At 32.8% G+C, this 125,229-nt stretch overlaps 5 protein-coding genes and 4 long non-coding RNA genes across 20 annotated transcripts; 4 read left to right on the forward strand and 5 right to left on the reverse strand.

Moving 5' to 3' along the window:
- Positions 1-26,991: 26,991 nt before the first annotated feature.
- LOC112705825 (probable carboxylesterase 2) lies at positions 26,992-28,343 on the reverse strand. Its single transcript, XM_025756791.3, has one exon. It carries the CDS (start codon positions 28,118-28,120, stop codon positions 27,143-27,145), a length of 978 nt encoding a protein of 325 aa, XP_025612576.1. The 5' UTR covers positions 28,121-28,343; the 3' UTR covers positions 26,992-27,142.
- A 187-nt stretch (positions 28,344-28,530) lies between these two features.
- LOC112705826 (uncharacterized) lies at positions 28,531-36,006 on the forward strand. The gene is made up of 4 exons (XR_003155585.2): positions 28,531-28,903; positions 29,014-29,066; positions 34,649-34,730; positions 34,970-36,006. It is a non-coding gene; the product is annotated as an uncharacterized lncRNA (long non-coding RNA).
- A 2,704-nt stretch (positions 36,007-38,710) lies between these two features.
- On the reverse strand, positions 38,711-39,733 carry LOC112705827 (uncharacterized). Its single transcript, XR_011864479.1, has 3 exons — positions 39,572-39,733; positions 39,373-39,490; positions 38,711-39,284 (listed from the first exon to the last, which is right to left on the reverse strand). It is a non-coding gene; the product is annotated as an uncharacterized lncRNA (long non-coding RNA).
- Positions 39,734-40,724: 991 nt separating this feature from the next.
- On the reverse strand, positions 40,725-44,385 carry LOC112705828 (uncharacterized). Of its 6 annotated transcripts, none has more exons than XR_011864478.1 (7): positions 44,163-44,385; positions 44,000-44,052; positions 43,847-43,896; positions 41,879-42,062; positions 41,719-41,795; positions 41,315-41,405; positions 40,725-41,215 (listed from the first exon to the last, which is right to left on the reverse strand). It is a non-coding gene; the product is annotated as an uncharacterized lncRNA (long non-coding RNA). The 6 variants fall into 6 exon arrangements; XR_011864475.1 differs by having other exon boundaries at positions 41,879-42,182; XR_011864476.1 differs by having other exon boundaries at positions 41,928-43,362.
- A 1,654-nt stretch (positions 44,386-46,039) lies between these two features.
- On the reverse strand, positions 46,040-47,506 carry LOC112705829 (uncharacterized). Its single transcript, XM_025756793.3, has 2 exons — positions 46,971-47,506; positions 46,040-46,873 (listed from the first exon to the last, which is right to left on the reverse strand). Exons 1-2 carry the CDS (start codon positions 47,148-47,150, stop codon positions 46,367-46,369), a joined length of 687 nt encoding a protein of 228 aa, XP_025612578.1. The 5' UTR covers positions 47,151-47,506; the 3' UTR covers positions 46,040-46,366.
- A 640-nt stretch (positions 47,507-48,146) lies between these two features.
- Positions 48,147-51,665, reverse strand: LOC112705830 (uncharacterized). 2 transcript variants are annotated; one of them, XM_025756794.3, is made up of 8 exons: positions 51,307-51,665; positions 50,953-51,202; positions 50,726-50,814; positions 50,479-50,620; positions 49,662-49,757; positions 49,400-49,522; positions 48,895-49,157; positions 48,147-48,699 (listed from the first exon to the last, which is right to left on the reverse strand). In XM_025756794.3, the coding sequence occupies exons 2-8, from the start codon at positions 51,083-51,085 to the stop codon at positions 48,589-48,591; spliced, it is 957 nt and encodes a 318-aa protein (XP_025612579.1). In that variant the 5' UTR covers positions 51,086-51,202; positions 51,307-51,665; the 3' UTR covers positions 48,147-48,588. The 2 variants fall into 2 exon arrangements, with proteins under 2 accessions (XP_025612579.1, XP_072056573.1); XM_072200472.1 differs by having other exon boundaries at positions 50,953-51,665.
- A 19,280-nt stretch (positions 51,666-70,945) lies between these two features.
- Positions 70,946-75,037, forward strand: LOC112705831 (uncharacterized). 5 transcript variants are annotated; one of them, XM_025756795.3, is made up of 8 exons: positions 70,946-71,133; positions 71,231-71,428; positions 72,330-72,387; positions 72,510-72,590; positions 72,703-72,735; positions 73,023-73,262; positions 73,374-73,515; positions 74,291-75,037. In XM_025756795.3, the coding sequence occupies exons 2-8, from the start codon at positions 71,250-71,252 to the stop codon at positions 74,770-74,772; spliced, it is 1,215 nt and encodes a 404-aa protein (XP_025612580.1). In that variant the 5' UTR covers positions 70,946-71,133; positions 71,231-71,249; the 3' UTR covers positions 74,773-75,037. The 5 variants fall into 5 exon arrangements, with proteins under 5 accessions (XP_025612580.1, XP_025612581.1, XP_025612583.1 ...); XM_025756796.3 differs by having other exon boundaries at positions 70,972-71,133; positions 71,228-71,428; XM_025756798.3 differs by having other exon boundaries at positions 70,985-71,133; positions 71,228-71,495.
- Positions 75,038-86,158: 11,121 nt separating this feature from the next.
- LOC112705833 (uncharacterized) lies at positions 86,159-88,271 on the forward strand. Its single transcript, XM_025756802.3, has 5 exons — positions 86,159-86,573; positions 86,658-86,786; positions 86,896-87,060; positions 87,270-87,575; positions 87,713-88,271. Exons 1-5 carry the CDS (start codon positions 86,313-86,315, stop codon positions 87,851-87,853), a joined length of 1,002 nt encoding a protein of 333 aa, XP_025612587.1. The 5' UTR covers positions 86,159-86,312; the 3' UTR covers positions 87,854-88,271.
- A 521-nt stretch (positions 88,272-88,792) lies between these two features.
- LOC140174791 (uncharacterized) lies at positions 88,793-91,555 on the forward strand. 2 transcript variants are annotated; one of them, XR_011864488.1, is made up of 6 exons: positions 88,793-88,899; positions 89,347-89,602; positions 90,339-90,549; positions 91,074-91,154; positions 91,229-91,282; positions 91,367-91,555. It is a non-coding gene; the product is annotated as an uncharacterized lncRNA (long non-coding RNA). The 2 variants fall into 2 exon arrangements; XR_011864489.1 differs by lacking the exons at positions 88,793-88,899; positions 89,347-89,602 and adding an exon at positions 90,940-90,993 and having other exon boundaries at positions 90,406-90,549.
- Positions 91,556-125,229: the final 33,674 nt, after the last annotated feature.

Below are 125,229 nucleotides of genomic sequence, written 5' to 3' on the forward strand. Positions count from 1 at the left end.
GCTGCTTGTAATACTCATCAAATGGTCCATGATACTCACCACCATTACCAGTGTGAATACATTTAAACTTTTTACATGTTTGCCTCTCAACCAAAGCTTAGAATTGTTTGAACATTTTCAAAGTTTGGTTCTTTATTTTCAAAGCATAAGTCCAAAGCTTTCTTGAATGATCATCAATAAAAATAATAAAGTAAATAGCTCCAAAGACCATATCTTCAAAGGACTATAAATATCGAAATGCACTAATTTCAAGAAGTATGATTTTTTTTAAGGTTGATGTTTATTGAAGGATAATCTTCTTTGTTTGCCATCCATGCAATGAGAATATTTCTCCAACTCTTATTCTTCAAACCGGAAAGAACATCCTTTCGAGCCAAACAATTATCTTTACTTTCGAGCCACAAGCTACAAATTTTTTTACTTTCAATCGCATCCACACTATCTTTTGCAATCATGACATGCATCACATGCAAACTTGAAGTACCTTTTTCTTGAGCCACTACTAAGTTGCCTTTAATAAGCTTTCATTGTCCAAAGTCGAAAGTGTTTACAAATCCTTTATTATCGAGTCTTTTAACTGAAACCAAATTCAAGCGAACATCTAGAGCGTGTCTAACATCTGTGAGTAGCAACTTCATTTCCATATTAGTCTCAAGACAAATATCTCTTACACTAATAACCTTAGCCAAGCCATCATTATCCATCTTAAGCACCCCAAAATTGCATGGAATATAGAAAGTGAAGAACTCCTTTTTCGATGTAACATCTATTGAGGCGCCATTAACAATTACCCAGCTGAACTAATCATCAGAAACAAAATTGACCTTGTACTCATAATCAACAATGTCAACAATGAAAAGATCATCTGAAATAGTAGATACACGATCATTACTTTCATCATCCTTCTTTTCTTCTTTACCTTTGTTCTCCTTTTTCAAAAGAAAGCAATATTTTTGGACATGGCTTATTTTATGATAGTAATGACACTCAACATTCTTGTATCTTAACTTGGATTTACTCCTACTTTTAACTCTACCCTTTTAAACTCTATTTTGATTTATCTCCCTATTTTCAGTGACTAACATTTCAAAGTGTGACAAAAAATTATGCGTCTTCCTTCTCACCTCTTCATTTAAAATGCCACCTTTAACAAGTTACATGCTCACTTTACCATTCGGAACAGAATTAGTAAGAGAGATATAAAGTGTCTTCCAAAAATCCGGTAGAATATTTAGCAACCATAATCCTTGAACCTCGTCTTTAAACTTGATTCCCATAATTGACAACTGATCAAGAACCTCTTGAAATTCATTAAGTGATCAAAGACTTATGATTCTTCCTTGTATCTCAAATTCATCAACACAAGTACAATTTATTATTGCCAGACTTGGAAGCGTACAAGGATTTAATTTGATTCCACAAAGCCCTAGCATGTGTCTCATTAGTAATGTGATTGTAAACATTAATATCTATTCATTGCCTAATAAAACCATAAACTTGTTGGTGTTCAAACTCCCATTCTTCATTTGTTTTAGATTCCAATTTTAGTGTAGAAAATATAGATAAATGTACAAATTCTTCAATTTTTTCTTTCATAAATGGTAATTAGTGCCATTCAAACTTATCATTCTAGTAAAATTATTTACCTCCATCTTTCAAGGAAGTTATAACCAAATGTCCAAAACTGAGCTTTGATACCAAATGATAGGAATAAAACACATAATTTCTTACTTGTAAGAATTAGAGGAGTAACAATACTCACTCACAACAAGTAATAACAGCAAACAATAATATCCAATAGCAGTGAAAAAATCACACAAACTAGAAAATAGAGGTAAGCTAACACACCAAAATTTTTAACGTCGAAAACCTCCTCAATGTGAGAAGTAAAAATCATAAGTCACCAAGACCAAGAAATAGCTTCACTATGATAAAAAAAAATAGAGTACAAGAGAGTCACAAATTACTGTGCAAAATATGCATACAACAAGCCAAACAACCCAAGCATCAAAGCTTACAAAACAAGAACAAGAAGATAAAAATATCACAAAAAATAGAGCTATTGTGTGTGGCTAATATCTCCATCTATAGACATCGAATTGAAGATTTGAATGGTAAAAATCAAGAACCAGGTTTCTGAAATACACTGTCCAAATTTGAACTCAATCCAATGGTTAACAAATTTACAATGACCAATTTACAGAGATAGCTTTATCTATGTGCGAAAATAACTTTCTCTCTTATCTTCTCTTCTCTTTAGTGTTTGGTGTTCTCTTACAAATGAGGTCTCTCTCAGTAACCCTAGCACATCCTCAGCAACATCAACTATCCATGTGCCTGGATACCAATATTTAGGCTTTTTTCATATAGGAAATGAGCTCAAAATCCAACACTCTATGTATTACAAAATTGTCCCCACATACGAAATGTTTGGGAAAGCAGCGTTGATAGTACAATGCAAAATGACTTTTTCAATCAGAATTTTCACAGTTAGATGGAAGAAAACTTGAGCTTGGATACTCGAAATCACAATAGGACCGCTTGGACCATCTTTTTTATCACCATATGTAACGCTGCATGGAGGAAACGAATTGATTTTCAACCAAGAAAACGTTCCATGCGCTAGTCTTTCCTACTCAACTCATAATCTAGAAAAATATGAAGAGATGCTATCCCTAACAGAGTCCAGTAAGAAAACGCTTAGTTCCACAAGGGTGAGTAATCTCTGAAATCACTTAACACACATATCAAGGCATCGAATGGTAATAAGAGAGGATTAAACATAGTAAAATTAAGACCAAAGAAGCATGTTTTCAATCATAGCACAAAATCAGGAAGGAAAACATAAACTCATGCATTTAGTATGAATAAGTGTATGAAAGATTGATAAAATCCACTCAATTAAGCACAGGATAAACCATAAAATAGTGGTTTATCAGTGAGTACATCGGATGGGAACTTTCGAAGGTAGATGGCTTCAAGCTCAACACGAACGATTCATTCTTCTCTACCTCCAAGATTGGTACTTACGGTGGGTTAATTCGAGACTCTCAAAGTCGATTTCTAACTGGCTTCTGGATGAATATTAAGAGTACTTTCATAACTAAAATAGAGCTTTTGGGTCTCTACACAGGCCTGAAACTTGCGACGAAACTCAACATCCAGAGCTTGGTAATTGAAACTGACTTGCTGTGCAAACTACAATTCCTCCATAACCACCCTGTTTAGCGACTTCCCTTGTTTTAATAGTTAGGGCTCTGTTGGCCAAGGCTGAAAATTTTTTAACAAGACATATCTTCATGGAAGCAAATTTTTTGGTAGATGCTCGTGCTCTAGCGAAGTATGTCTAAGGAAGTCCTTATGGCTTCCATTGTTGTGACCAAATTCTAGTAAGTGCTCTGGCGAAGCATGTCCAAAGAAATCCTTATGGCCTCCATTGTTGTGACCAAATTCTAGTAAGTATTCATTGTCCTGCCACTTGAAGTAGATAGAAGAGAAATGATTTTTTCTAGAACCATTCTTGTGTAATTTTTTTTGTTCTTTTGAATTTATGGCCTTATTCTCTCAAAAAAAAAAATATGTCGAGGTGTTTTGAGATATTTTTTAAGATTAATAATATATTAATTTAGAATTTTTATTTTTAAAAAAATTGTAGAATTGTGAAGGTAATAATGAGAGAATTTTTAGAATTTAATTCACATTAAAATTAAAATTAATTTTTGATATAATTAAATAAAAAATAATAAAAAATTACTTGTGTTAATTAAATTAAAAAATTATTCATATTCTCTTATCAATGAGAATATTATTAAGTATATATTTTTGTTTATTGTTTATGATACTTTGGTTACATTACTCGGCTAATCACACCTGCCAAATGAAAAAGAAAACATCATGTTGGCAATTACTCTTGTAACCGCACTGTCCGCACCAAATGTAAATGTAATGCATTTGCCAGAGTAAATCAGCATGCATTTTATTATATGAAACACACATGTTTATTACTTTTAGAAGCTTGAGCCCTTCACAAATTACAATTATTAGTGCTAACGACTATATTACAAATTCAATTTAAACTTGGAACTTTATATGTACCCCTCATTGTTTGTCCTTTACCCTGCATCCAGTCAACATTAGTAATACTAGAGATGTTTAAATTTAAACCGATTTAAATTAAATCGTTCTTTCAATTCAATTTAAATCGAAAATTAATTAAAATTGTACTAATTCGGATTTGATTGGATTCTATTTTTTGCAAACTGCTGGATCAGATCGAATTTTGAATTTACTTTTCATAACCGATCCAATCCAATCCAAACTGCATAATGTGCTATAATATTATTATTTTATTATTATATTTATAATTATACTTATAACATGTTCAATTTGTAATATATTTTTATATTATTCATGTATTATTATTATTTAATAAATATTTTATGTTTAAAATATTATTTTTAATTATTTATTTTAACTAACCTATAATTTTATTTCTATTGTTACGTTATCATTAGTTTTTTAAAATATTGTTGAGACTTGTTATGTCATTGTTGATTATTTATAATTTGAGGTTGATACTTGTTATATGTATTTAATTTTTTTAATTAACAAAATCGCAAATCCAATCTAATCCAAACCGTTTGAAATTGGATCGGATCGGATCGAATTTTTTTTTAAATCATCCAATCCGAACTACACAACAAATAAAATTAATGTTCGGATCAAATGAATTTTTAACTCAAAACCGATTCAACTCCCACTGCAAAACCCCTGAATAATGCCAATGGTACGTACACTTAAATATATTTTTTTTGGACGCTTACATTTAAATATTTAATCGCACCTAAATTGATATTGGGTTACATTATCTGTATGTTTTTGTTCACACCAAAATAAAAGAATAAACGGACAGATTAGGGTCTAAAGATATCTTGTTGGATAAGAATAAAAGAGAGGATCAAATTTTAATTGAGAGTATTTTAAAATTAAACTTTTTTTGCCATTAAAAATTTTTAAAATTTTCTTTAATAATTGAGAACATTTAAAAATTAAATTTACTTTAAATTATTTTTTTAAAATAATCGATAGAAAAATTCTAGTTGACAAATACTTTTTATTTGATATTGTCTTACATATGAACTAACACTAACCAATATTATCTTTTCTCACACCAGAAGATTAGAAGTGCTCAACACCCTAATAATGCTACACATTTAATTTTTTTATTAATCAAATCCAATTAAATTGATCTAACAAAATAAAAATCAGTTATAACTAGTATTATTCTAATTTTTATTATTTAACTTAATTAAACTTAATTTATAAAAAAAATTTAAATGTATAATATTATTCTTCAACACCCTCCTCTCTTGTACTCCAATTGATAATTAATGATAGATGTCTGGATATTTTATTTAAAAAGTAGTTTTAAGATAGTCTACTCTATGTAAAATGTATAAAAAAATCTATTTTTAAACGGTATGATTAAAAAAAAATATAAAATGATTATTTATCTTATTATTTAACATTTGATAATTGAGATAAAATTAATAAAATCATTATTACAATTTTTTGAAAAATCAATTTTTATTTAAAATCATAAATTTTAAAATATTATTTGATTTATAAATTAATTTTCAATTTAAAATTATCATTTTAGATTATAATATACTTTTAACTTCCTTTTTTTTTTCTGGTAAGTATATTATTATTTTTAACTTTTTATCCAAACAATCTAATGTTTTTTTTTTGTTTTTGTTATTGGGACAGAGCAAACAAGCCTATGTTACTTTCGCCTAGTTTATTTATGGGCTTTAGGGGACCCTAAAGCCATGAACCCATGTACCCTGTTCGAACAGAATGTAGAACACTGACGCAAACTGAAAGAACAGCATGTAGAAGTAGAATGACACACAAATTAATAAATAAATAAAATAACAATCAAACAAAAAAACATAATAAATAAATGAATAAATAGCATGTATACAAGGCAGAATGGAACGTAGAAAGTCACAAGTGAATTTTTTGAAAAATTTTAAAATATTTTAATATTTAATTAATTTAATATTATTATTTAATATTTAAAAAAAAAATTTAGAGAATCAATTAAAATATCAGCCAATTATAATGTAGGCCATAACAAAAAAGCCCAAATAACATAAAAAAACATCCCATAATATTACTCAAACATAACCCTAATTTGATTTTTTATTATTACTCAATGAAAATAAAAAAAAAACAGCTGCACACCCCACCTTTCTCTCCCACTTCCACTCACACCATTCACACTATTGGCTTCCTTTCCCGCTCTACTCACGTCGTCGCACCACCCCACAAATGGTGTTGACCCCGCTGTGTCCTCTATTGTAGTTGTTATCTATGTGAAACTGGTGATCCTCTTCGTTGCAACGCACGATCTACATACAATATCTTCTGCGATGCAGTTGATTCCGCTACGTCAAACTTCGTCCGCAAGTTCCGTCCATCCTAAGTCGCCGCCATAGGTGCTTCTTTGTAAAGCTGTTCTCCCTACAGACGAACATCATCACTACGAGGCATACCACTACATGCAATGTGTTTTGTGGCGCGATTAGACCTTTCAAAGAACTCCCTTGCCGTCAATTGTAAACAGATACTCTGAGAAGATAAATGTAGGATATTTTTTGTTAAAATTCAGATGTTTTTTTAATAAACTAACTGTGAGATATTTCTTCTATTAATTTGAGATGTTTCTTTTATTAAATTTGGGATTTTTTGTTGCACTTAAGTTGTTTCTTTTATTAAACTAATTGTGGGATGTTTCTTATGTTTAATTTGGGATGTTTCTTTTAGTAAATTTAAAAATTTTTTTGTTACACTTAGAATGTTTCTTTTATAAATTTTGGAATTTCTATTGTTAAAGTTGGTATATTTTTTTTGTTAAACTTTGGATTTTTTTTCTTAAACTTGGGGTGTATCTTTTGTTCGATGTAGGTCACCCCGAACGACGCACAGAGGAGTTGCGGCGAACGGTACAGTGGTAGCGTAATGGACAGTTAAAGACGAGGTACCAGTGACGTGATGAGAGAGCACGAGATGGGGCTTTACGTTGACAAAGAGGTTATATTTCGCTAATCCTAATTTGATGACTGATGACACGTCATCTTAAGTAGTTTTTAGGGTTCTTTTTCATTTGTTTTCTTAGGTTTTTTTAGATTTTTAATTAAATTTATGTTTTCTGGTGGAATTTCATAACTAATCAAATATTTGGAGTTGTGCTAGTATTATTGTGTTTTCAGGAGTTTGACTCAAAATAATCAAGAATTAAGGTCTTTTTAGCCAAAAATAACACCCAAAATTTGTTCAAAAACGGTCCAACCAGGCTCAAGAAGCATAAGAACTAGATGCCCAGCCTTCGACATGGACGCTTAGCAGCCCACACACACATGCCCGGTGGCCCCGTTCCACACGCCTGGCTTCTGATTCACAAGCCCGACGTCTTCCCTCTAATTCAAGCCAAGCCTAGCATCCCTCATCCATTTGCACACACAAGCCTGGCGCCAATCACATGCTTAGCGGCCAAGTATCCCTGGAGGTGCGAATTGGGCCTACGCCCAAATTTTAGGATACAAGCCTGGCGTGGTTCAAACCTCAACTCCCAGGATTAAATGCTTTAACACTTGACAAGGCCCAAATTCAGTTATCAAATTATTAGAAGTCTTAATCACATCCGAAGATTGAAAATTGAAGATTCAAGATTCAAGAAGATTAGTTATCATTAATTCCTTCTAGAAATATAAAGATTTGGTTTTTAGGATTTGTTTATATATTAGATTTTAATTATTGCTTTGATTTGAATTTGAAAGTAGAAAGTTAGCTATCTTGTCTGTTCGAGAGATAAGATTAGGAGTAGTTTTGAATTTAAATTCTAGAACTTAGGTTATAAATAAGTGAGCATTGTTCACAGAGAAGGCATCACCCATCCATCGGACACCTCTCTCATCACTAAGATTAGTGTTTTTCATGAGTCACTAAACCTCCTTCGTTGAAGGTTAGGAGCTTTGTTTGGTTTTGAAATAAATAATGTAAGTGTTTTTTATTTCAATTCGTGCTTCTTTACTTTTTCAAGATTGAGTTTTGTTCTTCATCAATAAGGGTTAGAACTATTGAGAAATATTCTATATCTGTCTTGGATTCTGATTTTTTATTTGGAAAAATTAATTTCAGAATTAACTTAAAACTCGTCTCATAATCTTTACTTATCTAGATTTAGTTCAAATACGTGACATATAATTCGGTTAGTGATAGTTCTTGAAGGGTGTACAGCTTAAAATCGAAACAGTTCTTCACCTCTTCTCTCGATTAATTGAGCAAAGGATTGGTGATTAATTGGGTTTAGAGAAATTAAATCACCAAGAGATTGGGGTTTAGTCATAAATAATTTGTTGTGAAAAGATCTTTGCATGAATTAAACAAGAAAGCATAAGCTTTGTTCTTCCAAGAATCAAACATCTCTGAAACCTTTAACATTCTCATCTATTGATTTCTGTCAACTTCAAGTATTGTCCCAATTCTCTTCTTCTGTTTCTTCTTTTCTATAAGATCCGTAATCCAAAGTCTAAGGTTTGATCAATCTAATTAGATATTTAATTAGACATTTCTTGCATCAATCTGTTAATCTTCGTGGGAACGATATCCACTCACCGTGATATTACTTGAACGATTCGGTGCACTTATCGGTATCCGTAAACTTTAATTTTTGCTCATCAAATTTTTGACGCTGTTGTCGGAGATTAATTGAGATTGACTACATACGTCCAGTTAAATCCTAAATTAGATCTTGTTTAATTTTTCTATTCTTTTTGTTTCTTTTATTCCCTTTATTTTTAGACTTTTCTTTCTTTCTTTCTTTTTTCTTCATGCCGCAAGGTACATTTGATCTCCTTTTGTGTTTTTTCATGCCAAAGAGAGAAGACCCCGCACCTCTCTAGCACGATTCCGAAACAGAGCTAACACTATTTTGATTAAGAAATAAAGCAAGAGCCTGGAGAGAAGAAGAAGAAGAGAGAATGGCAGAAGATTAAAACAATGCAAGAAGGACCCTTGGAAACTACAACATTCCTACCTCCAAAAGTTGCGGAGATAGCATAGTGAGGCCCATGGTTCAAGAAAATAACTTTGAACTAAAGCCTTCACTAATCCAATTGGTACAACATGACCAATTTGGAGGTATCCCTCAAGAGGATCTAAACATTCACATAACTAATTTTTTGCAACTATGTGACCCTGTAAAGAGTAATGGAGTTAGTCTCGAAGCCATCTGGTTGAGGCTATTCCCGTTATCTCTAGGAAATAGAGCCACACAATGGCTCCAAGCTCAACCCTTGGGCAGCATCACTTCGTGGGAGGATCTAGTTAGCAAATTTTTAACTAAATACTTCTCACCTCAAAAGCTTACCCAATTGATGAATGACATCAATTCATTCTCCTAAAAGGAGGGTGAATTGCTCTATGAATATTGGGAGAGGTACAAAGAGATGCTTAGGAGATATCCACACTATGCCTTTTTCAAATGGCTCCAAATCTAAACTTTTTATGATGGCATCTCTCAAGCCTCAAGAACAATGATTGACTCATCGACTGGAGACTCCTTACATAAAAAGATGCCTGAAGAATCATCAGAATTGATAGAGACAGTGGTGGCCAACAATTTCATGTATTCATCCAAAAGGACACAAAAAAGGGTGTGATGGCGCTAGACACCATGGACACACTTCTAGCACAAAATGAAATTATGGCCAGGAAAATAGCCTCACTCAAAAAATAACTGGAACATAAACAAGTAGCGGCCATCAGAACCTCTTGTGATCTGTGTGGAGGAGAACATCCAAATTAAAGATGTAATATATACATAGAAGGCCATTCATCCACCGAACAAGTGAACTTCATGGGATATTTCTCAAGGACAAAAAATGATTCATTCTCAAAAATTTATAATCCAGGCTAGAGGAACCATCCTAATTTTGGTTAGGGTAATCAAGGACAAAAGAATTCCAACAACCTATATCAACAAACAAACCATCAAAAACCATCATCTCTTGAGCACACGACCAATGCCACCTTTGTGCAACAAATCCAAGACTTTATACAAGAAGCAAGAGCAAATTTCAAAAATCAAGAAGCTTCTATGAGAAACTTAGAGGTGCAATTAGGATAGATGACCAAGCAATTGGCAGAAAGGCCTACCAAGTTCTTTCCTAGTGACAATGTACCAAATCCTAGGGAAGAATGTAAGGCCATCTCTCTAAGGAATCAGTGATTAATAAGGAGCTCCCCAAGGAGGATGAAAAGAAAATCGAAGACCCTCCAGAAGAAAAAAATAAGGAGAATCTAGAGGAACCTCCTGAATCAACAGAATTCAAGAAGAAAAAGGTAAAAACATATGAATCAAGAATTCCATACTCGTAGAGACTCCAGAAGCAAGATCAAGAGAAGAACTTTTCAAAGTTCTTAGAGGTATTCAAGAAGCTACAAATCAACATTCCTTTTACTGAAGTCTTTTATAAAATGCCTCTCTATGCCAAGTTCATGAAGGAATTGTTGCCAAGAAAAGATTACTCAAAGAAGATGAGAAAGTGATTCTTACCAAGGAGTGCAGTGTTATCATTCAAAGGAACCTACCACAAAATTAAAGGGTCCCGGTAGTTTTCAAATTCCTTATACTATTGGGGATGTCACTATTGGCAAGACTCTTTGTGACTTAGGAGCTAGCATCAATCTGATTCTTCTGACCATGGTAAAGAGGCTACACATTGCGGAGGTGAAGCCAACTTGAATCTCATTACAACTAGTTGATCAATTAATGAAGTTTTCACATGGGATAGAAAAAAACTCATTGGTCAAGGTCAGAAGGTTTATCTTTCCCGTCAACTTCATAATTCTTGACATAGAGGAAGATAAGGATGCCTTTATCATCTTAGGAAGATCATTCTTAGCCACTAGACGGGCACTCATTGATATCCAAAAAGGAGAGATAATACTGAGGGTGCATAAAGAACAAATAGTTTTTAATGTCTTCAAAGCCATGCAACACCCTAGCGAAATAGAGGATTGCATGAGAATTTACTTAATTGACACCTTAGTCTAAGAGATTATGGACGAAAGAACCCTTGAAGACCTTCTATATCACACAAATTATGAAACATAAGAGGAGCTAGACAATGAATGTTTAATGGAAGATGGCAATGAAAAGTGCTATGAAGCACCCCAAATTCCAACCTAGAGGACTCAACGTCAAGCTAGTGATGTTAAGAAGAATTTGTTGGGAGGCAATTCAACCATGGCTAGTTCTTTTTTTTTTTTCATTCCATAGTTGCATTAATCTTTTCTTCTTCTCCTTCTCTGCATGCATCTTTTAATTATGGTTTAAATATTTTATTTTTTTTAAAAAAAGGGGGCTGAACACCAGGCGTTCAAAAAGGACGCCCAGCGTCCATAAGCCAAGGGAAGGCCACACGCCCAGCGTCCCAAATGGAAGCCAAGCATCTTCAAAGGCAGCCCTCTTTAATTAAGTTACAATCATTAGAGTTTATCTTATTCTCTTTTTTTCATACATGTATGCTTCTATATATAACTTACACTTATTCTTAAAACTTTGTTAAACTCTAAATTTAGTATAAGTCCTTAAGTTTGGTTTTGGTAACACCATGAACCTATAGATAATGAAGAACAAGGATAGAGAAGGTAGTGAAGATCGGGTAAGATGAATTCTCTTTGGTGGTAAGTTAATTCTTTTTATTTTTCATTCTTGTTTATGTTTTCCTTTATCTTCTTTCTTTTTTCATGCACGGTATTTTTTGTTTCTGTTCCTTTATTTAAAATGTTAAAACTTGTTTGTTCCTACAGTGATCACTTTGTAATGGAAGAAATCTTAATAAAAGAATTGAATAATAAATTCAAAACGAAAGTGGTGGTGCTCAAGAATGTGTGGTTACATTTGATGAACTTAAGATATTTGAATCTTGAGAAAACAAAAGGATAATATTCAAAAACAACATTTAAAAAAGTATTATGAGAATTCAAATCAATTCCTTGAAGCAGAAAAAAAGTATGGAAAGATAAAAAAAATCAAATTTATAAGGCTCTAAGCACTAATGACTAGGGCCAGTTATGTGCTTGTGATGCTTGTGTTTTAAGAAAAAATTTGGGCAAGTAAATTCGATGGGTATTTTATCACCCGATAACTTGGGCCAACTAAACTGGGATTATCAATTTATAGCCCGCTTAATAAGTCGCCTTAAGACAAAACATTAAGAAGTCCAAAGAGACTCTGGGCATCGATGTCTGGATCAACAAAATTCTAGTTATGTACTTGTGGTGTGATTGTATCAAGGAGAGAGTAATTAGATTCGAGGGGTATTTTATCACCCGGTAATTTGGGTCAACTGATCCGCAATTATTGATTGAAAGTCCATTAAAAGCTATCTTGTAATAGAACACTTAGAGTCAAAACCCGCAAAGATCTTTTCCCGAATTAAATGTTAAGTAACTGCCTTTAAGTCATATAAGCCCAAAAGAATTCTTATAATACAATTTGGATCTAAGTTTTTGGAAATTTTCAAAACCTAAGTATGCAAGGTTAATCAAAGATAAGAAAAACTGAATGTAATCATAACGACTATCATAAATCTCACTTTTTGAAATTTAAATTTTAAAAACTTTTCAATTCTTTTCAATTAAGATAAACTCTGTTTACTTTTTTTTAGGACAAGCAAAGTTTTAAGTTTGATATTGTGATGACACGCATCTTAAGTGGTTTTTAGGGTTCTTTTTCATTTGTTTTCTTAGATTTTCTTAGATATTTAATCAAATTTCTTATGTTTTCTAATGTAATTTCATAACTAATATAAAATTTGAAGTTGTGTTAGTATTATTGTATTTTCAGGAGTTTTTGACTCAAAATAATAAAAAATTAAAACCATTTTCGTAAGAAAACACTAAACTAGTTCAAGGACGGTCCAAACTAGGCCCAAGGAGCATAAGAACCGGACACCCAGCCTTCAGCATGGACGCCCGACAACCCACACGCACACGTCCAGTGGCCCATTCCACACGCTCGGCTTCTAATCTACAAGCCCAACGTACCTTCTTTGCATCCAACACAAGCCCGGAATCTCCCATCCAATTCAAGCCAAGCCCGACGTCCACCCCTTCCCCATTTTCATACACATGCCCGGTGTGTCAATGACAAGCCCGGCGACCAAGTATCCTAGGTATCCCTAGAGGTGCAAATTTTCAGTATTTAATGCTTTAACACTTGACAAGGCCCAAATTCAGTTATCAAACCATTAGAAGTCTTAATCACATTCGAAGATTGAAGATTTAAGAAGATTAGTTATCATTAATTCCTTCTAGAAATATAAAGATTTGGTTGTTAGGATTTATTTTTGGATTAGATTTGAATTCTTGTTTTGATTTGAACGTAAAAGTAGAAAGTTAGTTATCTTATCTTTTCAAGAGATAAGATTAGGAGTAGTTTTGAATTTAAATTCTAGAACTTAGGTTATAAATAAGTGAATCTTGTTTATAGAGAGGGCATCACCCATCCATCGGACACCTCTCTCATCAATAGGATTAGTTTCTTTCATGAGTCACTAAACCTCCTCCGTTGAAGGTTAAAAGCTTTGTTTGGTTTTAGGATTAATAATGTAAGTGTTTTCTTTATTTAAATTTATTCTTATTTATTTTTTCTAGATTGAGTTTTGTTCTTCGTCAATAAAGGTTAGAACTATTAGGAAATATTCTATATATGTCTTAGATTCTGATTTTATATTTGGAAAAATTAATTTTGCAATTAGTTTAAAACTCATCTCATAATCTTCACTTATCTAGATATAATTCGAATATGTGAGATATAATCCGGTTAGTGATAGTTCTTGAATGTTGCGCGGCTTAAAATCAAAACCGTTCTTCACCTCTTCTCTTAATTAATTGACAAAGGAATTGGTGATTAATTGAGTTTAAAGAAATTAAATCACCAAGAGATTGGGGTTTAATTATAAATGATTTGCTGTGAAATGATTTTTGCGTGAATTAAATACGAAAGCATAAGCATTGTTCTTCCAAGAATCAAACATCTCCGAAACCTTCAACATTCTCATCTATTGATTTTTGTCAACTTCAAGCATTCTCTCGATTCTCTTCTTCTGTTTCTTCTTTTCTACAAGATCCACAATCCAAAATCTAAGGTTTGATCAATCTAATTAGATATTTAGTTAGATGTTGTTTGCCTCAATTCGTGATCCATTAATGCTCGTGGGAACAATATCTACTTACCATGGTATTATTTGAATAATCTGGTGTAATTATTGGTATCCGTGAGCTTTAATTTTCACTCATCAGTGACTCTAATCCTAATTATTTAAAATCTTATTTTTTAAAAAATTCAAAAATTTATTTTTTAATAATTTTAAAATATTATTCAAATTGACTATTACTCTAGTTAGTTACTTCATAGGATTGGTATTTAAAATATATGTCAATTTTATCATTTTCTTAAAAAAATTCAGCAAAAAGTAATATACTATTTCTTTTTCTAATATTATCCTTGTATCTATGCAATATCATCACATTATCCCATCGTCTTTGTTCCTCACTCTTCTCCACCAACCCACCTCCATCCTTGGAGAAAAAAGTCTAAAGGACTAATTCTATGTCTAGTTAAGCTGCTAATTTTCTAAAAAGTTCAAATTTAAAAAATTAGTTTTACGCTAAAAAATACGTGTCCTCCTAACTCACTTGACCTCTCTTTTTCTCTTCTTTTGTGTCTCTCTTCTTCTTCTACTTTTTCTTTTTCTTTGGGTCTCTTCCTCCACATCGTCTCTCCCTTCATGTTTTTTTCTTTTTCTTCGAATCACTTTTAAAAGTTATTGTACAATGATTTTAAATATTTTTTATTACGTTTCAAGTTTTTTTTAGATTTTGAATATTTTTTTAAAAATAATTTTGGATATTTTTTATTTAATTTTAAATGATTCTTTTATTATATTTTGGATGTTTCTTTTTTAAAATAAAAAAACATCCAAAAAATAAAAAATAACAATCACCAACAAGAAATATTTCTTTTTTTGTTTTGCATATTTCTTTCTTTCCGATGGTTATGTTTGAAAGAAGACGAACACGACGAAGAGGTTGACTACGTTAAGAGAGGCACATAGAAAAAGGACAACAACGCAATAGATAGAAGTAAGGGCATGGCGAAGAGAAGCGAACACACGACAGAAAAAAGTAAGGGCACAGCGGAGGAAAGAACACACAGCAGAAGGGAGCGCATGGATAATGGAGGAAAGCGCCATGGACAGAGGTTTTCTTTTTTGGGAAAAAAGATGTGAGAGAGAAAAGTGAAGTGATAAGGGTTTTAGATAATTTCTATTTTTAACTGTGGTAGTAAAATTGACTTGATAGAGAGAATTATATGTCATTTTTAAAATGATAAAGATTTCTTTGTATCCTAACTAATAATTGATTGTAGTTGACTAGTACTCTAATTAATTACCTAATAGATTTGACAAAAAATATAGAAATGGCAAAAAAATATTTAAGAAAAAGGTAAATTTAAAATACAGTTTTAATAGAAGAATATTATTGTTACGGTGGGTAACCGGAGATTAATAGACTGGACTGTATTGGCCGGCCCAATCGTCTGCGGATGGTAGCCTCTGAGCAGGTTTGTGCGTTGGAGCCTCCTTCCGACTTGTGTACGTGAGTGAATGGGGGGTGGTACCTGCAAAGACACTCCGATGCCTAAGTCAGCATGGGGTTAAGCAGGTTTAGAATGTATTGGGCTTAAAGATACCTGAGGGGTATCAGTGTATTTATAGTGATGAACCAATAACCACCGTTGGAGTAGTGCCATATTTTTAGGGTGTTAACCGTCCCATTATCTTAGGGAGGTTAAGATATGGCTCGTGGAAGTGGTTAGAGAGATTCTAGGGGCAGTTACTCATTTGAATGAGTGCTTATCTGCCAGCTAACCCTCGTACCCGACTTCTTTAGAGCAAGTCGTGGTGACAACCGATTTCATAGGACGAAGGTTGGTATTGGATGAGACCCAATCCGTGGGATTAGGCCTTTTATTTGGACCTGGGCCTTTACTGTTGGGCTAGGGTATGAACAGTGCCCCTACTCGAGCCCAATTTTTCTTTCAAAATTTGGGTTCGAGTATTCTACTCGGGGTCGTAGCCGATTTGTTGGAGGACCGACGTGATGGTCTGAAACCGACGTGACTTTCCGTGTCCTTTTGGTTCTGACAGTTACGTCTAATCAAGCGTCGTGTCCGTTAGGGATGTGCGTAGGTCTTGGTAACGGTGCATTCTCATTAATGACTGCTCCGCTTTTACCATTATGTGCCTTAGCACGTTTATAAATACTTTCCCTCTCTTTCCTTTTTCCGTTTCTGCAATTTTTCAAATTTCCTCTTTCTTCGTTCGTGCTGCACTCTTGTGTTTCGGAGACTTCTGCTTCTTCCAGCTTTCATTTTTGGATAAAGGTTAGCTTTTCTTCTTTCGTAACATGCTTTGTGTTTGCATACTTTTATTTTGTAGATAGATAGGTTGGTTTGTAGACTTTGGTTCCGTATTCCCTCCCTTTAGAGACCGTGTTTTTTATTTTCCTTTTCTTTTTCTTTTGTAGGTTTTTGTCACCCTTTATAAGAAAAGAAATGGCTTCCATAGATGTTCTTTCTCAATGGGTTGATGTCACGGTCCTAGGGGAGGAACCCTTGGTTGATGCCGAGTTTATCACCCACCTTCGTACTCACCACAGAATTTGTACTTCTGAGGAGGACGAGCCAAAGTATGAGTTGGTAGTCCCGGGTCCAGAAGACCGGGTTTGTTTTGGGAGGGCCAATGAGGCGGCCCCTCATTTTTTCTTTATGTATGAATGTATGATCACCCGCTTGGGTGTTTTTCTTCTGTTTTCTGAATTTGAAATGGCTGTTTTACGCCACTGTCGAGTTGCCCCTACCCAACTTCACCCCAATTCTTGGGGCTTTCTGAAAATTTACCAATTTATAAGTCACGCTTTGGACTTTCCGACCTCTTTGAGGATTTTCTTTTATCTCTTCCACATGACTAAGCCCTTCAGTGGGCTGAATAACAAGCAGCAATGGGTGTCTTTCCGAGCCATACAAGGTCGGAGAATTTTCACCCTTTTTGACGAATCCTTCCACGACTTCAAAAATTATTTTTTCAAAGTGCAAGCTGTAGAGGGTCACCACCCCTTTTTCTTGGATGAGAATTCTTCCCCTCGCTTTCCCCTCTATTGGTTGGAGGCCTCCCCTTGTGGGAAGTACGGTCTGGATGACCTGGATGAGGTGGAGGCGGCCATTGTGGGGTTTTTCCGAGACGTGTGGGGGAGGGCCCCATACTTGGATACTAGGAAATTCCTCCAGGGATCGCCGACTTTTGTTCGGTCGCAACTAGGTAGTTTTTATATACGTGTATACATTTCTTATTTTCGACTTGTATCTACTGACTTGAGGTATTCTGACTTGTAATTTTTGCTAATTGTTTCTTTTGCAGATATGGCAAGGAAGAATGCTCAGGAATCTTACCAAAGAGTTCAGGAGGCTAAGGCAAGGTCTCGGGCTAGGACTGGTGGCACCAGGGCGATCGTCTCTCCTCCTCCTCCTCCTCCTCCTCCTCCTCCTCAGAACATGGGGGCTTCTTCCCAGCCCATTGTGATTTCTTCTTCAGCTTTGTCTCGGCCACTCCCTTCCGCTCGACTTCTTTCTGAGCCAGAAAAGAAAAAGCGCACGACTTTAGAGTCTGGCTCTTCCTTTGATGGTGGGGTTAAGGCGGATGCTCTTGCATTCGTTCGAAAGAACATCTATCCTCATATAAGTATGGATGATGTTTCTGTTCGGAACCACCTTACCACTCTGGCTGAGGAGAGTTTTAGGGCGGCAGGTGTTTGTGGCAAGCTCTTGAATATTTTTGAGAATACTCCTCTCAGCTCTTTGGGGTTAACCTCGAAGGTTGAGGAGCTAGAAGGAAGGCTTCTTGCTTATCAAGAGCATGAGAGGGAGTTGAAGGAGGAGGTCGCTAAGTTGAAGGAGGAGAGAGATACCCTTCGGGAGAAGGAGAGTAAGTTGCAGGCCCAATGCAACATGGAGGCGGGTTTGAGGAAGGCAGCGCAAGAGAGTTACCAGAGTTTATTTCAAGATCTTGTGTCTGTGAGGAAGGACTTGTTGAACTCTCGGAATGCATATGCTGAGTTGGAGGACTCTATTGCTGATGGCGCCGAGGAGGCTTGGAGGATTTTCAAGGAGCAGGTCGGAGTCATTGCCCCTGACCTGGACCTTTCTCCTTTAGATCCGGATAAAGTCGTCATTGATGGTGCTACTGTGGATCCTCCTGCCCCCGTAATTATTTCCGAGTCAGAATTGAAGACTCGGGGGCAGAGGATTATGGAGTCCCCTCCTCGTTCTAAAGATGCACCAAGTTCTTCTGTTGTTCCTCAGACTTCCTCTTCATCTCCTGTGGATGCCTCTCTTCCCGGTCCTGGTGGCGCTCCTCCTGATTCTAGTGGTGGTGATCCGTCTACTCCTCTACAAAAATAACTTTTTTATGGCTATATGGGGGCTCGGCCTGTGAGTCCCCCCTTTTTTAAACTCTTTATATGTTGTTTGTTGGTGCTGTTTGGATAATTTCTTTTGGCCTTTTAAGGCCGTAAACAAAATATTTTAGAAAGTGCCCTTTTTAATAAGGGTTTTAAATTAACAAAATAAATACCCTTTTTTGGATAAGGGTTTAAGTTACCTTATGCGTGTATGCTTTTCTGATTTTGATTTTTCGAAGTCCCCTTGATCTTTTTCCGAAAACCTTTCCCATTGGCTTGTCTGTTTTTCTGAGCCTTTTTGTTTAAGGACATTTAGACAGCCTTTAAACTTTTTCCTAGGTTTTTTCAATCTCTTTTTTGTTATTCCTTATGCTCAACTATGTTTTATTGAGTTCTTATGACTTAGGTTATTTTTGCGATGCATTTTTCTTCTGCTCGGTTCTTCACTCCGACTTTTGGGTCGAAGTGTTTTCGAGCTTCTCTACTCGGAGTTTTATTTCGACTTACGAGTCGAGTTGTTTCCGAGTTGTTTACGATCAGCTTATATAACCTCTTTACACCGACTTGTACCTTGTCGTTTTATCCTGACGACCACCTAGGTCGGTTCATGGGATTTTCACGTTTTGTCAAGCTTAAGTCGGCGCGTTTTGTAGAAAGAAAGAGAAAACAAAAAGGAATTTATAAGAGATATTTGTAAGGTGAAAAAGATCTTTATTAATTGGGGGAGGTACTTTATTGCTACTAAGGGTTTTTGACAATATATTTCCCTTAGCCCCTACTATGATGCCTCGTTAAAAACCCTTCTCCAGAAAAAAACCCTTTTATTTTGGGAAAAAAATCATGAAGTTGGGAAAAGAGTACATCAGGGAGTAGAGTTTGCTTTTAACTGTAGTACCTTTTCATATTACAAGCATGCCACGACCTCGGTAACTCGGTGCCGTTCAGGTCGGTCACTTTATAATAACCTTTTCCTAAGACCTCATTGACTTTGTATGGTCCCTTCCAATTTGCGGCGAGCTTTCCTTCCCCTGATTTGTTGACTCCAATGTCGTTTCTGATCAAGACCAAGTCACTTTGGGTGAATGCTCTTCGAATGACTTTTTTGTTGTATCTTGTAGTCATCCTTTGCTTCAATGCCGCTTCTCTTATCTGAGCTTTTTCTCGGACTTCTGGGAGTAAGTCGAGCTCCTCTTTGTGCCCCTGTATATTTCCGATCTCGTCGTGGAGAATTACCCTTGGGCTTTGTTCATTGATTTCTATTGGTATCATGGCTTCCACGCCATAAACTAGTCGGAAGGGTGTTTCTCCAGTGGCGGATTGGGGCGTTGTCCTGTAAGCCCATAGCACTTGTGGGAGCTCTTCAACCCAGGCTCCTTTTGCTTCTTGTAGCCTTTTCTTTAGCCCTGCCAGTATGACTTTGTTGGATGCTTCGGCTTGCCCATTGGCTTGCGGGTGCTCCACCGAGGTGAACTGATGCTTGATTTTCATACTGGCTACTAAGCTCCTAAAGGTAGAGTCGGTGAACTGTGTTCCATTATCTGTAGTAATGGAATGAGGTATCCCAAACCTTGTGATGATATTTTTGTAGAGGAACCTCCGACTTCTTTGTGCGGTGATGGTGGCCAATGGTTCTGCTTCTATCCACTTTGTGAAGTAATCTATTCCTACAATCAGGTATCTGACTTGTCCTGGCGCTTGGGGAAAAGGACCTAACAAATCCATTCCCCATTTTGTAAAGGGCCATGGAGAAGTGATACTGATGAGCTCTTCTGGTGGAGCCACGTGGAAATTTGCATGCATCTGACATGGTTGACACTTTTTCACAAATTCTGTGGTATCCTTCTGCAAGGTCGGCCAGTAGAATCCAGCTCGGATTACTTTCCTGGCTAGTGACCTTGCTCCGAGATGGTTTCCGCAGATCCCACTATGTACTTCCTTTAATACCTCGGCAGTTCTTGAGGTTGGTACACACTTTAATAATGGTGTTGATATCCCCCTTCTGTAGAGAATATTTCTCACCAAGGTGTAGTGTTGTGCTTCCCTTCGGATCTTTTTTGCCTCTTTCTCCTCTTTAGGGAGGATGTCGAATTTCATGTATTCGATCAAGGGATTCATCCATCCGAGGTTTAAACCGACTACCTCAAGGACTTCTTGTTTGTCTTCTGTTTTTACTACTGAGGGTTCCTGGAGGGTTTCTTGGATCAGGCTTCTGTTGTTCCTTCCCGGTTTGGTACTTGCTAACTTGGATAGGGCGTCCGCTCTGCTGTTTAGATCCCGAGTTATGTGTTTGACCTCGGTTTTTGCAAAGCGCCCAAGGTGCTCCAGAGTTTTTCCAAGTACCTCTTCATATTTGGGTCCTTTGCCTGATACTCTCCACTTATCTGGGAGGTCACCACTTGTGAGTCGCTGTATATCATCACCTTTGTAGCACCGACTTCTTCTGCCAACTTCAATCCAGCAATCAAGGCTTCATATTCTGCTTGATTATTTGAAGCTGGAAATTCAAATTTTAGGGAAACCTCTATATGGGTTCCTCTTTCATCTACCAATATTATGCCTGCGCCGCTTCCTGTTTTATTGGAAGATCTGTCTACATAGAGTTCCCATGTAGTTGGTTTTTTCTCCTGATCCCCTGCGTATTCTGCAATGAAGTTGACGAGGCATTGGGCTTTGATCGCTGTCTGAGTTTCATATCTTAAGTCGAACTCGGAGAGCTCTATTGCCCATTGGACCATTCTTCCTGCAATATCCGTCTTTTGGAGGATTTGCTTCATGGGTTGGTTCGTACGGACTCTTATTGTGTGAGCCTGAAAGTAAGGTCATAGCCTTTGTGAGGCTATTACTAAGGAGTAGGCAAACTTCTCTAGTTTGTGGTACCTTAGCTCAGGGCCTTGTAGAACTTTACTGATGAAATAAACCGGATGTTGTCCGACCTCATCTTCTCTTATCAGGGCTGATGAAACAGCCTTGTCCACTACGGATAAGTACAGGACGAGGTCTTTTCCAGATACTGGTCGGGTCAGAATAGGAGGTTGGCTTAAAAACTTTTTGAACTCCTGGAACGCCTCCTCGCATTCAGGAGTCCATTCAAACTGACATCCCTTTCTCAATAAGGAGAACAGTGGAAGGGATTTTAGTGCCGATCCTGCCAAAAATCTGGAGAGGGCTGCAAGTCGGCCATTCAGCTGCTGGACTTCCCTCAAACAAGTCGGGCCTTTCATCTCTAGGATGGCTCTACACTTATCGGGATTGGCTTCGATCCCTCTTTGTGTTAGCATAAATCCTAGAAATTTTTCTGCCTCCACCGCGAAAGCACACTTTGCGGGATTTAGTCTCATCCCGTGCAGCCTTATGGTGTCAAAGACTTGTGAGAGGTCAGACAAGAGGTCGACTTCTTTCTTGGTCTTTACCAGCATGTCGTCGACGTATACTTCCATTAGATTCCCAAGGTGAGAAGAAAACACTTTATTCATCAACCTTTGATATGTGGCTCCTGCATTCTTCAATCCAAATGGCATGACCACGTAGCAGAAATTAGCTCTGGGTGTGATGAATGATGTCTTCTCCTGGTCTGGCTCATACATTGGGATTTGATTATATCCCGAGTAGGCGTCCATGAATGATAAGTATTGATACGCCGAGCTGGAGTCCACTAGGGTATCAATGCTTGGCAGCGGATAGGGGTCCTTGGGACATGCTTTATTTAAGTCGGTATAGTCGACACACATTCTCCATTTGCCATTCTGTTTTTTGACTAGCACTACATTGGCTAGCCATGTTGGGTATTTGACTTCTCTGATGAAGCCAGCTTCCAGGAGCGCCTGTACTTGTTCTTCTACTACTAGGGCTCGTTCTGGGCCGAGCTTGCGTCTTCTTTGTTGTACAGGTCGAGACCCCGGGTAAACCGAGAGCTTATGGGACACGAGCTCGGGGTCTATCCCAGGCATGTCGGAGGCCTTCCAGGCGAAGAGATCGGAATTATCTCTTAGGAGTTTAGTCAACCCTTGTTTTAGGGTTCCCCTAGGTTGGCTCCTATGTGAGTATTTCTTCCTTCCTCTTTGCCGATCTGTATTTCCTCTGTTTTTCCTCCCGGTTGTGGTCGCAGCTCTTCTCTGGCCCTTGCACCTCCGAGTTCTATTGTGTGAACTTCTCTGCCCTTTTCTCTCAGATTTAGGCTTTCATTGTAGCATTTCCTTGCCAACTTTTGATCTCCCCTTACCGTTGCTATCCCCGCTGAAGTCGGGAATTTCATGCAAAGGTGGGGTGTAGATACCACTGCTCCTAGTCGGTTTAGAGTAGCTCTGCCGATTAAAGCGTTATATGCTGACCCTACATCGATGACTATGAAGTCTATACTCAGAGTCTTTGATTTTTCCCCCCTTCCAAAAGTGGTGTGGAGGGGCAAAAATCCCAGTGGTTTTATTGGCATGTCCCCTAACCCGTATAGGGTGTCGGGGTAGGCTCTTAATTCTTTCTCATCCAACCCTAGTTTGTCAAAAGCGGGCTTAAAAAGGATGTCCGCCGAGCTTCCTTGATCCACTAGGGTTCTGTGGAGATGGGCATTCGCCAGGATCATGGTTATTACTACTGGATCATCGTGTCCAAGGATTATTCCTTGCCCATCTTCTTTTGTGAATGAAATGGTAGGGAGGTCGGATGACTCTTCTCTGACCTGGTAGACTCTTTTGAGATGTCTTTTGCGAGAGGATTTGGTGAGTCCTCCTCCTGCGAACCCTCCTGAGATCATATGGATATATCTCTCCGGAGAATGTTGCGGTGGGTCTCTTCTATCCATATCATCTCGCTTTCTCTTCCTGTGGCCGTCCGACCTTTCTATGAGATATCTATCGAGCCGACCTTCTCTAGCCAGCTTTTCTATCACATTTTTAAGGTCGTAACAGTCGTTTGTGGAGTGACCATATATTTTATGGTACTCGCAGTAGTCGCTGCGGCTCCCCCTTTTTATTTTTAATGGGTCTAGGGGGTGGCAGTCTTTCAGTGTTACAAATCTCTCTGTATACGTCCACTATAGAAACTTTTAGAGGAGTATAAGAGTGGTATTTTCTTGGTCTCTCGAGACCGAGTTCTTCCTTTTTCTTGGTTTCCCTTTCCCTCTCTTTTGTTGAGGGAGGGAGCCCAGGACGCCAACTCAGGTCTCTCAACTTAGCGTTTTTCTCCATATTGATGTACTTTTCAGCTCTTTCCTGTACATCACTTAGAGAAACGGGGTGTCTTTTAGATATGGATTGCTAAAAGGGGCCTTCTCTGAGTCCATTGACTAACCCCATTATGACTGCCTCTGTGGGCAAGTCTTGAATCTCTAAACATGCTTTGTTGAACCTTTCCATATAGGCTCGTAAGGATTCTCCGACCTCTTGCTTTATTCCCAGGAGGCTCGGTGCATGTTTCACTTTGTCCTTCTGGATTGAGAACCTCATCAAAAACTTCCTTGAGAGGTCTTCAAAACTAGTAACCGACCTCGGGGGGAGGCTGTCGAACCACTTCATCGCTGCTTTCGATAGGGTGGTCGGGAAAGCTTTGCATCGCGTAGCGTCGGAAGCATCAGCTAGGTACATCCGACTTTTAAAATTGCTCAAGTGATGCTTTGGATCCGTGGTTCCGTCATAGAGGTCCATATCGGGGCTTTTGAAGTTCCTCGGAACTTTCGCCCTCATTATATCTTCGCTGAAAGGATCCTCCCCTCCTAAGGGCGGCTCTTGTCGTTCGTCGCGGGAGTTGTGACCTTTGAGGGAGGATTCTAACTTTTAAGAGTTTTCTCTCTAACTCTTTTCGTCGTTCCCGTTATTGTTCTAATTGTTCCAGGCGACTGTGGACTAATCCCATGAGTTCAGTTACATGGGATGGTCCCTCTTTCTCTGATTCGCGCCCCTCTGAAGAGTTTACCTTCGGGTTTTTTACTCCGGAGGTACCTTCCCTATGTTGATCATTAATTCCCTGGTAGAGGGTCAAGTATGCATCATTATTGCCTGTGTCTAGATTCTCTTGTTCAGAATCTGACTCCACACGACCCTCTTCAGGGGATCTGTCCGCCATTACTGGTTGATCTCTCGGATCCCCGGCAACGGCGCCAATGTTACGGTGGGTAACCGGAGATTAATGGACTGGACTGTATTGGCCGGCCCAATCGTTTGCGGATGGTAGCCTCCGAGCAGGTTTGTGCGCTGGAGCCTCCTTCCGACTTGTGTACATGAGTGAACGGGGGGTGGTACCTGCAAAGACACTCCGATGCTTAAGTCAGCATGGGGTTAAGCAGGTTTAGAATGTATTGGGCTTAGAGATACCTGAGGGGTGTCAGTGTATTTATAGTGATGAACCAATAACCACCGTTGGAGTAGTGCCATATTTTTAGGGTGTTAACCGTCCCATTATCTTAGGGAGGTTAAGATATGGCTCGTGGAAGTGGTTAGAGAGATTCTAGGGGCAGTTACTCATTTGAATGAGTGCTTATCTGCCAGCTAACCCTCGTACCCGACTTCTTTAGAGCAAGTCGTGGTGACAACCGACTTCATAGGACGAAGGTTGGTATTGGATGAGACCCAATCCGTGGGATTAGGCCTTTTATTTGGACCTAGGCCTTTACTGTTGGGTCAGGGTATGAACAATTATATATATTATTTATATATTTATATTTTTATATATCTATTTATTAAAGTGATTGATAAAAAATAAAAATATGATCATTTATACATAAACGAAAAATATAAAAAAATATATAAATAAATATAAATATTATATGCATAATAAAAATCAACCATCAAATTCTTCTATTATGTATTTATATATAAATATATGAATTATTTAATTTATTTATTGTGTTTTATATTTTTACGGATTTTTAACTTTAATAAATAAATTAATTATAATAATCACCGAAATAAATAATTTTAAAAATATTTATCTAAATAAATATTTATCTCTTGTAAACAACATATATATCTCGTTAACACCGTAAACGAGATATATGTATTTTCTTAAAAAAAATTTTAAAAATAATAAAAAATATTAATATTATCAATAATTCAAACTTTTAACATGCAATTAGTACATAAAAAGATTGTATAAGAGATTAAAATGAATATGTTTGATCAATTAGTACTCAAAAAAGTTGATATGATAGTGGAAAAAGAATTGAAATCTCTCACTATGCACGTGAGAGATAACCGTTTCAATTCTTTTTCCACTATCCCATCAATCTCTCCTAACAAACAGTTATTTTTATTTTTCAAATTTAAATCAATTTAATTGGATCATAATTTAATTTAAAAAATTTTAAAATAGATATTTTAATTAATTAGTGCTCAGAAAGAGTACATAAAAAATTTTAGTTATGATCCAATTAAATTTTATGTACTCAAAGAGATATAAAAAAGAGATATAAAACAGTTTCAATTTTCTTCCTACCATTCCATCAATCTCTTCTAAAATTGGCAAACGGTTATTTTTATTTTTCAAATTTAAATCAATTTAATTGGATCATAATTTAAACTAAAAATTTTTATGTACTCTTTTTGAGTATTAATTGATCAAACATATTCATTTTTAAAAAATTTTAAATTAAATTATGATCCAAGTATATTGATTTAAATTTGAAAAAAAAAATAACTATTTGCCCATTGTTAGGAGAGATTGATGGGACAGTGGAGAGAGAATTGAAACGATTATTTCTTCCGTGGATAGTAGGAGATAACGTGAGAGATAACCGTTTCAATACTCTTCCCATCAACCTTTTTGAGTACTAATTGACCAAACATATCTATTTTAATCTCTTATACCAACTTTTTTAAGTTTGGATTATTGGTAATATTAATATTTTTTATTATTTTTAAATTTTTTTAAAAATACATGTATCAGTGTAAACGAGTCTGTAAATGAGATCCATACAAAAAAAGAGAAAGATATTTATTTCGGTAAATATTTTTTAAATTATTTATTTCAATAATTATTATAATTTAATTTATTTATTAAAATAAAAAAACCAATATGGGTGATCCATACAAAAAAAATTTGTAAACATCTTCTTTTGAGGACGAAGAACATAATTAAATTAAGAAAAGTCAAGCTTGAGTTAATAAGGCATATTTTAAAACTAACAAGCCAGATCAGTTAGTTGAGATTCTTGAAGGTGAGTCTATTTTTTTTTTAAAAAAAATTATTTATTCCTTTTACATCAACTTTGGCTCCTATATGTTTAATTTTTATTTTCACTTTTAATTATGCATGCTCTCAAACTCAATCCCTCTTGAAATTGATTCAATTAGAACAATCTAAAATCATACTGTGTGAACGGTATTCTGTTTAAAATTATCTAAAGATATATAGTAACATAAAATTTGGTACACAGTAAGATAGAATTACGAACCAACATAACAAAAATAACTGGGAATGGGAAATATACATTCACTTTCAAACCAGAATTAACATCCGAGAGAACTCCATGTTGAATTTTATTTTGCTTTACACAACAAACTACATATATAAAATAACAGAAATACTAGCAATGTAAAAGTTAATTAAGATTGAGAGTTCAATCTTGGTTATTGATGAAAGCAGCGATGCGCTTAAGCAAGCTCTTAGCATTATCAGAATCAGGATTGAAGATGTGAAAGTCGTGATCCTCTCCTTCTGCCTCATATAACTCAGCTTTTCCTTTCCAAGCGTCATTATTGACCAGAGTCTTATGGTAAAGCTTCCCTCTCTCTTTCAATATATCTCTCTCTGCAACAATCACAAGCACGTTGTTGCAAACCACGCTTTCAAAACCAGGAGCTTCCTCCACAAACGGGTTGATCAACGGGTCATCGTTCCCTTTCTCAGAAGGGCACACCAATTCCCACCACTTATCCACCATCTTCTTCCTCTCTGGATCAGTAGCTTCCACACCAATGGGTTCCTTCCCCCAGAAATAAGGGTGGATCATGATGAGGCCGGGGATCTTGAAGAATTTCATGTTGCTGCTACCCGAAGAATGATGCAACTTTATGGCCATGAAGTGTGCGATGTTGGCACCTGCGCTATCACCTGCCAAGAACACGCGGTCAAAGTCAACGCTTTCCTTGAGCCATGTTTCGTGGCCTTCGAAAGAATGAGAAGCAGCCCATTGGATGGCATCCCAAGAATCATGGTAGGCGGCGGGGAGTGGGTGCTCAGGCGCCAGCCTGTAGTTGACGGAGAGGGCGACCACGTTGGCTTCAGAGACGAGGCGGTTGAGGGAGTTGTGGTAGAGAGGATCTGCGGGTGAAGAGATGCAGAAGGCTCCGCCATGGAAGTAGATGAGTAAAGGGAGCTTGGTGTGATTGTGATTAGTGTTGTTGGGACGGTAAAGCCTGGCAGTGACGGAGGTTTGTGGTTGGATGAGGATGTCTTTGGAGAGAACGTTGGTTTCGGGATCGAGGCCTGGAGGGGCTACTTGTGTGCCGGCGAGTCTCTCAACTGTACCGTCGCTGTGGATTCTTAGGTAAGGGGGCACCTCCATTGAGATTTCAGGGTTGCTCGGTGAATCCATTTCGAATCAGAGACAGAGAAAGCAAAAAGCTTTTTTCTGTTGTGTGGCCACTATTGACTATCCTGTCCACCTACAGCTTCTTTTTGGTGTGAATTGAGGGGTTGCCTTTTTGATATATTTCTAAGGTGTGTTTGCTAGGTTAGGATACTTACCGAAAAGTTTTTTTTTGGTGACTAGATAAGTTTAAAATATAGATAAGCAGTAACAAGTTATGTAGAATTTATTTTTCACATCAGCATTTAATTTTTTTAAAATATATATTATATCATTATTTTTATTAATATATTTTTTAATTAAATAAAAATAAAAATATATTTTTTATTTAATTTTATAAAAAATTTTAAATATTCTTATTTTATTTTATTAAACAAAATACCTTTTTAAATTAATCAAATTTTAGAATTCAATTAATCATAATTTTATAGTTTCAATTAATTTAAACAACAAAACAAAAACATATAAAAAAATAAAAATCAATCGTTTTTTATCTTCTCCAATTTTCCTAATTATTCGTGCCCCCTCTGAAACAAAGCAAAACATATAAAAAAAAACAAAAAATCAATCGTTCTTCATCTTCTCCAATTTCTTCATTTGTGCCCCCCTCTGAAGCAAAGCAGTGAAAGTCCCAAACTAAAACGGCAAAACCCTAACCCTAGGTTCTTTGCTGTCGGCGTCCCCAGGTTCCGCGCTTCCGCTTCTTCCTCTTTCCTCTGTCCGAAACCCAGGTAGCTCGGCACGTCGTCCCCATCCTCGCTGGCTTCTCTGTCCGTGGCCAGGAAAAAAGTTAATATCTTCCCCTCCTTCCCTATTTTCCTAGTTTCCAAAGTTTAAAATCTACTTTGCGACTTGAGCTGGAGTTTGTAGTTATTTATGTTCTTCTCTCGCTTTTGTAGGGCAGAATCGAAGTCCAATCACAAGTTAGATAAAAAGGTTCAATTTTACTCTAGTAAGTTTTGAATCAATTTTCTGTTTCTTTCAAATATTGAATTATTACATACCAAAACTGTCCATATATTTTAACTGCATCCAATCCTTGGTGTTACTGTAGAGGTGAAAGATGTTGTGGCTTGCTTGAGTGCTCAAAAGTCTATTACTAAGGCAATGATCTTATTTCAAACGGCATTATTCTTAAGATGGATTATGAAAATACTTCATTGTGCTTGTAATAGGTTTAATGGCTAGTTAGATGTACTTTGCACAGTTATTATGTTCATAGACACTTTGAATATTTTTAGGATTCTTTGTTGTGTATTGCATTTGTTATTGTTTTAGGGATAAGGTATTCTGTCACTTAATATACATGTCTGCTCTTGTACTCATATCTGGATGAGCTTGTATTTTACTCTTGATGTGAGTATTCCAAGAAAAAAATTATTTTTTCTTTTAAAAAAATCTATATTCTTCCTGTGCGAGAATCTCCGGCTTTAAACTTCAGATTTTTTATCCTTGCTCGCTCTGTGTCACATTCATATCCGGGTGAGTCTAGAACAAAAACAAGGGCTAGGCAGATAAAGGTTACAGGGTTACAGACAGCATAAAGAATTCTTAGGCGCTAAACAAATAATCTCTTTCTTTCATTAGGCCATGTGTCATGGGTATGAGGGACCCCTTGCCGCATTGGATCGGGAATATGGTCATTTCACTATTTTACATTGATCCACAACATATAGAGGAGAAGACTAAGCCTTTCTTTTCTTTTCTTTTAGACTGTTTCAATTTCAGCGGGGGCACAGGAAAACGCTTTCGGAGATCGAGATCCATTTTTTATTTTGTCGAAAGTTAGTGGCCCTACTTTTAATTTTGCTCTGGTTGCTGAATGTTCGGCTTTTTCTTCTTCCTTTTAATTTCTTAAATTTTTGTTCAAATGTTATTGTAATTTTTGTTGTTGTGTTGTAATTGTTGGGTTGTTGAATGATTATTTGATCTTGCCTAACTTGTATAAAAATGAGATGTCTAACATAATAGTTGAGTGTTAATAGTACTGCTATGAATAAGGAAAAAGACTAGAGCTAGCTACTTGCCTAGCTTGCAATATATAGTGTGCATTTAATATCAGAAAAACTGGCCATGGACGCCAACCTTAGCTTGGCACAACCCCATGCATGCTCACATTACATTCATTATATCCCTGCTTTGTAGCCAACCTCTAAATAATTGAGTTCTGCACTTAGTCCTATAATTGAGTGTAGTAGACTGCATAATCATGCTCTCTTCTTTTCTTTATAACACTGTTTGATTGATTTTGAAGGGAAGATGTGACATGGTTATTTCTCAAGCTATGTAACTATAGTTGTAATAATAACATTTGTTTGAGATGTGTCGAAATTCAAATGATCACGTTTTTTCATGGCTATGAGATTTAGGAAAGTTGGGTGTTAGGGAAAGTTAGCCAGGGAATACATATGGCCTAGCAGCTATAATAGCTGGAAAGTATAGATTTTATTTGGTTCCACTCATTAAAAATTCTCAATTCTTGGTGAATTTATGAACATGTATACTACTTGTATAGTTGAAATTTTGAATATAAGATGTGATGTTTATATAAATTAAAATTAATAACTTTTCAACTCACTTAGAAGAGTCATAGTACCATACACTTAATTGTGAATTTTGTCAAAAGAAAAGTTATTTATCAAAAAATTCTAACCTTTATTATTGGATTTCAATCAGACTGAATTAAAATTAGTTGAATTTCTATTTTCTGATAATAAGCCATAGAATTCAGTAATTTAATAATAATAATAATAATAATTATCATATAATAATTGCTAATATGGTAATACTACAGTTATATTAAATTGTTAGTATTAGTAAAGGGTAAATTCAAGACCTTGCCTATTAATTAGTTGTATATATGTATGTAACTTGTATCCAAATAGAGCTATTAACTCCTGCTTATTAATTAGTTGTATATATGTATATAACTTGTAACTCCAACTTTATTCAACTACAGTAAAAATTCTATGAAATCATTGTCATGGATCCTTCGTCACATTCTATATAACTTTTATAAATAATGAACAAAAATTTCACTTATTATTATCTGATATAGATTTATCTAATATCTAACATTATTGTTATCCTTATCTTATCAAATAGAACACTTTTCACGTGGGTAAGTTACCAGAGAAGTATGTGACTAAAATTGTGATCTTAGAACAGGGTAGTTAAAATAAAATAGGTGCATTGAGTGAATTTTATCACTAGAAAAGTATAAATTGAATAAAAAAAAATTATAGTAGATCATACTCAATTTTCTTTTTTTATTCTCCTAGATAATAAGTAATTTTATATTTATTCGAATATGTTGTATTCTTGTTTTCAAAAGAAAGACCATACAAAGATAATAAGTCAGAGAATTTTTTTTCATAACTCTTGGTTGTCATATAAATAACATTCTTATGCACTAATAGCTCTTAGGTTTCATAGAATTTGATTGACCAATAATTTTAATCATAAAAAATTGAGTTCATTTTGCCTATTCCATTCTCCCAGCATTTATTTAGTACCTAAAATGTTAAAATTTTAAGTTCAATCATGGAGAATGATGGCAAAGAGTTGTATAAGGATGGTGATCAATCTGAGGATTTAAGTGTTGAGTATGAGTGCAGTTCCGATGAAAGTGATGATATGATGGATGTAACTATAGATGAATCAGAGGCAGATATAATTAATGTCAATGGTTTTGAAAAGTTGATAACTGATTTGACCATCGAAAACATATGGGGACTAGTGTTTGATACAGAATCTCAAGTTTGTGAATTTTATGCCAAATATGCCAAGTGCTATGGATTTATGTCTTGAAAAGACTTGAAGACGGTGTATGCTAATGGCAACATTAATACAAGATAGTTGGTTTGCAATAAAGCAGGAGAAAGACATTGGAAGCACCTTAAAAGGGATAATCGGCAAAGGGAGCATAGGGCAATTACTCGTGTCAACTACAGGGCGAGGATTCGGTTCATTCGTCACTATGGAACGGGTAAGTGAAAAGTCAGTGTCTTTAAGAGTGAACACAATCATCCACTGTGTCCACCTAAGTACAGACATCTTATTATCGCAAATCGTGTGCTTAATGAGGCCGATAAAACACAAGCAAATAGCTTGCAAGCATGTGGTGTTAAAACTTGCCACATAATGGGTTACATGGTTTCCCAAAAAGGTGGATACGATAAAGTGGGTTTTACTAGAAAAGACTTACATAACCACATTAGTAAAAATAGGCGTGGCAAAGTGAAAGACGGTGATGCATTTGCTGCATTGGCCTATTTGTTGTCCAAGGCAGACAGTGACTCGTTATTTCTATAAAAGTTCACCTTAAAGGATGGTAGGTTGGATAATTTGGTGTGGGCTGATGGAGCAAGTGTTGTTGATTACGAATGTTTTAGCGATGTACTCGCTTTTGACACCACTTACAAGAAAAATGTCTACAACAAGCCCTTAATCATATTTTCAGGGACCAAACATGGCCAAACAACTATCTTTGGATGCGCCCTGCTCTCAGATGAAAGGTTCAAAACTTTCAAGTGGGCACTAAAGGAATTTTTGGAAATCATGTTAGGAAAACTATCTGGAGGCGTTGTGACAGACAGAGACCGTGCTATGAAAGAGGCTATCTTAGAAGTATTTCCTGGTATACCACACCGCCTTTGTGCATGGCATCTCCATCGTAATGCAATACAGAATATAAAAAACAAGCATTTTTGGACGATTTTAATGTATTATTGTATGGACAGTTTACCGTGCAAATATTTGAAGAGAGATGGAGCGAGATCATATCTAAATACGGACTTGCCGAGAATGAATGGGTCCAGGGCATTTATAATGACAAAATGAAGTGGGCTACCGCATATTTGAGGGAGCACTTCTTTGGCCGCATAAGAACTACATCACAGTGTGAGGAAATTCATTCATTATTGAAGAACTATGTTGACAGTAAAACCAGTCTCCTTGAATTCATGCATAAATTTAGTGAAGTACTAAGGCATTACCGAAACAACCATCTTACTGCTGACTTTGAAACCTTTTATAAGTTTTCTGTTTTGACTACGTGCTTGGAAAATTTTAAGAAACAAGCTGCTGAACTTTATACTAAAAATATTTTCAAACTTATGAAAGATGAGATAGAAGCAGCAGGTGCTTTAAATGTGACTGAATGCCCAAACAGTGGAGAAACATTGTTGAGTACAACACGAGTGAGTATTTTAATCAGCAATGGCAATTTAAAGTATCTTACAATAAAGACAAGGACATGTTTGCGTGTGAGTGCAGGCTATTTGAGACTCGTGGATTACCGTGCTCCCACATCTTTGCGGTCTTGAAGTCTCTTATCCTGAAAAGATGGACAAAAGATGCAAAGAGTGATTTTATATGCTCAATTGGTGAGCAAGACTCCGCTGATAATATAGTGCCCACACTTAGATGCGATGCAATGGCATTAATTTGTTGGAAGCTTTGTGATATTTGTTCAAAAAATTCAGCCGACTATAGAGAAATCTCAGGTGAGTTACTTAAGCTAATTTCGAAGGTGCAAAATAAAAGTGATTCACAAGCGAGGCTTTCCCCCGTCATCACTAATAGGTAATCCAGCTGTTGTGAAGTCAAAAGGTGCTCCAAAAAAGGTTCCAAAAGGCCAAAAGAGGCGAAGATGTTCACATTTTAAGTCAAGTAGGCATTTCGTTAGGACATGTTCATTACTCGTCAAAGAGGACTCCCCCGTCGAATACTCAAATGCTGAAGATGAACCAATGGTATTAATATAATGCCTTTCTTAATTAGTTACTTTATGCTTACCTTTCACATTGAAGATCCTAATGATGTCAAACCAGAGGTACTTTTGTCCCCTTCTTCCTGAAATCCTCATTTTTAATAATGTTTAGTTTAATTTAACTTTGGTTAAAGTTTTCAGCAAGATTGAAAACAATATACATGCATTTTTTTGTTAAAGTCTTCACTTGATAAATGAGAATGTATACTTCAACCTGTACTGGAGCTAATTTAGCAAAATGTTATTGATTTCTGTATTACAAGTGCTTTTAATTAGTTATCTTTTTAACATTTGTCAAAGGTTATTATTGGTTTTCAAACCTTTTTCAGACACTTGTCATCTTGTATCAGATATTTTATTTGTGAGGGAAATAGATAGTAGCTTGTAACAAGGATATAATGTCTTTTGACAATATATTATTGGTGAAAAGAAATCCAATGGAAGACCTTTCAAAATGTTTTAGCCTTTTAGTTGCTGTAGACAGATTTTGATCAATCTTTTTATGTTTAGTTGCTATATTTTAAGCAATTCTTTAAACTTTTTTTAACAAGTTGAAGAATGTGATGCCAATAAACAGACTCCCTCTCAGAACATAAAATCAGTAGAAAATACACCCGTGCACAATAACAATAATTTTAAAGTAAATACTTGTCTATGTTATACCATCTATCAAATTTATTGTCATTTCAATTCAAATATGCAACATATTATTCTCGTAGTGCTTATATTATTTCTTATTATTCTATTACAAAAAATTCAAGGATGGTGGAAGCAAGAAGTCTGTATCTAAATTGACAGAGACACCGAAGATTAGAGCAAATGGCAAAAAAAAATCGGCAGAAGGTAACATTTCGTATATCTAATAATTTATATTTGATAATTCAAGAAGGAAAATTAAGGTCTTAATTTGAATTTAAATTATTTTAATCCAATACCATAAGTGCAACTGAGAGATTAAGGGTGAGTGAGGTCAACACTTTGAGAAAAGTCTTACTCGCCTCTAGCTTGTCTGACTAGTTTCTTTATTTATTTTTTTTTAAATTTTGTATCGTAATTATTTAAAAATTATGATTTATGTTTAGACCGAAGAAATCACTGTAACTCAAGAGACATTAAAAGATAAGACCAACACATCAGGAATAGAAGTGGCAGAAGTTCCAGATGCAGCCACAACCAACAAAACTAGGATTGCCACAATATCCTATGCATCATTATCCAGTGGTCCATCCTTATCAACCTTATGGTAGAGTCCTCCCTATTCCTTTTCATCCTGTTCCAAATGGCATGGCGTACTTCAACCAATATCCTTCTACTGCCGGAATTACATCATATCCTCAGTTTTTCCATGTCTCGTCATATTCTAGTGGACCCAGTGATAGCAATACATGGGCTGGACTTTTGAATGATGTCATCAACAACAAAAAGCCATAGAGTTATAATATATATATATATATATATATATATATATATATATATATATATATATTTAATTTATGCATGTTAAAATTGCTGATTATATCTCCCTTTCAAGTGCTTGTGCTATCAGTTTATAAAAATTAGGGGTGGTTCATAAGGCCGTATCATTACAAATGTTGACGACGTTGTTTTTATTGTGTTATTGATGCTGATTTGAATAAAATCTTGTTCTGTTAATGTATCTATTTCTTTATTTTACTACCTACTTGGTCTCTATTTTTTAATAGTATGTTGTGGCTGTTCTTGGATTGATCATGTCAATGAACAGTGGGTGATCATTCTTCAATGAGTTTTTCAATATGGAGCACTTGGGAATGTTGTTTGGCAAGGACATCTGATTCACATGAAAATAGTTTCTTAATTCAACTTCATAAGGCTGTTGTGGTGCTAAATTTGGAAGAGTATATTTGCATGTTAATAAAAAAACTAGAAATAGGGCTTATGATATACTTGTCCAAATTGGCCATGTACTTAGAGATGAGGAGAGAGGCGGGAACAGAGAAAAATTGCGTGTTTATACTTGTCCAAATTGGCCATGTACTGAAGATGGTCTAGCTTAAGTGTTAAGAGCACTTTTTAATACCTGGTATATATTGATGTCATTGTAGAATTCATAGTTTAAGTAAGTAAATTTCTCTGCTTCTCTTCCTGTGATATTGTCTCACCGTACTTTGCTTATTGGTGTTAAGTGTTCTTTATAAAATTTGAGAGCTTTGTGGAATTCCATTGTTTAAAAATGAGTTTGGACTTTAGAATTAATTTTTCATCAGTAGTTTTTTAGACGTAACCGATCAAAAATGGTGGAATGCATTGGGTTCTTGTGCAATTTGGAGATATTGATTCATTAACTATGTTTCTTTCAATACTTCTTTATTGGAACCACTAAGCTTAGATGCAACTTCATCGAAACTATTTTTAATCTCTTATTCTCAACTTCAAAATCATGCAGTCTTAGGATGAGCTATCATGAAGGCAGGCATGCTCAGATATAACATAACTTTCAAATTACAACTAATGAGTACCCAAATCTATGCTAATATTTTTTACTAAAGATTTTACCATCCATAATGACTTGCAAATAATAAAGTTGGATTTTGAATTAAATTACTCCAAATATGTTTATATTTGTTAACAAAGGAAGCTACTACTACTACTACTACTACTACTACTACTACTACTACTACTACTACTATAGTAAAATTCATGTAGGGATGATATACAAAAGCATTCTTTTTTCTTTTCTTTTCTTTTTTTCCTACAGAAATACATACTTAAATACAACACCATCTCAAATCCTAGGAATAGGGAACTAGAGATTTCATCTCCAAAATACAGTTTCCATTGATTGCACCATGCACTCTGAAACTATTTAGTTAGATTAAGGAAGAGCTCATTGATTGTTTTGCAGAAAACTCCATATGCTAATTAGCATGCCACCCCTAACCCCTGTGGCCCTAAAGGCGAGATATATCACACTTTGTTCCATCTGACATAAATATGTCATCATCTTCAATGCCAAGATCACGGCAACCCCTGTGGCCCTAGAAGCTTCATTCACATTGAAGTTTTACCTTTGACATTGTAGAAGTTATGGCATCAAGAATGGGTTTAGTAGTATCACCAACTCCAATGCATATTACTTTGGCATCAGGGTACTTAAGCAAGTGTGCTTTCTTTCTTCTAGCAATTTTTTTTTCAAAAAAATAATTAAAAAAAATATGCACAGCAAAGGAAGTAGGAGAAGTGAAAAGTGAGGGAAAAAGTAGTTGCATGTCATATGAAAAAGCAACATCAAAGGTTGAAAGGAAGAGAAGGATATTCACTTTCACATTTATTACATAATGTATATGAATAATGATTGAGTAAAATGACACAAATCCTGCAACTTATTCCTTTTTGCCTCTTTAGTGATAGATAAACAAATCTTAGTAATGAAGTGCTTTGTTAAGAAGAAGACATAAGTTCACTCAGTCCTAAGAATACATAAGTCAAGCACTTTAATCAAATAAACAGGAAGACATAAGCATGCAAGAGAGTTAGAGCTCATTTGATTTCCATTTATAAGCTGTAACATATACTATGGTAAAATCTTTGTAAAGAAATTCTTCAGGAGCATAAATTTTTTAACCAAAAGAAACATCAACCAAATAAGCTCTTTTACAAAATTAGCATAAACTCACAAGCTCTACTTTAATAAGATGATCACATGATCACATGGGTGAAACCCGCGACACTTCAAATTCACTGTAGACAATAAAAACAATAAAAAAGTGCATAAAAGATATCATCTTAGTCCAATTTGCTTCATACCAAAGAATAAAATGTAACAAGTATGCTTTGACATTAACTTGGAGACGGTCTCAAGAAACATGTCAGGACGTACTGGATGCAATTTCCTTCCTGCGCACTCACCTGATTATAATGAAAGTTATACATGTTATGTTCAGTTTTGAAGTGGAAGTGGGAGTTCGGGTGATTTGGATTATACCCGAGAGAAGGGGCTGGTTGATGTAGCTTTTGCTTAAATAATTAAAAGTTTATTTATGCTCAGTTTTGAAGATGCTGCCTGATTAGAGAAAAAAGGTAAAGTTACTCAACTCATATGTATATTTAGATTCACATGTATGTATCTTAATATGTTTTGGATTGGTGTTTTGTATTTTTTGGGGAGGAATCTAGTGGATGTTGATGGGTAGAGAATGATATGTGTGGTGACTTGTGAATGTATCTATTGCCTATGTATGAATTTATACTCTTTGGTGATTGAAATTTTGTTCTTTTATATAATCTAGTATTCTATTTTTTCTGTCTTAGTTGTGTGCTGGATATGGGGCTTGTGTGTTGTTTAATAAATAATAATTGGTGTTGCAAATGTTAATACTTCCTTGCCATATGCTAAATACTTTAGTTGGATTATAATCTACTTGTGTGTCTTTCACTGATCTATTATGTTTCACTCAGTAAATCATTATTGCCTGAAACCATTTTCTTTCCAGTATACACCAGCTATAGACATATGGAGCATTGGTTGCATTTTCGCAGAACTTTTGACTTGAAAGCCTCTTTTCCCTGGGAAGAATGTTGTCCATCAATTGGATTTCATGACTGATCTTCTTAGAAAACCATCTCTATATTGATGGACAACTATTTTAATGTATAAGTGGAAGAGAGTGTTGAATCTGATATGTGATGTTCCCTAGTGTGTTATCCATGATTTTGATCATGGTGTCAAGTAATTTGAGTTAGTTATGATGTTAATGTAATTTATCAAGTGATATCCAAAAGTTTTAACTTGTTACTCATAATCTTTAGCAGTTATTAGCAACACAGTACCCCCTCAATTTCAAAGATCATCAATAATAAACATCATATGTTTCTTATGTGGTATTTCAAAGTACATCTTGAGAAAGAAATAGCATGAACCACTTAAGCTGACAAGAAAATTGAACTTTGCACAATACATTATCCTCACTTGGAGGCAGATTTCAGTTGACAAATACTGCTCATAATGATTTGTTTTGTCCACAATTTTTAGAGGTCCATAAAGTCTACTTCAATATACCAATCCCGGCAATATAACTATAAGACATATTCATGGGGAATTGTAGCTACAAGGACAAAAAGAGGCGCAGCCAGTGGGAATCCAGGTATAGAAAGAAGCCAAGTTTTAGTTATCCTCTTGTACAGGAAATTCTAGCATCCTTACGGTGCGAGGAAGGATGAACTCAGTAAATATGTGAAAATGAGAAGATGGATGGTACCCATCAATATTATCATTCACCACCTCACATGAAACAGGAATCAGAGATCTACCTCTGAAAAGGATCCAATCAATGTGAAGATCCTGCGTCTGGCAATCACAGCAGAAGCAGCGTTCTCTTCATATTAACTTGAGGAATTCAACTGCTCCCTGTTTTCCACCTAACAGAACAAGATAACATCAATTAATATACTAATTTTACAGCCACATCAGTCTCATATAACTGAATGGAAGTATAAAAAGATATACAGAATAATAAGGATACAGCCCATGTTGTAATGCAAGGAACTTCAGAACCCCAGGACATGCTTCCAGGTACAGATGGAGACTCAGAAAACCAAAATTTTCCACCTTCCAGAAGCTCTACCTACATTTGAGAAGATAAAAGAATCAGTTCTCTGACCAGTTGAATTGAAAAAAAAAATAAATAAAGTTAATGAACTCGCACCTTTTCCTTATCATAAAAGATGGTACAATGTTCATCTGTAGTGTCTTAGGGCCCTTCCGAGATATCCCAAACTGATCATAACCTTTGTAATTTTTTTAAAAGCAGAGTAATGATATCAAGAGCGAAAATCAGGTCTCATCTGTTCTCAATTATAAAGTTTTCTCATCTTGTTATTTGAGCAGATTTCATATGGCATTACTGATAACATCTCTTATTGAGAAATTTCTTTGCATATCCATTATCATCATAGTCAAAGAAACTTTCTCTCTCTCTCTCTCTCTCTCTCTCTCTCTGATCGTATTTTTCTCTATTTAGTTCTCTTCACTTTTGTTAATGTTCCATAAAATGGCATCCATTATGCCATGATTTCTAACTTTGTAGAAAATATAACAGCAAGATTAGAAAAAGCTTCATTTGAAAATTTTTATTTAGTGTGAATTTTCTTAAAAATCATTATGGATCGAATACTTGTGTTGAATCTATAGTAACGCCTATCTTATTAATTCCAGTTCTACTGTGATAATAATCCGTACTTGATATAATCAAATGAATTTTTAATTAAATTAAATTCATTTTTGGGTTCACAAAGCTTAATTAGGTGATAATATGTATAGGTATTTTTCTTATCTAAATAATTATCCTTATAGGTTCTTTGTTAGGGGATCAATAATTAAACGGGAGAGAAAAAGAAAATTAGAGAGCTGACTACAAGATTTCATTTAATATTACTAGGGTGAGATATACTTATTAAATCTTAATGGTTTGTCCATTTTATTGTAAAATAACTTGCTTGTATTTAGATCTGTGAAGTTATAATTTTTTTAATTTATTAAATTTCTTAATTTTGTAAAATAATTATGAATTAATGATGCATTAGCAAGTTTTAACCTTCATTATTAGTTCAATTTTAAAGGCTTAAAAAAATGTGTTGTTACTTTGTTAGTATACTAAAATTGGCAAATTTCAAAAAAAAATGTAAAAGACATTAAATAAACAAAAAACCCTAAGAGTATTCCCTTTTTTCCTTTATTTATCATTCCTTTATTTTATTTTATTTTATATTATTTTATATATTTTTTTTATCAAATGCAGTATAGGACAAGGGATTCAGTCTAAGTCTAATGACACAGCAAAGTTGCTTTCCTTAGTCACCTAAAAAAAAAGTTGCTTCCCTTATTTTAAAGTAATGCACATGCTGCTGTTTATGGCATATGCATAATGCACAAATTTCACTTAAGGACACTAATGGAGATGTAAGAATCACAAATGGCCAGTAGGAAAAATAAAACCAAACTGCCAAGAGACTAATGGAATTCTGAACTAAGTCAAAAACAGAAAAAAAGTTTGAATACACTGAAATACGCCTCCTCATCTGACCCCTTTTTAGATCTCCCCTAAACTTATTCATAAAATCAAACCCATTGAACCAAGAACATCACAATATGCATTTATCTCATCCTCTCCGATTCACTCACCATATAACAAGATTTGGAGATATCAATTATCAGTTCACTTTTGAGAAGGATTTTTCAAAATCCATTCTACTAAAGTAGCAACACCAAATCCTGTTGTTGAGCGTTTTTTCTCGTTCCATACCGAACCGGCCAAGTTGATATGTATCCATTGAACCTTTTCATTAACAAACTGCAAAATAGCAGTTGTTGGTAGATATTTCCCAATAAGTTTATGGAGTAATTTTAAGAGAATAACAAGATTCTATATGATTAGACACATCATACATACCTGTTTTAGGAAAAGGGCGGCAATAATAGCACCACCTTGTCGAATCAAATCCATACATACATAATATAACAGTACTTTAGATCAAAATTACCTGCAATTGAGGGTCCAAGAGCAACCACATATGCCCCAGTTAAAGTTGCCAGGTCAACAAATGGTAATATTATAATAAACAAATAATAAAAACTACTACACATTTTAGTTATATTGATCCTAGAGGCCAAAATCTCTAATCATTGATTTCCAGTTTTACACATTTATTTGTACCAGATATTTCTACAATAGGTTTGCCATACGATAATTCAAGTGACCATACGATAATTCAAGAGACCAATACATTGCATCTAGATATTTCTCCCGCCTGATTTTAGAAACCTATACATTGGTGTGCCTAAAAAGAAACTTACAATCGATACTCCCATAAATATAGCGGGAATGCCAAAACCAAGAGTCCATCCTGCATTGTCTTGAATCCACACAATTTCTACATAAACTTATCATGATTAGGGTTACCATAATTGTCATTGTTGTTATCAGAAAAACAAAAAGGCCAAAGTAGAAACTAACATCATAGACAAGGCAAAAAAAATATGAAGTTTCAGAGAGAGAGAGAGACAGAGAGAGAAATTTGAAGAAGAGGTCCTTCTTCGATTAGTGCTGCATCATCAAAGGAACCCATATTTCTGGAGGAACCCGTTTCCTCAGAGGAACCATTTCAACTGTTTGTTGTTTCAGAACGGAACCCTCTATTCTGTTCTCGTCACAGAAAATTGGAGAATGAAAGTGATGATGAAATATTGAAATGAGTACAAGAATGTGTCACATTATAAATTCATAATCATCATAGCCATTGTTACTGTTTCACGATTTCCTGCTAGAATCAAAGTCAATAAAACATTAGATGTGTGTTTGTAATAAAAACTTTTGTTTGAAAGGAGTTCTATATGATTGTGCAGTCCAAGTGGCAATGATCCTGAAGAGCCAAGGATACCACCTCCAAAAAATTGATTCATTTGCAAGCATAGGTTTAAATTACATATGATACTTTTAAGTTTAATAGAGTAGCAAATAAATAAGTACCTCTTTATCTGATAGAAAAATGCCAGATTCACTTTCAAGTAGTAATGTTGATTAAAAGAACCAATGCACCAACATAAAAGAAGTCAAAAATACTCATGAGGTTGTTACGTATTATAAATAAAATTCGTTATAATTGGTAGATCATGGAGCTGCTACTTATCAGTTTTGGCAAGAAAACTAAGTGAAACTATCTTGAATTAGAAAGATAGAAAGCAATAAACTATATAAAAAAAGAATTAAGTTTTGTAATTTATTGATCATAAAAGAAGAAATCAGAATCATAGCTTTCTCTCTACAATGAGTTACACTATACATCAACTGGCCTCTCTCTATTATATACTCTTCACAAAAATCTATGGTCCTATCATAGAGTGTTAAAATTCACAATATAGGCACGGATAAAAAGATAGCAAGAAAGCACATGCAGGAACAGAGAATGAGACTTAAATAATTAAGTCTAAGTCGGTTAACATCAAACGAAAAATTTTCAAGCTCAGGGACCCTAGTTTGTTCAAAGGAATTAGATTAGCATATTAAGTATTTTTTGGTCTGCTCTATATAACTAGAAATTATTTTTATTATTTTAAAAACAAATTAAAGTTCCTCCACTCATTTGACAAAAAATAGCTAGATAGTGACATAAAGTCTTACTTGAGTTCTTATATTCTGTGCAATCTGTACAGGGAGTATAATCACTTCCAAGATAACTTATAAACAACTTTAAGAGTTGTATACAAGAAAATTGCCAACCAAATCCAGGAAGCAAACAGTGGATACCAGAAAAGTTATATACAATAAGTAAAAGAGAACAGGACTTGTTCATTATAGAGCTCAAAACCGGTAATGCTAAATTGGTACTGAGAAGTGGCACTAGATTTTCGTGGTGCCGTCGGCTCAGGATCAGAAAGAAATTCTGTGAGAGTAGAGAGATCATATGCCTTCAATTTTTCTTCTTCCGCCTTTGTTGTTTACTATTTTTTTGAAAGGAGAGGAAAACATCACTAAAAAACCAAAAAAGATTATATCTAGATGTCTCCCCTGTAAAGGATTGTTTAAATTATTACTAATTCATTTGGATTACAGCAAACTGCATTTCTTATGTGAATGCATCAACCATTTAATTAATCCTAGATCACTATTTACTTACAGGAAAAATATAAATTCTTTTAAAAGTAAAAATAAAATTCTCCTTGGAATACTCACATCAAGAGTAAAATACAAGCTCATTCATATATGAGTACAAGAGTAGACATGTATATTAAGTGACAGAATGCCTGATTCCTAAAATAATAACAAATGCAATACACAATAAAGAACCCTAAAAATATTCAAAGTATCTATGAACATAATAACAGTGCAAAGTACATTTAACTAGCCATTAAACCTGTTACAAGCACAATGAAGTATTTCCATAATCCATCTTAATAACAATGCCGTTTGAAATAAGATCATTACCTTAGTAATAGACTTTTGAGCACTCAAGCAAGTCACAGCATCTTTCACCTCTACAGTAACACCAAGGATTGGATGCAGTTAAAATATATGGACAATTTTGGTATGTAATAATTCAATATTTGAAAAAAACAAAAAAATTGATTCGAAACTTACTAGAGTAAAATTGAACCTTTTTATCTAACTTGCGATTGGACTTCGACTCCTCCCTGCAAAAGCGAGAGAAGAACATAAATAACTGCAAACTCCAACTCAAGTCGCAAAGTAGATTTTAAACTTTGGAAACTAGAAAAACAGGGAAGGAGGGGAAGATATTAACTTTTTCCCTGGCGATGGACAGAAAAGCCAGCGAGGATTGGGATGACGTGCCGAGCTACCTGGATTTCAGACAGAGGGAAGAGGAAGAAGCGAAAGCGTTGAGCCTGGGGACGCCGGCGGCAAAGAACCTAGAGCTAGGGTTTTGCCGTTTTGGTTTAGGACTTTCACTGCTTTGCTTCAGAGGGGGGCACGAATTATTAGGAAAATTGGAAAAGATGAAAAACGATTGATTTTTTATTTTTTTGATATGTTTTGCTTTGCTTCGGACGGAGACACGAATGATTGGGAATTGGAGAAGATGAAGAACGATTAATTTTTTTATATGTTTTTGCTTTGTTGTTTAAATTAATTGAAACTATAAAATTATGATTAATTGAATTCTAGAATTTGATTAATTTAAAAGGGTATTTTTGTCTAATCAAATAAAGTAAAGATGTTTAAGACTTTTTATAAAATTGAATAAAAAAATATTTTTTTATTTTTATTTAATTAAAGAGATGTATTAGTAAAAGTGGTGATATAATATATATTTAAAAAAAATTTAAATACTGATATGGAAAATAAATTTCACATAGCTTGTTACTACTTGTTCATATTTTAAACGTATCAGTACCTATAAAACCTAGAATAAATAATAAATAAAATTTTTTAAAACTAGAAAATTACTTTCCGACTGAGTGGTGTAACTCGGAAACAAGGAAAACCTTCAACAATCTTTCCGAAATCAGGGTGAGGTACATGTAAGAGGATTCCGATGATCAAGTAAATTTAGTGTCTGAACTTATGTATTTTAGATTAGAAAATATAATAATTTAGTAATTTTGTAATTTTGTGACTTTATTAGCCTTAACAACATACAAATTAACTAACAACGTAATATTTTTTTTTTTTTTTTTACCAAAGATAGGAGACTCGAACCCGCAACCTCTTAATTGAGTATGAGGAGACTATGCCATTTGAGCTATTACTCATTGGGAGCTTCTTTCACCTTGGGAGGAGTTTAAGAGTAGTCTTAAACGGGACTGTCCCTCTATTTAAGCAGTTCCTTGTTTTATTTTTTTTGTTTTTCTTTGTTTAATTTATTTCAGTCACCAAAAAAAAAAACTAACAACGTAATATATTTATTAATTAGTAACGTAAATATTCTTATTTAATCATAATCTCGCCCAGTATTATTCTTGTCCGGAACACGTCCACGTTGAACCAAATTGCTGCAGAACAAAAGGACTATTCTAATTTTTACAAGTGAATGAATTATATGGGTTAATATCCACGCACTGTTAATATTTTGGAAAAAAGAATGCACTAATAAAGATTGTGTTTGAAATTTGTGGCCTTTTGCTGCACATGTGCTATAAAATAAGCCCCGAGTCTTATCACGGACAAAAGTCGTTGAGGCATGAACTGGTAGTCTGATTGTAGATATGATAATAAATAAATAAATAAGAGAGGAAAGAAAATTTTGCTAAGGGAAAAGACTAAGTGGAAGGAAGAATAAATAACTCAACATTATTTATTAGCACCTACTCAATGTTAAAACAATTTTTTTTACAAAAAATCTTGTGTTAAAACTTAAAAGTATGTTTTATTTGTTCAGTAATATTTAAAAAAAATTAAAATCAAATTTTATAATTCATCATCTAATAATAAAAAAAGATACATCTTTACATAAAAATAGTTGTAAAATCTTTATAATAATATCACTTTACTTATTTTAAAAATTAAATTCACCAATGATCACTACCGACTGCCCAACTCTCATAATGCGTGGGGTGGTACGAAAGTCATATATCATTTGTTGTTTATGACTTTATTTAGAGGAAATTAAAGATCTTCGATAATAATTGGAAAATAAAAAGGTTAACTATGACATGGAGATTTGAGGCTAAAATTTTTATATATGAATAATTTTAATGTGAAATACAAAAATATTTGATCATTTTGGTATTCTACACAGTTGTGGTAGTAGCACAAAACGTCAGTGACGTTTTGTAATAAAAAAAAAAATTAATTATAAAAGAATAAAACCTTATTAAGGTTTTGTAATAAAAAAGTTTGGTTCATACTAGTAATACAATATTAAAAAGAAAAAGTTCGAGATTTGACGCTCCATAATACGAGAGTTTATTCCACATGAATAATGTTGAACTGGTTGCCACTATCTCACATGCAGTTCCTTGAAATAAGATGAAAGAAACAAGTTTATTAAAATTCAGGGTTTAATTTCTTATTATTGCTTGTTCTTAATTTACGGGATAACCATGACTCAGAAGGTGACTTGGGCAATGGCGGAAGCAACACAGCTCTGCGGCACAGACCAAAAGGCCATCCCTCACAGTGACAAAACTCCTGAATCACCGAACGCCTCCAGAATTTTGACACGTCAACAACGTCCTTCAAGCTTGAACAACGAGAAAGGCTTGTCTTCACTGAATAGAATGCTTCTCCACCACTCATCACAGAACTCCCACCACAGCACGAGAAACAGCTCTTAACAGAAAAGAATTCTTCACTTTGTTTGTACTGTTCTTGATTATCATCCCCCTCCACCACCATCACCACCCTTTCTTGTGATGGTGCTGCCATTTCCTGAGTCATATACTTCAGTTCATTTGTTACAGGAGTGTACACCCAAGAAAAGCTGTGTCTCAACACGTTCGGCTTCTGCTTCTGTTTTTCCATGACTCCGCTTATAATTGCTGACATAACCACCTGAAGAAGCAGAATATATGTTAATAAAGAGTTAAAAGAACAAGAACAACCATAATGGATGATTATATATGAGTTTAAAGATAAAGATTTAACGTACTTCGAGTTCCTCTTCGATGTCGCTCATTGGATACTCTTCTTCAAGGCTTGCATTTGAAAGCCTTCCACCAAAAGTCTGGCAAAGAGAAAACAATTCCTTCAGAGTTTCTACCATACATTTGCATCTCTTGGATTGGTGTTGGTGATTTGGTTGTTGCTCTTCATTGTAGAAGACACCCATGTTTGAAATTCATTCATCAATTCAGAGAGGAGAGAGAGTGATTTATATTTGTGGTGCTATACTGCTATATCGGTTTTGTGGATTCACATTAGTGCTTGTGATAGAATTTGACATGATTTATTATTGATAGTGGCTTTGCAGCGTACAGAAAGCACTTAAAAGAAAAAGGCTTTCCGTTCTTTAAGGTAAAGACAAAGTTAAAAATGTGCTCAAGACATTTTAACTAATGACTCAATTTAGGATTCAAATGTTTGTTTGACTTCAATAAGTACTATGGTTTGAGGAAATTTTGTGTGTACTTGGGATTAAACATGAGGTTACTAATAAGACCGTGACATGGGACACCTTTGTTTTTCGGCGTATTATGTTACCTGTTGTGAGCATAATAAATGCCTAAATGGCTTCAACGGGTAACCTTCAACTACTTTGTTTAATTGTATGTGATGTAAGTGGTGGTGCCTAGTCAGAGTAAACACTTTAAGTTAAAGTCATGGGGTTAATACGACGTGCCACCGAATAAACGCTGCTATCGAAGAGATTTGCTTAGATTGGTTACCCTTCAATTAAAGTTATACATATTGAATAAACAAGAATAGAAATGGACAAGACACTGAAGACAGGTAGCATTAGGAAATGTTAGCTTAAATAATCTCTTATCCTGATGCTGATTAAACATAGCAGTCAGGATTTTAGGTGAAAGAACGAACCTTCTGTCAACAATTTAATTCATTGCAATTGAATGCACAAACAAAGGCTCTAGATGTTTCTCTAGACTTGAGGTACCAGATTAACATGTGATAACTACAAATTCTGAAAAATTCTACGTTTGTATTGTGCAAGTTTAAGCCACCTATTTGACTTTAACTACTTACTTCCTAACAGAGTTTCCACACAAAAAGTTAAACTCCAATGGATCAACAAAGCACATCTTGAAGGATGCATAGATGTAAATAGAAAAGGAAGTTAGGGTGGAGATCCTCATCAACATGCTCAACATGAACAAGCATTATGCTGCTATTAATAGGATTCCAAATCCCATGGAGAACAATCAATTATGTTACTTATCAGAGATAGCTTACAACAAACAACTCCCTTTTCTGTAAAAGTCACATTTCCTCAGTGTTAATGCTATCAAATAACTTACAACAAATGATCTCCTTGTCGGTTAAAGTCACATTCCCTAACTGTAAACTCAAACCGACCATGGTGAAAAAATCTTTGGCACTGAGATGTCTTCCTTTTGACCAAAACCAAGTCCTAAATGACCATGGAAAAATGGTTTGCAACCCAGTTCATTTCGTTATAAAAAAAGCACATGTTCGGGAAAAGTAGAAGAATCCAGCGGTGCAGCACAGGCTTTGCCTGAACTAGCTTTGTGGTCTTATAGTATACAAGGCAGCATCTGGTTGAAGATCAACTATGGTGTTGGTCATGTGCTTCATACACTAACAATTCCAGAGACCCATGGAACAACCACTGGTGCTGATTGGTGTGAGTTCCGATACCATTCAGGATATTTATCCTTAAAATTCAATCGAGGTTTCTCAGCCTGAATTCAGAACATTGAATAAAGTAAATTAGCCGGCCGAAGGAAAAACACGCGCAAGTGGGAAAATTTTAGATCAGACAATATATGCTATTATGTAACCTTTTATCCCTCCAGACCTTGGAGAATACAATTATCTAAAGTTATGCAAATATATAGAGGGGGAGTCAAACTATTGAACCATGAGATATGACTTACATATTTAAGCCAGCATTCCTGATGTTTGTGTTGATATCTATCTGGTGAATGACACCCAAACTCAGATGGGCAATAAACCCAAATATTGCATTTCTTTTGACCTTCTTTGGCATGTTTCGCATGATCCAAGCAAGCTTGACAGCAATCAGCTGCACTAGCCTTGTGGTGGGTGAGACCCCATCTTACTGCATCACCATCATAATCTGTGTGAAGTTCAGCATGGCACTCAGGTGGAAGGGACCTGCCAGGAAGAACCTCCTCCTCTGCAGAGAATAATATATGCTTTTGAATACAAAGAATAAATAACTTCAAAGAGGAAAAAGCTTACGGGAATACTTCTTCCAAACTCTATCACACAATGTATGCAGGGTTAAGTGATTCTGGGAAACCAGTATAGTATAGAGAGGAATGTTTTATATACATTCATTGCATACCACGGGGTACCGAGGGAAGATTAAAAGTCTACAATCAGAATAATAAAATAGACTGGAGATATGGATAATACCAAACCCCTCTGCACCCTCAGGTTTGTCTTCATGTTCTGTATTAACAACTTGAACAGGTATCCAAAGGCCAATCTCTTCACAAATTGCAGCCCAATCAGACTCCAATGCTCTTGCTAGCATACCTAGGAGATGGAAATAAACACTTAAGCACAAGGTATAAAAGATTTGTAAAAAATTCATTGCTTGTTTGAACGAACATGCTGCATTATTTCAAAGTATCACACAATCAACTTTTATAAACATAGCAGAAAATGTTCATACCAGCCTCTTCATGGGGAATGGCTGAGTTGGAAGTCCTACTCACAAGAGCCAACTTAGCCTCTCTCAGTTTTTCCATTCGCCAATTTTCAACTGCTTCTGTATTTTTTAAAACGTAATATCACCAAATCGAGCAAGAATGGACAGAATTAAGTGAGGTAAGCCAGTAAAATGTTTTCCAAATTCTTTGAACATATACAAGATAAGACCACCAAAGTTTAGAATCTAAAATAACATGATAGCAATCCACAAAACAAGGGGGATTACACCACGTATGCTTGAGATAAAACTGCATCAAACTTCACTAGAATGGTTTTTCTTCTTGATTGGTTTAAGATTCAGTCAATGTCTGTACTTTTTACCAAACATAAGACCGGCTTACTTATTATTCCTTATTTTAAAAACCCATCTCTTAACCAGGCGAGACACATCTATAGGAACACCACGGTGGTGCAATGTTGTGGAAGTAATTAAGTGATTCTATGACACACACAGCATGGTAAACTACAAAGATTTTCTAAGGTTGTTGAAAGTGCATTTCTATTGCCCTTAAGCAACCTGAAAGTTGCCAAAAAAGAAAAATGGAAGTGGAAGACAGTGCAAAGGTACAGCTATCTATCTTACAAAAAATATAATACACAAGTTGCAGAGAAACTGCAAGAAAAATAGTGCAAATTGCAAAACATATTCTTTGGTGAACTTGATGTACTTTGTAGTTAATAGTTAAATTCAAACAATATAATACACAAGTTGCACAACAATGTTCTATTTATTTCAATGAAAAATAGATTCTCAGAAGCACAAGTTACAGGCAAAAAACCTCGTTCCTTAGCAATATCTGTGCGAGTGGAGTTCAAGTTGGTTAGTCTCTGCAGTATCTCATCAATTATACTCTGTTTCAAAGGCGGAGGCAATTCAACCGCCGCAGTTTCGGTTGAAAACTCACCTTCTAAATCCTTCACCTATTAGCACAAACAGCATTTTAATAATATTCACTGCAGTTAACTTCTGAGGAAGTGCTTACCCTACTCAGAAATATAAATAATAAGTGCTTAGTTACTTCTTACCAATTTAATTAACTCCTCCGGTTTAAACTCCTTTCGTATTCGGATAGATTCCTCCATTTTCCTAATCTGATCTGGGTTATACAATACACCTGACATAATAAAAAAATAAAGAAAGAAAAAAAAATCAATACAGAAAACGCAGAGAGAGAAGCAACAAAGTGTTATAAAAAAGAGAGGATGATAAAGTGAAAAAGTTGAATCGGAGATTAATGTTAATAGTTACTTACTATTGCGTGAAACGTTACCGGAGTAGATGTATAAAGAAGCGTAGAGAGTGCGAAGAGCGTAGAGTAGAAGTGCGATGTTGAAGAAGCATAGCAAGAGTGTGATTTTCTTGTAGGAACTGTTGCTTCTCGCCATCTTCCTCTTTTCTGTTTTATCCTCATTCCACCATTGCACGCTTCTTCTTTTATCTCTGCGGCGCCTTTAATATTTTTCAAAACTAGATATTTTGGCTCCGATTATAGATCGATGAAACTGAAACGAGCTCAAATATAATTTGACTTAGTGAAGAAAGTAACAATGTTGAAGTAGAGAATGATGATTGGATCGATTATCGCTTAGGCCTTAGCTGAGCTTACAGAAACGGACATCGAAGTGATCGAACCCGGTTTGTTTGTTTCTATCTTGTGTGTCTTCTTTGGATTGAGCTGGTTTTTTTCCTCCGCCACTGGGGATGGCGGCCGTGCTAAATTGCGCTTGCCAGTCAGGCTAACGTGCGCCCCCTATTTTGAAACTGATTTTGTAGCGAGAAATTAGCCACGGTACCTTTTGTTCGCTCGGATGTCAAGTTGTCAACACTGGCCTGGGCAGTGGGCACTCATTACTCACACATGACACATTGACACACCATTTTTAAGGTGTTTAATGTAAGGTGTTAGAGAGTACAAAAGTTGTTGATCCAAAATAAATTCAAAACAGGAAAATAAAAGGAAAATATGATCGCAAAAGTTCGCTTTTTAATTTTTGTGTTGTAGTTCAGTCATATTTTTTAATAAAGTGAAAATTTGACATATTTTTTGGTATTTATTTCGGTGCGATAATAAATTTATACGTACCGATACGAAAAAAATATAAAAAATAATAATAAGTCATGTAAAATTTATTTTTTACGTCAATATCAGATTTTTTTTTAAAAATAAATATCATATAACTAATTTTATTAAAATATCTTTATAATTTAATAAAAATAAAAAATATTTTTATTTAATTTTATAAAAAATTTAAACATCTTTACTTTAGTTAATTAGACAAAAATATTTTTTTAAATTAATCAAATTTTAAAATTCAACTTATTCTAATTTTTTATTTTCAAATAATTTAAACAACAGAACAAAAACATATCTGAAAAACAAAAAAAATCAAAAGATTGTTCTTTCATCTGGATTTTAGAAACCCTCTCTTCGATTACCGTCTATGAAGATTTTCTAGTGTTCTTCATCTTCTCAAAGTTCTCTCTCTCCCTCTCTCTTTCTCTCTCTCTCTGGCATCGCACCCAAGCTCTCTTCCTCTCTCCTTTCCGGTCTCGCAATCAAGGTCGTCGTCGCAATCGAGGTCGTCATCGCAATCGAGAGCGTCGCCATCTTGTGTGTATCAAAGAGCGTCGTCGTCTTCCTCTTCGTCCTCCTCGTTCTTCATTACCGTCGTCAGCCTCTCCTTTCCAGTAATTCCTTCCTTGTGATTTCTGTGATTTTAATTATTATAGCATTGGTGTGATTTTTATAATTAGTGTAATTTAGTTTGATTTATGTGATTTTATATTAGTTGTTGTTAATTTTAACAAAATAAAAAACTTAAGAAAATTGTATGCGACAATCGACAAAATTGGACATGAGCTTCATGTGAGATATTTTGGGGGCAGCCTTTAGTTTTATTTTGGGGGAATGATATGGTTTAGATTTTTTATCCTAATTGAATTCTTATTTTATCTGGATATATTTTTTGAAACTTTGAATGCAATTTTTTTAATAGAAAATTTAATTTAGACAACAATAGTTTCATTTTTCAAATGCTGCATAGTATCTTAATACACATCTAATTTCACAAATTCTAAGTGATACACTCAAGATGTCACTTATCTTAGCTATTTTCGATCATGCATTCATCAATCCGAAAGAATATTCTTGAACCTTAAGTATCAAAACATACCTCTTTCTTGACAATACCAACAATGCATATAAAAGTCAACCATATTATAAGAAAAATGTCAATTGGAGATGAATAATAATAATAATAATAATAATAATAATAATAATAATAATAATAATAATAATAATAATAATAATAATAAACTACTTATTACTTAGTACTCACAATAGGCAGCTTTCATCCAGAAATAATAATTGGAGTAAGTGAGTTTCTTCTCCTTTTTTTAGCAATAGACAAATTCGTTTTTGCCTTCTCCTAAGAGCATAGCAACAATGGATTACTCGACGCACTACCTTGTTGAGTAAGAATATTAGAATTGGAACCAAAGACCTTAAACACTTTAAAGGGAGAACCGACATTATTTTTCAAATGTTGAACAATAGATTGAACTAGTTAAGTCAATTGATCAATTGAATTGGCTAATGAATCCAAAGTCACTTTTTCTAACTGTTCGCTGTAATGATAAAGAAAAAAATTAACAAGAATGTAAAAATAGAAATAATAATGAGATATTAATCAAATAACAAATTGAAATTCACAATAAACACCCAAATCTAGAACATAAAAATTATTCATCAAATTACAAATCTAAATTCACCATAACCAGTGTCTAGATATGAGAAAGGTGTCATTGTCACCCCTTTAAAACAGACCCAGGGACGTGTGTGGCTGCGTGTGCAGTAGGGCACATTGCTAAGGACATAAAACGTGGCAGCGCGATGATCTACGATAAGGCAGCAAGGCAGAAAAGAGAGCGAATCTGCGAGAATAAAGAGAAGCAATGCAGAGAACAAAATATGTGCAGCTGTGCGTGAAGCCGATCAGACGAAAGAGACACGTAGAAAGCATAAAAATGATAGAGTAAGAGTGACTCATGACCGTGGAGAGTGAGAGGGGAATGAGTGACTAAACCCTAAATTCTTTTTGCTTTTTTTTTTTTGCCAAATTGCATAATCATATTGTGTATGCTGAGAATTATAGAAGAATATTTTTATATATTTTTTATATGGTAGAATAATACCATGAACACATATTCTTAAATCAAAGAATTATAGAAGAATATTGAGAATAAATTCATAAAATCAGAATAATAAAAATAATAATTATTATATACCTGTTTAAATTTTTTGTTGGTTTTTTATGGTTCTTCATGTTAGGAATAGAACTTGCCTCAGCAGAAACAGCCCGATTATTTCTACGTGTTTTTACTATTGTAATTAGCTTATGATTTTATGTATTTCAGAAAGAATACATAACAATAATAAAAGAGAGTCGCTATTATATATCAATTTAAGGTGAATCTATATAAAATATAAATTCAATCTAATTATTGACAATCTTATTAGTGTTATAATCAAAATAAATCATATAGATTCTATTTTCAAATAAATATTCAATCAAAATTAATATTATCTAAGTTTGAATATTGATATCTACCATAAATAATTTTTAGATAAAAATCATATATTTTCAATTGTATAAAATTTTTAAAAAGATATTTATTTATTATCAAAAATTATGTTTTTATTATAACGTAAATTTGAATAATAATATATACTAGGAACAATATCTAAATAAAAATAATAAGTTTTCAATAATCTGCAATTTTAAAAAGTAATATATTTATTATTAAAAATTATATATTTATTGTCACAAAGATTAATAATAAGTTATAAAAATAATATCTACTTTAAATAGTAAATTTTATTAAATTACACTCATAAATAATGTACATATCTTATAATTATATGATATGATATAAATATAAAATAATAAAATCTTTTTAAAAGATAATTTCTCAAAAATAAAGTAGGAACCAATAAAAATTTGAACTATATATAAAGACATATTTTAACATGTCATTAACAAATTATATTTACATTATAATTCTAATTACGTTATATATATGCTTGGATGTTTGACATGGGTAAGCAAGAATCATCCGAACCATCTCAACGTAGCGAGAATAAAAGAGACATAAGAGAGGTTAGCAAGAATGTTATTGATAACTAACTCTTATGTTATCCGTACTTCAACCATATACCTCACATACCCCAATATTTCTATTCTATGTACCACCGTTTTTATACAGTTGTAGTATATTCTAATGAATCTCTGACAACCATGCATCCATTGCTATACAACATATTCCAACCATTATTTATCATAGGTCCAACTGTCACAAATTTTCAGCCTCATACTCTTTTATATCATTTTCAATCTACTAATAATCCAAGAGATACAGATAAAATTCTTAAACTGCTAAAGTATCCACAACATCATCAGTCTGACTCTAGTACAAATAAGAAAGCATCAAAGCATACAAGTGTACGCGATAAGAAGATATCTACGGGTAAGAGAAGAATTGTCTGAAATTCACACCAACCATATTTTCAGACAAATGTGAATTCCAAACAATTCTTCTCTTGGCCGCAAATATCTTCTTATCACATACACTTGTATGCTTTGATGCTTTTTGTTTTGTACCAGAGTCAGACTAATGATGTTGTGAAGACTTTAGTAGTTTAAGAATTTTATCTGTATCTCTTGAATTAGTAGATTAAAAAGGATATAAGAGAGTAAGAGACTGAAAATTTGTGACAGTTGGACCTACGATAAATGATGGTGGGAATATGTTGTATAGCGATGGATGCATGGTTGTCGGAGATTGGTTAGAATATATTGCATGTAAAATCCGGTTAGTTAATAACTAATTAATTCATAAATTAAAATTTATTCTAGAAAAATTGAAATGTGTTTTTATGGGTTAATATGATAGAGAAAATTAAAACAAAAAATTCGACATTAATTTTAAAGAATTTGGCCCAAAATTTGGCCGAACGGGCCAAATCAATTGAATTGGGCTCAAACTGGGCCATGGGCCCAACCCATTCACATTAAATGAATGAGTTCAGCTCCTTCTCTCTCCATTTGGCAAGCTGAACACGTTGGAACAGCCATGGGAGGAGGAAGAAGAAGCAAACCCTTGGTTTGATTCAAAGTGCCATAACTTTTTATCTGGAGCTCCAATCGCCGCATTGTTTGTGGCCACGGGACCGCGGTATTGAGCTCTACAAAGCCCACAACTTTATTCAAGAGGTAAGCCATGATTTCATTTCAGTTTTCTCAGCCCTTGATTTCAAAATTCTTGGGTAAAAATGTTGAGATTTTGGGTTCTTTGATGTTATAGGATCCAATTAGCTTGAAGAAAAAGCTTAGTCTTGCCTCTTTGATCCTTAGGCTTGGTAAGATTCTCAATCCTAAGTGAAATACTTGAAATTTTGTGATTTAGTGATTGAATTGTATGTGTGGGTGTATATTATGTGTATTAGGCAATGTATATGTGTACATTGGAGCTTGATTGAAGTCGTGGAAAGTGTGGAGTGGGCTTGTGGTACTGAAAAATTGGTTGGTGTGGTGTTGAGGCATTGAAAGTTGAGGAAAAGTTCAATTGGAAGTGTTACGGGTTGAGCGGGGAATCGGTCAAGGTATGGTTTCGGTTTCCTATATCTAAAATGTAATGTAATGTGAAAAATTAGGCTAATGACCCTAGGATAGGATTTTGAAATATTGATGTAGTTGTTGGATGATATAGATTAAGTTAAATATATGAATAATGGTTGAATGGTTGTGAGTGGTACTAATTGTTGATAAAGCATGTAAGATTTTAAGTGAGATAGATGATATTCCTAATTGTTGGTAAGGTTGAGGCTCTTGTTGATGAGTATGAAATTGTATGTGATGTTGGTATGTACATATAATGATTAATGAAATTAAACATTTATTTGGAAATTGAGATGTGAAATGTTAATTATGAATTGAATTTATTGAATTGAAATTTGATTAAAAGTGGAAGAATTGGTGGGTTGAGGATTGAATGGGAAGTTGGAATATGCTTGATGTTGCATGGCTGAGTTCTGGTTGTTTCAAAAGGGGTTTGGAAGTTATGTGTTTTGAATATTTGAGGTTTTGTAAGTTTTGTAAAAATTGTGATTTTTGGCCAACTTTGGTGAAGCATAGCTTGATTTCCGGACCCCGATTTGTGTCAAATTTATTTGCGAAACTCTCATACGCGACCAGTCGATTCTGCCTGGTTCGCGAAATTAAACAATGCGTACGCATGACCCATGCGTACGTGTAACTTGGGGTTTCTTTGGTGCTCACGCGTACGCGTGACCTATGCGTATGCGTGATCCTGTTTCCAACAAATATGATTTTTTTATGTTTTTAAAATCGAATTTCAAGCTTCTAAGCCTCCATTTTCATCCTTTAAGTCCTAAATCAATATAGAATGCCTAGTAATTAGAAGAAACTAAGGAAGAGGGTAACTTGTGGACGAAAAAAAGGAAAAATTATGAGGAATTATGACAAATGATGATCATATGAGTTGTTTAGGATGATGGTGGAAGTGTTGTGTATGATGTGAGCCGAATGGCGATGTGTGATAATGAATTATGGTTGGTTATGAATTATGATTATAAGCCGGATGGCTGAGATAAATGTTGATTTATGGCCGAGATTGAATGCATATATGTGTATTGATTGAAAATGTGATTGTTGCACTTCCACCTATCTGAGATACGAGTTTTTCTGGGTGAAAGCAGTGGCTAGCCACCACGTGTTCCAGGTTGAGAGTCGATATTCTGCTGACCCTATGCCATAAGTGTGGCCGGACACTGTGAAAGTTCTGGATGAGCTCACCCCCATGGATAAACACCAGCGAGGGTGTTGTATGTGATTATGTTTATGTTTGTGAATAACTCGAGTTAGGGATGCACGACAGAGGGACAATCCAATGGTTAGCTACCAGGACTTATCGGGTTGGCTTTATAACCGACAGATGAGACTCATCAGCCACTAGGACAGGCATGCATCATATGTATTTATATGATTGTTTGGTGTGATTTGTTTGGAATGCCTAATCGATTGCATAAATACCTGCTACTCGTTTAACTGCTGTATTTGCTTCCTGTTTGTGATTTTCTTGCTTGACATAATTGTGTTTGCAATATCGAATTATTGATGGCGGTTGGGAGGTTTGGAGGTGTTGAAAAGGGGAGTGTTAGTTAGACTAAAGATCCTGAGTTAGTTGCCTATTTTCATTTCTCATGGTTTAGTTATGATTGTAAGCTTTAAATTATCTGTTGGGAGTTCTAGGATTGCCTTCAGATTTTCCAGGACATTATTTGTGGTTTTAAGATAGAGGAAGTGAGGTTCCTCGCTGAGGCATGCTAGAAGCTTCTGATTTTGAGAAGATATTCATCTTTTGGGCTTTATTTTGGTTATCTGTATTTACTTAAATACTTATTATCTCCACTTCTATATATATGATGTATTAAATCCTCTTAGAGGTTATTTTGGAGACTCGGGTTTGTAACTCTTTATTTTGGATTTTCTTTTTGGTTTTCCTATATCTCTATATATGTATAACTATGTGCTTGGGCCGGTTACCTTCGCAAACCCAGACCTGAGCTTTGCTATCTGTATCTTGCCCTCTATTGTACATATATTCGTATCAGCTTACTTTGTCTGTTTCATTTACGTTATAAATCGGAGTGTTGCACTTTTCAATTTAACGATTTTGTTTTATCCCTTTTTCTTCAAAGGCTCATAGTTAAAGATATTTTTTTACTCTTATTATATATAAGTTTACTTTTAGAGGTCGTAATATCTCACCACCTCCGTCTTATGACTTAAGCATAAGGTTCTGTGTGGTAGGATGTTACACTGCAGTAGTATAAAAACTGTGGTACATAGAATAGAAATATTGGAGTATGTGAGGTATATGGTTGAAGTACAGATAGCATAAGAGTTGGTTATCAATAACATTCTTGTTAACCTCTCTTGTGTCTCTTTTGTTCTTGCTACATTGAGATGGTCCGGATGATTCTTGCTTACCCATGTGAAGCACCCAAGCATATATGTAACACAATTAAAATTATAAGGTGAATATAATTTGCTAATGACATGTTAAAATATATCTTTATATATAGTTCAAATTTTTATTTGTTCCTACTTTATTTTTGAGAAATTATTTTTTAAAAAGATTTTATTATTTTATATTTATATCATATCATATAATTATAAGGTATGTGATTTTTTATGAGTGTAATTTAAAAAATTTACTATTTAAAGTAGATATTATTTTTATTTAAATTTTTTTTAAAGTAGATATTATTGATACGAGTTTTTCTGGGTGAAAGCAGTGGCTAGCCACCACGTGTTCCAGGTTGAGAGTCGATATTCTGCTGACCCTATGCCGTAAGTGTGGCCGGACACTGTGAAAGTTCTGGATGAGCTCACCCCCATGGATAAACAACAGTGAGGGTGTTGTATGTGATTATGTTTATGTTTGTGAATAACTCGAGTTAGGGATGCACGACAGAGGGACAATCCAATGGTTAGCTACCAGGACTTATCGGGTTGGCTTTATAACCGACAGATGAGACTCATCAGCCACTAGGACAGGCATGCATCATATGTATTTATATGATTGTTTGGTGTGATTTGTTTGGAATGCCTAATCGATTGCATAAATACCTGCTACTCGTTTAACTGCTGTATTTGCTTCCTGTTTGTGATTTTCTTGCTTGACATAATTGTGTTTGCAATATCGAATTATTGATGGCGATTGGGAGGTTTGGAGGTGTTGAAAAGGGGAGTGTTAGTTAGACTAAAGATCCTGAGTTAGTTGCCTATTTTCATTTCTCATGGTTTAGTTATGATTGTAAGCTTTAAATTATCTGTTGGGAGTTCTAGGATTGCCTTCAGATTTCCCAGGACATTATTTGTGGTTTTAAGATAGAGGAAGTGAGGCTCCTCGCTGAGGCATGCTAGAAGCTTCTGATTTTGAGAAGATATTCATCTTTTGGGCTTTATTTTGGTTATCTGTATTTACTTAAATACTTATTATCTCCACTTCTATATATATGATGTATTAAATCCTCTTAGAGGTTATTTTGGAGACTCGGGTTTGTAACTCTTTATTTTGGATTTTCTTTTTGGTTTTCCTACATCTCTATATATGTATAACTATGTGCTTGGGCCGGTTACCTTCGCAAACCCAGACCTGAGCTTTGCTATCTGTATCTTGCCCTCTATTGTACATATATTCGTATCAGCTTACTTTATCTGTTTCATTTACGTTATAAATCGGAGTGTTGCACTTTTCAATTTAACGATTTTGTTTTATCCCTTTTTCTTCAAAGGCTCATAGTTAAAGATATTTTTTTACTCTTATTATATATAAGTTTACTTTTAGAGGTCGTAATATCTCACCACCTCCGTCTTACGACTTAAGCATAAGGTTCTGTGTGGTAGGATGTTACACTGCAGTAGTATAAAAACTGTGGTACATAGAATAGAAATATTGGAGTATGTGAGGTATATGGTTGAAGTACAGATAGCATAAGAGTTGGTTATCAATAACATTCTTGTTAACCTCTCTTGTGTCTCTTTTGTTCTTGCTACATTGAGATGGTCCGGATGATTCTTGCTTACCCATGTGAAGCACCCAAGCATATATGTAACACAATTAAAATTATAAGGTGAATATAATTTGCTAATGACATGTTAAAATATATCTTTATATATAGTTCAAATTTTTATTTGTTCCTACTTTATTTTTGAGAAATTATTTTTTAAAAAGATTTTATTATTTTATATTTATATCATATCATATAATTATAAGGTATGTGATTTTTTATGAGTGTAATTTAAAAAATTTACTATTTAAAGTAGATATTATTTTTATTTAAAATTTTTTTAAAGTAGATATTATTTTTATAACTTATCATTAATCTTCGTGACAATAAATATATAATTTTTAATAATAAATATATTACTTTTTAAAATTGCATATTATTGAGAACTTATTATTTTCACTTAGATATTATTCATAGTATATATTATTATTCAAATTTGGGTTATAATAAAAACATAATTTTTTATAATAAATAAATATTTTTAAAAAATATATATATATTTGAAAATATATTATTTTTATCTAGAAATTATTTATGTTAGATATCAATATTCAAACTTAGATAATATTGATTTTGATTGAATATATAATTTATTTAAAAATAAAATCTGTGTGATTCATTTTTATTATAACACTAATAAGATTGTCAATAATTAGATTGAATTTATATTTAATATAAATTCACTTTAAATTGATATATAATAGTGACTCTCTTTTATTATTGTTATGTATTCTTTCTGAAACACATAAAATCTTAAGCTAATTACAAAGGTAAAAACACGTAGAAATAATCGGGCTGCTTCTATTGAGACAAGTTCTATTCCTAACATAAAGCACCATCAAGAACCAACAAAAAATTTGAATAGGTATATAATAATTATTATTTTTATTGTTCTTGTTTTGTGAATTTGTTCTCAATATTCTTCTATAATTCTTTGATTTAAAAATATGTGTTCATGGTATTATTCTACCATATAAAAAATATATAAAAATATTTTTCTATAATTCTCAGCATACATATTATGATTATGTATTTTGGCAAAAATAAAAAGCAAAAAGGATTTAGGGTTTGGTCACTCACTCCCCTCTCACTCTCCGCGGTCATAATTACTCCCCTCTATCATTTTTATGCCTTGTGTGCGCCTCTATCGTCTGTCCAGCGCCACCGTTCTCGCAAACGTCTCCTTCATCTGATCAACATTGCTTCTCTTTATTCTCACAGATTCGCTCTCTTTTCTACCTTGCTTCTTTGCCGTAGTTCATCGCGCTGCCACCATTTTGTGTCCTCAGTGTGCCCTACTGCATATGCAGCCGCACACGTCCCTGGGTCTGTTTTAAAAGGGTGACAATGACACTTTTCTCATATCTAGACGCTGGTTACGGTGAATTTAGATTTGTAACTTGATGAATGATTTTTTATGTTCTAGATTTGGGTGTTTATTGTGAATTTCAATTTGTCATTTGATTAATATCTTATTATTATCTCTATTTTTACATCCTTGTTAATTTTTTTCTTTATCGTTACAGTGAACAGTTGGAAAAAGTGACTTTGGATTCATTAACCAATTCAATTGGTCAATTGACTCAACTAGTTCAATTTATTGTTCAACATTTGAAAAATAATGTCAGCTCCCCCTCTAAGGTGTTTAAAGGTCTTTGGTTCCGACTCTAATACTCTTACTCAACAAGGTAGTGCATCGAGTAATCCATTGTTGCTATGCTCTAAGGAGAAGGCAAAAAAGAGAGAAAAAACTCACTTGCTTCAATTACTATTCCTGGATTAGAGCTGTCTATTGTGAGTACTATAATAAGTAGTTTATTATTATTATTATTATTATTATTATTATTATTATTATTATTATTATTATTATTATTATAGTAATAGTTATTTTTATATTTAGTGGGTGCATGTATCTTTTAGACCAATAGCTTCGATGGGTTTGGCCGATACTGAACTTGCAATTGCAACATACTTGTATGGTGATCTATTGGTGGATAAGTAAGTAAATTTAATAAGCATATTGTTTTTTAATGGCATTGTGGATTTGTTTAGCTATTTTTATTTATGTTAATTTATCTTTAGCAGCGATGAGGAGGATATAGTATTTTTAGGGGTTACAGCTCACAGAGATGTATTCAGGAGTTTGATGTCAGGCAAGCCTATTGTTTCTCCTGTGCTATACTTAGTAGCAGATATGATGAAGACAAAGTTGACCCGAGAAAGTGGTTATTGGTTTTTACCTCCAGTTTTTGCGGTAAATATATAGGAGTGTATATTAAAATAATACGGGTGTTTGTTATTTTTATTGCGCATATAAACAAGTGGCAAAAATAACGTAGATGTCAAAGAAGACAAAAATGGATCCCAACTGCCTGCCCTCTTGCATCACAGATATCTATTTGGGCAAAGTTGACTGCTTAAAAAGAGTAAGAATTGTTGCATACACCATATAACATAACATAATGCATTTATGTTTAATATACATAAAATTTGTTTTCGTATAAAAAAAGTTTGTCGTATAGAATCATATGCTTGTTATTCAATAAGTTTATATCATTTTTAAATTCAAATTAGCAAATATGGGTATGAAATAAATTTAATAACTAAAATAACTTTCTCTGGATTAGGTGTTTATCCCTGTATCCGAGACTATTGACGAAGGTCGTGAATACTGGTATCTCGTAGTGATTGATCTGTTAAAAGACAAATCATTTTGCTAGACCCATTTTCTGTTGAGAAACAATTCAAGCGAAAGAGGATAGCCTTGAAATAAGTAAATATATTTTATGTTTTCTTGTTAATTTTCTAGGTATATCACTAAAAAAGGAAACTCTAATATAGACTTAAATAGGCCATTTTTTTTGGATGAAGTATTAAAAGATCGTATCTATAATTTTGAGATCACTCCGAATCTGATTCTTCACAATTTGAATTTGAAAAACTAGAAGGCCTTCCCACACTCAAAGCTGGATCGTAAGATAATATAGTTAGTAGTTATTGGTATGAAATTTATACATGAAATAATACTCTAATATATCTTGCTCGATATGTAAGAATGACGCGGGTGTGTGGGTTGCAAGTTGGATCATAGCTTTATTTTGAAGATGATAATTTTAATATAAAGGTAATATTATACACAAATTTTTTTCCTCATTCTTTCTTTGATAATTTAGGTAGTTAAGCCTAATGTGTAAATGTTAATATTTTATTAGGTTTATGATGGGAATCGAATGAAAATTGCAGTCTCACTCGTGTTGAAGAATTATAATATGATCGAGTACAGGGTCAAAAGAAATGTCTTTAAAAATCTTAGAAAGCTGTATAATAATCACCATCTTGATGATTATGAATTCCCGCAAGATTAGATTTATAACATTCCCTTTTTTATTATTTTTGTTTTTATTATTTTCTTGTGGGCATATAAACCTTCTAGTGACATACGCATTATATTTTGTTTACGTTTGTCTTCGTATTTGTTTGTCGGATTATTTAATGTCTCTATTTGACTAGAGATATAATTATTATGTTTAAAGATAGGTTTTCTCGGCCATCATTATTACTTCTATGTTTTATAATTTTTTATTACTTTTCTGCTAGTGGTGCTCGTTATTATTCTATTTTGACATTATGATTGATTTGATTATAATTAGATAGATTTAGAATCAATATATATTAGTAAATAGTAGTATCTTTGATATATGAGTTGCTTTTATCTGAGGCCTTGACAGTCAAAAATGCTGAAAGTGAGACACTTCTAAGTTCCATCGATGCACTTAAGAGGCGGGCTACATAGTCGGAAGGAAATCTAGTTTCCAATTATTTGTTATTTTATTTAAATAAGCTTTGATGTAATATTTTAGCATTAGCAATTGCAATTGTATAACACAATTGCTCTATGTATTTGCCATATTTCCTATCGTACCATATGCTATCATGGCAGCGTTTTACATGTTTTGGATTTCAGCTGCTCTACATTGGGTGTTATTGGGTTCCACAATTTTTCACAGCATGTTCTTCTACGGTAATTTTGTCACTTTATTTGTGGTATCATCAACCTTACTACAGCAAATTTTGCATATTAATTGTATCATTAAAATGTTTCCAATGAAACCGGCTTCACTAGATTGTTTCTTAATTTTATGCTTAGAATATAAGTTCAACTTAAAGTATTTTCTTGCATTCTGCAGATTTCTATTACAGGTAAAAGCTTCTTTAGTGCTTCATTTATTGCAAATAGTTGATCGTGAATAACATCCTAAAGAACGGGCATTTTAACGTGATTGGAGATGTTATCTTATTCCTTGAAAAACTATGTGTCAGCCTTGCAAGTGCTCTGTTTGCATTCCTCATGTTGGATGCACACAAGTACAGCTCTGCTCATAACAAGATATCATCTCCACTCTTGCCTGTTGTGGTATGTTTTCTAAAATATAGTTAAAGTGAGTAAATGAAAAATCATTTAGCAAAAGCTTAAAAGATGGTAATTCAGGATAAGTTGCTATCTAGAAGGACCAAGAGCTGGAAAGTAGTTGCTAACAGAGAAGTCTTATATCATTTAATGTGATTTTCACACAGTTTGCTTTTCATTTTGTTTAATGCAGTTATGCTGGGCTCTTTGGAAATCTGCTAACACACCTCCAAATGATTCAAGTGTCTCAACTGCACTTAGACTAGGGAATACTAAATTATGAATAAAGCGTAATTCTGCATTTATTAATGCATGATCCAGATGTATAACACTTTGTTTTATTGGAAAATGTTGAAATATGAGTTCCTTGAAAATACAAAAAGATATTAGTCCAAGTCTATTCTAGTTAGTTGGCTAGGTAGATATTACATGATGTCTTAGTTTTATGTGTAATACAGGTTTTTGATGTAACAACTTATGTATAATAATAGGACATTCCTTTATTATCCATCCATGTACCTGCTATTAATAAAGTTATTAGAGTCGCATTTTAATTATTCTTATTTATTCAATTGTAAGTCATGATAAAGAAGAAACAATAAAGAAATACTACATCACTATTCATCATTCTTAGCTATCCAATTAAGAATAAAGCAAGGATTAAGTTAATCACTCTGTTAACGTTAGACGTGGTGATAATGGAATGCAAGTTTGATATAGAGTATGAACTTTCAATTTTGATGATGACATGTAGATCTGTTCTAAAGTCTAGAGTATTAAATGAAAAACTTAACATAAATTGCAACACACTATTAACTGTTTCAACTTGTTACTAACACAGATATATCTCTTTTATCTAACATCAAGTTTAGTATAAACTTAAGAAGATGATGAATCGAGAATGTGGAGAAAAAAAACATATTTTTTTTATCTTCCTTATTGGGAATCTAATTTATTGCTCCACAAGCTAGATGTTATACACATCGAAAAGAATGTTTGCAACAATGTATTATATACTTTGTTCAATGAGACTAGAATGTCAAAGGATAATATCAAAACTCGTAAGGATCTTAAAGAAATGGATACAAAGAAAGATCTATGGCCAAATGAAAATGGAAGATATCATCCATCTTTGTTCACAATGTCAAATTCTATGAAAGATATATTCTTGCGTACTATAAAGAATGTTAGAGTACCAGATGATCTCTCGAGTAATATTTCACGGTGTATTGACTTGAAGCAAAGAAAGCTCTCTGAATTGAAGCACTATGTTTGTATTTTTTTTCTTTCTTTTTTATATATGTAGGAGAAAATTGAAGCATATAGCACTCAACAAGTAGTGGAATTAACTGTTATTTCTCCTCTTGATGCTCTTGGAGTAGTTCTTGGAAAAGAACACCCTGGTCGTGTTTGAGGTTTAGGCATGGGAGTTGTTCCAATTATTGCTTTCAAGAACATCACAAGGATTAGTTAGATGAATTTAGGTTCTTCAAATGATGCTGATACATTATCCACTTGTAGTCCAAGTATGCAAGAAGAGTTGGATACTGTTAAAGCAGAATTACAAGCGCTAGTCTCTTATATTGTTTCTAAGGAAGGAGGTAAAATTTCAGTGCAATTAACTGGAATGTTCCTTACTCAACAAGTTTCACAAGTACAAATACAATTTATGTTTTTAATACTTTAAATTTATTTGTTTTTTTTTCTTTTTTAAGTTGAAATTAAATATCTTTTGTTAGAAAAAAGTTAGGTTGAATTAGCATTAAAGTATCCATTAATTTTGGAATATGCATAATAACGATAACAACTATTTGACACATTGTAAACTCGCAACCTATACTCCAACAGTAAAAGAAGATTAGGATAAAATGTGTGGTCACTAATATGTTAGATATTATTTTTTTCTAGAAAAAAAATTTTTAATTTGCTGATTTTCAATTACTTTGATGGTTGCATTTTATCTTCATGCATATTCTTCACATATTGAATGAAGAAATAATTTCTTGTTGTTGATATGTCGAAATAGGAAGAGGCCATTTCAATACTTTTCATCTTGTTTAGCTTCATTAAATTGAAAGCATCATTGATGATTTGTTATTTATTTATGCATTTGTATGAACAAATAAAATTTATATTTTTTATTGTGCTCATAATTATATTTTTGTCGTAAGGATTGGATCAAGAGAGTGAAATTCCATCATCAAAAGAGGTAGGAAGTAGGTCTTCTGGAGCAAGCAATAAAGACGCATGATTTTGCATGAGATATTTTATGTATTAAGGATCATATGTTAAGACATATTATTGAAAAATGTTATCTTTGATACTTTGTTTTTGGATTATGACTTTTGATTTTTGGTGATTATGTTTGAATTAAAAATCATGTTATGATGTTTGATTTATGGCTGTCTTTTGGTTATTACGAGATTTTAAAGTTTGAATTCCAAAAATGCTACTTCAAATAGGTGGTTTCAATCTCATTTAAAAAGCATAAAGTTGTCATCATAATTAGGTAAAAATAACAGTTAGAAACTGCAATTTTAAACGAAAACGTTGCCATTATATCCTGGTAAAAATGGTGGTTAAAACTGTCGTTTTAATCTATCTAAAAACTGTTGTTTTAAACCAAATAATTGTGACGGTTTTTTGAAAACTGTGTAATAATCAGAATGGCGCTCAGAATAACTATATTTCTTGGAGGCATCATTTTTGGTAATAATGGCGGTTCAAACTGCCGTAATTTTCAAAAAAAAAAAACTGTCATTTTAGCCCTTTTGTAGTGATACCTGACTTTAATAATAGAAATGACCATTTAGATGATTTAGTGTTAGTTTGGATTGATCTTTTTGAGTGAAAAAAATAAATTTGTTTAAAAGTAAAATATTTATGTTTAATTTTAAACCTATTTGAATATATCTTTTAAAATAAATATTTTTATTAAAAAATAAATTATTACTTTTCTTAAAGTTAACAATATCTTGCTTTAAAAAAAATAGAAATAAAAGATGTTTTTAATATTTTATTTTTTTTAAAAATAATCGATCAAAATATGAAATAGTTTTTATCTATTAATTAAAAAAAATAAATACTTTTTTCAAAAGCTAATTTAAATTGACCTTTAGGTATAAGTTCGAATTTTTATAAATAGACTACAAATATTTTGAAGAATTAAATCTTATTTTGGTCCCTGAAATTGTGAATTGTATTGATTTAGTCCCTAATAACTTCTCAATTGCTATAATTCGGTCTCTCAGATTCAAAAAAGTGCACTAATGTAGTCCCTCATATATTTTCCGTCGTCAGAGTTTAACGCTGTTAGTGACGTGGCTCAAGTCTTGCCACGCTAGACATATTAAAACGTGTCGTTTAAGGGTTTGAATAATTAGTATAGTTCAAAAGGAAGGGGTGTAACGTCTTAGTATTGTTCAAACTTTCAAATGACGTTGTTGAGTTTCGATGACAGAAAATACACTAAGAACTACATTAGTGCACTTTTTTAATTTTAGAGACCAAAATATAACAATTAAAAAATCAAAGACTAAATCAATACAACTCGTCATTCCCAAATATTAAAGTAGGGTCTAACTCATTTTATATTTAGCTGAAATTGATTAAACTATTTTGATTCTAAAACCCTAATTACTTGGTTTTTTCTGTTGTATTAGCCAACAAAAATCAAAGTGCGGTCTAAATACTACAAGAATTGAACCATCTCATGTATCCACAAGTTAACATGAACAAAATTATAAAATAACCACAAAATAGTGAAAATACCAATGCGAGTAGGTCATACTCTACCAAATAATAATGAACGCAATGATGTTTTAGACACAAGGTATAGAATATGCTTAGTGTATAACTTTGCCTTAATATATGGAACACTGAACAGAAAATCTTTATGTAATTGTGTCCCTTTTTCTTTGAGGTTAGATGGTTAGGATTAGTATCCATTCATTTGGATGTGTTCATACTTCATAGGATACACAAATTTGAGATGAAAGTCGATAGTTGGCTTGGTTATAGTAGAGCGATCATGTAACAATTATTTATTAGGTTTTATTAACAGGCTACTATTTATACAAAAATATTTTTATATAATTATGATAATTGAATTATTAGATAATTCGATAGGTTTATTTAAAATATTTAACATAATATATTTTAATATTTTAGTTATTATTTTTTCATAAAAATATTTTCATGTGACTAACTATTTTACTAACATATTCCTAAATTACAAATTATTTTTTTTATATGTATCTAGAATTTAAATTCTTAATGTATTTGTTAAATAGTTATTAAAATAAAAAACTTAAAAAGATTTAGTAATCATATTTCTAAAACACATATATTAACTGAATTTATTTATTTATTATTATTATAATAATATCTCGCAGTTAGCCTCTTAATTAACTTGATTGTTGTCATCATGGCCATTTTTATATTACGATTTCTTGATGAGATTGATGTTGCTATCTAGTATCTAGTATCTAGTATCTACTAATAAGAAATGAAAAAGTTGAATCATTATTTTAATAAGCAGATATTAAATCCTGAAATCCAGATATTAATGTTGCTTTACGCCAATTATTATCAATTATTAATAATTAATTAATAAAGGCTAAAACCTTCCGTGGAAAAGGTTCCAATCGAATGGACCTAGTTTGGTTGAGGATAAGGACAATCCTGAAGACGCTAGTCGATGCTATCGTTAACATCTTGATGCACATCATCTGCTTTACTCAGATCACGAAAACAAATATGATGACAAAATTAAGAAAATTATATATGTATATATAAAAAAAAGGTTATTTTTCTTTTATATTAATTATTATAAAATAATTAGAAAATAAATATCATAAAAATTATTATAAATTATATAGAATATAAGTTCTCTGTATCTCATAGGAGTAAAAAAATGGAATATTTCAAAAATAATAAAAAAAAGGTTTAAAACAGAACACCAGTATTTGCTAGGGAGGTTTTCTGACTTTATGTATCGATCCCAATTTTCATCCCCACGAGTTGTGATCATCAGGATTCAGGACACACCCATCAAGAGGGGATTAAAAAACCGACCAAAAAACAAGGAAAAGAAAAGGGGATTAAAAAAGAAGAAAAGAAGAAAGTGATAGTCAAAAACAAAATAATATGATAGGATTATTGGCTTTTTCGGTGAAAGAATTTGTCATATATGACTGTAAAATTTATTAAAAAGAATGATAATATAATTTTATTCATAATTTTTTTTTTACATTATATGTTTGTATGAATTAATAAAAAAAGTAATATTATTAAAATAGGAGTGATTATATTCATTTTTAATTTATTATTATTATAGAAAATATTTTTTATTATATTTCTCGACTTATTACATATTGTAGACTTCGATAATGGATGCTGAAAGATGTTAAAAAAAAATGTATTATGAATTTATGATTAACTAGTTGTTATGAGACGAAATTTCAATGTAAGCTATTCTATTCGTTGAAATATTTATGGCGAGTTTAAAAATTAGGAAGAATTTTAAATATATCAAAAACACTTGTATTCCAGCTGTTTTAATATTGATCTGAACTATAAAAAATATATGTAATATATTAATTGAAATCAATAGTTAAAATAATTGAAATACCAATATTTTTAATATATTTAAAATTTTTACTGTATGCTAAACATCCAAAAATGCATTGTTGCATCTGTCAATATCAAACTCATTTTAATAATTTCTCATTTATAATTAAAAATAATTAAATAATAATTTAATTAAATATATTATATTATTTAATAATTTTTAATTATTAATTTTATATAAAAATAATTGCATATAAATACTCACCTTATATAATTTATGGCTAATTAATAAAATTATTCAAATTCTAAACACCTTCCTCTAAAAAGAAATCCAAACTTCTCATTTTTAACAACTTCTAACGGTTGAATTATATAATACACCCTACTATCTATAATATGAATTTATATTTACAGTAAACCAAAATTAATTTAAATTCAATTATATATATTCAATTAAAAAGTTAATTTTTTGTTGAAATATTCACCAATTTTTTAAATATTATTTTAAATCTCAAATTTTAAAATTTTTGTTTTAAATTTTAATATTTTAAAAAATTAAATTACTAATATTAAGTAATTAAAAATTAATATTTTATTCGTAAAAAAAAAATTGGATGGAGCATACAAATAACCAATAAAAACTGGACAGGAAGGGTAACAGCGTTCGGGGAAGCAATCTGTGAAGGCGGAGCGCGAGTTGAGCTCGCTGAGACGCACCAAAACATATCTCTCTCTCTCTCTCTCTCTGAATTTTGTAAAAACTCACCCGTGACACAGAGAATCGCAGAAAGCGACCGGTACTTATACTAAGACAAACTCTCATATTGAGTCTAGTTTCTCTCCCTTGTATTTAAGTGTGAAGTTTTGTGATTTGTATTTCTGTGGCAAAAGTAGAAGAAGGAGGAGACGCGAAATGTGGGGATTTGGTGGCAGATGTTACTGGGGAAAGAAGGTAGCTGGCGACAAAGCAGATGGGATTGTTGTGGTGTTCGCATGGATGTCCAGCGATGACAAGCACTTAGACAAATATGTTGACCTCTATTCCTCTCTCCGATGGAATTCCCTCATCTGCCATTCTCAATTCCTCAATATGTCAGTTCTCCCTCTATTCTCATCTTCAATTCAATTCAATTCAATATGATAAACTGTTTGATATAAGGTCTTCAATTCAAATCTATCTGTACTCTGTTTACCTATTTTCAGTTCAATTTTGAGTAGTGATTACTGATTAGTGATAGTTATGAGGTACTACAACCTTTAAGGCGCTATTGTCTATTTGGGCTTAACTATTACAGATCCAACAACAAGATACATATTTATATCACAAGAGGAATGGGTCGTTACTCATTCCCGACTAAGCATTGATCCAGGATAAGAAAATTTCCTTGTATAATTTTCAGTTTCATTCGAAGCCTGTGGTCACTGATGTGTACATTCTAGACCAAGATAATCCATCTTTTGTTTGCTGAAGGAACCATCCCCTGTTGTTTTATGAAGTGTAATCAGTAGTGGTTCCCCTGTCTTAGGATTCTCAGATAGACACACAATCTATTGTTTCTTGGTCAGCTCGAACTGTTAGAGTGTGAAGCCATAGTTTTTTATCCATATTTCTCAAGGTTGCCTTTAGCATCTAACCTTGCCTTGAATGGATCAATATGGTTGTCATGGCCGAAAAATGTGCCATTAGGTTAAATTTTTATCTCGATGATGTCTTTTAGAATAAAATTTCCATCCATTTTTTTTATATAAATTGCTATTTTCTAGCAGTATAACCATTACTGTTGTTTTGTAAAATCCAAAAAGTCAAAGTTGAAAGTTTTCATTTTAGGTTTTACCTTTGGTTGGGTAATGATTGGATTGATGATGTTACAACCAAGTGATTAATTTCAAATGTCAAACCTCTTATTCAAGGGGTTTATTCGGAGAATACTTTGGTTCTTTGCATATCTCAATGTATTCTGGATGATGATTGAGACCCTGCTATTATTTGCAGGTTCTTTCCTGAGAAAGCCACAGCTCTTGCTGTTGATATTCTTAATGAACTTGTTGAGGTAAGTTTAGCTCTACTCTATTTTTTAGGTCTTTCAACCATACATTAAGTCAATCAAAATTTTGCCCTATAAGTTCAAGCATACATATACTGTTTTTTAAGTTTTTATGCATCAATATGCAGGTGCTGAAAATTAGGCCTTGCCCCCTTGTGTTTGCATCATTTTCGGGTGGTTCAAAAGCTTGCATGCTCAAGATTCTTCAGGTACTCTCTGTTTTATGCGATGACTTTTCATTTTATTTATTTGTTTATATTTCTTTTCATGCTATAAAACCTCTAGTCTAACATTTGACAACTCTATATTACTTCGATCCAGATAATCAATGGGACTTCTGAAGCACATAATATGGTATGTTTTCTTCCGGCAGCACTTTAGTGGAAGATTTAGTTTGTGTTTTATAATTAGTTTACGCATCAGGTCCCACAATTTCTCAAATTCTTAGTGTGTTGTGGGAAATGAGATAATGTTCAGTCCCTAGCTTGCTACTCTATATTCCATAATTTAAGTGATCCTATTTTGCTTCTATAATATGCTCATGTGTATATTTGGCGCTGATATTTTGTCATTGCAACTTTTCTGTTCACTGATAGTTTTATTCATGTGCTTCACTGCTCTAAACTATTTTCTTGGTACAGGATGACTATCGGCTTGTTAAGGATTGTATATCTGGTTACATTTATGATTCCAGTCCGGTTGATTTTACCAGTGATTTGGGTGTTCGATTTCTTCTACAACCAACTGTTTTGAAAGTTTCCCATCCACCAAGATTTGCTTTGTGGGTTGCAAATAGCATAGCATCTGGTCTTGATTCTCTTTTCCTTAGCAGATTTGAAGCGCAGCGTGCAGAGTATTGGCGTACTCTATATTCAACCACTGTAAGTAAATGACAATACATGATTTATTGATATCTAATCATCAGCACCACCTCCCCCTTCTCCCATCTTTCTCCTTTTTAAGTTATCTGCTTATGTAATATTATTGTGCAGAGTATGAAGGTCCCATATCTCATTTTGTGTTCAGAAAATGATGATCTTGCTCCAGTTCAAGTTATTTCAAATTTTGCCGATAAACTTAAATACTTTGGAGGAGATGTCAAATTGTTAAAATGGAGTAATTCTCCTCATGTAGGTCAGTATCTTGATCAATTATACTTAATAGCAGATGGATGAGATAATAGATAATTCTTCTTGACAAACCGTTTCCTAATTCAATTATGAAGATCCTATTATGACCATGTAATCCTAAGATGTACTAGCATATATCTAATCTTTATTTATGATAATTTTGCTTGTCCATATGACTGTATGAGTATTCAGTGTGGAATATCTGTCTGATTAACTATAATTACTTGCCTTCTCCATGCTACATTTGTCTTGTTCAATCTATTTCAGATGAATGTTTATTTATTATATTAGCATTTTGCGTAAAATTGAAGATTACTAGCATAGGCATGCAACTTGCATATCCTTTTCTTTCCCTGGCCTGTATTATGTCGTCTAAGAAAATGGTATTAGTTTATGGAAAATGTAAAGTCTTGGCAATGAAGGAGAGTCTCGGAGCAACGGTTGAGTTGTCTCCGAGTGACCTCAAGGTCACGGGTTCAAGAAGTGGAAACAGCCACTGATGTAATTATTAGGTTAGGCTGTGTACATTTCACTATTGTTTTTAATAGTCTTGGCAATGAACGGTTGTCTGCCTCCTTTCCCATAAGCTCTGCATTTAGATCCCAACTCAAGTTTGTATGCTAGTCTTATCAAATATTGCATGATTCCAAGCACTTGAGTCTGCAACGATGCAAATCATGAATAGGAATGATTTTTATTTGCTTTACATCCTGCCTAAAACCGAAATGAACATTATACCGGAGGTAAATATATTGAACTTCATTATATTTTTCTCACAGGTCATTATCGGCATCATCCAGTGGATTACAAGGCTGCTATTTCTGAGATCCTTGGCAAGGCAGTTGCAATTTACCGTCGCAAAAATCAACGAATTGAAGATGAGGTCCTAGGCATAGAGGGAACTAGAGATGAGATCACAGATCCATTCTCTGAATTGAGGAAAGCAGCAGTGACCTCAACTAGTTTTCAGGGTTTTGCTGTTTCTCCAAGTGATAATCTGTCACCCGTTTCAATGGAGTACTACGATGGTAAAGATGTGGGCTCCATACCTGATGAACGGAAGGAAGGTTTTATTCATCTGCCAAGCCATGCAAGCATCAATGCGCATGGTGTTCTTAGCCAAATACTGTTTGATGTTTGTGTTCCAAGGAACGTTGACGATTGGGATATCAGGTCAAATTCCAAGAATGCAGTGTTACATGGTAGAAGAAGGCATGCTCCATTTAATCCTATAAAATGTATTCGGCGCTCAAGATTGTAAGACTTGAGGAACAAAAGTTTCAGGTGAACTCTTGCAATCTTTGGAGGCATAAGGACTAATAAGCTCCTTCTTATGCTTCTTTAAGCACCAAGGAGTAGGCAATGTAAGCCTTGTTTAATATGGTAAATTGTACAGCTACCTCATCGGAGAAAAAACTATTATGGTTTTGACTGAGATCACTGTAACAAGAATAAAGAGGATGTTGTAAATGTAATGTAATAGTATCCTTGTATTACGTGGAGAGATTCTGTTCGTACTGAAGAAACTTGTGCAAATAACTGCTCTGGAATTAGATACGCAGTGATCGCCAGATAAGTATATAGGCATAGAGTATTAGAGTTCACTATCTACCTCATTCCTTCATTCAAACTCAGAACAAGATAAGGATGTTAGGTACACATTACACAATATATCTTAATACACATTATAAACGGCGCATGAGAAAATATTTTAATAATAATTTCCATTTTTAAAATAGCAAATGAACTGCCGAATTTTTTATGCAAGAATTTTCTCTATTGTGATTTCTATCTTTCTTTTCCCTCTCAGTAGGTTTGATTTCATTCTTTTGAATTAAAATTTGAAGAAAATATCCACTTTTGACTATTTGTTCAGAAAACAAAGCGTATCTTTTTGTTGTAAAATAACTAAATAAATAAATAAAAAGAGGTAACAAATATAAAATATGAAATATAATTAAATAATTCTAGTAGTAATATTTACCACAATTACTATCTCAATATAAAAGAAATGATTCATACATATATTGAATATATATTTTACTAATATATGTAGTAACATATGAAAGAAAGAAAGAAGAAAAGTTTTATATGTAAGCAATATAAATAGAGAGAGAGAATTGTTATTAGTAATATAAGAGAGAGAAGATTTTTATTGCTCTATAAACCCAAGCGAGACTTCACCTATTTATACAGGTAATAAGCCTTAGTTTTCAACCTTCATTAACTTTTAATTTGATCTTGGAAGGTGATTTCTTTGCATGGGAAAGATTAGCCGCCCAATTAATAAATGGGCATTCATTACATTCTTATCACGACACTTTTCAATTTTAGAACTTTTATGAGTGGGGCTTGTTGATGTATCAGTGGTTCACAGAGATGCTTAGACTAATTAATAAGATGGTTGGAGGTCAGTTTAAAAATTTTGAATTATGTCTTTTGGATAAATGGTTAGGGATTAAAAATTACATTTATTTTAAAATTTGAAGCATGTTAAAATTTGTTTGGGATGCTAAGAATTAGAATTCATTCAAGAGTTGAATTCTTTTTTTTTTGATGCAGTCAGCTCCTCAGATTCTGATGCAAATTCACATATATTTTGTGACCGAAACACCAAATTATCAAATTTCTTGCTTCTTGGCTCTAACAGAGACTCGTCGTGACTGCTCTTGATATGTGTGTGTCTCCTCTTTATGTTTTTTCTCTATCGTTTCAATATATATCTCAGTGACACTTTATTTACTCGCTCAAAACTTAACACGTTCAGAGAGTGACGATACAATATCCCTCTTGCTCGAATAATAAGCACTAGCATTTAACTTCAATTGCTAGCTGCTACCTTATCGTATGTAACCGCAAACTTGTTGAATGTTGAGTTAGAAACTTATTCTACAACTTTATATACCATATAGCCTAGAGCAGAGTGCGTTGATCTTGTGATGCAATTCACCTTTTTTTCTGAATTGTGCTTGGACTTTCCTAAACTTTTCGTGAGTATACACCTGTTAAAATGAGCTTTTATTGAGAATTTTGTTGCACACGGTATGACGGTATGAAAAGCTGCAGCATTTGATTCTCTCTCTCTCTCTGCTCTCTGCTTCCTAGGCAATTATCGTACTTTTTGACAAATTGGATAAGTGAGCTATTCTGCGTAATGAACTTGTTAAAAAAAATTATGCATGCTCTTGCTCCTTTGTGTGCTTCTCATCCCGACCTAAAAATGGTAATCGAGATAAACTAGAATCCATAAATGACGATCTTCGAAAAGCTATGCAAAAATGCCTAAATCACAACTAAAATACACCGAAGAACATGCAATTTACACCTCTACTTCACAGGCAAAACACATAATGAAATTAATAGCATCACTTAAATCCTAATAAATAATATTACATGAAAATCACTTGTTGTCCCCAATACCATACTTCATCAGAAAATCATTCCAATTCCTATCAAATGATTCCTTTGTAAGAAAGTTCCAAACAACATGACTCATCTTGTGTTCGATTTTTTCATGTCGCTTGTAGCCATTTGATTTTTTTGGAATCTTATTCATGATGTGCCAAATACACCACCTGTAAATTGTTGTAGGCATACAAGTCTCAATAGTTCTTTGCATCGATGTGCATTGATCGGTAAGAATGCCTTTCGGAGTCTTTCCTCCCATGCAACGAAGCCAACATTCAAATAATCATTTGAATGATTGAATATCCTCGTTTTTTTTATCAAAGCACATCCCAAAAGTGTTGACTAACCGTGATGATTCACCTCGACAAAAGAACCAAAAATCAAATTATACCTGAATACCATGACACAGAAACAACATCGTTAATCCACCAAAATGATATCTCTTTACACCAAAATGGTACCAAATAAACATAAACCAAAACAACATATTATCTGTTTGTATTGAACATCTCCAAAATACTCACAGGCAGCCTTACTTCTTGCATTGGCCTAAAAACAATCTTATTTTACTGATCAACCTCAAGTTCAAGCTTGAAAAAGAAATTTTGATTATTCTCTTTCATTCTTAATAAGTATTTCCTAAATTCTTTTGCATTCTCTAATTCCGAAATATTCTGCACTTCTCTCGTGATGTAATTTTTCACATCTTTTTCAATAAAACTTAATCCACGATGACCCTCTACTGCTGCAACAAATGATTGGTATGTTTTGCTTGGCCTGATTCCAACTTCCTTGTTAATCTCTATTGTACTTCGTACGAACATGCTTAGTTTCCTGTGCTGTTTAAGTATCTCTGCTTGATTTGTACAGCAGGAATGTGAATGATGCAACACAACCTTCGAAATGATCTAAACATCAATGTTCTTCAATATGTGTATATAAATTTTTGCAGGACGATTTAATCCAGCTGAGGAATTTGTCTTCTCAATTGGAGATATTTTCGATTTTTATTTCTCCTTTTTGCTACATGTAATCAATTGGTTTTTTAATTTCATTTTCCTTCTTATTTATACTCCGAACTCTTATAAGAAAATCTGCAACTTTTGAATAATCTTTGTAAAATTTTGCAGCATCTTTAAACGTGTTAAAAGTCATCCCAACCTTCAGAACAAGGTGCTCATCAACATCGCACAGAAACTGCAAAATATACCGAAAATAATGCACAATACACCATATTATCTAGATTCAGAACTCATCATCAAACATAATAAAATCATATTCAGAACTCATCATCAAACAGAAACTAAAATAATTCAACTATAGAATCATAAACTACAAACAAACTACATTATCTAGATTCAAACCACACCTTACTACTTGATTCGATTCAAAACAATAATACAATTCATCCTCGTTCAATTAAAAAGTCTGAACCTGTAAATACACCGAAAAGTCCTCACAATACACCAAAATAGTTCTGATATACACCGAAACGAAAAATACAATAGATTCATTAGAACTCCTAAAATTCATTCAATTCAAACCATCTACAATGAACAATAATTTTCACAAGCAATTTCATAATATTATTCACCTACAGAATCATAAACTACTTACGAAAATATTAACTAGAATTGAACCACACATCAGCCACTTCATTGGATTCAAAATAATAATCCACTTCGCTCTAGTTCAATTGACAGTCTAAACTTGAATCATTCATTATCTTCAAAACTGATTTGAGAGCTTAATTTCAAAAATGAACGTAGAGAACGAAGAAAATTGAGAAAAATGAAGAAAAAGAACACAGAGAAACAAAGGAAGAAAAATGCAGAGAACTCAAGGATGGAAGATCGAAGACGCTGATGAAATTTGAAAAAGAAAACAAAATCCTTTCGAAAAAGGCAGTTATATATTCGTGTGTTGATTGAAAAATTGATTAGATTAATGGCGCGTGAAATGAATTAGGTTAAAAAAAATGATTTATATGTGAAGAATATTTATAAAAAATATTCTTATTTATAATTAATAAAATAACTTTGCCGATGATAAAATTATAATAAAAAAATTAATTTATATAAAAGTTATTCTAAATTAACGAATTGAATTTTATTTTATTAATATATTATAGTCATTTTAAATTATAAACTTAAATTTTAAATAAAAATAAATTCTTTTTAAAAAAATAATTTTTTTCGTATTAAATGATTTGTAAACAAACTCTTAATAAAATCCATAATGTTGTAAAATAAAAAAATAAGGAAGAGAAAATAAATATAAAATAAAGAAGTATAAATAAAAGAATCTAGTGTTAAAATTCACCAATATTATTATCTCACTATAATAGAAGTAATTCACATACATTTACTAATATTATATATGTTATAGCTTATACTCACAGAGAGATAAAGAAAAAGAGAGAGTTTATATTATATATAAAAAAGAAAAGAGTATTTCGTTGTTGCTAGGTGTGTTGTTTCAAATGTTCGCTTCCTCTATTTATACACACAAAAAATATTCTTTTCTATTGTAAAATAAATAAACAAAGAAGATATAATATAAAATAAAGAAATATAAATAGAAGAGTGGAGTATTGATATTCGCTAATATTATAATCTTAATAAAGATGACTAATATATATGAAAGATACAAATTTATTTGTTGCATATGTAAAAGAGAGAGAGATTAGTATTTCATATATTGACAATATAAAGAGAGAGAGAATTGTTGTTATTATTGATTGTGTGTTCTGTCTCAACTACACTACCCTATTTATATACATATAAGGGGTCACATTTTTTAAACTTAATTAATTGTAATCTCTCTTGATATCCTGAGCAACATTGAGAAATGGACATCTACATCATACTTATCATAACACTCCCTCTTGGATGAACATTTAGGATTATACCTCGTTAAAACTATACTAAAAGAAAACCTAATGGAAAAAAACTTTAGTGAAGGAAAAAGAGTACAATATCCTTTATAATGAGTACTGCCTCATTAAAAACCTTGTCAAGAAAAACCTAATGAAAAAAACCTGACTAAGGAAAAAAGAGTACAGTCTCTCCCTATTGTCGACATCATTTAATATCTCGAAATTGGCGCATCCCAATCTGATGTACCAATTTTTCAAAGGAGGATTTTGGAAGTGACTTTGTATATAAGTCTGCCAAATTATTGCTTGAACGGATCTATTGGACATCAATTGTTCATTGATTTTGAAGATCACGAGTGAAGAAGAATTTGGGAGAAATGTTTCGTTCACCTTTGACGTATCTACCCTTAAGTTGAGCAATGCATGTTGTATTATCCTCAAATAGGATAGTTGGAGCTATCTTATGATCAACCAGTCCACATGATGAAAGAATATATTGGATCAAACTCCTGAACTAAAAATACTCGCGACTTGTTTCATGTATCGCTAGTATTTCAGCATAATTAGATGATGTTGCTGCAATTGTCTGTTTCGTGGACCTCCATGATATAGCTGTACCACCATATGTAAACAGGTATCTTGTTTGAGATCTCCTTTTGTGTGGATCAGACAAGTATCCCACATCTGTATAGCCAACTAATTGTGACTTGGATCCATGTGGATAAAACAATCCCACATCAACCATTCCATGAATATATCAAAAAATTCGTTTGATTCCATTCCAATGTCTTCTGGTTGCAGTAAAACTATACATTGCTAATAAATTCACAACAAATAATATATTAGGTTGTGTATTTTTAGCAAGATATATTAGAGCTCCAATGGCACTAAGATATGGTACTTCATGACTAAGGATATATTCATTTTCTTCTTTAAGATGGAATTGATCCTTTTCCACATTCAAAGACCTTACGATCATTGGGATACTTAATGAATGTGACTTATCTATATAAAATCTCTTCAAGATCTTTTCTGTGTATGTTATTTGATAATAAAGATTTCATTTTTTGTATGTTCGATCTACAGGTCGAGACAAAATTTAGTCTTTCCAAGATCTTTCATCTCAAACTCTTCTTTTAGAGTTTTTATAATTGTTGGAATCTCTTCAAGAGTTCTAATGATATTTAAATCATCAATGTACACATCAATTATAATGAATCCAGATGCAGATTTCTTTATGAAAATACATGGGTAGATATCACCATTCTTAAATCCATTTTTGGCAAGATACTCAGTATACCACATTCATCCAGTTTGCTTTAGACCATAAAAAGATCTTTGCAATTTGATTGAGTATAACCTTTGTAAATTTTTATTGGATGATTTAGATATCTTTAATACTTCAGGGACTTTCATATAAATATCATGATCTAATAATCCGTATAAGTAGGCAGTTACCACATCCATTAAATGCATATGTAGTTTATGATATGCGGATAAACTGACCAAATAACGCAATGTTATTGCATCCACTACAGCGAATATGTTTCTTCATAATCTACACCGGGCCTTTGTGAAAAATCTTGTGCCACAAGTCGAGTTTTGTAGCATACAACTTCATTTTTCTCATTTTATTTTCTCATTAATACCCATTTGTATCCAATAGTTTTTACATCTTCTGGTGTACGGACTACAGGTCCAAAGACTTCATGTTTTGCAAATGAGTCTAATTCAGCCTTCATAGCTTTTTCCCATTTTGGCAAATCATTCCTTTGTCGACATTCTTCGACTATTCAGGCTCAAGATCCTTACTTTCATGCATGATATTTAATGCCACATTATATGCAAATATTTTATTGAGAATTATTTTATTTCGGTCTCATTTTTCTCATGTAAAGACATAATTTATCGAGATCTCGTCATTTTCACAATTTTCAGGTACCTGAACCTCTTCTAGCATCAAAATTATATCAGAATTCTGGACAACTGCAGGTATCTTTACATGTCTTTTTCAACAAGAATAGTATTTACCTCTTTTCTTTTTCGAGGATTATTATCTTTGGAACCGACAGGTCTACCACGCTTTTGGCGTAAATTTATTTCAGTGGCCACTTGTTCAACTAGGACATCTATGCGAATTGGGGCATTTTTAGCTAATATATAGGATTTGGTTATTCTTTTTGTACAGAAAATGCATCGGGTAATTCATTTGCTATTCTTTGCAAATGTATAATCTTTTGAACTTCTAGTTGACATTGCCCTGATCGAGAATCTAAATGCATCAAGGATGATGCATTCCAATTAAGTTCCTTCTCAAGAAGCTTATTCTCTCCTCCCTAATGTTGAAAATTTTGATTCATCAAAATGACAATCCACAAATTAGACTTTAAATACATCTCCAGTTTGTATCTCAAGATACCTCACTATAGAAGGAGAATCATATCCAACATATATTTCTAATTTTCTTTGGGGTCCCATTTTGGTGCTAAAAGGTGGTGTAATTGGAACATATATCGCGCACCCGAATATTCTTAAATGGGAAATACTTGGCTGCTGGCCAAAAGCTAATTGCGTAGGAGAGAACTTATGGTAACTTGTTGGCCTCACACGAATAGGTGCTGTAACATGTAAAATAGCATGCCCTAAACCGAGGTTGGGAGATTTGTTCTCATAAGTAAGGGTCTAGCAATTAGTTGAAAGCGTTTAATAAGTGATTTTACTAACCCATTTTTTGTGTGAACATGAGCTACTGGATTTTCAACACTTATTCTATTAGCTATATAATAAACATCAAAGATTTGGAAAGTAAATTCACCAGCATTATCAAGACGAGTTGCTTTAATTGAATTTTCTGAAAACTGTACTTTTAATCGAATAATTTGAGCAAGTAATCTCGCAAACTCCAGGTTGCGAGAAGACGATAAGCACATATGTGACCATCTAGAAGATGCGTCTATTAGGACCATAAAATATCTAAAAGATCCACATGATAGATGAATAGGTCCACATATATCGCCTTGAATCCTTTCTAGGAATTCAGGAGACTCAAATCCAATATTTACTGCTGATGGCCTTAAAATTAGTTTTCCTTGAGAACATGCAACACAACAAAATTCACTAGATTTAAGAATCTTTTGGTTCTCTAGTGAATATCTTTGAAGCTCAATAAGTGCTTTAGAGATTTACTAGACAATAGTGCATTATTTATTATGAATTTTGTTCCTCCAGGAAACAAAATTATAGCTCTTCCGGAGTATTCTATCATATTGCCTGAGCCAATAATAGTATTAACATATTCTTCTTTTGGCACAAGATGAGTAAAATATATATTACTTTTGAGAATAGTGTGTGAACTTGCACTATCCACAAGGCAAACATCTTCACTATATGTCTTTGCTATTTTCTTCAAAGACAAATAATAATAGTAAAATGAGTAGAAGTATAGGCGCAGTAAAATTATTTTCTTGATTGTTTTTCTAAGAAATACTGTATATAGTATCATATACTAAAAATTTTATTATTATTTTAGGACTTGACACATTTAATAATCTTGAAAATCATAAACATAAATATTTTATAAAATATTATTTATATACATTCAAATGCATAGAAAATAAAACTTAACAAGAAGTTTATTATTTATTTACATGAATACTTAACAATGTCACATATTAAACTATTCCATTATTAATCAAATGACCAATATTTTCTTCAAGATCCTCAAAGAAATTAGATACTTCATAATGAGTGGTGTAATTTTCAGCATCGTTTGAAATAAAATTCGTCTCCTTTCCTTTGTCATATTTTTTCAAAGATGTTTGAAAAAGATCGACTAAGTGTCTTGGGGTACGACAGGTACGAGACCAATGACCCTTTCCACCACAACGGAAATATTTATCCCCTGTTGATTTATTTTACCCATTATTTCTTTCTTTATCCCACTTCTAGTGATATCATTTCTTGTGAACATAATTTTTCTTCCTTCTATAATTTTTCTTGTTACCAAAATTTTGTCATTTACCTCTTCTAAGATAATGATTTGCCGCATTTGTTCCAGAAAATGGGGCGGCGCCAGCTGAGCGCACTTCATGATTTTTTAAGAGGAACTCATTGTTGCATTCAGCAACAAGAAGGTAAGAAATTAGCTCAGAATATTTTTAAATTCTTTTTCTCGATACTGCTGCTGTAAGAGCATATTCAAGGTATGGAAGGTCGAGAAAGTTTTCTCTAACATATCATTATCATTTATCTTTTTTTCACATAATTTGATTTGTGAGGTGATTCAAAATATTGTTGAATTATATTCATTTATAGATTTAAAATCCTGTAGACGCAAGTGCGTACATTCATATCGGACTTGAGGAAGCATAGTTATCAAAACCGAACCGGTAATCGACCCGGTAAAGTTATTGGGTCACTGGGTTAGTGGTTCAACCGATGGGTCAGTGGTCGAACCGTTTAACCCGATAATAATTAAATAAATATATAAAATTATAATACAATATGTATTAAAATAATAAAAATTAGTGTTTAATATTTTATATTATTTAAATTTAAATAAATTATATATAAATTTCATTAGCTTATTACTTTAATATGATATATATAATGAGACAATCCCACTCCCCTCCCCTGCGAGATGCTAAAATGACACTCCCCTTCCCTCTATTTTATAAATATACATTCCCCTCTCTTCTAACTTTTAAAAAATCTCTTTTTTAATCCATTTTAAACTTTTTGTGTTAACTAATATTAATTTTATCTATTTTTTAAAAAATAAATTATTTTTTAAAAAAATATCCATTAACAAAAAATTTATTTTTTATCATTAAATTTCGCTTACCAAAATATCCTTTAATAAATTATTCTTTTATTGATTAAATTGTATTTTTTAAAAAAATTAATAATTATATTATTTTTTTCTAAAATACTCTTTAATAATTTTTTAATTATTAAATTATAATTTTGCCAAAATTTTCTTTAATAATTTTTTTATATTTTATTATTATTTTTTCGATATCTATATATTATTTTAACATTAAATACAAAATTTTAGTAAGATTACTTTTCAATATCAATATATATTAATTATTATACATATTAACAGTGATAAGATTTTTTATTTAATGTTAAAATAATATATATTGATATCAAAAAATTAATAATAAAATATAAAAATAATTGTTAACAAAAATTTTGGTAAAATCACAATTTAATAATTAAAAAATTATTGAAGGGTAGGTATCTTAGAAAAAATAATTTAATTATTAATTTTTTTAAAAGTATTTTGGTAAAAATACAATTTAATTAATAAAAAAATTTATTAAAGGGTATTTTGGTAAGCAAAATTTAATGATAAAAAATAAAATTTTTGCTAATAGATATTTTTTCAAAAAATAATTTATTTTTTCTTAAAAAATAGATAAAGTTAATATTAGTTAACACAAAACATTTAAAATGGATTAGAGAAGATGTTTTTTAAAAGTTAGAAAGGAGGAGAATGTACATTTATAAAATAGAAGAGATGGGAATGTCATTTTAGCATCTCGCAGAGGAGGGGAGTGAAATTTTTCCATATATAATTTATATAAATTATTAGCCTTTAATTTAATGGGTTTAATCTAAAAAAAGTTACATATAAATAAAATTAATTTTACACATGAACTAGTGTATGGTTGTAGGTTTAAGCATTGTCACGTGAACTTTGTTATTATATATCTTATTATTAGCCTATAATTTACAAAAAAAAATGTCTGACTCAGTGGCAAGGGTGCAGAGTCTTTTACAGGAGGTTTCTAGATTCTGAGCTTTTGTGAATTAATTCACAAGGTGCTTCTACTGTGATTCAGCATGTCCGCTGGTGCACTGTGAAGACGTGTGGGTCATGTACCCGAACCGCATCGGTTTGCATTGAACTGCCCGGTTTTCAATGAGTTTGATTGCTATTGACTGGGCTATTTGCAAGAACGTAAACCGACATAATGAAAATTTGTTATTTGAATTTTCCTAAAATTTGATTAGAGTCTTGTGATAACGTATTTTAAAATAAATAAATAAAAAATATATAATATAAAATAAAAAAGTATAAATAGAATAGTAGAATATTAATGTTCACTAATATTATAATCTTAATAAAAATAACTAATATATATGAAAGATACGAATCTATTTATTATATATATAAAAAAGAGAAAAATTAATATTTTATATATTGACAATATAAAAAAATTGTTATTATTGATTGTGTGTATTATCTGTATTCTATCTTAATTATACTATTCTATTTCTATATATATATATATATATATATATATATATATATATATATATATATATATATATATATATAACCTTTAATGTTGTAAAATATGAAATGAGAATCTATCATCCTTATCACAACACGTAATAAGATTAATTAACTTAGGATTGAATTGAAGTCAACAAAAACCAATGAATGTTGACTTGGTGGTGGAGCCACAGAGAAACTTGGAAATTGAAATCGAAACGGAAACAGAATGAAGAAGATACTGGTGACTGGCGCATCTGGTTACCTCGGCGGGAGGCTCTGTTCTGCCCTCCTTCGACAAGGTTACTCCGTTAGGGTCCTCGTTAGGCCTACCAGCGACCTCTCCGCAATTCCCACACCTTCCGAAACTTTCTACGGCGACATTACAGACTACGCGTCCCTCCTCCCCGCATTCGCCGGTTGCTCCGTTGTCTTCCACGTCGCCGCTCTCGTCGAGCCCTGGCTTCCCGATCCCTCCAAATTGTTCTCCGTAAGCTTTAAGATTCCCCTCTCGTGTAATTCAGTCAATCCTTAACTGATTTCCCCCTTTCTTTTCTTTTGACCATTGCGTTAGGTTAACGTTGGAGGATTGAAGAATGTTTTAAGGGCGTTGAAGGATACCAAGACAGTGGAGAAACTCATATATACGTCGTCGTTTTTCGCTCTTGGACCCACTGATGGAGCCATTGCCGATGAGAATCAGGTATAATAAGGAGTTTCATTGTGTTAGGGAATCGTTCTTGTTCAAGATTAGGCGTTTGATTTCATTTCAGGACGTGTCTAGTACTACTAATTGGAACTTGAAATTGCAGGTGCATCATGAGAAATTTTTCTGCACGGAATATGAGAAATCAAAGCTTGCAGCGGACAAGATTGCGAAGGAAGCTGCATCAGAGGGTGCACCAATGGTCCTCCTTTATCCAGGGGTAATCTACGGTCCTGGCAAGGTCACTGCAGGGAATGTTCTTGCTCGAATGGTATTGTTACTGTTTCTTCACTCCAGTTATCTTTCTTGTGTTGATCTATCGTAGGATATAAAGATGCATGTTATGGTAAAATTGAGTAAAAATGATGAAGAGACGAAAATCCTCTTTGATAGATGGTTGGCTGGGATATAAATTGTTTAAATTATGATACAGTTATACATGTTCATTTAGCTTAGAATTATAAATTTGCATTTGATCAGATAATAGAACGCTTTAATTGGAGACTACCTGGTTACATAGGCAAGGGAAACGATGGATTTTCCTTCAGCCATGTTGATGATGTTGTTGAAGGGCACATTGCGGCAATGGAAAAAGGAAAACCTGGGAGTAGATACCTACTAACGGGTGAGAATGCATCATTCAAACATGTTTTCGATCTGGCTGCTGCCATAACTGATACTAGGAAGCCAATACTTAGCATCCCTTTGTGGATGATTGAAGCATATGGCTGGCTCATGGTTTTATTCTCTAGAATCACTGGAAAGCTTCCCCTCATCAGTCCACCCGTAAGTTCTCTAGATTTAGCACTTGTTGAATGTGCTATAACTTATAAGATTGTTATCGTTATGTAATGTAAGCTTTAATCTTTCTGATTTGTTTTTACGTTCTTAATATTATCGCTGGGTTTTAATCTTTGGACCAGACTCTGCATGTTTTAAGACACAAGTGGGAGTATTCGTGCGCGAAAGCTGAGGAGGAGCTAGACTATAGGCCTAGAAGCCTGAAAGAAGGACTTGCTGAGGTGCTACTCTGGTTGAAGAATGAGTGCTTTATAACATATTAGTCACCACATTCCATGGCTCTCTACAGATTCAGTTGATAAATTTTAATGGCTAAATGAATAACAATGGGTACTTTTTATAGAGGAAAAAGACATCAACCAAAAAAAAAAGGAATAAAAAATCCGGTGTGAAATAATTTTATTTTACATTTTGGCAATTTTTATGGTGCCGATAGAAAAAATAAACATGGATGTTGTCCTTGTGTGTCAACTTGGACAACGCTTCTGCTGGTGAGCTCTGCTGCCTGCGTCAGGCTCTATGCTATGGCTGTCTAGGAGTCCTGTTTTCGTTCTTTGCAGTAAGATTAATTAGATATAATTATGTTGTTAATTATTAAACAGTTATGCTACACATACAAGTTTTTTTGACTTATAAGTCTTACAAGTTGGGTTAAATCTAACAAAAACTATTCTCACCCAACTCAAGCGTGTTAAACAAGCGCGTTACTCAACCATTTTCAAAGCGTGCTACTCACTATTATTGACGATTCTTCTTCTTCTTCCTCGATCAAAATCACAACCGTTGAGATTCAAGGCACATTTGGAAACTCTGAAGAAACTTTTAAATTTCTCGCAAACAGTCTACGAAATTAACAAGCAAACATCAAAATTTTCATAAAAAAACACCAAAAAGAAAGAAGAAACATTATTTAATGTACTGTTTCACTAATGTTTTAGGTTTTTCAGATTTCTCTTTTTGATTTTGAAGGTTAAGCATTATATCGTCGTATTTCTCTTTTATTAAGTAGATTCAGTATATATTCTTGGTTTAAAGTAGATATTACAGTTCTGGAGTCGGTTATACTGTTTTACATACTATTAGTGAATGCTTTAACGTATATTTTCATCTGTTTTGTGCATGTTTGGAAGTGAGTTTTATACATATAAACTTTGTAATGTATTTCAAGTGAACTCATATTTGGGTGTATATGGCTGATTTTTAGGTATATATCAATCGAATTCGAACGTGACTGGTGCTTCTAGTGATATTTTGAACTTAAATATCATTTTGAACTCATATAATGTCATGTAATCCAAAAAAAATACAGGTATGTGTCTGGTATATATCAAAAGTATTCAAGTGTAATTGGTGCTGTTGTGCTTGTGCTTGTGCTTGTAGTGTTATTGTATGCATGTTTGGTTGACTTGAATATCATTTTGAACTCATATAATGTCGTCTAATCAGAAAAATAATAAATGTGTATGTGACTGGATTTGAGCATATGTAGCTGGTATTTGGGTGCATCTGGCAGTTATTTCGGAGTATGTTGCTGGTATTTGAGTGTATATGGCTGGTATTCGGGTTTATGTGACTGTTATTTGGCTGGTATTTTTATTCATTAACAATATTTTTTATTCCTTACAGTAAAAATGACAGGTAAGAGCCAAGGTGAAAAAAAAATACAATGAAAGCACATATATATCTTAGACCAAGTCAATTTTTCCTAGTATAAATATAGCTTATTTAAATGACTCTCATTTTACTTTGTTTACAGCAAACAAAGGATTTGAGATGCTCAACGCGTATATTGAATGAAAAGTTTGAAAAAATGAGTGAGTCAAAGAAGGCCATCATTTAGGAATTAGGATTTGGTGGTCTAATGCATATCCCGCCGATGAATGTGCCACACAAATTGTTGAAGGAGTTGGCTAATTCCTTTAATTTGGACAAAAACAAATTGGACACAAGGTATGGTTCGTTGAAAATTAAACCCAAAAAAATAGGAGCTGCCCTTGCCTTCAATGCATCAGGTAACTGATTACAGAAAATTTCTATACTTGCATTCTCTATAATCTATTCTTTTTAATATATTATTCTGATCTCATGTAATCAAGAAATAAATTTAGGTGTATATGGCTGGTATTTGAGTGTATTTCAAGTGATTTGAAGTGTAATTGACTTTCTTTTTTATAGGAGACCATTTTCTCAAAAAAGTGAGTTTTAAAGAACTTTATGAGGAGAACAAAGAGATTTTTAGAAGGTTCCAGGAAAAAACATTAAAGAATTTGACCGATCAGATGATGGATATCGGTGTTGATAACGATCAAGATCGCTTAATGTTCAAAAGGATTTTCATCCTCTATAATCAAATGGCGTTTTTGTTGCTAACTACCATAAACAAAGTATCTCCTGTCCATCTAACTCTAATTTTTCAACTTGATAACATAACGGAGTGCAACTAGAGTAGCCGTGTCTTCAATTTCATCATCAAAGGCATAACCAATTATCGTTTGAAAAAGAAAAAAATCAATTGATGGCTGCCTCTATACCTTGATGATAGTATATTTTCATCTAACAAAACACACAGACAAGAAAGGAGAAGCAAATCCCTGGACTGCCTTGGGTTAGCCATTGGAATAGGAAACTACTGGTTGCGATGATCAGAACAAAAATTGATGGTTGTACGGAAATTGAATAGAATACTTTCTCTAATTTAGGTATATTTTATTTATGTAGATGGTGTAAACTAACGTTTAACTGTTTCAGGGCATCGTCAATAGGGCAGAATTGAAAAAGAAATCGAAGAAAATGAAAGAGAAAGAAAAGAAAGAAAAAAAAAGACAAAAAAGAAGAAGGTAAGTTCATTCGAGAGTGATTCATCGGAGAGTGAATTTGCTTTTTCCTCTGAATCTGAGTCTGAACAAGACTCAGAGGAACCAACAAAAATAAGGAAACAACACACCAGGACAGCTATAAAGTAAGTAATATTTTTGGGTGTATTTGTCATTTTTAGGATGTTTTTTGTTAATGATTGTTTGCTCTCCAAAATGTTTATATAAAAAAAGAAACAAATTGAGGAGGATTCTTCTTCAGAAAGTGAAAGTGAATCTGATGATGAGTAAGATTCTAAAATTGTCATTACATTGATTTCTTTTCTGTTTATTATCAAAATTTGATGTATTAACATAGTGTTTCTCATTTAATTTCAAAAGTAAAGAATCGTCACCAATAATAAAACAAAAATCAAAGAAAAAATCCAGACTCCACCCGAAAAGTATGCATTGCTTTTGGGAGTATTTTATCATCAGTTTTGTTGTGTTTGTCTGATTCATACTTTTTTTATTTCCATGACGTAATCCAAAAAAAGAAAGCCTATTGTTGAGGATTCGACTTCTGAAGAACAAATTGAATCCTATGATGTGTAAGATACGTTGTAAAGCTATCTTACCCTTTATCATCAAAATTTTATTTGCTAACATATTCTTTTGCATGTAATATCAGAACTGATGTAAGAACTGAAGAAATAGAAGAGTTCTTCAGAGAATCAAAAAAGAAAAAAACCAATGAAAATGATGCATAGTGGTATGTTGAATTTGGGTGTATATTGCCGATTTTAAGATGTTTTTTGTTATTGATAATTATTTTTGCTTTTCCAGGATGAAGGAAGCTGGGCTCCCATCGATGGAAGGTCACTATGATTCATCCAAAATGTAAGATTCTTTATTTGATAGAATTTTGAGATCCTAACTTAATTAAATAGTATTTTTACTGAATGATGTTTATTCTATGCTTAGAATGTCGGAGGTGAGCTTAGGAAGCGAAGATGATCCTGTGTTTTAAACACAAACGGATCAAAGCAGTGTAACAAACCCAAGGATAGCATGTAATTTCTGTTTCTAATACCATTTGCTAAGATTAATTAGATATAATTATGTTGTTAATTATTAAACAGTTATGCTACACATACAAGTATTTTTGGTTTACAAGTTTTACAAGTTGGGTCAAGCCCAACAAAAACTACTCTTACCCAACTCAAGCGTGTTAAACATGTGCGTTACTCAACCGATTCCAAAGCGCGCTACTCACCATTATGAACGAATCTTCTTCTTTCTCAATCAAACTCACAATCATTGAGATTCAAGACACATTCGAAAACTCTGAATAAACTTTCAAACTCCTCACAAACGGTTGACGAAATCAACAAGCAAACATCAAAATCTCCATAAAAAAACACCTAAAAGAAAGAAGAAACATTATTCAAGGTACTGTTTCACTAATGTTCTAGGTTTCTCATACTTCTCTTTCTGATTTCGAAGGCGAAGCATTATATCGTCGTATTTCTTTTTTATTAAGTAGATTGATTATATGTTCTTGGTTTAAAGGGTGAAACTGTTCAAGTCGGTTATATTGTTTTACGTACTTTTAGTAAATGGTTTAACGTATTTTTTCATCTGTTTTTGTGTATGTTTGCATATTTGGAAGTGAGTTTTTATACCTATAAACTTTGTACTGTATTTCAAGTGAATTCATATTTGGGTATTTATGACCCATTTTTGGGTGTATATTAATCGAATTCGAATGTGACTGGTGCTTCTAGTGACATTTTGAACTTAAATATCATTTTGAACTCATATAATATCATGTAACAAAAAAAATATAGGTGTAAGTGTCTGGTATATTGATGAGCGGATAATTTATACGCTTTTTGTCATTGTTTTTAGGTAGTTTTTAGTATGATTTAGTTAGTTTTTAGTATATAATTATTAGTTTTATGCAAAAACTATATTTCTGGACTTTACTATGAGTTTGTGTATTTTTCTGTGATTTTAGGTATTTTCTGGCTGAAATTGAGGGACCTGAGTAAAAATCTGATTCAGAAGCTGAAAAAAGACTGCAGATGCTGTTGGATTCTAACCTCCCTGCACTCGAAATAGATTTTCTGGAGCTATAGAAGCTCAATTGGCGCGCTCTTAATTGCGTTGGAAAGTAGACATCTTGGGCTTTCCAGAAATGTATAATAGTCTATACTTTGCCCAAGATTTGATGGCCCAAACTGGCGTCAAAACGCCGGTCAGAGACCCTTTTCTGGCGTTAAATGCCAGAACTGGCATAAAAGCTAGAGTTAAACGCCCAAATTGGCACCAGGCTGGCGTTTAACTCCAAGAAAAGCCTATGCACGTGAAAGCTTCAATGCTCAGCCCAAGCACACACCAAGTGGGCCCCAGAAGTAGATTTCTGCATCATTTACTTATCTCTGTAAATCCTAGGTTACTAGTCATTATAAATAGGACCTTTTACTATTGTATTTTCATATTGAGAGATCTTTAGATCATTTTGGAGACTATCTTTGTATCACTGTTGATCTCTTGATCACGTTTAAGGGGCTGGCCATTCGGCCATGCTTGGACCTTCATCACTTATGTATTTTCAACGTTGGAGTTTCTACACCTCATAGATTAAGGGGTGGAGCTCTGCTGTTCCTCATGAATTAATGCAATTACTACTATTTTCTATTCAATTCAAGCCTATTCTTGTTCTAAGATATTCATTCGCACTTCAACATGATGAATGTGATGATCAAGTGACACTCATCACCATTCTCACTTATGAATGCGTGCCTGACAACCACTTCCGTTCTACTTGAAAACAAGCTTGAATGTATATCACTTGGCCTCCTAGTCCACGACGCATGGTTGTCTCTCCTGACAATAGAGCCTTCCATTCTGTGAGATCAGAGTCTTTGTAGTATAAGCTAGAATCAATTGGCAGCATTCTTGAGATCCGGAAAGTCTAAACCTTGTCTGTGATATTTCGAGTAGGATCTGGGATGGGATGACTGTGACGAGCTTCAAACTCGCGAGTGCTGGGTGCAGTGACAGTGCGCAAAAGGATCATTGGATCTTATTCCAACACAAGTGAGAACCGACAGATGATTAGCCCTACGTAACCCGTAGCCGGACCATTTTCACTGAGAGGACGGACGGTAGCCATTGACAACGGTGATCCCCCAACATACAGCTTACCATAGAAAGGAGTACGCATGACTGGATGAAAGCAGTAGGAAAGCAGGGATTCAAAAGGAACAAAGCATCTCCATATACTTATCTGAAATTCCTACCAATGAATTACATAAGTATCTCTATCCTATTTTATGTTTTATCTGTCTTTTAATTATCAACATCCCATAACCATTTGAATCTGCCTGACTGAGATTTACAAGATGACCATAGCTTGCTTCAAGCCGACAATCTCCATGGGATCGACCCTTACTCACGTAAGGTATTACTTGGACGACCCAGTGCACTTGTTGGTCAGCTGCGTGGAGTTGTGAGAAAAGTGTGAACTCACGATTTCATGTACCATATATATATATATATATATATATATATATATATATATATATATATATATCAAGAGTATTCAAGTGTAATTGGTGTTGTTGTACTTGTGCTTGAGCTTGTAGTGTCATTATATGCATGTTTGATTGACTTGAATATTATTTTGATCTCATATAATGTCGTGTAATCGAAAAAATAATAAATGTATCGTGATTGGATTTGGGTGTATATAGTTGGTATTTGGGTGTATTTAGCAGTTATTTTGGTGTATATTGCTTGTATTTGGGTGCATGTGATTGTAATTTGGCTGGTATTTTTATCTATTAACAATATTTTTTATTCCTTACAGTAAAAATGACAAGCAAGAGCTAAGATGGAAAAACAATACAATGTAAACACACACACACACACACACACACACACACACACACACACACACACACACACACACACACACACAAGGTGGAAAAACAATACAATGTAAACACACAGAGAAAGTAAAAATGACAAGCAAGAGCTAAGGTGGAAAAACAATACAATGTAAACACAGCACAAGTCAATTTTTCCTAGTATAAATATAACTTATTGAAATGACTCTCATTTTGTTTTGTTTACAGCAAACAAAAGATTTGAGATACTACACGCGACTATTGAATGAAAAGTTTGAAAAAATGAGCGAGGCAAAGAAGGCCATTGTGCAGAAACTAAGATTTGGTTGTATGATGCACATTTCGCCGATGAATGTGCCACACAAAAGGTTGAAGGAGTTGGCTAATTCCTTTAATTTGGACAAAAACAAATTGGACACAAGACACGGTTCGTTAAAAATTAAACCCAAAAAAATAGGAGCTGTCTTTGACCTCAATGTATCAGATAATTGATTACATAAAACCTCTATATTTGCATTCTCTATAATCTATTTTTTCTAATATATTATTCTGATCTCATGTAATCAAGAAATAAATTTAGGTGTATATTGCTGGTATTTGAGTGTATTTCAAGTGATTTGGAGTGTAATTGGTTTTCTTTTTTTTATAGGAGACTTATTTCTCGAAAAAGTGAGTTTTAAAGATCTTTCTAAGGAGAACAAAGAGATTTTTAGAAGGTTTCAGGAAAAAAACATTAAAGAATCTGACTGATCAAATGATGGATATCGGTGTTGATAACTATCAATATCGCCTAATGTTCAAGAGGATTTTCATCCTCTATATTCAAATGGCGTTGTTCTTGCCAACTACCATAAACAAAGTATCTCCTGTCCACTTGGTTCAAATTTTTCAACTGGACAACATAACGAAGTGCAACTGGGGAAGTCATGTCTTCAATTTCATCATCAAAGGCATAACCAATCACCGTTTGAAAAAGAAAAAATCGATTGATAGCTGCCTCTATGCCTTACAAAACTCACAAACAAGAAAGGATAAGCAATTCCTGGATTGTCCTGGGTTAGCCATTAAAATAGGGAGCTAATGGTTACGAGGATCATAACAGAAATTGATGGTCATATGGTAATCTAATTTGGGTGTATTTTATTTATGTAGATGATGTAAACTAACGTTTCAACTGTTTCAGGGAATCGTCAAGAGCAGAAGTGAAAAAGAAATTGAAGAAAATGAAAGAAAAAAGAAAATAAATAAAAAGACAAAAAAGAAGAAGGTAAGTTCATTCAAGAGTGATTCATCGAAGTGTGAAGTTGTTTTTTCCTCTGAGTCTGAGTTTGAACAAGCCTTAGAAGAACCAACAAAAACAAGGAAACAACCCACCATGACAGCTAAAAAGTAAGTAATATTTTTTGTGTATTTTGTAATTTTTAGAGTATATTTTACTAATGATTGTTTGCTCTCCAGAATGGTATCCAAAAGAATGAAACAGATTGTTGAGAATTTCTCTTCAGAAAGTGAAAGTGAATCCGATGATGAGTAAGATTTTGAAATTGTCATTGCATTACTTTATTTTTTGTTTATTATCAAAATTTGATGTATTAACATAGTGTTTCTCATTTAATTTTAGAAGTGAAGAATCGTCACCAATAATAAAACAAAAATCAAAGAAAAAAATTCAGAATCAATCCAAAAAGTAAGCATTGCTTTCAGGAGTATTTTATTGTCATTTTTGTTGTGCTTGTCTGATTCATGCTTTTTTTATTTCCAGGATGTAATCCAAAAAAAGAAAGCACATTGTTGAGGATTCGTCTTCTTAAGAAAAAATTAAATCCTATGATGTATAAGATACGTTGTAAAGCTATCTTACCCTTTATCATCAAAATTTTATTTGTTAACATGTTCTTTTGCATGTACTATCAGAACTGATGTAAGAACTGAAGAAATAGAAGAAGTCTTCAGAGAATCAAAAAAGACAAAAACCAATGAAAAGGTTGTACAACGGTATGTTGAATTTGGGTGCATATTGCCGATTTTAAGGTGTTTTTTGTTGCTAATAATTGTTTTTGCTTTCCCAGGATGAAGGAAGCTGGGTTGCCATCGATGGAAGGTCACTATAATTTATCCGAAACGTAAGATCCTTTATTTGATAGAATTTGGAGATTCTAATTTAATTAAATAGTATTTTTATTGAATGATATTTATTCTATGCTTAAAATGCCAGAGGTGAACTTAGATAGCGAAAATGATCATGTGCTTCAAACACAAACGGATCAAAGCAGCGTAAACAAACCCACGGATAGCATGTAATTTCTGTTTCTAATACCATTTGCTAAATTTTGCTAAATTCTTTTGTTATCATTTGCTTCTAATTCTGTATTTTTTTAAGAAAAAAAACCCTTTAATATTCTATTCAAGAAATAAAAGGTAGGAAAAAAAGAAAAATCTGCAACTATGTAAGTTCTAAAAAAACAGACCCCGTGTCTCTTTTCAATACTTCAGGTGAATTTTGACATTGTTTTGGTGGATTTCAGGTTGGGTTTGGAAGAAGAATCAGTCAGTGACCCAGCTCAACAGAAGATTATCATTGTTCGGATGGAGACACATTCATAATCTGAACCGCTTAATATGTGAGTTTTACAACTAAATTTTAACCTTCTAATAATCTATTTTAACGGAGTTTTTTAAATTTTACTTTGTTTTTTTTTAGAGTTTCGATTCAAGTATCCATGCCTCCGTCGCGACAATAGTAGCAAGCCCTATGCAAATTGAACCATCCCCCCCAAAGTCTCCGAGCAAGAAAATTAACGAAGAAACAATTAAGGGGTAAGGAATAATATTCGGGTGTATTTGGTTATTATTTGGGTGTATTTTTTTCTTATTTTGGTGTATCACATCTGAATTGAGGTGAAATTAGTTTTTTTTTATAATTTAAATCATTTTCTCTAACCCTGCAGCATTCCACAATCCCAGCAACCTACTGAAAGCACACCCACAATACCACCAGCTCCTTCTAAAATGTAAGTTCTACACAGTATAACTCTCTTTCAATGTCATTCGTCTCTTCTTATTCTTATAGTATCTTATATGTCAACATGCAGTAATACACCCCTTGAAGCCACTGCTGCATTGATGATGATCGCCAACACAGCATCCTATGTACCAAAACAATTTTCGATGCCATCATTCAGCCTTGGTTTCACTGATTCAAGAAGGAAGAAACGCTGACTCTGGAGGGGGGACCAGGATCTGAGAAGGAAAAAAGTCTTGAGACACCAATACTAATTGAAGAATTAAAGGAGCTGGTGGAGCAAATTGCAAACACTAGGGTTGCAACATCATTAAATTTTGCAAAGGATAAAAGTTCCTCGCTCGAAAGGTAGCCTGCCGACCAAATTTTTTAAAAAGTTTGAAACTTTTGCAAGGAGGAAGGAATTGTCAGCCAACATGAAAGAAAAGTGCTATCTTTGGACCACAGATGTAAAGACCTATGAGGATGGAGATACTAATGAGTATGAGCCAGTGTGCATCCTCAATGCCCAACAACAATTGCAATTGTCAAAAATTCACTTTGCGTCTCTAAAAGCTAGTACATATATCGAAGCTGGGGTAATATTAGAATAAGATTAATGATCTTATTATGAGCTGTGACTGCAATATTGATTGATGTAATTAATTTGGGTTTTTTGTTTTTCTAGATTGTCACTGCTATGTGTCTGGTTCTGAATAAACAAAATATTAGAAGATTTGAAGACAAATTTAATGTCTCCCCCCAACTATTGTAGTATGGTGTATTGAACTCAATAGTAGGGAGAGATAGTAAATTTGTTCTTCAAATCTTCTAATATTTTGTTTGTTCAGAATCAGACATATAGCAGTGACAATCTAGAAAAATAAAAAATCCAAATTAATCACATCAATCAACATTGCAGTCACAGCTCATAATAAAATCATTGATCTTATTCTAATATTACCTCAGCTTCAATATATGTACTAGCTTTTATAGACGCAAAGTGGATTTTTGACAATTGCAATGGTTGTTGGGCATTGAGGATGCACACTGGCTCATACTCATTAGTACCTCCATCCTCAGGTCTTTACATGTGTGGCCCAAAGGTAGCACTTTTCTTTCATGTTGGTCGACAATTCCTTCCTCCTTGCAGGAGTTTCAAACTTTTCAAAAATTTGGTCGGCAGGCTGCTTTTCAAGCGGGGGACTTTTATCCTCTGTGAAATTTAATGCTGCCGCAACCCCAGTGTTTCCAATTTGATCCACCAGCTCCTCTAATTCTTCAATTAGTATTGGTGTCTCAAGACTTTTTCCCTTCTCAGATTCTGGTCGCCCCTCCTGAGTCAGCGTTTCTTCCTGACTTGAATTAGTGAAGCCAAGGCTGAATGATGGTGTCGGAAATTGTTTTGGTACATAGGATGCTGTGTTGGAAATCATCATCAATGCATCAATGGCTTCAGGGGGTGGATTACTGCGTGTTGACATATAAGATACTATAAGAATAAGAATAGACGAATGATATCAAAAGAGAGTTATACTGTGTATAACTTACATTTCAGAAGGAGTTGGTGGCACTGTGGGTGTGCTTTCAGCAGGTTGCTGGAGTTGTGGAGTGCTGCAGGATTAGAGAAAAGGATTTAAATTATAAAAAAAAACAATTTCACCTCAATTCAGATGAGATACACCAAAATAAGAAAAAAATACACCCAAATAATAACCAAATACACCCGAATATTATTTCTTACCCCTTAATTGTTTTTTCACTAATTTTCTTGCTCAGAGACTTTGGGGGGATGGTTCAATTTGCATAGGGCTTGCTGCTGTTGTCTGCGACGGAGGCATGCATACTTGAATCGGAACTCTAAAAAAACCAAATAAAAAGTTAAAAAACTCCGTTAAAATATATGATTAGAAGGTTGAAATTTAGTTGTAAAACTCACATATCAAGCGGTTCAGATTGAGAATGTGTCTCCATCCGAACAATGATCATCTTCTGTTGAGCTGGGTCAATGATTGATTCTTCTTCCAAACCCAACCTGAAATCCACCAAAATATTGTCAAAATATACCTGAAGCATTGAAAAGAAACACGTGCTCTATTTTTTGAGAACTTACATAGTCGCAGATTTTTTTTTTGCTGCCTTTTGTTTCTTGAATAGAACATCAAAGGATTTTTTTTTCTAAAAAATATATAGACAAAATTAGAAGCAGATGGTAACAAAAGAATTTAGCAAATGGTATTAGAAACAGAAATTACATGCTATCCGTGGGTTTGTTTACGCTACTTTGATCCGTTTTGTGTTTAAAACATAGGATCATTTTTGCTTCTTAAGTTCACCTCTGGTATTCTAAGCATAGAATAAATATCATTTAGTAAAAATACTATTTAATTAAATCAGGATCTCAAAATTCTATCAAATAAAGGATCTTACGTTCGGATAAATCATATTTTTTAGTGACCTTCCATCGATGGGATCCCAGCTTCCTTCATCCTGGGAAAGTAAAAACAATTATCAGAAACAAAAATATCTTAAAATCAGCAATTTACACCCAAATTCAACATACTCCTGTACAACCTTTTCATCGATTTTTTTTTTTTTGATTCTCTGAATAATTCTTCTATTTCTTCAGTTCTTACATCAGTTCTGATAGTACATGCAAAAAAACATGTTAACAAATAAAATTTTGATGATAAAGGATAAGATAGCTTTATAACGTATCTTATACATCATAGGATTTAATTTTTTCTTAAGAAGACGAATCCTCAACAATGTGCTTTCTTTTTTTGGATTGCGTCCTGAAAATAAAAAAAAGCATGAATCAGACAAACACAACAAAACTAATAATAAAATACTCCTGAAAGCAATGCTTACTTTTTGGATGGAGTCTGAATTTTTTCATTGATTTTTGTTTTATTATTGGTGACGATTCTTCACTTCTAAAATTAAATGAAAAACACTTTATTAATACATCAAATTTTGATAATAAACAAAAAAGAAAGTAATGCAATGACAATTTCAAAATCTTACTCATCATCGAATTCACTTTCACTTTCTGAAGAGAAATTCTCACCAATCTGTTTCTTTTTTTTGGATACCATTCTGGAGAGCAAACAATAATTAGCAAAATATATCCTAAAAATGACAAAATACACCCAAAAATATTACTTACTTTTTAGCTGTTCTGGTGGGTTGTTTCCTTATTTTTGTTGGTTTCTCTTAGTCTTATTCAGACTCAGACTCAGAAGAAAAAAATAAATTTACTCTCTGATGAACTTTCCTTCTTCTTTTTTATCTTTTTCTTTTTTCTTTCTTTTATTTCTCTTTCATTTTCTTCAATTTCTTTTTCACTTCCGCCCTCTTGACAATGCCCTGAAATAGTTGAAACGTTAGTTTACACCATCTACATAAATAAAATACACCCAAATTAGAAAAATATTATGTTCAGTTACCATATGACCATCAATTTCTACTTTGATCCTCGCAACCATTAGCTCCCTATTCCAATGGCTAACCCAGGGCAGTCCAGGGATTGCTTCTCCTTTCTTGTCTGTGTGTTTTGTTAGATAAAGATATACTATCATCAAGGCATAGAGGCAGACATCAAACAATTTTTTCTTTTTCAAACGGTAATTGGCTATGCATGGCTGTCTCAGTTGCACTCTGTTATGTTGTCCAGTTGAAAAATTGGAGCTAGGTAGACAGGAGATACTTTGTTTATGGTAGTTGGCAAGAAGAATGCCATTTGAATATAGAAGATGAAAATTCTCTTGAACATTAGGCGATCTTGATCATTGTCAACACCGATATCCATCATCTGATCGGTTAGATTCTTTAATATTTTTTTCCTATAATCTTCTAAAAATCTCTTTGTTCTCCTCTGAAAGTTCTTTAAAACTCACTTTTTTGGGAAATATGTCTCCTATAAAAAAGAAAACTAATTACACTCCAAAATACACCCAAATACCAGCCATGTACACCTAAATTTATTCTTGATTACATGAGATCAGAATAATATATTAGAAAGAATAGATTATAGAGAATGCAAGTATAGAGGTTTTCTGTAATCAGTTACATGATGCATTGAGGCTAAGGGAAGCTCCTATTTTTTGGGTTTAACTTTTAACAAACCATGTCTTGTGTCTAATTTATTTTTGTCCAAATTAAAGGAATTAGCCAATTCCTTCAACAGTTTGTGTGACACATTCATCGGCGGGATGTGCATCAGGCCACCAAATCCTAGTTCCTGAATAGTGACCTTCTTTACCTCGCTCATTTTTTCAAACTTTTCATTCAATAGTCGCGTGGAGCATCTCAAATCCTTTGTTTGCTGTAAACAAAGCAAAATGAGAGTCTTTTAAATAAGCTATATTTATACTAGAAAAAATTAACTTGGTCTAAGATATATATACATATGCTTACATTGTATTTTTTTTTCAACCTTAGCTCTTGGTTGTCATTTTTACTGTAAAGAATAAAAAATATTGTTAATAGATAAAAATACCAGCCACATACACTCAAATACCAGCAACATATACCAAAATAACTGCTAGATACACCTAAATACCAGCTACATACACCAAAATCCAGTCACATACACATTTATTATTTTTTCGATTACACGACATTATATGAGTTCAAAAGAATATTCAAGTAAACCAAACATGCATACAATGACATTACAAGCTCAAGCACAAGTACAACAGTACCAGTTACATTTGAATACTCTTGATATATATGCTAGACACATACACTTGTATTTTTTTTTTGGATTATATGACATTATATGAGTTCAAAATGATATTTAAGTTCAAAATGTCACTAGAAGCACCAGTCACATTCGAATTTGATTGATATATACCAAAAAATTGACCATATACACCCAAATATGAATTCACTTGAAATACAGTACAAAGTTTATATGTATACAAACTCACTTCCAAACATGCAAACATGCACAAAAACAGATAAAAAATGCGTTAAACCATTCACTAAAAGTACGTAAAATAGTATAACTGACTTGAACAGTTTCACCAGAACCGTAATATCTACTTTAAACTAAGAATATATAATGAATCTACTTAATAAAAGAGAAATACGCGATATAATGCTTCGCCTTCGAAATCAGAAAGAGAAATCTAAAAAACCTATAACATTAGTGAAACAGTACCTTAAATAATGTTTCTTCTTTCTTTTTAGTGGTTTTTTATGGAGATTTTGATATTTGCTTGTTGATTTCGTCGACCGTTGGCGAGGAGTTTGAAAGTTTCTTCAGAGTTTTTGAATGTGCCTTGAATCTCGGCGGTTGTGGTTTTGATCGAGGAAGAAGAAGAAGAGTCGTTCATAATGGTAAGTAGCGCGCTTTGGGAACGGTTGAGTAATGCGCGTGTTTGACATGCTTGAGTTGGGTGAGAGTAGTTTTTGTTAGATTTAACCCAACTTATAAAATTGTAAATCAAAAAAGACTTGTATGTGTAGCGTAACTGTAATATTTATCTAAAAAGATATATATAGATGGGTCTTGTGTGTGTCGGTTCAGTTTTGATCTTTGTTTATATACTTCTTGGTGGCTTGAGACTCTGGGTATTTTTTTTAGTTATGATTTCTTCTACTGGGATATTGCCAGAGTATCATCATGAGATTCCAATTTTTATTTTGGTTCCTGCTATATCATAAGTGCCGCTAATTCCCCCTCTTTTTTATATCAGGTTCAGAGGTGTGGTTGAAGTCCATCTTGGGGGTCGGTTTTGGTGCATTGTTAGGAACATTTAAGTAGGCTGACGTGTGATGTCTTAATTTCTGTTTGTATTTAGTAAAATTATCCTCTCGGGGTCTACATGTGAACCCTCCTCCTTCTGCATATGATGGAGTTCCCTGAACATGAGCACGAGGCTTAATTATACAATACATAATGGTTAATCATTTGATCTCTATATTCTTTGAAGAAAAAGAAGGTTCGGATCAAGTATGAGCAGGAGCATGATAAATTGCGTTCTATGTTGACTTTTTAAAGAAACACACTAGGCCAAGGTCCTTGCAGAATGATGAGCATAAACCCCGGTGGCACATGGGGGCCATGGGCCAACACGTCAGGATCATGTGTTTTCCAATCCAAATCTTAGTATACTACAACTTTGGCAGATGTAATCATTAGTGAATTAATGTGTCTTTGACGAGATCACCCCCCTTGTGGTGGGCTTACGCGTATTTGAATTCATTATGAGATGGCAATGCTAAGCTTGTTTAGGACATGAGGGGTGTTTACAGCTTGCAAAAAGTAGAGCAAGCCTTTGGTAGTTACCAGTTACACAATTTAGCATTTACTTTTAGTCACTAAGCCGAAACTCTCATCAACATGAGCCATCAAAAGTTACTCATCATTATTTATTTAGTTGATAATTGATGTGGATCATTCTCCGCTTCCTAATCATGCATTACCGAATCTTTTCACACGGACTTTGTTAGCAAAGGATTCGATAATCCAACAACGTTGGACTATTAAATCATCCTAATAAAAAATATATTTTTAAATTTTTTAATAATTATTAAATAATTTTTATTTAATTTTAATTATAAATTTTTTTGGTGACTTAATTATAAATTAGTTTTTATATATTATTTTATTATAAAATTTGTGACAGAAAATTGCTCAACAAAAAAGAATACTTTTAAGATTTAACAATGATATGAAATGAGAGTACAAAATATCTTTAATAATAAAGATGATGATCGTGATATTGATGAAGATGAGTGTTTGTTCATTATAACTATGAATTTATGATGATGTTTCATTAGTTAGTAGTCATATTTTTTTTTCATCATAATTTTAGGGTTCTTAGCCCAAGTAGTTAGATTTAAAATAGCATTTTGGTATTTATTTTCATTTTAGATTCTACTTTATAATATTTATGTAAATTGGAGTGAATGTTGATAAAATGGGAGAAAATAAAGAGAGAAGTTTTTTTTTTTTTAGAGATAGAAGAGAGGTTTGTAAAAATAAAGGAGTTATGTTTAAAAAAGATTTAATTACTCTATTGGTCTCTATAGTTTTGTAAAATTTTTAATTAAGTCTTTATACTTTTTTTTTTAGTTGGATCCCTACACCAATTTTTTTTTTTTAATTAAGTCCCTCTTGGTAGTAATTGACTTAATTATATAGGAACTCAACTAAAAAAATTGGTGCATGGACTCAAATAAAAGGAAAAAACGTGTAGGAACTCAATTAAAAAAAATTGGTGCAAAGACTCAATTAAAAGAAAAAAAAATATAGGGACCTAATTAAAAATTTCGCGAAACTATAGGTGTAATATATAGTGCAGTAATCAATTTAGTCGATTGTATTACACTTTTGATCAATTGAATAAGAAAAAATTTATATTTCCCTGCAAAATTTGATTGTTATATTTCCAATTTATTGAATACAAAAAAATCCATATTCTAAGCGCAATTCAATCGATTATTTTACCCCCAGTCGATTGAATAAAAAAAATTCATATTCTAATGCGCAATTCAATCAATTGTGTTATACTTCCAATCGATTTTTTTGACACTATTCATTTCTTATCAATCGATTGGTATCAAATAAATCAATTGAATTAACAACAAACACGATTCTCCTAATTTTTACGGATGTAACGGATTAAGAAAAAAAATTCGTTGATTTACATTGTCAAAACATTTTATGAAGGTTATAATTGATGGAAGATCTATTTCATTATTTTTTCTAATCGTTAATAAACATAAATGATGAATAATAAAATAATAATTTATAAAATAAAAGATAGCTTTTATAATTAAATAATATTGAATGATTAATTTATAATTAAAATTAAATAAAGACTATTTGATAATTATTAAAAATTTTAAAAAATATGTTTTATTATTGAGATAATTTAATAGTCTAAATGTTACGAGATTGTCAAATTTTTTGCTGATTTTGTTTCATAATGAGAGTTACAATCATCTCTGTAATTCCTATTAGTTTGAGAAACTCTTGGGTTAGCAATATTTAGTATTTTTTGTTATTATTTTGATTAGTATAAATATTAAACTATTTTTAATAAATAAATTTTATTATACAAACTTTAAAAAATATATATGTAAATTGTATTAATTTATGTATATAAATTTTAATAAATAGAAATATAAATTATATATTTTTTGTATATAAAATTTTTATAAGTATAAGTATAAATTATTATTGATTAAATATTGACAAAATATAATAACACTGATGATGATATAATATTGCTCTTATTAGTTTTCTATATATATGTTGTCACACATCAGCAACCTTTTTTTTTTATTCGGTGTAATTAAGATTTTTTTTAATGAACAAAAAATATAAACATTTTAGGTTGTAAAATAATTTTTAATTACTTTAAAAAATGCTAGAAATACAATATTTTTATTAAAATATAAAGCAAATGCAAAAAAATTAATCACTTAATATTTTTCTTAAAGCAAACGTGGCTCACTTATAAAATTATTTCTTTTGTCGTATAATTAAATTATGTGTTTATAAAACTTTGAAATAATAATATGTTTAAGCCTAGTAATGTCATTGATATCTGATTAAATATTTATTAAATAATTGTACATTGTCAACACATTAGTAACCATTGAATTTAAAGAATTAAAATATTATTAAAATTATAATTAAATATTATTGGGTTAAAAGTTAATTATTTATGCGATTTGTTTTGTTTAGTGCGCAGAAAATAATTTACTCACACCAGGCCTAAAAAATATGAACACAAGCTCAAAAATGGTTCAACTTAAATAAAGTACTCATAATATTTCTCTTAATCCAAAGTTTGAGTGGCTGAACTATAAGAAAGAAAAAAAAGGAAGTAAATAGTCCATATCTAAACACAAGTCCAAACAGTAATCCACATCCAAATCCATTCATTCACTTAGATGGTAACTAAGTGATTTAAGTTCCATTTCATTTAAACAAATCACTTCACACCACCAAAACCAAATTCTCCCTTCTTTCTCTTTTGACCCCACGTGATTTCTCAGAAGAAAAAAAAAAAAGAAAACGCTCAATGCTAGGGCAAAATCAAGAGACCAAAAGTGGGTTACCAATTCAATCAAAGAAGAAGGGAGTCAAAGAGGTTAGGGATAAAAGCAAACATCACTTTTGAAACATCATCAAAGATGTATTTCCGGATTTGTGCTTCATTGAAGCTCGACAAAGAAATCATCTCTTTGCATGTATAGAAGTAGAAAGTTAAAAATATTAAAGATAATGAAGTTCTGCTATGAATCAATGCTCAAGAATTTGACTTGGAGTCAAAGCAAGAATGAAGAGTTCAGAATCTACAAGCAAAATGAAAAAGGTTGAAAGAGAAGATTGAAGGTATAGTTGCATGTTTGATTCAATCACTGCTTCTACCATCTCTCTCTCCTCTATCATGCCGCTGCAGCTTTTGATTTTCGGGAGAAGAAGACCAACAAAGTGCTGAAGCAAGTTTCAAGCCCTTGAAGCTTCACTTCTCTATTAAAGGGGTGAACGCCCAAGCATTGGAGTAAGGAGTGAAAGCTCAATGTTTGAATTCTCATAGCTCACTGAGCTGTTTATTCTTCTCCTACATAGTTTTTATTGAGTATCTCATTTTCTCAGTTTAGTCTTTATTTGTTTTTAATGGTAAAAGGCAAAACAGTGAGGTTTGTAAGAAAAAACTATTGAGTGGAAAAAGACAGAGAGTTAGACTTGGAGAAAAAGTCTAAGTTTATTTCAGAAATTCTTTGTAAGTTTTTCTGTTTTGTGGTCATAATCTTGAGGAGATTTTCTTGCAAGTTAGATTATCACTTTACTATTGAAAAGTTAGGGTGAGTTCCTAATCAAGTCTGGTTTGGGTTAGAAACTGGATTTGTCCCAAATAAGATTGGTTAGAATTCTAGGGAGAATTGGTAAATATAATTCTGTTGAAACATAGTGAAATTCTGTCATTGTTGTGATGGAGACTGGATGTAGGCTACATTGCATTGAGTAGTTGAACTAGGATACATCTGTATGTCATTTTCTTTTCTCTTCTCTGTTTCTAGTTCTATATTATAGGAGACAAAATAAAATTTTATGCTGATTCTACTATTCAGCAACACTTCACTTTAACACATCTTGTACGTAACTCTATTTTAGCTCCTACTGTGTCAAGAGACAAATCTAAACTGTCTCCTATTTTCGACTCAAAGTATCTCAACAGAACTCAAGGCAAAATTAAAAGGAGACAAAGATTCAACCCCCTTCTCTTAGCCATTGATAACCATCAATTGCTATCAGAGTTTGGTCTCACAGAGATCAAGCTTCATAACTTGGAAGAAAGATCCAGATGACAAGCAACATGGGGTCCAACACAGTGGCATATACACTGACAGAAGGGCAATCCAACAACAGACCTCCATTCTTTAATGGAAAAAATTACAACTACTGGAAAGAAAGAATGAAGATCTTTGTTTAGTCCGTAAATTACAACCTCTGAAAGGTAATCGTGAATGGTCCTCAAATTCCTACCAAAACTAGCACTGATGGTGTTGTTACTCCCAAAAATGAAGCATAGTAGAATGAAGATAACAAGAAAAAGGTGAAACTCAATGTCAAGGCTGTCAATATATTGAACTGTGCAATCAACTTCAAGAAATACCGGAAGATTTTAAGATGCAAAACAACAAAAAAAATCTAGGATAAGCTCCAAGTTACACATGAGAGCACCACACAAGTAAAAGAAACAAGGATTGACATGTTGAGCAAAGAGTATGAAATATTTTCTATGAAGGAAGGAGAATCAATTGATGATATGTTTCAGAGGTTTTCTATCATTATTAATAGCTTGGATGCTATGGGAATTACTCATTCCAAACAAGTGTTGGTGAGGAAAGTCTTGAGAAGTCTGACTAAAGAGTAGGAAACTATGGCTACTATTATCTCTGAAAGTATTAACATGAGTCAAATGACCTATGATGAGCTGAGAGAAAAGTTACAAGCTTATGAAATTACTCAAATAAAAAATGACACAAAAAAGGGAGTGGCTCTTAAATCTTATACTGAATTATTGGATGATGAATCCAGTGACTGTTTGTCAGATGACGAGTTTATGTTTTTTGCTAGAAAACTTAGAAGGATGATGAGACTAAAAGGAAGAAGCAAAGGAGGTAGCTTAAAAGAACTGAAGAAGGACTTAAGCAAGGTCATTTGCCACAACTGCGGAGAAGTTGGACACCACAAATATGACTGTGCAAAGCTGAGAAAAGAAGATAAGTATCGGAAGGATAAGAAAAAGGGACTTATGGCTTACAGGAAAGATCTAGAAAATGATACTAAAGAAGATGAAGATTCAGACAACAATTCTCAAGCTCGCTTAATGGCTAACCATAGTCACCAAAATGAGTTTTGCCTAGCATCCAAAAAGAAGAATGACATGTGGTATTTGGATAGTGGATGCTCTAAGCACATGACCGAAAAGTCCACATTCTTGATCAAGCTTGATAAATACGATGGAGGCTTTGTAACCTTCGGTGACAATGGAAAAGGGAAAGATAGTGGCCATAGGTAAGGTGGATAAGAGTTTCTCTACTTTTATTAATTATGTATTTTTAGTTGATGGTTGAAACACAATCTTCTAAGCATTAGCCAACTGTGTGATTTAGGTTATTTGGTTATTTTCAAAAAATTATAATGCTTGGTTGTGTGTGAAAAATTTGGTGAAATATTGTTTGAAGCTAAAAGATGCAATAATGTGTATGGACTTATCTTAGAGGAACTAAAAAAAGCAAAATGTAGCTTATTTTACTTCCATTAAATCTGAAAATTAGTTATGGCATAAAAATTAGAACATGCTAGCATGTTTTAAATTTCTAAACTTATGAAAAAGAATTTGGTTAGAGGTCTTCCAAAAATAAAATTTGACAAAGACATCACTTATGATGCTTGTCAATTGGGTAAACAAACTAAAAAATTCTTTTATACCCAAGGATGACATCTCAACCAAAAGATAATTGGAAATGCTACATATTGATCTTTTTTATCCCACTAAGACTCAAACCTAGGTGGTAAATATTATGGTTTAGTGGTGGTTGATGACTATATTAAGTTTGGATGGGTTCTTTTCTTAGCTCATAAAAATGATGCTTTTCTTACTTTTTCAACTCTATGCAAAAAGATTCAAAATGAAAAAGATTTGAAAATAATTTTCATCATAAGTGATCATGAAAAGGAGTTTGAAAACTAAGATTTTGAATCATTTTGTGATGAATTTGGTATTTCACATAATTTTTATGTCCTAGAACACCTCAACAAAATAGGGTTGTTGAGATAAGAAATAGAAGCCTTTAAAAAATGGCTAGATTTATGCTTTGTGAAAATAAAATTCCAAAATTTCTTTGGGCTGAAATAGTAAACACAGCTTGTTACATTTTGAACCAAACTATCATTTGAAAAGTTTTAAAGAAAACACCATATGAGCTTTGGAAAGGAATACCACTCAATCTTAAGTACTTTTGTTTTTAGATGCAAATGCTTTGTCTTAAGTACTAAAGATAATTTTAGAAAATTTTATCCAAAATTTTATGAAGGTGTCTTTATTGGTTATTCAACCACTAGTATAATATATATATAGTTTACCTCAAGGAACATAGAATAATAGAAGAGTCCATACATATCATCTTTTGTGATTCTAACACCATTTTAAGTGTTATTGAGGAGAATGATGTAGGAATTGAAACTAAACTAACCTTTGAAAAGATCTATGATCAAGACAAATCAAAACATACCTTAAAAAAATACTATCCCCATTTCTACAGAATAAAATGTAGGAGACAATTCTATTTTGTCTCCTACTGAAGCAGAAATTTCTAGTAATCTCAACTATGCAGAACCAAATCATGCCCAATCTGAGCTCACTTCACCAAAGCCTAGAGAATGAAAGTTCTTAAAGAACTATCCACATAATTTTATCATTGAAGATCCATCTCATGGGGTTACAACAAGATCCTCAAGTAGAAAAGAGCCGAACTCAATAATCTTGCTCTCATATCACAAGAGGAACCCCAAAATGTCAAGAAAGTTCTTAATGATCCTTCTTGGATAAAGACAATGGAGAAAAAATTGGTTCAAATTGAGAAGAATGAGATTTGGTCACTAGTGCCTTATCCGAATGGTAAGAAAATAACAGGTACTAAATAAATCTTTAGAAATAAATTGGGTGAGAATGGTAGTGCTGTTAGAAACAAAGCTAGATTAGTAGCTCAAGGGTATGACCAAGAGGATGGCATTGACTTTGATAAGTCATTTGCTCAGGTTGCAAGAATGGAAGCAATAAGATTATTGCTTGCTATACAGCCCACAAAGGGTTTAATCTTTTTCAAATGGATATTAAATGTGCCTTTTTGAATGAGTTTATTGATAGAGAAGTATACGTATCTCAACCCCCAAATTTTAAAAATAAAGATTTCCCAAACCATGTTTTTAAACTCTCTAAAGCACTTTATGGTTTGAGACAAGTTCCAAGAGCTTGATATGAAATACTTAGCTCTTTCTTGTTGAAAAATGATTTTCAAAGGAAAACTACGGATACAACTCTTTTCATTAAAGAATCTAATGATCATTTTAAACTTGTTCAAATTTATGTAGATAATATTGTGTTTGGATTGGCAAATGAAGCCTTGTGTGATAAGTTTGGAAAATTAATGACTAGTGAGTTTGATATGAGTATGAGAGGAGAACTCACATTCTTCCTAGGACTTCAAATCAAACAAACTACTAATAAAATTTTTGTGCACTAAAGTAAATATGCCAAGGAGTTAGTAAAGAAATTTGATTTAGAAAATTCTAAACCAATAAGTACACCTATACATTCAAATTCCAAACTTGAAAAGGATGAAAAAGAAAAAGATGTGGATGAAACAAGGTATAGAGGTGTGATAGGATCTTCATGTATCTAACTTTCTCTAGGCCGGATATTATTTATAGTGTGTTTGTATGTGTTCTAGATTTCAATCTCATCCAAAAGAATCACATCTTTCTGTTGTGAAAAGGATAATTAGATACATCAATGGCACTGCTGATTTTGGTCTTTGGTATCCCAAATCTGATGAGTTTTGTGTAGTTGGTTATCATGATGTAGATTTTACAGGAGACCGTGTTGATAGAAGAAGCACATCTAGGATTTGTTACTTTCTTGGATAGTCTTTGAATGTGTGGTCAAGTAAGAAGCAAGTCACTGTTGCTCTATCCACTGCTAAGGTCGAATATATAGCAGCTTCTTTTTGTTGTTCTCAATTAATTTGGCTTAAAACACAACTTACAAATTACAAATTGCAAGTCAATACTATCCATCTGTTTTGTGATAACTTGAGTGTAATCAATATTTCTAAAAACCCTGTTTTACACTCAAGAACTAAGTATATTGAAGTGAGATTTCACTCCAAAAGAGAACATGTGCAAAATGGTACAATTAATATACAATTTGTGAAATCTGAGGATCAATTGGTTTATATTTTTACAAAACTTCTATGTGAAGATAGATTTTGTAAATTGAGAACTGCTCTAGAGATTGTTGATGCTGAGTTTGGTTATTTTTGTCTCTCAGATCGACAGGAGACAAAACTGGACAAATAATGACTCCCTCTAGGTTCTATGAAGTTCAGATAATATGTTGACGATTTTAAATTAATCTAGAACAAAACCAAATCCTTGGTGGTCCAATGTGTTTCCTTAAAATTACCACTAGATCCAAGAGAAAGATATTATGTTTTATGAAATGTGTCTCATTGCTTGTTTTGATCACTAACAACAAAAAGAGTATTTTCTTTCATCTTTTTATTCAAGTCAAATTAGTTTCAGTTTCTTTTCAAAAGTTTTTTTTTACTTGTCATTTCAAAAATTGCTTGCATTAGTTTTAAAATTCAAAATTCTTTGAATCACGTTTTTTTCATTTATTCCCGTTTGTATTTTTCAAATGATTTCTGAGCATTTAAAGTAGTTATCGTGTGTTAACCTCTCATCTTTCCCCATTACTCCACTACTTCCACTTTCTCTTCCTTCATATCCCCTTTTAAAATGAGAAAGAAGGTTGCTACCTGCAGAGGAATTGGCACCATACGTCCACCTCACAACCCTCTACAGAAATCACAATCCCACACACACATTCACATACATTCACACTCTTCATCTCATTCCTCTCAGCCACCCCAACCAATGGCTAGAACCAAGACCACCAATCTGAGGCCATCTTCAACACTGCAGGAGGAAGGCACTTCAAGGGAAAAAGTGACGAAAGGGAAGCAACCCATGATAGATGAGGAACCACAACCTCTCCTCCTCCTCGATCTACCTCTCGTCCTCAAGGACATTCGGTCCCCTCTTCTCACCCTTCAAAAGGTAATAAAAGACCTTTCTTTAACTCTGTAAAAGAACTTGTATATCCTGATCCAGTTGCCTTCAAAAATCTCATTTTGGTAAACGCCTCACTCTCAGTATAATCTTCTATGGTTTTCTTCTAGCATGAATTTTGAGTTTCACAGAGACATTGTTTCCAAACAACCCCTGTGCTCTACTTATGTTGCTGACTAAAATCTTTGGCTGAAAAAGTAATAGATTTCATTGAAAATTTTAAATACTTGGATTGGAAAAAAACTTTTTGAAATTTGAAAGCCAGTATACTCTTATTTGGTCAAAGAGTTCTATGCTGATATGCACTATAGTGAGGCTTCTGTTCACTCATATGTCAAGGGCTGCCAAATCTATTTGAACAAAGAAACTATTGGTGAATCCCTTGATTATTTTGATGTAAGAGTAAATGCCTACATTTATGGAAAATAGAATAATAATCTTGGTGTTTCACACAAAGATGTTTTGGCCAACATATGTGAGAACATATCCCTTGTAACACCTTACCACACAGAACTTTACGCCTAGGATGTAAATCAGAAGTGGCGAGGCACTACGGCCTCTAAAAGTAAAAATACTTATATATGTGACAAGATTAATATAACTAGGGAGCCTTGAAAGAAACGGTACAATCAAAATAAAAGCAAAGGTACAATGCTCATGGTCAACGATAAGAGGGAAAGCTTATACAGAAAACCAAAAGATAGATATATATAGGATTCTAACCGGTAAATATAATCAAGCTCTATACTCAACCTGCGAAGCAAAGACTGGCCAGAGTATATATATATATATATATATATATATATATATATATATATATATATATATATATGACCCCAAAGAATACCGTAAACCCAAGTTATAAACCTATTTCCCCAAGTCAACCTCTAGGAGGGACAAAACATAATATATACAAGGTAAAAAATCTATATACATATGTAAACATAAATAAAATACAACTCTGAGTCCCAAAAGTTCTTCGCTTCCACAGAGTCTCCAGAATGCTCAGTGCGGTGCTGCCTAACCTGCATCTAGAAAACAACAACATGTATGGAATGAGAATCGGAGGTCCCCAGCATAGTAAAGGTGCCCGCATAGTTAATATGAAAATCTCAGAAAAGTCAAAGGCATTCCTAGAATTTTGACACTCAGATTAATCTTAAAATTTATTCTAAACCAATAATATCGGTAATATAACAAAAGGATTCCAACCCTATTCTAACTCTGCACCTTCTGTCAACTCTAAACTTCTAAATCACCGGTGGAACAACTCTCCTTCACTCCTCCACCAAGAGATAGTCTCTCAGAAGTATACACATACAATTCAAGCAAGGAAAATACAGATAGAGGTGCAATTATAGCAAGTAGAACAAGTAGCAGATAAACAGAGTTAAGCAATTAAGTAAACTAAAACAATACACACTCAAGCAAAACATACAAATGCACATGATGTATGTCTGTCCTATAGCCAATGAGTCTCATCTGTCGGTTATAAAGTCAAATCCGACATGTATGGTAGCTAACCCTGGACAGAACACCAAACACGGAACAAGTGGGACAATGCCGCAACCTTTGCATCTTACCCGCATACTCAGAGTAGGAGACAACTTCACCCTTGTCTCTTACCTAGGTGGTATTACAGTTCTCAATGCGGAGCAAGCGGCAACAGAACTCAACCCTTGCATCTTACCCAGAGTCTCGAACTCTTATCCGGAGCAAGTGACCAATGCCACTGCCTCTTATCCGGCTTTCTCAACATATACCCGAAGCAAGTGGACAATGCTACCACCTCTTACCCGGTCACACATATCTCATTATCATTATAATTCATTCATATTCATTCAACAATTAGACTTAAAAATCAATTCTCATCAACCTTCATTCCTTATTATCACACATCCTATTTCGTTCATCAACAATTCATACTCAAAACATAATTCATCCTTTTCTAAATAAAGCAAACTCAAAATGTAATCCTTTTCTTAATAACTCAAAATCAAATTATAAAATCCTTAAAAATCCAAATCTTTCTAAATAACTACTTCAAACAAAGCCTTCAATTTTCATAAAAATATCGGTAGCATCTCCTCTAAAACTTGGACTTTTGCCACCCTCAAGGATCCCAACCACCAAACCAAACACCTCTCAGTCATTCAAATCATTTTCAGTATCAAATTATTTCAAAATCAAACCAATTTCAATATTAAATCTTTTCTAAAAACCAACCAACTCCAATCCCTAACCGTTTACGAAATTGAATCATACATCACATACCATATATACAATCCATCAATAATTCATTCAGTTCATTCCTATCTTAAGGCCTTCTAGCCTAAGTTTTCACATGACATTAAACATTAACTATGAGAAACCAAAACCGTACCTTGGCCGATTCCCCCTAAACTTGGAACACCTCAAAAATCTCTCCTTTCATAAGTTTCAAACTTCCAAACATCAATTCCTCAAGGTTAATCACCCGAATTTCGTTTCAAACCACCCAATTGAACTCCAAATCAACAAGAACACAATCTAGTTCACACAATATCACTATAATAATCATAGGGTTCACTAATTCAATAATTCACAAGGGTTCAACAACTCCTTACCTTACCCACAGATCAATTGAACAAAATTGAATGACTATTCGCTACTAGAGTTCACCTAAACCATCAAAATCATTCAAGTTCTTAATACCTAAACTCAAAACCCACAAAATTTAGGAGAGGAAGAACTGAATGATAAATACAAATTTCTTACCACTTTGTTCAGATAGAATTGAAGAGAATTTCAAGATGAACACGTGGCCACTAACAGCTCGTCAATCGAAATTTCAGAATAAAAGTTATGGGCAACGGAAGTTTGAGGTGATTAGTGTCTCCGTTTCCCCCAAATCACCGCTCTCTCTCTCTTTTCCTCTCTATGCAATCCGAATTGCTGAGAGTGGGAAAATGATTTATTATGTAATTGGACTTTGGGTTCTTGGGTCCGGTTTGGGCTTAATCAAATCGGTCCGGCCCATTTGGTCTAATTTTAGGCCAAATCTTTAAACTTAGTATAAAATTTCGTATTTTAATTTTTTTTCTTTCATTCTAAACTATATAATTTAACTTTATAATTTTTTTAAATAATAATTATTTTATTGGTTAATTATTTACTAAGTACCCGGAGTTTACATCCCTCTTGGATGGTGTCACACCAAATCATAGAGCCTTAGGTCCTTCCAAAGTACAGTTTTACTGCCTTATCACTCACATTCTAGTGCCCCAAAGTGTTCATAACAAAAGGTCACCCTCTGTGATACCTTGGTCCTCTATGTTATTGGTGCACGAAATTGTGATCTCAATGGCGCCAACAACTTGGTACGCACAATTGTAATATCACTCTTTTTCACAACTTTGTACAACTAACCAGCAAGTGCACTGGGTTGTCCAAGTAATAAACCTTACGTGAGTAAGGGTCGATCACACGGAGATTGTCGGCTTGAAGTAAGCTATGGTCATCTTGTAAATCTCAGTCAGGCGAATTCAAATGGTTATGGAGTTTTAATAATTAAAAGATAAATAAACATAAAATAAAGATAGAGATACTTATGTAATTCATTGGTGGAAATTTCAGATAAGCATATGGAGATGTGTTGTTCCTTCTGAATCTCTGCTTTCCTACTGCCTTCATCCAATCCTTCATACTTCTTTCCATGGCAAGCTGTATGTTGGGTGTCACCATTGTCAATGGCTACTTCCCGTCCTCTCAGTGAAAATGGTCCTCTACGGTTTCCTGCATGGCTAATTAGCTGTTGGTTCTCGATCGTGTAGGAATAGGATTTACTATCCTTTTGCGTCTGTCACCACGCCCTACAGTCGCGAGTTTGAAGCTCGTCACAGTCATCCCATCCCAGATCCTACTTGGAATACCATAGACAAGGTTTAGACTTTTCGAATCTCAAGAATGCTGCCAATTGATTCTAGCTTATACCACGAAGACTCTGATCTCACGGAATGGAAGGCTCTGTTGTCAGGAGAGGCAACCATGCTTCATGAACCAGGAATCCAAGAGATACAAACTCTAGCTTTCACAGGTAGAACGGAAGTGTTTGTCAGGCATGCGTTCATAAGTGAGAATGGTGATGAGTGTCACGGATCATCACATTCATCAGGTTGAAGTGTGAATGAATATCTTAGAATAAGAATAAGCATGAATTGAATAGAAGAACAATAGTACTTTACATTAATACTCAAGGAATAGCAGAGCTCCACACCTTAATCTATGGTGTGTAGAAACTCCACCGTTGAAAATACATAAGTGATAATAAGGTAGGCATGGCCGAATGGCCAGCCCCCAATGTCTAAGGACTAACAATGATCAAAGATGTTCCAAAAACTCATCCAAAGATATCTAATACAATAGTAAAAAGTTCTATTTATACTAAACTAGTTACTAGGATTACAAAAATGAGTAAATGATGCAGAAATCCACTTTCGGGCCTACTTGGTGTGTGCTTGAGCTGAGCATTGAAGCTTTCATGTGTAGAGGTCTTCCTTGGAGTTAAATGCCAGTTTGTAACTTGTTTCTGGCGTTTAACTCTGCTTTGCAACTTGTTTCTGGCGTTTAACGCCAGAATAGGGCAGAAAGCTGGCGTTAAACGCCAGTTTGCATCATCTAAACTCGGGTAAAGTATGGACTATTATATATTGCTGGAAAGCCATGGATGTCTACTTTCCAACGCAGTTGAGAGTGCGCCATTTTGACTTCTGTAGCTCCAAAAATTCCATTTCGAGTGTAGGGAGGTCAAAATCCAACACATCTGCAGTCCTTTGTCAGCCTCTGAATCAGATTTTTGCTCAGGTCCCTCAATTTCAGCCAGAAAATATCTGAAATCATAGAAAAATACACAAACTCATAGTAAAGTCCAGAAATGTGAATTTTGCTTAAAAACTAATAAAAATATACTAAAAAGTAACTAAATCATACTAAAAACTATGTAAAAACAATGCCAAAAGCGTATAAATTATCCGCTCATCAGTTATACTCAATAAAATAGAAATTTCTTTTGCTTACTTAATGATGCGCCATATGTTTGACTGTATCAAAAGTGATAAAAAATGTCTCTCTTCTATATAGAATATTTTTAACTTGCATCTTTGAGTACTTTGTTGTTGATCTATGCAATGATACCATTGAAGACAGAATTTCATATCTTAAGGGTAGTGGTGCAGTAAAGCAATCTAAGAGAAAGGGCTCAAAGGCAGTCAAGGAGATTATTTTGGAAGAAGAAGAGGAATAAAGTATCCTTCCTTTATCCACTGCAGGGACATCTTCTTTTCATAAGTACCTAATGAATAGCATTGTTAAGGACGTGTTACAGGAGTTTATAAATCTCACTAAACAGATTATCAACTCGAGCCAACAGGATAGGAAACTAGCTCTCCAAAATGAGAACTCGTTTCGAAAATCTCAAAGTCGAGTTGAGGTGTTACTCAAGTATATAGACTCTTTAGATAACAAACAAACAATGTTTGATCAAGAAGAAGACCCTTTTGAAACTGAGGATGAGGGATCTAATATCTAGTCTCTACTCAATATTGATGCTGCTAAAAAATTATCTCTGAAACACTATTTTATTTCTTTTGGTCTTTGTATTTTTATCGATATTTGGATACTATTTACTGTTGGATGACTGTAATAGTCATAGGAACTTTAACACTAACACTTTTACCTACTTTTCGCTTTTGGAATACATGTTGGACTATTTTCTATGCAAGTTTTTCCTCCTTAATGAAAAAATGGGGAGAAAATGTGAAAATAAATTGAAACAATCCATGTATGTTTTAATGCAGGATGTTGTTTCTGTTTTAAAAAATTTTTGTGATTGAAGTTATTTGTTGCAGCCTATATATACTGCTCTGATTGTGAATAGTATTTGTTTGGTATCTGAACAGTCTTTGTTTGGGTTATACTTGTTTCTTGATACTTTGATTGGTATTTGAGCTTTTGAATGAATGGCTTTGATCATTGTTTTGGTCTAGCTCTGAATTGGCATCTAAATTTTTTTGAATGTCAACTCTGATTTAAGGCTGGTTGATGATATCTTTTGATAAAAAGCCTTGTAAATTTTAATCAAATAGGTTCTCCAAGACATTTAAATTGTTTGTAAAATTCTTGGATATTTGAAATTGTTTCTATTTTGTTAATGACAAGTTGATAAAAGCAAGCATTTAGGGGGAGTTTGGGGATTAAAAGAAAGGGAGAGCCTCAAATCAAAAGGAAAACAACAAAGGAAAGTCCCTAAAATTCCTCTCATTTATTTTCAATTCATTTTAAAATATTTGTCATTAAGGGAGAGATTGTTGAGTTTAAAGAACTAAAATATTGTTAAGATAATGACTAAATATTATTGGGTTAAAGGTTAATTGTTTATGTGATTTATTTTTTTTTTTAGTGTGTAGAAAACAATTTAATCACACCAGGCCCAAAAAGCATGAACACAAGAACAAGAATGGTTCAACTTAAACAAGGTACTCATAACATCTCTCTTAATCCAAAGTTTAAGTGGTTGAACTATAAGAAAGAAGGGAAGGAAGCAAATTAGCTCATATCCAAATATAAGCCTAAACGGTGGTCCACATCCAAACCCATTCATTCACTTAGATGGTAACTAAGTGATTTAAGTTTCATTTTATTTGAACAAATTACTTCACACCACCGAAACCAAATTCTCCCTTCTCTCTCTTCTTTCTCTTCCAATCTCACGTGATTTCTCAAAAGAAAAAAAAGAAAAAAGAAAAGCTCTGTGTTAGGGAAAAATCAAGAGATCAAAAGTGGGTTACCAATTCAATCAAAGAAGAAGAAAGTTAAAGAGGTTATGTCTAAAAGTAAACATCACTTCCGAAGCATCATCGGAGACGTATTTCCGGATTTGTGCTTCATTGAATCTTGACGAAGAAATCATCTCTTTGCATGCATAGAAGTAGAAAGTTGAAAATGTTGAAGATGATGAAGCTCTGCTATGAATCAATGCTCAAGAATCTGACTTGGAGCCAAAGCAAGAATGAAGGGTTTTAATTCTACAAGCAAAATAAAAAGGTTGAAAGAGAAGATTGAAGGTATGACTGCATGTTTGATTCGGTCACTGCTTCTACCTTCTCACTCCTCTGTCACGTCACTGCTTACTTTTGATTTTTGGAAGAAGAAGCCCAACAAAGTGCTGAAGCAACTTTCAAGCCCCGGAAGCTTCACTCCTCTATTAAAGGGGTGAACAGCCAAGGATTGAAGCAAAGAGTGAGAGCACAACATTGGGCTCTCATAACTCACTAAGCTATTTATTCTTCTCCTTCATGGTTTTCATTAAGTATCTCATTTTCTCAATCTAATCTTTCTTTGTTTTCAATGGCAAAAGGTAAAACAGTGAGGTTTGTATGAAAAAACTATTGAGTGGAAAAAGACAAAGAGTTAGACTTGGAGAAAAAGCTTAAATTTATTTCAAAAATTCTTTGTAAGTTTTTCTATTTTGTGGTCATGATCCTGAGGAAATTTTCTTACAAGTTAGGTTAGCACTTTGCTGTTGCAAAGTTAAGGTGAGTTCCTAGACAAGTCTGGTTTAGGTTAGAAACTGGATTTGTCCCAGATATGATTAGTTAGAATCTTAGAGAGAATTGGTGAATGTAATTCTATTGAAAGATAGTGAAATTCTGTCACTGTTATGATGGAGACTGGATGTAGGCTATATTGCACTAAGTAGCTGAACCAAGATACATCTGTATGTCATTTTTCTTTCTTTTCTTTGTTTCTAGTTCTGCATTATAGGAGACAAAACAAAAGTATCTCTTGATTCTACTAATCAACAACACTTCTCTATAACACACCTTGCACGTAACTCTGTTTTGGCTTCTATCGTATCAAGAGACAAAACAAAAGTCTCTCCTGTTTTCTACTCAAAGTATCTCAACAAAACTCAAGGTTGAAAGCAAAATTAAAAGTAGGCTAAGATTCAACCCCATTCTCTTAGCCACGGATAATCATCACTAACTAAATCCAATGTTGTAAAACTAATATATTATCATTGGTATCTTATGTTATATTAAAGAAATGTGATATGAAATAAAAGATAAACAAAAGATAAGGATTAAATTGAATAAAAAAGATAAATTAAAATTGAAATAGAAATAAAATGATAGATTGAAATAAAATATGAAAAAAATATTTTTTATCCAAATTTTTTATATAATAAGAAAGGGACTCACTTATTCTAATTTGTTCATACCATACTTTAGGAATTGAATCGAAATGAATCACTTAATCTTCTATCCAATTTTTTGATGCAATGTAATAAAAGAGAGACTCTCTCAACATTTGTCTACACTATAATTTCATCACGAAACCAAAAAGAAATTTTCACATCTATAATCATTCTATGAAGGCTATAATTTAGAAGGTATTTATAACCTCTTATGAGGTTAAAATTAAAAAAAAAACCCTCTAAATCTACTAACATAAAATTCAATCTAGTAGTATATATTTTGTTATCTTTTGTATTATTTATTTATTATATATTTTTTAATAATATTTTATTATTCTAATTAATAAAAAATATTATAAGACGTTGACTTTTGAAAAAGATTAAAAATATTTAAAGAGATTGTTTTAAAATTTAAAAAAAATTAGGTGTTATGAAAATAAAAATTAGAATTTGAGAGGAAAAGGATGAAGAAAGAGAATAAAAAAATAAGAGATGACTTTATTAATGATTATATTGTGTAGAAAATATTAGTTGACGCATCCAATCTTATAGACAGTTGCACTCTATAAATAGTGGGAATAAGTACTCCTATTAACATTTAGAAAAAATATATGAAACTATATATATATATATATATATATATATATATATATATATATATATATAGAAAAATTATATTTGTTCTCATGTTAAAAAAATTATCTATTAAATTGTGTCAAAATATTTTAAAAAATTTTGCTAACTTATGCCATAAGGACACATATTTAAAACACCATAAAAAAGGGTTTGACAAAAAAAATTATTAATTTTTTTATGTTTTTTAATGTATTAACTATATTAAAAATTTAAGAAAAATATTATTATACTTTTAACATGTTCTCTTAGGATATAAATTAGCTAACTCATTTATTATTTATATATATTTTAATTTTTAGAATTAAATTTTGATACATTGTTAGTATAAAATAAATTTACACGTGCATCTAATTACGTAATATCATATCATAAAAGAACTATTTTTTATATTAATCTACCTTTTTACATTGATCGTGTGAATGATCATCTAAAAGTACATGCATATTTAAACAATATAAAATATTTTATACCGTCAATACATCAAAATTAAACTCTAATTTATATCTAAATTAAAAGTATAAGATAAAAATATATATTAAGTTAATTTATTAAAAAACAAACATTACTATAGCATTATAAATTAATGAATTTATTTAACTGGAGTTTATATCTTGAGATTTTTTTTACTCAATTTTATTATTATTATTATATGTATTTAATTTATAAAAAGTTAAATTAATAACTATATTATTACCTATTAATATATTAATATTGATAACTAATAAATAAAATTATTTAATATTAATATTTAATATTTTTATGTTATTTATTTTTATATGCTAAACGATTTTTTTTTGTTATTTTTATGTGCTAAATGTTTGTCCTTACGACTTAAAATTTTTGAATCCGTCAATGTATACTAGTTTCTCAAATGTTGAAGTAGCTCATGCTTTAGTAAACAAATATGTTAAATTATCATGGAACAAATTTGTTGAACGTCTATATTACCATTTTGTTGAAGATTATGAGAATAAAAGAGTTTTGGTGAAATATGATTTGTTCTATCTTTTTTGATGTATCATTTTTTTAGTTGATGTATGTAAACAAAATTATTTTCGTATATGACATGTGATATTTTTTCATGGGTAAACTACACATATCTTGAACATGTTGGGTGATTGGCCTAAGTCAAATACATTTTTGAGTTGCTTCATGAATTGCCAATATTTTTTCATGATTTGAGGAGGCTGCAACTATAATTTGGTTTGTTGAAGCGCCAAGATATAGTTGTTCCTCCACTTATAAATAAATAATCAGTTTGTGACCTGCCTTCATGCAGATCAGAAAGAAAACCTGCATCTGAATGTCCAACTAATTAAAATGTTGTTTTATTAAAGTAAACTAAATCCTTATCAATAGATCGTTAAAGATATCTTAATATATGCTTAACATTATTCTAATGTCTTCTAGTTAGACAGAAGCTAAATCTTGATAACAAATTTATTGAAAATATTATATCTAATTTTGTATTATTAGTGAGATATATTAGTGCACCAATAACACTAAGATAAGATATTTCATAATCAAGGAGCTTCTGGTTACTTTCACAAAGTCAAAATAAATTTTTATCTACATCTAGTGAACTCACTACTGTTGGAGTATTCAATGGTTGTCCATGTAAAATTTTTTCAAAAATTTTTTGGTATAAATGAATTGATGGATGATATACCATCCTTTAAACGTTCAATTTATAAGCCAAGGCAAAATTTTATCTTGACAAAATCTTTCATTTCAAATTATCTTTCTAAATAATCTACAGTTTTTGGAATCTCTTCGAATGATCTAATAATGTTTAAATCATCAACATATACTACAATAATAACAAATTTAAATTTAAACTTTTTTTTATAAAAATACATGGACATACACGATCATTTTTGTATCTATCTTTTAATAAGTATTCACTAAGACATTTATATCACATAAGTCTAGTATTTTAATTCATACAATAATCTTTTAAGTCTTACTGAACAAATTTCTAGAGAACTATTATATGCGTCAGGTACTTTAAATTCTTCACGAATTTTCATATAAATTTTTTTTATCAATTGAAACGTATAAATAGACTGTAATAATATCCATTAGATACATCTTAAATTTTTTATGCAATGCCAGACTAATAAGATATCTTAATATAATTGATTGAATCTATTAGGGGAGAATATGTTTTCATATAGTTGATATCAGATTTTTGTGAAAATTCTTGTGCTACTAGTCGTGCTTTATAACTTTCTATTTCATTTTTCTCATCGTCTTTGTGCACAAAAATCCACTTATATCCCATTGAATTTATATCTTCAGGTATTTTGACTATAAGACCAAAAACTTCACATTTTCTAATAAAAATTAATTCAGCTTGAATTGCGTTTTTTCATTTTGACAAATCATCTCCTTATCTGCATTTTTTGACAAATTTTAGTTTGTGATCCATCTTGTTTTATTAGTTCAACAACAATATTATAAGCAAAAATTTTGTTGACAATGATATACTTTCAGTCCTATATTTTTTCAGTAGTGACATAAGTTATTGAGATCCCGGTACTTTCAATATTTATGTCTTTGGATTTCCTCTGAGAACTTGCCTCCATATTATAACCATCAGGATTAATTATCTCTCATAGAACCAATTGGTCTTCCACGCTTTAGGCATAGATTGCTTTTATTTGCACTAACAACTTGTCCTTCTGAGATATTTATTTTTATTGGTGCAGTTGCAATTGGAATATGAGATTTGGTTACTCTCTTTAGGTCAGTAAATACATTTGACAATTAATTTACAACATTTTGCATATAAATTAACTTTTATACTTCTAATTCACATTATCTAGTGTGAAAATCTAAATGGAATAATGACAATGTTTTTATTTTAAGTAATTTTTTTAATTGATTATTTTTTTCACCTAATTTTAAAAAACTTATTTCATCAAACTGACAATCAGAAAATCTTATCTTAAATAAGGATTAGGATTTGAGAAGAGAAAAAAAAAGAAAGAGAACATTAAGAATAAGAGATTACTTTATTAATGATTGTGTTGTGTAAAAAATATTAAAAGGGACTATTTATAGTCAATAGTCCAACTCTTAGTTGACTCAACTAGGTTGCATTTATAATTGACTCTATCTATTTGAAATTTATAATACAATTATAATTAACATTTATAAAAATATATTTATAACATTAGGTAATAATGTTTTTTTATGATTGTTTTGTACTTTATCTTTTGAGATTGATTTGTCCTGTTTGCACACGTGGATAATTAAGCCATGTGTGCGAGTTAAAGTTTCTTATCACTAACAAAAAAGAACTATATTGCCTAATGAAAGTAAATATTGAAAATTATTTTGTGTATTTTGAAACGAAGAATGTTAGAGGACTATCAATATTTAAAAATATAGAATAAAATATATTATTGTATTATCAGACTAAAAAAACTATATTAAAAAAATTAAATTAATGAGTAAATAATAACCAAAAATAATAAATTCTAATAACTTCATAGTATTTTTTTTTTAAATTAAAGTATTCAATTTTAACAATTTTAAAAATTAATTTAAATAATTACTTATATAAAAATATAAATTATTAATTATTAAATAATATTTAAATTATGTATATCACAAACATTTGGAATATCTTTAGAAAAGAGAGTCATAAATCATAATCCACCA

Source organism: Arachis hypogaea, chromosome 8 (genome assembly GCF_003086295.3).
Source record: "Arachis hypogaea cultivar Tifrunner chromosome 8, arahy.Tifrunner.gnm2.J5K5, whole genome shotgun sequence".
In the NCBI taxonomy this organism is placed as follows: domain Eukaryota; kingdom Viridiplantae; phylum Streptophyta; class Magnoliopsida; order Fabales; family Fabaceae; genus Arachis; species Arachis hypogaea.

Excerpts from the sequence above, each read along its gene's own strand:
- LOC112705829 (XM_025756793.3), bottom strand. The coding sequence starts at position 47,150 with ATGGGTGTCTTCTACAATGAAGAGCAACAACCAAATCACCAACACCAA. Across the intron at positions 46,874-46,970 it reads ACATCGAAGAGGAACTCGAA|GTGGTTATGTCAGCAATTAT; the intron begins GTACGTTAAATC and ends CTGCTTCTTCAG.
- LOC112705830 (XM_025756794.3), bottom strand. The coding sequence starts at position 51,085 with ATGGCGAGAAGCAACAGTTCCTACAAGAAAATCACACTCTTGCTATGC. Across the intron at positions 50,815-50,952 it reads CGGTAACGTTTCACGCAATA|GTGTATTGTATAACCCAGAT; the intron begins GTAAGTAACTAT and ends TTATTATGTCAG. Across the intron at positions 49,758-50,478 it reads AGATATTGCTAAGGAACGAG|AAGCAGTTGAAAATTGGCGA; the intron begins GTTTTTTGCCTG and ends TAAAAAATACAG.
- LOC112705825 (XM_025756791.3), bottom strand. The coding sequence starts at position 28,120 with ATGGATTCACCGAGCAACCCTGAAATCTCAATGGAGGTGCCCCCTTAC.
- LOC112705831 (XM_025756795.3), top strand. The coding sequence starts at position 71,250 with ATGTGGGGATTTGGTGGCAGATGTTACTGGGGAAAGAAGGTAGCTGGC. Across the intron at positions 72,388-72,509 it reads TTCTTAATGAACTTGTTGAG|GTGCTGAAAATTAGGCCTTG; the intron begins GTAAGTTTAGCT and ends ATCAATATGCAG. Across the intron at positions 73,516-74,290 it reads GAGTAATTCTCCTCATGTAG|GTCATTATCGGCATCATCCA; the intron begins GTCAGTATCTTG and ends TTTTTCTCACAG.
- LOC112705833 (XM_025756802.3), top strand. The coding sequence starts at position 86,313 with ATGAAGAAGATACTGGTGACTGGCGCATCTGGTTACCTCGGCGGGAGG. Across the intron at positions 86,574-86,657 it reads ATCCCTCCAAATTGTTCTCC|GTTAACGTTGGAGGATTGAA; the intron begins GTAAGCTTTAAG and ends CCATTGCGTTAG. Across the intron at positions 86,787-86,895 it reads CCATTGCCGATGAGAATCAG|GTGCATCATGAGAAATTTTT; the intron begins GTATAATAAGGA and ends TTGAAATTGCAG.